Genomic DNA, 107,708 nt, shown 5'->3' on the forward strand with positions numbered 1-107,708 from the left:
CTGGGGTGTCTTTCAAATAATTTTTATTTACCATATGTGAAAGACTGTGCCTATATTCAAATCTATAAATATTGATCAAGTGTTTTTTGGTACAGGCTGTGGGAAAATAAGGTTGAAATAAGATAGTCCCTATGTTCAGTAACTCATTATTTAACAGAAACCGTATCTTGGCATTTAGAATGAAAGTTTCCTGTGGGAAGTGACCCAGGTCACATGGTTCTGAGAATACGTTTACTTTAATCATTAAAATAATATGTACTCTTAATAAATTCTGAGTCTCTTTGTCACTCTCTCTCTTTCTCATCCCATATCCCCCACTTAAAGAGTATTCTGCTAGGAGTAAACCCACTTTCTAGTTCTTCACTCTTCATTCATTTTGACAACACTTATCTTGAAAAAGCTTTTTCCATAGACATTTTCCTAATTAAACATCTCTCCTACCAAGTGTTAAAGTGAAACACAACACTAATAAATATTAGAGAGTAAAAAATCCTTTGAAAACTTAGGACAGGTTCCACTGACAAAGTTCCAATGATTTCAGGATCTATGCCTGCAGTAGACTTTTTTTTTAACCCTCAGATTGTTTCTTTTCCCAGAGAGTTATTAAGGAAAAACCTAAAATTTATAATTCATCTGTGTTTAGAATGTTACTATTTTAGTACTTTAACACTATATGTAAAAGAACTTTTAAATTTAATTCTAAATGCAAATTATTCTTAAATACTATAATTGTCTTGACTAACATCGACTAATATTAAAATCAAATCTGTTTTTACGACATTCTTAGAAAAGAATGTAAGACAAAGATAATCTTAAATTATCTTCGTGAGGGCTCTCTGATCTCTAACCAGAACCACTTGAAACATTTTGTTCTTCTAAGTAGCCAGCAATCATTGGTGTCTGCCCACTCTTACCCAGCTAAGCCAAAAAGAAACTTACTGCTTCATTTATTTAATTTTGCATTTATCATTCAACAGATGTTTATGGAGCTCCTGAAACAAACCAGGCATTCATCTAGACCCTGAAAATACAAAAATGTATATATAACACAAAATTCCTTACTCTCAGGAAGATCCCATTCTAGTGATGGATATGAACAAGTAAGCAAAGAGTTATAATACCCTATGCCGTAACAGAGACATGAAATAGCATCTTTGGGAAACAGAGGAGGAGGCAAAAGCAAAGGAAGGAGTGAGTTTGGGAGAGATAACAAGTTAACCATGGAAAAGGCCAAGAAAGGGCCCAAGTGTGAAGGAAGGTGCGAGGGTAAACCTGAGTTAAGAGCTGGAAGGTGCTGATGGGGATCAATAGGAAATCTGGAAGAGTTTTCAAAGGGTCCTAGTGAATCTGGGTGAATGATCTGTTGCTTTGAATCTTCAAACACTTTCTGCAATATTATGTTCCATTTAAAGCACTTTAATCATGACTGCTAGCCTACATGCAAACATTCTTCCATGTCCCTGGGAGATATATAATCCTACCCCCAGCTAAGAGCCTCACATTCCAGAAACTCAAGCCATGGTACAGAAATCCAAATTCAACTCATCAACACCATCTGCATAACCAGCTGTTCACCTCCCATATATCCTTCTTTTTTCATGTGCCACATGTTCATAGGAAAAAAGAAATTATGAATGAAAATGCTATCTGTGCACTGAAGTCCTACATTTCATAACTCCAATGTCATCCCCTAATGTCCTCTGACAATTCTGTTTATGCCACTTGGAGAGGCAGGTTATATATTATCTTGGGGAAGGATTCAGGTATTTGGTAACTTTTAGCAGTGTCTTCATCCTAAGATCCTGAAAGCACAGACCAGAAAACCAGCACATGTGTCTGATGACTTATGGGATGTTCCCATGCAGCAAGCTTCATGGCTATGGGCAGGCACTCACTGGCCACGTCACAGTTTCTCAGGGCCAGGCTTCCCCCTTTGTCCTGTGCTTTTTATCCAGAGGATTTGACTTCCTGTTCACCCATTCACAAACATTTACAGGATGCCTAATAAATACCCAATAGGTAACTATCAAAACACAACAAATATATCTTTCAAGTATTGAAAGTAATAGTCTGAAGGATTTTTTTTTTCTATTTCTCCCTTTAGTCACTGAAGGTGATAAAATAACATACCTGATAGGGCATTTGTAAGGACTAAATGAAATATTGCAAATCAAAGACTTAAAACACAGATTGGCATATAGTAATTACTCATTATATACTTGATATTATTATTATTAGAAAAAACAGAATTAACGCATAGACCATAAATGTTATGACTCGTGACAACACTTTTATGATTACAGCTGATTGTAAGCTTACATAATTGTGCCTTGTCAATAATGGGCACACACACACAATTAAACAATTATCCAGTAAATTAGATTGGTATTGCAACTTATCTGAATGATAGTTTGTTAAAACAAACAAAATCTAGTTGCCCTTTGATTATGTCCACTTATCATTTCAGTCAACTATTGTGTGTAACAAAGTATGATTTGTTGCTTTGTTGGTGATTTATTTTTTTAATAAGATGTTTATTATTCAATGGAAACACAAAGAGGGCACATCAGTAAAATATGGAACATGTTATTTAGGTAAATCCTCAAATTAACTTAAAAATACACTATATGTTGTTGAGAGGACTTTGAACGACAATGTTGAGTTCAAGTCTATGACCCATGCCAAGTAGGCATCCTGAAGGATAAAGAACTTAAACAATTCATCTCTCTGTAGCTTTCTGTATCTGATCCAGAGCAGTGTGTCTTCAAAGCAGCCTGGTGTAATGCATTTTGTGCATAATGGCTGCCTGTTCCTTCTGTTGTCCTAGATAATTGCTATAAAAATACCTGTGTTTCATCACAGTCCTTCGAACAGTTAATTTTTTTCCTCTTACTACTATTTTTGATCTATGATTTCTACAAATTTGGAAAAAAACAAAAATGATTAAAAATACTGCCTGAAGACTTGTGGATCAGAGGAGTTTACTTCCCTCACCCCCAAGACAGGCTCCAAAGGTTTCTTTTCATTGTTCATCTTAAAAAGAGTAGAGGGAATTAGGACACTGGTGAAGATAATACAATATGAAAACCTATAAACATTTCATAAGTTTATATCTTCAACTTATCCGTGAAAGATTCCATCACTTATGACAAGGAAGTTTTCTTATGATGGTTACGGGGCCCTAATTTAATATGCTGTGGGACAAGTCGGGTACTATTTCTCTGCTACCCAGAGGCCCTAAGCAGTCACAAATACTGGAGCAGGATTTCTGCCCCTAGGGACATATCTCTAATGCATTTTATTTAATTTTAAATGTCACAAACTGAGATTCAAAATTTCTGGGGATATCTGACAAACTACTTGAGGGGGATTGGAAAAGTGAAATTACATAAGCGTTCGTGGTTTTGTTTAAGAATGTGGGATGTTTGTGAACAAATGCCTAAGTGACAGAGAGGAGAGAGAAGGTATCTATTGCTTGGAGTCAGAGGCCTGTAGAGTGAAGGGCTGAGGCAGAAACTGAAGGAGCTATTTTCAAGAAGGACTGACAGACAGTAGAGGTGCAGGCAGCACTGCTTAAATCCCTAAGCAAAATGTGAAGAGCCTTCTACTTGTTTCTGCCTGGAACACACATATAATATACATCAAGGGTCTTACACATCAGTGTTTTCCAGGTAGGCACCAATAATGGTCCCAATTCACCTTCAAATGTCATTATACAAAGGTCATCATTGTGGAGCTAATGAGTGATAGAAGGTATTATGAGATGAACATTTTCCCCCCAAAATTCATATGCTAAATCCCTAACTCCCAGTACCTCAGAATGTGAATATATTTAGAGACAGGGTCTTTAAAGAGGTGATTAAATTAAAATGAGTCCATTAGAGTGGGCCATAATCATATAAGGACACAACTACCCAATCCTGGGTAAATTAGTTAACATTTCTTTGCCTCTATTTCTTCATCAGTAGGGATAACAAGGCCAATCTCATAGGGCTTTTGTAGGGATTAAATGAATTGATGTATATAAAGTATCAAACTATGCCAAGAATACAGTGATGTATGTAAGCGTTAGCTGTTATTATTTTTATTATTATTATCACTATGGGCAGACACTAGTCAAAGTGTTGAATCAATCTTCACAAAAATTCTTAGGTAACTGCAACATGGTGAGGTAAATTTTGTTACTCAAGATCACACCATTAGTAAATGGCAGACCCCAGATCTGGCATTAAGGATTTCAGGGCCATAGATTATTGTCCTCCACAGAAACAAAGCCTTTATTTACAAAGCATTACAAAATGCCAAATAGCTCACTAAACAGAAGGTGTATTTATGTTTACAAGATTTACATTAATCCAAGTGAATTCTCAAAATGATAAATTTACAGATTTTTTAAAAATTCATTTATTACTGCATTCTGAGTGGAGAATGATACTATTTAGACAGTGTTGAAGCAATAAGCTTCTCTCTTTTTCTAAAGACATATTATCTATTAATACTAAGTAATTAAGGGAAACATTCAATGAGAAACATTTGATTAAGGTAAACAGAAATAAATAGCTTTTAAAATATATTCAGAATGCTTTAGCATATGCATTTTAAAATATTCTATATTTTTGATTCTTAAAAATTTATTCAAGAAGTAGAAATATCTGAATTTCAGATTGAACAATGCATTCTGAAAGAAATACTAATTGCGTTGTTTCCATTTACAAGTTCTTTAATTCACAAACAAGTTGTTATATTTGATAGAAGAAGGCATTTTATATTTCATTTGGTGCGCATGTATTTGGACTGAGAAATATTTCCTCACTTTCTTTAAGTACAAAATTATAAGTGCATAGTGGTGGTCTGTGAAAGAGAAAAAGAGAGAGAAAAAATAACTATTAGTAAAACAGCAAATTTATTTTCTTCTCATAAATATTGTAATACCCTATGCCTGTAACTAACTAGTTCTCTAAATGCAGGGAGTTGAAATAAACCTCTGGGATCATTTCTACTCCATCTCATTTGTCTACATAGGGATGAATAGACACAGTATTTGTGAGAAAGAAAAAATTCTCTGTGCTTCAACATCTTCTCTCCTTGCTGCTTCACTGGAATACTTAACATTGAATGGGAAGTATTTTTGGATACTGAAATAGCTGAAAACTGAACTCAACTCTTAGTGGCTGGGCCACTTCTTCTACCGTGATAGCCACCGTGGAAGAGTTGGGCTGAATTGCACAGAAAATTTTGCCAAATGTTTTAATCAATCCTCTGCCACCTGCTAAAATGGAAATAATAACATTTAAAGTATTCTATATCTTGGAGAAATTGTGTATTTAGTATTTGAAGGTTTCTGAGAAGTCACGTCACTGTGGTGAATCAGGCATCTTGTCTCGTAATTTATCTTCCTGTTAATGTCTTGAAAACTTCAAAAAAGCAATCAACTAGAATAAGCAAAGATTGGTCAAAATTCAGGAAAGGAGCTAAAGGAAAAAAATGGTGTAATAAATGGAAATTTCCTGTATCAGCCATACTAACTTAGTCTAGGAAAAGGGAGCAATTCAGCTGCACAGGTGCTGGTAGTTCGCCTTTATTTGACATATGCACTGCTCTAGTTCAAGAGATATATTGCTCTCTGTCTCCTTCTAGCTTGATTAAGACATCATTGAACATGTTTTAAAAATATCAACAGTATTGTTAGGTTAAATTCTTCCATTTTAAATCAATTTCCTATATCTGCTAATATTTGAAAAATAATAAAATATGAACATATTCATCTTTAATTCTAAAAGCTGATATAGAATACTACAATATTTTCCACTTGAAATAATAAATGCATCTAGGAATTTTAATTTTAATAGTGTAGAAGTAAATATGAAATGGCAGTACCTCAATTTGATAAGATTCTGATTCTTAGATATTAGCAAAAGTAGCTTTTTGTTAGATTGTCAGAGTTCAGAACATAATCGAAAAATCAGATATAATCCTTTCTCCATTATTAAGAAATAAGTGGAAGAATGACTTTACCACTTCCCCTAACAAATACATATATACTTATGTCAATTTCTAATCTAGCCTGCTACAGCCTTTATTCAATGAGTGAGCCTTCAATGTTCTGGATATCCCTGATCCACCTAATTTTTAAGTTGTCATCGTAGGACAAGGGTGTTATTAGACTTATTAATAAATTACCTCAGTCATTAAGTAATTGTTCTATTCACATATTCATAATACAATATTATGGCAAGTGTGCTCTTATTTATTTTCTATAAAAAATAAAAGCTCATAACCCTGTTACCATTGAAATATGTTCAATATAGTAAATGTATATTTTAATTAAATATTCCACATTTTACAAAGCCTCTGCAAGCATTACAAAACAGTTTAGTCAGGTTCATTACGCCTACCAAAGTTAAACTTTACCAAAACATATGAGAAAAATTAATTTTCTTTGTTTTTACATTGTGAAAAGCCTATCTAGTTCTACTGCCAGGACTCTGATTTTGAGATCATTTATCCTATGTTTATTAATAGTTCCTTCTCCCCGAATCAAAATTTTTAAACTCTATAATTTAGAAAAAACTATGTGATATATGTTGAACTATCATAGGAAGAAGACTATTCAGTGGATTTTTTTAATTTAAAAAAAGAGCACTGAATATTGCATTTCTAATGCTTTGTTTACCACAAATTAGCAGAAATGAGCACAGTACATTGATAAAGTATAAACTTTAATAAAAAATAATAGAAGAAATCCAAGGGTTAAAAAATCTCTCTAAAATTCAAATATAATTAGCTTTTAATTTTAATCCATATATATTCTACCAAATTATAGGGAATAGACATGCTTCTTTATTTGAAAAAGCTCCCTAGGGCTTTTGTACAACATATCACCACATCTATGCATCTAGTATTCTTTTTAAAACTTACTTAGGATCAGGTTCCCAGCACTAACAAAGGTGTCTGTTCCTACCTGCCAGATGATGAGGTAAAAAGAATAGAATGGTCTTGCCTCAGTAGTGGGGGTAAGTAACCCTAAACTTAGCACTACTCCAGTCCTGCCTAAAACACCTTGAAGGCAGGACCTCAAAGAATCAACCTGTTTAGAAGTAACTTAACAGCATCTTGAGAATAAACCTGAAGAATATTTATAAGAATACAAAAATATGGAGCACGTAACATGATAAAATACACAATGTCTGGTGTCTAATCAAGAATTACCAAGCATGCAAAGAAGCAGGAAAATGGAACCATATGAGGGTCAACCAATTGAAACCAACCGAGAACTAGCATAGATGTGAGAATCAGCAGACAAAGATATTCAAAGAGTTATTATAACTGTATTTCATATGTTCAAATAGCTAGGTAGAGACATAAGAGATATTAAGAGAGTCAAATCAAACTTCCATAGGTGAAAACTATAATATCTGAGTTGAAAAATACCCTGTATGGGATAAATATCAACTTAGACATTGCAGAAGAAAAGAATAGTGAACTTGAAGACACAGCAACAGAAACTATTCAAAATGAAATGTAGGGAGTAAATGAAATTTAAAACTTCACAGAGTATCAGTGAACTGTGGGACAACTTCAAGCAGCCTAATAAACTTGAAATGAGAGTCCCCAAAGGGAGAGGAGAGAGTAGGGGCATAGGAAAAGATATTTCAAAAGAAGTTAAAAATTTAGATAAAATCTGATGAAATCCATAAACCCATGGATCCAATAAGGTCAACAAACACTAAACACAAGAGATATGAAAAAAAATTCCAAAAAGCCACATCAAATCAAACTGCTTAAAATCAGTGATAAGGAGAAAATCTTAAAACCAGCCAGAGAAAAGAGGCCGATTTTCCTCATAGGAACAAAGGAAGGATAGTAATATATTTCTCATTAAGATCAATGCATGGTCTAAGACAGTACAGCAACATTCTTAACGAACTGAAAGTAAAACAACAACAACAACCGTCAAACTAGAATTCTATACCCAGAGAATTTATCTTTCAAAATAAAGACATCATAAAGACTTTTTCAGACACACAAAAGTTGAAAGAATTCACAACCATCAGATCCTACAAAAAAATCTTAAAGGAACTCCTTTTGTTATAAGGTAAATTATACCAGATGGAAATACGCATCTACATAAGGGTTAGAAGTGCACCAGAAATGGTAACGATATGGAAAAAATATGTAAGACTTTTCCTAATGATTTATGTATCTTTAATAGACATTATCTCTTTGAAGAAAAGTGATGCACTGTATTATAGAGATCATAGCATATGTATAATTAAAATGTATGCCAACAACAGCACAAGAGAGAAATGGAAGTATACTACTGTAAGGCTCTCATGTTATATGTAAAGTAGTAAAATTCACTTGAAGGTACATTGTGATAAAATAAAGATTATAATATAAACCCCAAAGAAAGCACTAAAGTAATCAAACAGTTATAGATAATAAACCCACAAAGAAGATCAAATGTAATAATAAGACTCCTCAATTTACCAAAAGAAGGCAGACAATGAGAAATTGGGAACAAAGAACAGATGGGACAAACAGAAAACAAAATAGCAAGATGATAGATTTAAACCCAAATATATCTACAATTACATTAAATTTAAAGATGCAGATACCCTCAATTAAATGGCAGAGGTCATCAACATCATTTGTCATTTGAGACATGCAAATTAAAAACACAGTGAACTACCTCTACACAAGTATTAGAATAGCAAAAATAAAAAACAAACAACAAAAGAAAACTGTTTGAAGGTGCAGTTTTTGGTGTAAGAGAGCAGTAGAACTCTGGTAAGTGCCAGTGGGAATACAAAATGTACAGTCACCTTGGAAAACAGTCTGGCAGTTTCTTATAAAGTTAAACATACACTCACAATATGACCCCACAATCTCTCTTCTAGGTGTTTATCTAAGACAAATGAAAACTCATGTTCACATCAAAACCTGCAGGCAAATATTTATGTTGGCTTTGGTCATGGACAGATATCAAAAATTATGAACAAATTATATTTCCTCCAACTGGTGAATGGATAAAGGAACTGTGGTATAGCCATACAATAAAATACTATTCATCAATAACATTCCACTGATATAGGCAACAACATGGATGAATTTTAAATGTCTGAAGCTAAGTGAAAGAAGCCATACTTATAGGGCGACATACTATATGATTCCATTTATATAATGTTCTGGAAAGGGCAAATCTAGGTGCAGAGGTTGTCAGAGAGTGGGCATGGGGGGTTGAAAATAAAGGGGCAGCACAAGGCAGTTTTTATGATTGATGGAAATGTTCTGTATCTTAATTGTGGTGGTGGTTATATGACTCTATGCACTTATTAAAACTCATAGAACTGTATACCAAAAAGAGTACATTTTACTTATTAAGTAAAGTTTTTAAAAGTAGATTTAGTTCAGCTTTTCTCAGGCAGTCATCCGGGTTCCTCCACTTGAATATCCCTCTCAGTCCCTAAGTTTGAAAGCCTAGTCCGCTGGAAAAGCTCAGAAGAACTATGTTGTTGGTGTAGTCTCTATCATAGTTTGTTACAGAGAGCTAATTACTGATTGAGTAGATACACAGTTTAGTCTGGACCATAAGGCATCATATTTTTATAACTCACATTCCCAATGATTTGGCAGTGCTAATTCTCATTGATTGCACATTATCTGTATGGACAGATCTAAATGGGAAAAGCAACTAAATGGTTGCTGCAATTATCTAGGTAATTAAACTTAAAGCACACATTTCATCCAAGCATCTGTTAGCATCCAAAGCCAACAGGGAATGTTAAGAGTTTTGTCAACCACCCACAAAATGTATTTTAGGTTTTTTCTTCCCCCTGAGTAGAAGTAATTGCATCTAAATTTTGTAAATTTAGTCAATTTTCATAGTCTATCCACTGTTTAGATTTTACATAAAAACTAAAATGACACGCATGCTTATTTTTTTCTCTGTGGCATATCCCAATGACTTTACCGCATTTCTTACTTAACCAATGAAGGGGTTGTATATAACATTTGTCTGTGTAAAACACGATTAAGGAGACAGTGAATCAAATATAACAGTGGACATACCTGTCTGCCTTTACACTTTCTTTTCCTCTTACAAGTGACTTGAAAAAGAGAAATAAATGGAGCAACCTATGACTGTCGGTAGGGTCACTGACATTCTGTGTCAAGGTGTGAACATCATGTGGTGAGGTAAAAGATTTGAAAATGTTCTTTCTATGAATATAAAAAAGGCACTTGTTTAAAGTGCAGATAGTTGTCTATGCATGGATAGTGTTTATGAAAAACAAAACTTGGGGGAAAAGTATTCAACATAAAGGAAAATCTAAGTTGAATATTCTATAAAAGATGAAATATATTGAGTCATTAACTTACAGTTAAAAAGAGAAAAATTGCTTATAACCAGCTACATGATGTTGCACAGCTCCAAGTCCAATGTGGTCACATTATTATCTATGTGAACAGTGACCGTTGAAGCTATTATTGCAGTGAATAAGCTGCACGATTCTACACAAAAAGCCTGCTTATAATTCAATGTAAATAATTAAATTCATGATTCAACTATAGCATGTGTGATTATAAGTATGACAAAATATTAACAGTGTTATCTCTTAGTTGTAGGATTATATATGAATTAAATTTTCCAAATGTTCCACAGTGGGAATAATTGACTATATTAATTAGTGAAAAACTGTTTATTCCTATAAAAAGAGCAGCAACTAAAAGCAAAGAAAACAACAAATGAAAAAAGCCAAGAAAAGTTTGGCTTCGAGTCATTGTGAAGGCACTTCTCAGCTGAGAAACCTTAGACATGTTATAAAACCTCTGAGTTTCTGTTCCCTTACTAGTAAAACAAAGAAAATACTTAACTCATGGAGTTGTTGCAAAAATTGTAAAAATAGCATTTGGGATGTAGTAGATGCTAAATAAATTTAACCACTATAATTCATCTTGAAAGCAGTTCACTAATATTAAAACAAACTTCTCTGGGATATCCTTTTAATGCCTAAATCTTCAAAGAAGTCATCAATCCTTTGTACACAGTAATGTTTCCTTAAATCACATGCATCATCCAAAACATGCATCTTGGAAAAAAACCTAAAAATCCTCCTTCTTATATACTAGTTCCCTAAAGGAGAAGGTTAAATTGAGTTTAGGGCAAATAACTCACAAGATACATTCCACTTTATGAGATAAATTTGCAATCAATCCAGATTTCTTTTTCTGAAGTTCTTAACTCTGCTGAGAGTCTTCCTATATCCCCCAAAACTCTGATGGGTGAGGATTCTGATCACTACATTATAAGAGTGGGAAGTGTGGTAGAAGTGAATAGAGAGTTTGGATAAGAAGTTTACAAAGTATTAATGAATGAAACTTGTACAAAAAGGTAGGGGTGTTTTTATGGTTGGAGAATGTGACATAGTTTCACAGAATTATTGGGAATAAAGCATTTTATTGATGAATTACTTCAGCAAAACAGGCCGATATTTTTCATATACTTATGGGCTTGGCCAGTCTATTGCTTGAGCTGTGTATTTGTAGATAAAAGGAGGTATAAGAAGAGTTAAATTGGGGACCAACAAGAGAAGGGAATAAAAATGAAACGAAAGGATTGCTACTAACTGAGCATCTGCTATGAGCCGAATGTATACTTCACATATATAATGTCACTGAAAACATATGGAACATATGCAAGGCAAATATAGAAAGAAAAGCAACTATTTTGTGAACACGGGTTGATTGTAAAATGCATTTATATTTATATATTTATTTGTGTAATGTACTTTTAATCAAATTTTGTTAAGATTTGTGTCAATTATTGGGTATTTATATAATAACTATAATTGTATCTTACAGCATAGTTAGTGAAAATATATGTGCTGTAGTTTTTAGGATCATAACCTGAAATTTCTTGCTTACATTGTCCAATTATACAATTACCATTTAAAATTATGTCATAACTTTAGGCAAATTAAAAAGATAATCACTTATCTTAATTATCAAATATTTTTTAAAAATTTATTTAACTGCAACAAAATTTTAATCTAAGATAAATAATTTTAGAAGTAGAATATGAATAAAGTATCTTGTCCCTAAATATGGTAAATAAAATATTGAATTTCTAAAAATATTTAGGTATAGTAACCTTTTTGTTCAATACTCTAATGGTATACAAAAGAAGCTCATTTCCAGTCATCCTAAAACCTTATTCTTATATGAGGCATAGTTTACATTACATATAGAAACACGCAGTGGCTATTCACACTGTTGACATTGTTTGGAGTTCTTTATCTGTATCACCTCTCAGCATTACACAGACCTAGAGCACCATTTGAGGACCCCCAAGAAAATGGGCTGTGGATAGTGAAGATGGAGGACAGGCTTCAGAATGAGTGAACAAACTTTGTAAAAATGTAAAACAGTTTTGCCAAAATTGTTACCTTTAAACGCCCTTCACAATTCTAGCGTTCCAATCCCCACATTCTCCCAAAGTACCCTTGGCCTTTTAACCGGGCAGTTTAAAAGACAAAAAATGAAGCAGCCGCATAGCACAGGGAGATCAGCACGGTGCTTTGTGACCGCTTGGGGGGGGTGGGATGGGGAGGGTGGGAGGGAGGGAGATGCGGGAGGGAGGAGATATGGGAACGTGTGTATATCTGTAGCTGATTCACTTTGTTATAAAGCAGAAACTAACACACCATTGTGAAGCAATTATACTTCAATAAAGATGTTTTAAAAAAAAAAAAAATGAAGTGTTAATGACTTCAGCACAAATAGTATAACTGTAAATTGGTTTTCTGAGGTTACTCTCTAAAGACAGTTCTTTGGCTGTTCTTAACCAAATATTTACCCTCATTAAATCTAAGCTTCATGTATAATATTTTCAAAAGAATCTTGAAACTATTTAATGAAATGAAATACTAAATTAACAAGAGAAGTTACCATGAAGTAAGTAATGCATAGAGGCCAAAGCTACAGAATTATAGATTTAAATGTTTAATTAATTTGAAAAAGGACAAACGTCTAAATTTATACATAAACCCTCATGATACTGGAGTAAATTATTTGAGGAGTTACTTCAATGTTTAATCTCACATTGTCTTGTCAGTCAAAATATTACATTATAGTCATGCAGAACTATAAACATACCTATTTAAAAAACCTAACTTACCCCCGAATTGTTTGAAGTATCCAGACCCTGAAAGATCTGAATTTGAGTGCTCTAGCTTAGCTATTCATTTATTGCTTTCATTCACAAGTTAATTGTGTCAGCCAGTCAGAATTATATTTTTTAGTTAAATCAATATTTAACTTTAGTAAGATATATTACAAGCCAGACAGTCAACGTTTAATTAATGTTTTGCTGACTTATCAAAATATTTTCAGTCTCTCTGTAGTGGTCTGTACTTTTTGCCACCAAGCATCTATCCCTTTCGGGTAATATTACCATCATCATTCTTTACCCCACTCTCAATCTATAAACTTTGGATGAACTTGATCCCATCTTGTCTCAGAGTTAAGCATAAAACACTGAAAGAACTTATTTCCCTGGCCGATCAGAAGAATATAATTCCCCAAGCACAGTGTGAGGTTCAAAGATAGGTACTTGCCCAATCAAAATCAGTGAGATGCAGTGGGACCTTAAAACTTTTTTTTTTCCCCTGAGGGGTGTGAACTTGGAATCAGGTAGGTATGATAGTTACCTATCATAGTACCTATTACCATCATAGTGTTAGCTAACACATGCATCACATCACATCACATCACATGATTACCATTTAGTTTGTGGTGAGAACATTTAACATCTACTGTATTAGCAACTTTCAAGTATATAATACAATATCTGTTAACTATAATCACTCTGCTGTACATTAGTTCCCCAGAACTTATTCATCTTATAACTGGAAGCTTGTACTCTTTGACCAACATCTCTTTTCCTCCGCCTCCCAAGCTCTAGTTAACCACCATTCTAGTCTCTGGGTCTATAAGTTCAGCTTTTTTAGCTTCCACATGTGATATCATACAGTATTTCTCTTTCTCTGTCCGACTTATATCACTTAGCATAGTGTGCCCAAGATTCATCCATGTTGTCACAAACTGCTGGATGTCTTCTTCCCTGTGGCTGAATAATATTCCATCACACACACACACATATACGCACACACACACACACACACACACCCCTTTCACATCTTTTTTTTTTTAACATGTTTATTGGAGTATAATTGCTTTACAATGGTGTTGTTAGTTTCTGCTTTATAACAAAGTGAATCAGCTATACATATACATATATCCCCATATCTCTTCCCTCTTGTGACTCCCTCCCTCCCACCCTCCCTATCCCACCACTCTAGGTGGTCACAAAGCACCAAGCTGATCTTCCTGTGCTATGCAGCTGCTTCCCACTAGCTATCTATTTTACATTTGGTAGTGTATATATATCCATGCCACTCTCTCACTTCATCCCAGCTTACCCATCCTCCTCCCCGTGTCCTCAAGTCCATTCTCTACATCTGCGTCTTTATTCCTGTCCTGCCCCTAGGATATTCAGAACTATTTTTTCTTTTTTTTTTTTAGATTCCATATATATGTGTTAGCATACGGTATTTGTTTTTCTCTTTCTGACTTACTTTACTCTGTATGACAGACTCTAGGTCCATCCACCTCACTACAAATAACTCAATTTCGTTTCTTTTTATGGCTGAGTATTCCACTGTATATATGTGCCACATCTTCTTTATCCATTCCTCTCGTGATGGACACTTAGGATGCTTCCATGTCCTGGCTATTGTAAATAGAGCTGCAATGAACATTGTGGTACATGACTCTTTTTGAATTATGGTTTTCTCAGGATATATGCCCAGTAGTGGGATTGCTGGGTCGTATGGTAGTTCTGTTTTTAGTTTTAAGGAACCTCCATACTGTTCTCCATAGTGGCTGTATCAATTTACATTCCCACCAACAGTGCAAGAGGGTTCCCTTTTCTCCACACCCTCTCCAGCATTTATTGCTTGTAGATTTTTTGATGATGGCCATTCTGACTGGTGTGAGATGATATCTCATTGTAGTTTTGATTTGCATTTCTCTAATGATTAATGATGTTGAACATTCTTTCATGTGTTTTTTGGCAATCTGTATATCTTCTTTGGAGAAATGTCTTTGGAGAAGTTTAGGTCTTCTGCCCATTTTGGGATTGGGTTGTTTTTTTCATATTGAGCTGCATGAGCTGCTTGTAAATTTTGGAGATGAATTCTTTGTCAGTTGCTTCATTTGCAAATATTTTCTCCCATTCTGAGGGTTGTCTTTTCGTCTTGTTTATGGTTTCCTTTGCTGTGCAAAAGCTTTTAAGTTTCATTAGGTCCCATTTGTTTATTTTTGTTTTTATTTCATTTCTCTAGGAGGTGGGTCAAAAAGGATCTTGCTGTGATTTATATCATAGAGCGTTCTGCCTATGTTTTCCACTAAGAGTTTTATAGTGTCTGGCCTTACATTTAGGTCTTTAATCCATTTTGAGTTTATTTTTGTATATGGTGTTAGGGAGTGTTCTAATTTCATTCTTTCACATGTAGCTCTCCAGTTTTCGCAGCACACCTTATTGAAGACGCTCTCTTTTCTCCATTGTATATTCTTGCTTTCTTTATCAAAAATAAGGCGACCGTATGTGCGTGGGTTTATCTCTGGGCTTTCTATCCTGTTCCATTGATCTATATTTCTGTTTCTGTGCCAGTACCATACTGTCTTCATTACTGTAACTGTGTAGTATAGTCTGAAGTCAGGGAGCCTGATTCCTCCAGCTCTGTTTCTCTTTCTCAAGATTGCTTTGGCTATTCGGGGTCTTTTCTGTTTCCATACAAATTGTGAAATTTTTTGTACTAGTTCTGTGAAAAATGCCATTGGTAGTTTGATAGGGATTGCATTGAATCTGTAGATTGCTTTGGGTAGTATAGTCATTTTCACAGTGTTGATTCTTCCAATCCAAGAACACTGTATATCTCTCCATCTATTTGTATCATCTTTAATTTCTTTCATCAGTGTCTTATAGTTTTCTGCATATAGGTCTTTTGTCTCCTTAGGTAGGTTTATTCCTAGGTATTTTATTCTTTTTGTTGCAATGGTAAATGGGAGTGTTTCCTTAATTTCACTTTCAGATTTTTCATCATTAGTGTATAGGAATGCAGAGATTTCTGTGCATTAATTTTGTATCCTGCTACTTTATCAAATTCATTGATTAGCTCTAGTAGTTTTCTGGGAGCATCTTTAGGATTCTCTATGTATAGTATCATGTCATCTGCAAAGAATGACGGCTTTACTTCTTCTTTTCCGATTTGGATTCCTGTTATTTCTTTTTCTTCTCTGATTGCTGTGACTAACACTTCCAAACCTATGTTGAATAATAGTGGTGAGAGTGGGCAACTTTGTCTTGTTCCTGATCTCAGTGGAAATGGTTTCAGTTTTTCACCATTGAGGACGATGTTGTCTATGGGTTTGTCATATATGGCCTTTATTATGTTGAGATAAGTTCCCTCTATGCCTACTTTCTGGAGGGTTTTTATCATAAATGGGTGTTGAATTTTGTCAAAAGCTTTTTCTGCGTCTATTGAGATGATTATATGGTTTTTCTCCTTCAATTTGCATCTTGGCTTTCTGGTGGGCAGGACCGTGTCCGGTGGTGTGTTTTGGGGTGTCTGTGACCTTATTATGATTTTAGGCCGCCTCTCTGCTAATGGGTGGAGTTGTATTCCTGTCTTGCTAGTTGTTTGGCATAGGGTGTCCAGGACTGTAGCTTGCTGGTCGTTGAGTGGAGCTCAGTCTTGGCTTTGAGATGGAGATCTCTGGGAGATTTTCACCATTTGATATTATGTGGAGAAGGGAGGTCTGTGGTGGACCAATGTCCTGAACTCAGCTCTCCCACCTCAGAGGCACAGGCCTGACGCCTGGCCAGAGCACCAAGACCCTGTCATCCACGTGGCTCAGAATAAAAGGGAGAAAAAAAGAAAGTAAGAAAAATACAAAAAAATAAAATAAAGTTATTGTAATAAAAAATAATTATTAAAAATGAAAAAAATTTGAAAAGTAATTAAAAAAAAGAAAGAAGAGAGCTACCAAACCAAAAAACAAATCCACCAATGATAACCAGCGCTAAAAATTATACTAAAAAAAAAAAAAAACGGACAGACAGAACCCTAGGACAAATGGTAAAAGCAAAGCTATTCAGACAAAATCACACACAGAAGCATACACATACACACTCACAAAAAGAGAAAAAGGAAATATATATATATATATCGTTGCTCCCAAAGTTCACCGCCTCAATTTGGGATGATTCGTTGTCTATTCAGGTATTCCACAGATGCAGGTACATCCAGTTGATTGTGGAGATTTAATCCGCTGCTCCTGAGGCTGCTGGGAGAGATTTCCGTTTCTCTTCTTTGTTCGCACAGCTCCTGGGGTTCAGCTTTGGATTTGGCCCCGCCTCTGCATGTAGGTCACCTGAGGGCGTCTGTTCTTCACTCAGACAGGATGGGATTGAAGGAGCAGCTGATTAGGGGGCTCTGGCTCACTCAGGCCGGGGGAAGGGAGGGGTACGGATGTGGGGCGAGCCTGCGGCAGAGGGTGGCATGACGTTGCAGCAGCCTGAGGTGCGCCATGTGTTCTCCCGGGGAAGTTGTCCCTGGATCACGGGACGCTGGCAGTGGCGGGCTGCACGGGCTCCCGGGAGGGGCGGTGTGGAGAGTGACCTGTGCTCGCACACAGGCTTCTTGGTGGCGGCAGCAGCAGCCTTAGCGTCTCATGCCCGTCTCTGGTGTCCGCCTGATAGCCGCGGCTCACGCCTATCTCTGGAGCTCTTTTAGGTGGTGCTCTGAATCCCCTCTTCTCACGCACCCGGAAATAATGGTCTCTTGCCTCTTACGCAGGTCCAGGCTTTTTCCTGGACTCCCTCCCGGCTAGCTGTGGTGCGCTAACCCCTTCAGGCTGTGTTTACACTGCCAACCCCAGTCCTCTCCCTGGGATCCGACCGAAGCCCGAGCCTCAGCTCCCAGCCCCGCCCGCCCCGGTGGTTGAGCAAAGCCTCTCGGGCTGGTGAGTGCTGCTCGGTGCCGAGCCTCCGTGCAGGAGTCTCTCCGCTTTGCCCTCCGCACCCCTGTGGCTGCGCTCTCCTCCGTGGTTCCGAAGCTTCCCCCTCCGTCACCCGCAGTCTCCGCCCGCGAAGGGGCTCCTAGTGTGTGGAAACCTTTCCTCCTTCACGGCTCCCTCCCACTGGTGCAGGTCCCGTCCCTATTCGTTTGTCTCTGTTATTTCTTTTTTCTTTTGCCCTACCCAAGTATGTGGGGAATTTCTTGCCTTTTGGGAAGTCTGAGGTCTTCTGCCAGCGTTCAGTCGGTGTTCTGTAGGGGTTGTTCCACATGTAGATGTATTTCTGATGTATTTGTGGGGAGGAAGGTGATCTCCACGTCTTACTCTTCTGCCATCTTGAAGCTCCTCCACATCTTCTTGATCCATTCATCCTTTGATGGATACTTAGGTGGTTTCCATATCCTGGCTATTGTGAATAATGCTGCAATAAATATGGGAGTACAGGTATCTCTTCAATCTTCAGTATCCTGTTCTCATTTCCTTTGGATATATACCCAGAACGTAGAGTTGCTGAATCATATGGTAGTTCTGTTTTCAATTTTTTGAGGAACCTCCATACTGTTTTCCATAGTGGCTGCAACAATTTACATTCCCACCAACGGTTCACAAGGGTTTTCTTTCCTCCACATCCTAGCCAACACTTATCTCTTGTCTCTTTGATGATAGCCATTCTAATAGGTGTGAAGTGGTTTTGACTTACATTCCTCTGATGATTACTGATATCTGTTTTATTTCTAAACTGGCATACAATGAAGAAAACCCAAATGGCAATATTTAATCTATCTATTTTTTTAATTAATTTATTTATTTTTATTTATTTTTTTGGCTGCGTTGCATCTTCGTTGCTGTGCGCAGGCTTTCTCTAGTTGCAGCAATGGGGGGGCTACTCTTCATTGCAGTGTGCGGGCTTCTCATTGCGGTGGCTTCTCTTGTTGTGGATCATGGGCTGTAGGCATGTGGGCTTCAGTAGTTGTGGCACGTGGGCTCAGTAGTTGTGGTTCGTGGGCTGTAGAGCACAGGCTCAGTAGTTGTGGTGCACGGGCTTAGTTGCTTCACGGCATGTGGGATCTTCCTGGACCAAGGATTGAACCTATGTCCCCTGCATTGGCAGGCAGATTCTTAACCACTGCGCCACCAGGGAAGTCACTATCTATTCTTTTTTGAGCTATAAATCAGATAACTACTTATTGAAGATAAAATATAAAATCCTCAGTGATTTTTTAGAGGAACCAAAGATCTCAATTCTAATAACTACCACAAACTATTATTTGCCTCTTTGTTTTTAAGGAGTCTATAATTTTTAAAAATTCAAGAGGTAGATATGGAAATAATTTTAAAATCACATCATCAACTTCAAAATCCAAAAACAATTTCTTGTTTAAATATTAAAATATTCAACAATTTCACTTTTTGTAAACACTACAGTTTTTACTATATGCTAATTTTTCTACATAGTAATCAAGAAGAGCAATAATTGTTAAAGTATACAGCAAATTACAACTTCTTAAGAAAGTCCTTCACTTAGTATCGTATAAATTTATCAAGATCCCTTTGTAAGAGAAAATAATTTCATTAAGTTTTTTCCAATTATGGCATACATATATTTTTGTTATATTAAAAATGAGTCATTAACCATTATGTTATGGTAATTTTGCCATTTTAATGATTGCCTAACATTTCATATTGTGGATATTCCATAATAAATTTATCAAGTGCCTCATTGTTGAGCAGTTAATTTATTTCTAATTTTCAGCATTATAAATCAGACTGTGAAAAGAGTTCTCTTCTATACAAATATTTATGTGCATTTCTGATATCGTATCTATTTCACAAACATTTGTGTAACCCTTATTCTATGTCAGACAATATTTTATATCCTTTATAAATGTTACAATATTTAACCTTAGTAGTGAAGTTGATTATCACTACGCTCATTTTACAGATTAAAAAACTGAGACACAGAAGGATTAATCAATTTGACAAGGTCACAGAATTACCAAGGAACTGAACTAAAGTGAAAACTCAGGCACTCTGAACATTACCCTATGCTACCTAGTCTCTGAAGTGTAAGTTCTAGAAGAAGAAATAACAGGCTAGAAGTATTAACATTTGAGGATTCTTGACATATTTTGCTAAATTCTTTCCAGAATGTGCTTATAAGTTTACACACCTACCAGCAGTGAAACACAGTGGAAATTTCTGTATAACTTCAGCAACAACAGATTTTTTCTTTTTCCAATTTGGGAAGAGATATATCTCATTGCCTTAATTTTAATTTATTTGAATACTATTGGGGTTACAATTTTTAAAATATGACTATTAGCCATTTATTCCTTTAATTTTTTAAACTGCTCTTTGTCAATTTATTTATTTCTGTGGTTCTTCATTCAACTATTCACTTAGTGTCTATTTTGTACCAGGCACAGTTGAAGTACTTGTGTGAACAAAATGGATAAAATCAATGTCCTCAAGGAACTTAAATTCTACATGGGGAGAGACAACCAATAAACAACAAACATAGTAAATAAGTATGTAGTATACTACCTATAAGTCCTATGAGGAAAAACAAAACTTGAGCAAGGTCAGGGAGATCAGGAGTGGTAGGATTGCTATATTGAAAAAATGACATCTGAGCAAAATCTTGAAGAGAAAGTTAGCCTTCTAGGGAAGGAAATTTTCAGGCAGAGGAAACAGCCAGTGCAAAGGTTCTAAGAAAGATCCTGCCTGGTATGTTCAAGGAGCAGCAAGGAGGCCTGCAATGCTGGAGCTAAAGAGCCAGTTCAGTGAAGGAAGAGCTGAGGTCAAGGAGGTATGGGATAGTGGAGGTGTAGCCCCCGAGTCAGGTGGGATTTGTAAACCATTGTGAGGGCTTTGGCTTTTATTGAGACTGTGGTTGCATACTGGATATGTTTAGAAGGTAGGGTCAAAAGTTTTTATGATTGGATGTGGAGTGTGACAGAAAAAGATGTCTATGCTGAACCCAGGTTTTTTGACTAAGGCAACGAAAAAGATGTTTCTCTATGTTTTAACTGAGATGTGTCTTTCTGTATTTTTGTAAAATGTATTAATATATAAATAATTGAAAGCCATTCTATATCCCATACATTATAAAAGTTTTCTTATTTTGTTTTTGTTAATAATGTTTGTGACATACAGATTTTATTTTTTTAATTTGTATGGAGGCAAATTGATTAATATTTTCCATTTAGTTTCTCTGTCTTGGCTTTCATTATTCTGCATACATAAACATTTGCCTATGTTTTCTCCTTACTGTTTTATATTTGATATGTTACTATATCTATAACTAATTTTGAATATGTTATAATGAAGACAAACTCTTTTTCAGTTGTCATTTATTCTTGTGCCATTACTTGAAAGGTTATTCACATCATCTACAAAATTACGTTTTGGAGTTTTCCTTTTACTCCCTTAAATACATATATATTCTTCTGCCAGTATCAAACTTTTAAAATTATTGCTGTTTTGGAATTTGCTTTTCTGTTTCATAGTTAAAGTTATAAACACGACTCTCATTATTCAAATTTTCTTGGCTCATCTCAAAAATTTGTTATTCCAAGTTAAGTAGGAAGAGCTAAGCCATCTCTTCTGGAGATTTTGATGGGAGTCATGTTAAACTTATAGGCGAGTTTAATAAGAATTGCCATTGCTACAGCATTAAATCTTCCATTCCATGAAGAAGTCTTTGAATACTTGCAGAATTCTATACTTATCACTCAATCTTAAAAATAAAATATATGAGTGGCTCTAAACGTTGCTCTCTTTTAGTTTCCTGGTTCTTAGTTCATTCTATCAATGAGATCTGTATCTTCTTCAGTTGAGGAGAGATTCTTTCATCATATCTGTAGTTACTTCTTCTGTTGTGTCTCCTCTTCAGCAATACTAGGTATCTACATTTTTGCATTTTAATTATTTTCCCAAAAAATTATTCCTCAATCTTCTCTATTATATTACCTTATTCTGTAGGTTATTAAAAATGAGTTTTCTACATTATAATTCTACTCTTTCTTGTTTTTAATGTTGACACTAAATTTGATGTTGACCTTAGTTTCTTAACTCTGTCAGTTCCATTTAATCACAGTCAGTTGCTTGATCATCTTGCTCTTCACTTGTTCCTTCACGGATTACTGTTTCCTTATATATTATTGAGAACACCAAGCAATTCTTTGTGAAATTTCCTGTAATAAATCTTTTAAAAATTCCATCTTATTTCTAAATCTTGATTGTTGGATCTTTCTTATGTTGCTGATGCTGAATTAGGCACCATTTTGTTGTGTTTTTCCTGTTCACCTCTGCTTGAACAATGAGAGATGAGTATCTAGCTCTGGCACTTGCCCGTATATACATTATCCTTGGTTCCTTTTACTGTACAGACGTATGGAACTAAATTTCTCTTTCTCATAGCGAGCTCATGTGCTGTTTTATATACAAAGATTCTAGCTAATGCCTGGCTGAAACTTACAGCATATGCTTCTTCTAGACTGAGGAAGAAACTCTTTTGTTTCTCTTTCCAGTTATGATATACAGGGAGAAGACTATATTCCAGAACAATATAAATCCTTTACATTTAAGTGCCAGAAACAGAGCATGTAAAACTATAACAACTACACTTCTTTATTCATACTCAGCATCCTGAGGCTCAGAGAGGTATTAATGGAGGAGACTAGGGGAATATGATAGTGCAACAACCATGACCGGTTTAAAATCTATTTTTTGAGGACTACAAATTTCTATTTGTAGGACTACAGTTTCTATTCTTATATTTAGCATAGGTTTTCGTTGTTAAAATAATAGATACAGAGATCAGTTGAAAATTAAAAATCTTGCAGCTCTAGTCCTTTAAACATGACCCCCCCCAAACTTTCTCTTTCTCTGATATACTTTGGTAGGGAATGGTTTTGCTAATGTTCCTAACTGAAAATGTCCATATATTTTGGTATTTTTGTAAGTATTTCAGTCAAAGGCAAAAGTAAAATTACCCCTTGTTATCCCTCCATTACAATGACGTTTCACTCATCGACTTTTTTTTATAAATTTATTTAGTTTTTTAGTTTTTGGCTGTGCTGGATCTTCGTTGCTGTGTGCCGGCTTTCTCTAGTTGTGGCGAGCTGGGGCTACTCTTTGTTGTGGTGCATGGGCTTCTCACTGCGGTGGCTTCTCTTGTTGCGGAGCACGGGCTCTAGGCCTGCGGGCTTCAGTAGGTGCGGTGCTCGGGCTCAGTAGTTGTGGTGAGCTGGGGCTACTCTTCGTTGTGGTGTGCGGGCTTCTCATTGTGGTGGCTTTTCTCTTGTTGCGGAGCACGGGCTCTAGGCCCGCGGGCTTCAGTAGTTGTGGTGCTCGGGCTCAGTAGTTGTGGCTCATGGGCTTAGTTGCTCCAAGGCACGTGGGATCCTCCCGGACCGGGCTCGAACCCTGTGTCCCCTGCATTGGCAGGCGGACTCTTAACCACTGTGCCACCAGGGAAGTCCCCACTCATTGACTTTTGAATGACTATTCTCATACCAAAAGTTTACAAAATAACATACTTCAAAGAATTTTCCCAGTTCTGCTTTGTGAGATAGACCTCATCTAAATGCATATGCTTACCACTAATTATTTTTATTATTTTTATTCTCCAGAGATTCTTATTTACGGTGTTTGACATTCACAAAAAGGTAATTGGGAAATCAAGTATATAAATACAGGAACATAAACGGAGATAAAGAGAAAGTGTTGCAGTCAACCAAAGAAGAGAGATTTCTAGCAATCCAGAAACCCGTTGAAATGACTGATAAAGTTCTAAGGCAGACATTTGTCTCACTTTTTTCATGTTTATTGTGTCTCATGAAATGATTGTATGTGTTTTTTCTTTGCTTGGGTAATGTGATTCCAAAATGAATCTCATCTAAGCCAAAAAAAATTTTTGTATCTTTTAGATATTCCAATATTTATATAAAATACAATCTAAAATACACAATAAACAGATATTCGAGTACATGAATTTTTAAACCACTCCTTAGCAAAGCAATATTTTCAAGTTTAAGAGATAACATTGAGGGGCTTCCCTGGTGGCGCAGTGGTTGAGAATCTGCCTGCCAATGCAGGGGACATGGGTTCGAGCCCTGGCCTGGGAAGATCCCACATGCCGCGAAGCAACTGAGCCCGTGAGCCACAACTACTGAGCCTGAGCGTCTGGAGCCTCTGCTCCGCAACAAGAGAGGCCGCGATAGCGAAAGGCCCACGCACCGTGATGAAGAGTGGCCCCCGCTCGCCGCAACTGGAGAAAGCCCTCACACAGAAACGAAGACCCAACACAGCCAAAAATAAAAATAATAAATAAATAATAAATTTTTTTAAAAAAAAAAGAGATAACATTGAAATCAAAATTTAGTTTTCTTACCTTTCTGGATATGTAAGTGATTTTAACTTGAGACGTTGAATAGTGTATTTGCATGTGGAACATTGCTGATTTGAGCTCTGAAAATATGCCAAACTAATTCTTGAAATATTTACAACATCATTTAAAAACTGAGCAAGAATCTTGAATTCTTGATGTTTACAAAATAATCTGTTCTTCCTAAACAGAAAATTTAATATCTCATCATATTAGTAATTCAAATTGTAATACAACTTCAAAATCAATATAATCTTATAAACATTAGATAGAAATCCCAATATTATAGGGAAAAGGCCAAACAATAAAACATGTGGTAAAGTATTTATTAAAATAATTTAAATAGTAATTAAAAACAAAATAAAATAAGAATAATATATATATCCCCACACTCAAATATTTTGGGAAAACTTTTTTGAGAAAAAGTGGGACATCTTGTCTTTCCGACTTGGTATCTAGATTGTACATATAACTAAGATTAGAGAAGTCACATTTCGCTTCTTTTTATAGGCCCCTGAACAACTATCTCCGTTCTTTGAATAGACTGGGCCCTCAAATAGTGATCCTTTGTTGTTCTGTGCCACTTTATCATTTCATGGGTCTGCCTGACTCCAAAGGAAACAGCAAAGGAGTATGAGGAGGAGGAGAAAGGTAAGAAAGAGGAGGAGGAGGAAAGAAAGGGAAGGGGGAAGGGAGGGAGGGTGGGTGGAAGATACAAAGGAAAGAAGGAAGGAAGGGGATGAAGGAAGGAGAGAAGAGAAGGAAAGGGAAAGAAAAGAGGAAAGGAAACTGAAAAAAAATCTGTTGAAATAATTTCTTCCTTTGAGGCAACAATGACTTACTTGAGCAAAGGTAACTATCACTCATAGAATAGCTGAAAAGCAACCAGCGGGACACCCAGCACTTCTGCCATCTTATATTTGTCCCTGCTCTCTTCTCCTTTTGATTCTCCCACACCATCTAGATCCAAAAAAGGTTGTTATCACTCCCCTCAAAACCCATCCCTGCTCCCTTGTGGCAGTGACTACCTCCTCTTTCACAGAATATAATGTCATTGGTCATATCTCTAATTTCTGTCCAAGAGCTTATCTAGATTTCTCAGAGATACTTCAGAGTCAACATAGCCAGATGGTAACATGTTGTCTTCCCCCCAAAACTCACATCTACTCCACTGGTTCCAAATACCAACTGTGTGCTCCACCAAACTTCTGCCCCCAGCTGAGCCCTGTCTGATGAGACCCAGACACATATACCCGCTGTTATTCACTATGTCTACTTGGATATCTCAAGGATGCCTAAAGCTCACTAAGTTCTAATTTAATGACATCTTCCCCAACACTCACCTCTGACCAAACAAGAAAAAAAAAAAAAGAAAAACAAAAACAAAAACCCTACAACAGGGGTCACCAACCCCCGGGCTGCAGACCAGTACTGGTCCATGACCTGTTAGGAACCGGGCCGTACAGCAGGAGGTGAGTGGCAGCCGAGTGAGCGAAGCTTCATCTGCCGCTCCCCATCGCTCGCATTACCACCTGAACCATCGCTAGCATTACCGGCTGAACTCCCCCTGCACCCCCACAGTCCTTGGAAAAAGTGTCTTCCACAAAACCGGTCCCTGGTGCCAAAAAGTTGGACACTGCTGCCCTAAAACTTAGAAATTTTCTTATAATTTTAAGTGGCACCACTATCTATTGCCCAAGCCAGACAACTAGGCTTTGCCCTTCAGATCATCCTCTCTTTTTTATTTTTTAATTAAAAAAAAATTTTTTAGCATCTTTATTGTAGTATAGTTGCTTTACAATGTTGTGTTAGTTTCTGCTGTGTAACTAAGTGAATTAGCCATATGCATACGTATATCCCCATATCCCCTCCATCTTGCGTCTCCCTCCCACCCTACTTATACCGCCACTCTAGGTGGTCACAAAGCACCGAGCTGATCTCCCTGTGCTATGCAGGTGCTTCCCACTAGCTATCTATTTTACATTTGGTAGTGTATATATGTCAATGCTACTCTCTCACTTCGTCCCAGCTTATCCTTCCCCCTTCCTGTGTCCTCAAGTCCATTCTCTACGTGTGTGTTTTTATTCCTAACCTGCACCTAGGTTCATCAGAACCTTTTTTTGTTTGTTTCTTTTTTTTTAGATTCCATATATATGTGTTAGCATATAGTATTTGTTTTTCTCTTTCTGACTTACTTCACTCTGTATGACAGATTCTAGGTCCATCCACCTCACTACAAATAACTCAATTTCGTTTCTTTTTATGGCTGAGTAATATTCCATTGTATATATGTGCCACATCTTCTTTATCCATTCATCTGTCGATGGACACTTAGGTTGCTTCTGTGTCCTGGCTATTATAAATAGTGCTGCAATGAATATTGTGGTACATGACTCTTTTTGACTTATGGTTTTCTCAGGATATATGCCCAGTAGTGGGATTGCTGGGTCATATGGTAGTTCTATTTTTAGTTTTTAAAGGAACCTCCATACTGTTCTCCATAGTGGCTGTATCAATTTACATTCCCACCAACAATGCAAGAGGGTTCCCTTTTCTCCACACCATCTCCAGCATTTATTATTTGTAGATTTTTTTATAATGGCTATTCTGACCGGTGTGAGGTGATACCTCATTGTAGTTTTGATTTGCATTTCTCTAATGATTAGTGATGTTGAGCATCCTTTCATGTGTTGGCAATCTGTATATCTTCTTTGGAGAAATGCCCATTTAGGTCTTCTGCCCATTTTTGGATTGGGTTATTTGGTTTTTTGATATTGAGCTGAATGAGCCGCTTGTATACTTTGGAGATGAATCCTTTGTCAGTTGCTTCATTTGCAAATATTTTCTCCCATTCTGAGGGTAGTCTTTCCATCTTGTTTATGGTTTCCTTTGCTGTGCAAAAGCTTTTAAGTTTCATTAGGACCCATTTGTTTATTTTTGTTTTTATTTCCATTTCTCTAGGAGGTGGGTCAAAAAGGATCGTGCTGTGATTTATGTCATAGAGTGTTCTGCCTATGATTTCCTCTAAGAGTTTTATAGTGTCTGGCCTTTAGGTCTTTAACCCATTTTGAGTTTATTTTTGTGTATGGTGTTAGGGAGTGTTCTAATTTCATTCTTTTAAGCTGTCCAGTTTTCCCAGCACCACCCATTGAAGAGGCTGTCTTTTCTCCATTGTATATTCTTTCCTCCTTTATCAAAGATAAGGTGACCATATGTGCGTGGGCTTATCTCTGAGCTTTCTATCCTGTTCCATTGATCTATATTTCTGTTTTTGTGCCAGTACCATACTGACTTGTTTACTGTAGCTTCGTAGTTTAGTCTGAAGTCAGGGAGCCTGCTTCCTCCAGCTCCATTTTTCTTTCTCAAGATAGCTTTGGCTATTCGCGGTCTTTTGTGTCTCCATACAAATTTTAAGATTTTTTGTTCTAGTTCTGTGAAAAATGCCATTGGTAGTTTGATAGGGATTACATTGCATCTGTAGATTGCTTTGGGTAGTGTAGTCATTTTCACAGTGCTGATTCTTCTAATCCAAGAACATGGTATATCTCTCCATCTATTTGTATCGTCTTTAATTTCTTTCATCAGTGTCTTATAGTTTTCTGCATACAGGTCTTTTGTCTCCTTAGATAGGTTTATCTCTAAGTATTTTATTCTTTTTGTTGCAGTGGTAAATGGGAGTGTTTCCTTAACTTCTCTTTCAGATTTTTTGTCATTAGTGTAAGGAATGCAAGAGATTTCTGGGCATTAATTTTGTATCATGCTACTTTACCAAATTCATTGATTAGCTCTAGTAGTTTTCTGGTAGCATCTTTAGGATTCTCTATGTATAGTATCATGTAATTTGCAAACAGTGACAGTTTTACTTCTTCTTTTCTGATTTGGATTCCTTTTATTTCTTTTTCTTCTCTGATTGCTGTGGCTAAAACGTCCAAAACTATGTTGAATAATAGCAGTGACAGTGGGCAACTTGTCTTGTTCCTGATCTTAGTAGAAATAGTTTCAGTTTTTCACCATTGAGAACGATGTTGGCTGTGGGTTTGTCATATATGGCCTTTCTTATGTTGAGGTCGGTTCCCTCTATGCCTACTTTCTGGAGAGTTTTTATCATAAATGGGTGTTGAATTTTGTCAGAGGCTTTTTCTGTGTCTATTGAGAATGATTTTTATCCTTCAATTCGTTAATATGGTATATCACAATGACTGATTTGCATATATTGAAGAATCCTTGCATTCCTGGGGTAAATCCTACTTGATCATGGTGTATTCTCCTTTTAATGTGCTGTTGGATTCTGTTTGCTAGTATTTTGTTGAGGATTTTTGCATCTATGTTCATCAGTGATATTGGCCTGTAGTTTTCTTTTTTTGTGACATCTTTGTCTGGTTTTGGTATCAGGGTGATGTTGGCCTCGTAGAACGAGTTTGGGAGATTTCCTCCCTCTGCTATATTTTGGAAGAGTTTGAGAATGATAGATGTTAGCTCTTCTCTAAATGTTTGATAGAATTCGCCTGTGAAGCCATCTTGTCCTGGGCTTTTGTTTGTTGGAAGATTTTTAATCACAGTTTCAATTTCAGTGCTTGTGATTGGTCTATTTATATTTTCTATTTCTTCCTGGTTCAGTCTCAGAAGGTTGTGCTTTTCTAAGAATTTGTCCATTTCTTCCAGGTTGTCCATTTTATTGGCATAGAGTTGCTTGTAGTAATCTCTCATGATCCTTTGTATTTCTGCAGTGTCAGTTGTTACTTCTCCTTTTTCATTTCTAATTCTGTTGATTTGAGTCTTCTCCCTTTTTTTCTTGATGAGTCTGGCTAATGGTTTATCAATTTTGTTTATCTTCTCAAAGAACCAGCTTTTATTTTTATTGATCTTTGGTATTGTTTCCTTCATTTCTTTTTCATTTATTTCTGATCTCATCTTTAAGATTTCTTTCCTTCTGCTAACTTTGGGGTTTTTTGGTTCTTGTGTCTCTAATTGCTTTAGGTGTAAGTTTAGGTTGTTTATTTGAGATGTTTCTTGTTTCTTGAGGTAGGATTGCATTGCTATAAAATTCCCTCTTACAACTGCTTTTGCTGCATCCCATAGGTTTTGGGTCGTCGTGTTTTGTCATTTGTTTCTAGGTATTTTTTGATTTCCTCTTTGATTTCTTCAGTGATCTCTTGGTTGTTTAGTATAGTGTATTGTTTAACCTCCATGTGTTTGTATTTTTTACATTTTTTTTCCTGTAATTGATATCTAGTCTCATAGCATTGTGGTTGGAAAAGATACTTGATACGATTTCAATTTTCTTAAATTTACCAAGCCTTGATTTGTGATCCAAGATATGATCTCTTCTGAAGAATGTTCCATGAGCACTTGAGAAGAATGTGTATTCTGTTGTTTTTGGATGGAATGTCCTATAAATATCAATTAAGTCCATCTTGTCTAATGTGTCATTTAAAGCTTGTGTTTCCTTATTTATTTTCATTTTGCATGGTCTGTCCATTGGTGAAAGTGGGGTGTTAAAGTCCCGTACTATTATTGTGTTACCATCGATTTCCCCTTTTATGGCTGTTAGCATTTGCCTTATGTATTGAGGTCCTCCTATGTTGGGTGCATAAATATTTACAATTGTTTTATCTTCTTCTTGGATTGATCCCTTGATCGTTATGTAGTGTCCCTCTTTGTCTCTTGTAATAGTGTTTATTTTAAAGTCTATTTTGTCTGATATGAGAATTGCTACTCCAACTTTCTTCTGATTTCCATTTGCATGGAATATCTTTTTCCATCCCCTCAGTTTCAGTCTGTATGTGTCCCTAGGTCTGAAGTGGGTCTCTTGTAGACAGCATATACACAGGTCTTGTTTTTGTATCCATTCAGCCAGTCTATGTCTTTTGGTTGGAGCATTTAATCCATTTCCATTTAAGGTAATTATCGATATGTATGTTCCTATTACCATTTTCTTAATTGTTTTGGGTTTGTTATTGTAGGTCTTTTCTTTCTCTTGTGTTTCCTGCCTAGAGAAGTTCCTTTAGCATTTGTTGTAAAGCTGGTTTGAATTCTCTTAGCTTTTGCTTGTCTGTAGAGGTTTTAATTTCTCCGTCAAATCTGAATGAGATCCTTGCTGGGTAGAGTAATATTGGTTGTAGGTTTTTCCCTTTCATCACTTTAAATATGTCCTGCCACTCCTTTCTGTCTGCTGAAAGATCAGCTGTTAACCTTATGGGGATTCCCTTGTATGTTATTTGTTGCTTTCCCCTTGCTGCTTTTAATATTTTTTCTTTGTATTTAATTTTTGATAGTTTGATTAATATGTGTCTTGGCGTGTTTCTCCTTGGATTTATCCTGTATGGGACTCTCTGCACTTCCTGGACTTGACTGACTATTTCCTTTCCCATATTAGGGAAATTTTCAACTATAATCTCTTCAAATATTTTCTCAGACCCTTTCTTTTTCTCTTCTTTTCTGGGACCCCTGTAATTAGAATGTTGGTGCATTTAATGTTGTCCCAGAGGTCTCTGAGACTGTCCTCAATTCTTTTCATTCTTTTTTCTTTATTCTGCTCTGCAGTAGTTATTTCCACTATTTTATCTTCCAGGTCACTTATCCGTTCCTCTGCCTCAGTTATTCTGCTATTGATTCCTTCTAGAGAATTTTTAATTTCATTTATTGTGCTGTTCATCATTGTTTGTTTGCTCTTTCATTCTTCTAGGTCCTTGTTTAACTTTTTTTTTATTTTCTCCATTCTATTTCCAAGATTTTGGATCATCTTTCCTATCATTACTCTGAATTCCTTTTCAGGTAGACTGCCTACTTCCTCTTCATTTGTTTGGTCTGGTGGGTTTTTACCTTGCTCCTTCATCTGCTGTGTAGTTCTCTGCCTTCTCATTTTGTTTAACTTACTGTGTTTGGGGTCTCCTTTTTGCAGGCTGCATGTTTGTAGTTCCTGTTGTTTTTGGTGTCTGCCCCCAGTGGGTGAGGTTGGTTCAGTGGCTTGTGTAGGCTTCCTGGTAGCGGGGACTGCTTGTGTTCTGGTGGGTGAGGCTGGATCTTGTCTTTCTAGTGAGCAGGGCCGTGTCTGGTGGTGTGTTTTGGGGTGTCTCTGAACTTAGTATGATTATAGGCAGGCTCCCTGCTAATGGGTGGGGTTGTGTTCTTGTCTTGCTAGTTGTTTGGCATGGGGCCTCCAGCACTGCAGCTTGCTGGCCATTGGGTGGAGCTGGATCTTAGCATTGAGTCAGAGATCTCTGGGAGAGGTCTCCCCAATTGATATTACGTGGGGCCGGGAGGTCTCTGGTGGTCCAATGTCCTGAACTCGGCTCTCCCACCTCAGAGGCTCAGGTCTGACACCAGGCTGGAGCACCAAGACCCTGTCAGCCACATGGCCAGGTACATGGGCCCTGTCAGCCACATGGCCAGGTACGTGGGGATTTTCTTGCCTTTTGGCAAGTCTGAGGTCTTCTGCCAGTGTTCAGTAGGTGTTCTGTAGGAGTTGTTCCACATGTAGATGTATTTTTGATGTATTTGTGGGGAGGAAGGTGATCTCCACATCTTACTCCTCTACCATCTTGCAGGTCCCCCCCATCCTCTCTTTGACTCCTACATCTAATCTATCCCATGTGCCTGCTGACTGTCTGTGAAATATCCTGAATCTGCTTTGAATCCATCCTAATCCTCATTTTTCCATTTCCACTGTAAACACTTTATCTCAGGGCACCATTGTTTCTGGTCTTTATTCTTGCAACAGCATCCTGTCTTTTCCCTCTCCAATCCACTGTGGTTAAATTGTTTTTCCAAAATTATAATCCAGTCCTGGCTCCAACCAGACTGCCCCAGTGCAAACACTTCATTGGTTTTCTCTTGCCCAGTGAATAAAATAGAAATCCTTGAACATGTCCTACAAGTTCTAATTCCTCCAAAATCTAAGTGTTTAAAAACCTCTCTCATCATTCTCTTCCTTTCCCTGCCTCTATTCTCAGACATAATAAACTTCCTTCAGCTCCCAAAATGGACTATACTTTCTCCTGCTTCAGGAGTTTTGCCTTTGTTGGCCCCTCTGCCCAGAATGCAGCAGAGCGACTAACTCCTGCTCCTCATTTTGGTCTCAACTAATATAAAAAGGCCTTAGAGAAAGTTTTAGTGACCCCACTATTTCACATTCCCTATTTTATGTTCCCGTACATACTATAATTTTCCTCAAGACATTTTTCACAGACAGATTTTTATTTACATATTTTTATAATTATTTGTTTTATATCCCTCATTAGACTGTAAATTTAATGAGGGTAGGATCATGTCTGTTTTTCTCATCATAGTATATTCAGCACCTAGTACAGTGCCTAGCTCAATATAGATATTCATTAAAAATTGTTTGGAAACAGGAATGATGAACATCATCATTTTATTTGTATTATGTATTTGCAAACTGCTCACTAGACAAAAATTATGAAAGGACAGAAATCTAATTTTCCCTAAATTTTTTCCTTAATTTCTAGTACAGTTCAAGAAATTTTATTGAATCATTAAATTGGCTCCTCTCCATGTATCTCCTAGCTCAGTAAATGGCACCATAATTCAAATAGTCGCCAAGCTTAAAACTCAAAGTCACTCCAGATTGGTTTTTTTCCCTTCACTTTCACATGTTTAATTAATCACAAAAACAAATCTACTGTAAATCCTAAAAACCCACTTCCACTGACTCGATCCAAGCCTCCATTATCTTTCATATAAATTATTACAATAGCAACCACTCTGGACTTGTTCCACACTAATCTCCCCATTACTCATCCATCTGGGGAGTCATTCTATCCTGAATACACAATATTGACACTCTCTGTTTAAAATCCTATATTGGCATATTAATATATTTGGCATCATATTATGATGTGTAAGTGATTTTTAGTGACACAGAAAAAATGATCACACTATCGCATTCAGTATAAAAATCAGAATGCAGAACACATTTGCAAAATGATCCTAATATTGCTAAGTAAAAAAATAATGCAGGCATGTGCAGGGGCATGTAAAAGAAGAAGAAAGAGGAGGAAAAGGAAGAGATGAAGGTGGAAGCGAAGGAGAAGGAAGAGGAGGGGGAGGAAGAAGAAGAGGAATGTTTATAAACCAAATAGTAATGTGAATATCCCTGGACAATATAATTATAGATTATTCTCACTTTCTACTGTATAATATAACACATTTTCTACAGCAAAAAAAATTCCTATTCTAATTTTGAAAAGGGAAATAAAAGATCATTTAAAAGTCTCTGACTTCCCTGGCATCTAAAAGGGTTAAAATCCTAAAGCATGATTAAATTTATTAGCAAAGAATTATTAATAGAAACACAAGAAAGCCATTGGCCAGGCTTAGATGGGTAGATTTACCATGCGTATGGGTTTTATATTTTACATTGTTCATGAAAAATGCACTAATCAAGTGTTTGAATAAAAATGCATCAGTATTTCATGGTGTTCTGCATAGAACATGATTCTTGTAAAGGAAAGCAAGACTCACAATTTGTTTCCCTTCTGAACAAGTTTGAAACAACTGCTCTAGGACTGCAATCTGTGCTATTAATGAACTCACGTACTTTCCTATCCATGCCTTTGAAAGCACCATCTCCCATTCCCTGACTGCAATACCACCCTTTCAAATGCTTCCTTGCTTCTTTCTCTGTACTCCCATAGCATATAAGTGTTCTGCTACTATAAAACTTATTACTCAGAGCTGTAATTATGCATTAGTCTCCTCCAGGATTCTGTGACCTCCTTGAGCACAGTAACATTACTATTTTAGTTTGGATCCCCATCATTTGGTGAAATGCCTGAATACGTTTGGTTGGTTCTGAATAACACTCGTTGAATACATGAATTCAAAAGCTAACAAAGCATGTGTCTGATAAGAATAAGTGATGAATCATACGTATATGTGTGCATGGGTATATACATATATACACAATTCTAAGCAGTTTAAAGTAATAAACTGTTATGGGGTGATATTATTAGTTATTACAACACATTCTATCAGTGTTCAAAATTAGGTGGAAAGTTTCTTCTCTTCTTCTAACTCTTGTAGTAGCTAGATGTATCACATGAACAAGTTATTTCGTTTCTTTCATATTCGGCATCTCCCTCCATAGAATGAATGAATTAGAATATGACACCAGAGATCCATTTAATATTTAACAGTTTAAGACTCACTGCATAGAAAATTTATACTATTTAGATTATCCTCCAAAAGCTCGAGAAAACATATTTTATAAAACAAAAAGATACTAAATTATACTTACTTATAGAGCCTTGGCTCTTCAACCATTCCAAGTTGGTTTAATAATTTAAATGTAATATAGCCATCCTTCATCGTTTTATCCAGAACAGTTATACTGAGAACAAAATAATAGGCTACAAAACAAAAATATGGAATGCAATTCATGTTATTTTTTAACTTTGTTTTGGTGCAGATATGCATGTAAATATATATTTATGTAATCTAGGCATATATAATATCTGCAAATAATATTGAGAGGCACTCATTTTGTACATAAGTAATATATTTTACCTCTTGTTAATCTTTTTTTAATATTTATTTATTCGGCTGTGCCGGGTCTTGGTTGTGGCACGTGGCCTGTGGGATCTTTAGTTGTGGTTTGCGAACTCTTAGTTCCTTGACCAGGGATCGAACCAGGCCCCCTGCATTGGGAGCATGTAGTCTTAGCCACTGGACTATCAGGGAAATTCCCTCTTGTTAATTTTTAACTAGTCTTGAAAAAGGAATAAAAGCTTGCCAGACAGTCATGGGTATGGTGAAAAGTTGGTCAAATAATTAGTAAATACTAACTTGTCTGCAAATCGAAAAATATCAGAATTTAGGTCAATTAAACAATTTTTCTCTATCAATAGCACATCTAAGGTAAATATGATAAGGTTCCTTAATTATCTGATTAATAGTCCTAGCTAAATTTGCTTGACAAATATAATTCCCAATTTCACTGGTTGTTTCGGAATGACTGTAAAATTAGACAGTCCTATATAGAGTGAGCTTATAGTAGTTCTTTTTCAAAATGCCCATACAAAAAAATTGATATATCTTTCAGAGGCAAAGATGCTGAACTCATCCCTATACCCGATATTGTCTGGGCTACACAGAAAGTTCTTACTCTCCGTGAATTTTCCCAATATTATGCAAAACTCTTGGAAGACAATGTATATAAACAGAACATGGGATAGATGAACTTTTCTTGTGAAATACATATGTACTAAAATTGTGCATGCTAGCTGTTAAATGTTGCTACTAAACAGCCCAGAGTAACTTCCTGCCTATGCCAGATGCTTAGTACTACCTCAAATAAGTTAATGGATTTATAATTGACCCTCATCAACTGCTAACACAAAAGACATAAAGGAACACTTCTTACTTTGAAGTGACTGCCCAGCTTTAGATAAAATACTTTGGTCCCCTCACCCAAAAAAGTGGGTGCTCATACTTGCTCAGATGATTCCTGGCAGTATGATATATTGAGATGTTACATAATAAGCCTGCCTCCTGCTACAAACGTATAGAAATTATGGGTGTAAATTGAAAACACGACCAAGCTCAGATGAAGGAAGAGAAAATATCAGGAGACAGCAATGAAGAGAAATTAAAGGCAAGGCTTAAGAAGAACTGAAGCCCTGGATCTGCATGGGACTTGAGAACTGGGTGTAGCATGGAGACAAAGGATGAAGTGTCAATTTCCATGCTACAGCAGGAGACAACACTAAGTGATGGAGCTACAGTGAAAAACCTTGCACAGTCAGGGACCTTAGCTCTCTGCTTTGTCATTGAAAGAGAAACTTGAAAAATTCTTCCTATTGGTTGTGTATGGGTCTTAAGTGGAAAAATAAATTCCTTAAGACTAAATAAAACTCCAGGTAACACAGAATTTAAATTTACAAGTCCCCATTGGTTAAGGACCTCCAAAAATTTACATGAAAAATCCTCCAGTATTATGGTACCTAAATTCTGGAAAAAACAAAATCCAACTTGTTCTGAAGGGAGAATTTTGAAGAAGAGCAGACTGATGAGAGTTTTCTGTTAAAATGTGACATGAATCTTTATTTTGAAATAACACAAATATTTTTTCTTTAATAGAGATTTGAACTGACCACTGAGACTAGAAAATAACAACAAATCATGCATAAATTAATAGATGGATAAATAAATACATATATACATACATAAGTTTAACCAGAAGAAAAATATAGATTATCTGCAGGGAACAATTAGACTGCTAATAAATGAAAAAAAAATTATCTTAAAATGAGAGAATTAATATCTTCAAAGTACTCAATGAAAAAACTCTCAATGTAGAATTCTATTCTGGACTAAATTTACATTCCAGAATAAGAAAAAGATAAGGACATTTTCAAGGAAACAAACAAACAAACTGAGAGACATTACTTAGTGAAAAGTCATTAAGGATCTATTTTAGCAAGATAGAAATTAAATCCCAAAGGAAGGAGTTGGGAAGGGAGGAAAGGACAAGATAAAATGTAGAAAACTGAAATTGGTAAATATAAGTGAGCATTTGATTAATGATAATATTCATAATAATTGTTTATTGTTAAATAAGTGAAATAAAATACTACTGAATATAATATTGAGGATAGAAAAGAAGACACAATATTCGAAGGCTCTATGAGACAAATTGTTGTTGCGACAAAATCTGATAAAATAGTCTGTGAGGCAAAAAATAATGCATTTTTATTTATGAAGCAAAAAAAAGGAGCAAAGGAAAGCAAATCACCAGGAAAATATGATAATCCTGAAGCTTTATGTAGCTAAAACTCACAGCCTCAAAATACATAAAGCCAAAACCTAAACAATGTAACTCCTGCTAAAATAGAAGATTTAAACAGGACTCAAATTGTCACATAGAGAAAATGTCCAAGATGTGATTGAAAATTACCCATTATACCAAGAACAAAGAAAATCACAACTCTGGTGAGAAAAGACAATCGACTAATGCCAGCACTGAAATGAATCAGAGGCTGGGATGATCTGACAAGGACTTTAAAGGAACTGTCATAAAAATGCTTCAAAGTCAGAGTCTCTTGAAAAAAAATGAAGGAATAGAAAAATCTCAGCCAAGAAACAGAAGCTATAAAAGAAAATAAAGTAGACATTACATAAATGACAAATACCATAATGGATACAGAACTCACTGGATAGTCTCAATAGCAGAGTGGAAATGAAAGAGCATAGAAATCAGTGAACTGGAGAACAGATCGATCTGCCTGAAACTCAACCTGAAAACAGAGAAAACAGACTGAGAAAAAAAATGGACAGAACCTCAGGGACCTGTGGGAGTATAACAAAAGAATTATAATTAAACTTCAGAAAACTAGAAACAAAGAAAAATATCTTGAAAGCAGCCAAAGAGAAATGATGTGTTATCTACAGGAGAACACCAAATTGAGTTACAACGGATTTCTCATCTGAAACCACAGAAGCCAAAAGGAAGTGACACAGCATTTTTCAAGTGCTAAAAGAAGGAACTCAGCTCTAAATCTTATACCCAGAAAAACTATCCTTTGAGAATAAAGGAGAAATAAAAGACATTCTCAGACAAAGAAAAACTTAAAGGATTTCTCTTTAACAGACCCATTCTTAAATATTGTAAGAAGGAACACAGAGGAATTGATGAAATAAATAATCTTGGAGTATCAGAAACAAAAGGTAATAATAGGAAGAGAAGAAATATGGGTGCGTACAATAAATTATCCTTATCCTTGTGAATTTATACATCATATTTGATACTTGAAATAAAAATTATCACATGATCCGATACTCAAGACGATATATAGAAGTGGAGAATGTAAAATAACCTAAATGGAAGTGAAGTTCCCACATTTCACTTGACGTGGTAAATGTTGATACCAGTAAACTGTGAAAAGTCACATATGCATATTATAATTGTGGTAGACCTCCCCAAATATGTCCGTGTCCTAATCTCTGGAACCTGTGAATATGTTACCTGAAATGGCAAAGGATAATTAAGATCTCAAATGGAATTAAGGTTGCTAATCAGCTGCCCTTGAAATAGAGAGATTATCTTGAATTATCCAAGTGGGCCCAATGCAGTCCCAAAGATTGTAATCACAAACCCTTAAAGGTAGAAGAGGAAGACAGAAGAAGAGAATCAGAAAAAGAGATGTGATACAGAAGAAAGGTCAAATTGATTATTTCTTCTTTATTCTTCTTGGCAATGATTATTTTAGATATTCTAAGGTATGTACTTTTCAATATAAATTTAAAACAAGGTTGTCTATGTTTAAAGGAACACACAGAACTATAAAACTGTTAGACAAAAATTTGGGGTGAAAATCTTCAGGACCTAGGGCTCAGCAAAGAGTTCTTAGATACCGAAAGCATAGTCCATGAAAGGAAAACATGATAAATTAGACCTCATCAAAAGTAAACACTTTTGCCCTTGTGAAAGCCCTTGTGAAGAAGATGAAAAGACAGTCAAGTTTCAGACTGGGAAAAAATAATTGCAAACCAAATCTTCAACAAGGAAACAAGGACTACTATCAAAAATATATAAAGAATCCTCAAAACTCAACAGTTAAAAAAAATCCAATTGGAAAATGAGCAAAAGATACAAACACACATTTCATCAAAGAGGATATACAGAGAAGATACACAGTCTCATAAGCCATTAGGGCAACAAAGATTAATACCTCAACAAGGCATCACTATATACCTATCAGGAAGGATAATTTTTTAAAATAATGACAACACCAAATGCTAGTAAGAAATCACTCATTAGGTCACTCATACTTTGCTGCAGGTAATGCAAAATGGTCAGCCACACTGAAAAACACTTTCTCAATTTCTTATAAGGTTAAATATACAATTAACTTCTGACCTAGCATTTGTATTCCTGGGCCTTTCTAACAGAGAAATGATAACTTAAATTCACACAAAAACTTTTATACAAATATCCATAGCAGCAGTAATCATAATAGCCAAATCTAAACACGTGCCTAATGTCCTACAAGAGACGAGTGATTAAACAAACTTCAGTACATACATACTGTGGAATACTACTCAGCAATATAACGGAATGAATTATTGATACATGCTGGATGAACCTCCAGAGAATCATGCTGACTTTAAAAAGGCCAATTAAAAGGTCACATAATGAACGATTCCCTTTATATAACATTTTCAAAATGACAAAATTTTAGGAGTATATTAATGGATGTCAGGGATTAGAAACAGCAGGACAAGAAGCTGGTATATACGGCTATAAAAGTGCCACCCAAGGGGTCTGGTAGTGATGGAACTGTCCAATGTCTTCACTGTGGTGATAGATACAAAGCCCTATATGATGATGAAGTTGTACAGAGCTAAACACACACACACACACCAGTGAGGAAATAAAATAAAATGGATGGATTGTAGCAATATCAATATCATGTGGTAATGATATTACATTTATTCTATAGTGTTACAAAATTATACCACAGAAGAAAACTGAATAAATTATACACAGGATCCCTCTGCATTATTTCTTATATCTGCATGTGAATCCAAATTTAATTCAATAAAAATTTTAGATTAAAAAATGGATGAGCCCAATTCTGGATGACAGGGCACATCACAAATGTTTAAAGAATATCTTAAAAATTGATAATAACTTTGACTGCAAAACATCTGCAATAACTGACCTAAAATATTTTAAAATAATAAGTCTATTTTAAATATTTATTCCCCAGTAACCAAGATCAATGGCAGTGACTGGAAACTTACTTCATAAGATTCTTCATATAATAGGATTTGCGTTTATTTATAAAGCACTTTAAGATCTTGCTCTCCAAATAGAATAATTTTACTTTTTTAAATAGCTCCTCATAAAACTAATTAGTTAATACATTTCTGAGATTCTCTTCTGTTCTTCAAATTTTTTCCTCTTGTCTAACTCTAAATATATTGGGAAGATTATTATTTACTTGCATATTTTTGCATTTATGTAATTTAGTTTCAGTTTCTGAAAGGGTGGTAATAGTGTAGATAGATGTCTTAAACTCTGTAAGCTGTTATATGCTGACATAACTCTAAACGTGGGAAGGATAATCATGGAAATTGGGGGTAAAAAAAGAAGATCTTGATTTTTTTGGAAGAATATTACCCAAAGCATATGCTCATTTTATTCAAAAATTAAGTCCTTATTTGAATTTGTATAACTGGCTCTAACAAAATTTAAAGTTCCTTGAAAGTACATTACGAGATTTGAATTTTGAATAAAAATATGAATTAGTATATAAAACTAATCATTGGTTCATTTGTTAAAAATGTTAACTTACTACAGAATGGATTTCTGCCAACAGTATCCAAAAACACAGTGGTCCTGAGAGTTCTGTTCTCTATTCTCTCTTTTAAAACATCTTTCCATAGCTCAGTTTGATAACCTGAGATTTGAGAAATAGAATATTAGTAATTGGACTTTCATCAAATAGCATACAAAAATATCAAATCACTAAAAGAACTAAAGGATCAATGTATTATAATAATAATTATAATTTATGAATTTTTATAATTTAAAAATCATTTTTCAAATAATTTCACATTCTATTTATTTCAACTACAATAACAACTCTTACATTCAAGATTCACAAATAAATCTACTCCCTGGAAACCTTACCAGAGCTTTGCATACGCCATATAGTTAAAGTCCATTTGTATAAGTTTTTACTATTACAAATGCAGAATTTTACTTGAAACTCTTTTCAGTGAATTCAGCAGAATAAATTGATTAGATAAAACTTGAACACAGAATTTAGCTCCATGAGCACAGCCTTCAATTATCCTATATACACATTCATACAGATACAGTACGCATATGTATACATTATATATACAATGTATATATTATAGATAGCATCTATGTACACTATATATTGTATGTATAATATATATTTCAGATACAAACAATATTCGTACATACAGAATATATAATATGTACACACACACACATATTTAATATGCTTCCTACTTCATGTATGTGTCTATTTCTACACTGCTACCTCCGAATTTGAAATTTGAATGCAGTAGAAAGAATACTGAATTGAAAATTCAGAGATTTAACTCCAGTTTTCACTTGTGCACTTCAGCAATCCATATGTTCACACGGGGTCACAATTTCCTCATTTATATAGAAAAGCAACGGGACCAGAAAAGCACTCCCCAACATGAGGCCTGAAGAAAACTAACCCCACAAGATATTTTGTGGACAGAAGGGGTCTATGAGGAAATAAGTCATGCAAAACCTGCATATTGCCTGCCTCTTCTAGCAATTCTCTAGTACGTTAGTATAAACCTCCTGTGAAAGAAAACCGCAGGAGGCTGTTTAATTCAGCCTTTGTAATTGCTACCCATTTCATTGAGGTTACTTGACTTTGGAAACGTTTCTGGTAGAGCCTATCATGATACTGATCAGATGTCTACATGCCCATGACATGCTTGGGGTCTGGTATTGTCTTTGGCAAACCCGGAACAAACAGCCTCTGAGATTCTTTCCAGCTCTAACATTCTATTTTTTATATGGATTCTTTTTTTCTCTATAATTTCCCACTGGCAGGCTTTAGTTATCAAAAGTTGCAACACTTAACTGCTCTTAAGTTTATTGATTTCACATGCATGGTGTGAACCTTGCATGATTCATATCTACTTGCTAATAGCAAATGAAAAGCTAACCATGGTTCACACCTCTTCACTTGTTAAGACTTCCCATAAAAATACAAACTAACAAACAAACAAAACCCTCAGTACCACTAAGAATGCACAAGTTTCTTTCTTTAGTGGAAATATAGATGGATGCTAAATAGTGAGATCCTTTTGTGAATCAAGAACAAGGATCAACATGAGACCACCAAATGCGCCCACTACATGGAGCACAGAAAGGAGGTTGACCAAGTTCCTCTCACTAAGAATCTGAAAAATATTTAGTAGGAAATAAACTATTTTCTCTGTTCCTCAGAAAATTTTTCCATAAAATGTTAATAGCATATTCACAAGTAAGTATGAAAGCTTCCAGCAGAAAATACTGACACAGTTACGTTGTTCATTTTCCACAAAGAAGTACAGTAATTATGACAATCTCTCTTACCTAGTTTAGGACATGATTTTTCCTTAAAGTCGGCACAATCCACACATGAACCAGTCTTGTAATCTTTGTATGAATGACAAGGAAATGAAATAAAATTGCAGCTTGTTTCCAAAGCTGCCATGAATAAGTAAACTGCTCTCTGGTGGTCGCATTTAATAAATTCAAGTCCTTAAGTGTTCAGAGTCAAGAAGTTAGATGTATTAAGCCAAGTTCAAGTAAGTTTGAAAAAAAAATTAAATATTAAGTTCTACCTAATGCTGTGCACTGTATGAATATCAAAGTGCTGACTACAATGCAGTTTTATCTCAGGCAACTAAACAAATGTTACCATTTAAAACTTAAATGTAATATGCCTTTTACATGAGATTTATTAGAAATTTTTCTGAAGTAATAACACAGCAAAATTGTTTAATTTCAATTATTCAACAAACTCTACACACAGTGCTACCATATTTAATAACTAGTGTACACATATCTCCCTTCTAAACTCCCACGCCTAACATTTCTATTCAGTGTCGGATATGACTATGAAACAAGGTGACATTAAAACTTTATCATCTCTTTCCTTTCCTAACTTCTCACATCCCTATCCCTTTAACCAAACTTCTCTAGTTGCAGTGGCCTTTAATGATGTGGTACTTGATTGGTTGCCACTGTAGACCTCAGAACATTTTTTTGCCATAGCTCTGAAGTGAGCCAAATTCCACACCTGGAGCTGTTGCTCAGCTATTTATGTACAGAATAACCAAGTGCAGAAGTTCATAAATCTGTGTTTGTAGAATACTATGGTAATGGTAAAAATTAAATGCTGAAGCCAAACTTGTGTTATATAATTTTGCTATACATGCTTCTTCATTGACTTATAACTTCTCCTAATGTTTAAAATGATAAACTAAAACTGTTGAGACTATAATGTAATAGGTTTCACCCACAACCAAATGGGATGTCTACTGGTAACATTTATGAACTGAGAAGGATCACATTAAACCATTTTCCACCAATAACTCCTGAATCATGAGCAATGGTGATAAAAAAAATCTTGCCCCCAGATTAATAAGGGAAAAAAGTAAACTGATTTTCTTTCATTGTTTTGACTCATGCACAATTTATTCTAAAATACTATTGGTATACCTGAAAAAATTGATTTAGGACAGCCAGGTTGCTTTTTCCCTCCATTTGGATAGAAATCTATATGTCCCAAGGGTTCTTTAATGCCTAAACCTGAGAAGAAAAGCACCCAAGAATCACAAAGTAAATATAATCAGGTCAGCAACACTTATGTAAAACAAAATCTCCTATAAAATCCTTTGAAAGTGACTCAAAATTTGAATTGAAAATAAGATAAATGCTATTTTTTAAAAGATGAGTTTTTCTGGTATTAATTCCTCAATTAACTTCTCATGCAAATTATGTTTCATTAATTTAACACATTTACATGTGATCAGTTTATTATGGGTCCATCACATTTCTTTGTGCTATGAATATATGTGAAAAAGGAAAATAGAGCAAAAATCCTTATCATAGTGGAAATTACATCCTAGTGGGAGAAAGACATAATAAACAAGTAAAATACAGCATGTCAGATAATAATAAGTGCTGTAGAGAAACATTAAGTAGAATAAGGAACAGTGAATGCCTAGTGAGTGTGGTAGGTTGCACTTTTATGTAGTTTGGTTGGGGAATTTCCCACTAAGGAGGTGAGAATTGAGCAAAGATGTGAAGGAAGTGAGTCAAGAAGGTACCTGTGTGCACATGGAGTATTCAAAGAATCCAGGTTAGCTGGTGTAATGCGTGAGAAAGAGCATTGGAGGAAATGAAGCCAAGTCATTTAGGACCTTTTAGGTGAGTGTGATCATTCGCTCTCATTCTGTATAATAATGTGTAGGATTTGGTGCTAGACTCACTAACTGGAAAAATCGAATGCTGCTTCTGCTGGAACAAGTTGGGCCAGAGTGACATGAAACATGTAGCTATGATTTAAGAGTTTCTGTATACACTTGTCCATTGGTATCCATGGGGTATCGGTTCCAGGACTGCCCCCCCCAATCTCCCGCCCTCCCACACGGACACCAAAATCTGAGGATGCTCAAGTCCCGTATATAAAATGGCGCAGCACAGTCGTCCCTCTGTGCCCAAGAGTTCCACATCCGCAGATACGGACGGCCAACTGTATCTGTAGAGCCTTGGGGCACCAGGGAAGGTGCAAGTTCTGGGTGCATTACCACTATGGGGTCTATAACCCAGGGGAGCCATAGGAAGGAAAGAGGTTAGCAAGCTCAGAATATTCAGGACTGCGGTTAGATATAAAATCTTGCTGCCAAGTAAGACTGCAATGCTTTGGCTTGGGGTACAAGAAATTTCCTACAACATAATGAACTCTTGAGAGAGATCAGCAATACATTCAGTACAATGAAGATAAATACTTTGGTCTGACGGTAGGGATTAAGTTGCAGTTACTTGATTTAGTTCTAGTATGTATCAGAACACGATAACAGCTAGTGAGGTGTTAGCAGGGCATGAGGACACTGGGCATGTACATTACAGGGGAGGGGATACAGCATATAAGGAAAGACAAAGGACAACTTAGATGACTTCCTTAGAACTCCCTGGAATCCAGGGAAGCATATGTATGATTTGATTGTGACAGTGGTGAGGGTATGCTAACCAATTCCTCTACATTCCATTACCCACTTAGCTTGTGGAATTTTAGTAAGGAAGGACAGTCTTCTAAATATAACCAAAAAAAAAGTCCAATAATTTTGGAGATCTTTACAATTTCCTCCTATCTGAACTCAACAGAGTTCCAAGACTAGGGTGTTTCAGGTTTAGAGCCATCATTTTCTCCAATCTGCTTCTGAAGTAGAATCAAACCAAGAAGACTGCTCAGGAATCAGGAAGAAGCAAAAGATATTTATTATTACAAGCAGCCCTTGATTCAGGCATGTCATTTCCCTTTTATCAGATGGAAGGGGCAGGGCAGCTTGGTCTGCTTAGGCCATTCATTCTTTTGGTTTCAAGAAGGGTGGGGAGAGCAGATATGGCTTTCTAATTTTCTTTTTATTGTAAAATACAAAACCTACAGGCAGAAAAGAACATAAAACATAAAACTAAAGATTAATTAATGAATATAAAGCAAATAGCCACTTAGCTACCACACCCATGTCAGGAAATAGAACCCAGAAACTCCCAGTGTGCCCTTAACCCAGTAACTAGCTTCTTACTTTTCTATAAAACTAAGAACCATGTTTACTTTTAATTTTTTTTTCTTTTTTGCTATTGCTATTCTTTACCTTCTACGGATGCCTCTAAAACAATATATTTTAGATTAGCTCATTTTGGAAATATATATAAATTGACTCATATTTGTATCTGGCTTCTTTCAATTATCAGTATATTTGTGATATTAAACCACATTGTCAGGTGTAAATGTAGTCATTCATTTGTAACCATTCATTGCTATATAGCATTTTACTGAATGAACATACTACAGCTTATTTATCCATTCTGTTGGTGGTGGACATATGTTGTTTCAAATTTGGGGTTAATAAGTGTTAATACTATGAACATTCTTGAACACACATATCAATGCATATGTGAAGGAATATCTGTTGGTTTTATACCTAGGAGTAGAATTGCTGTGTTATAGAATATGAATATCTTCAATTTTAATAAATAATCCTAAATAATTTGCCAAAGAGGTTGTACCAATTTACCCCCTACCAACAACATGTGAATATTTCTGTTATTCTACATTCTCTCCAATAAATGGTCTTGTAAGGCTTTCTAATTTTAGTCATTCTGGTAGGCATGTGCTATTTCATTGGGGTTTTAATTTACATGTTTCTGCTCACTGAAGATTTTAAGAACTTTCCATTGCCTAGTTGGAATTTCTCTTTTGTAAAATGTGTGTTCAAGTCTTGATTTTTTAAAATTAAGTTGTATTTCTCTTTATTACTGATGTATAGTGCTTACTTATCTCTTTTCCTGTTTTGCCTTGCTGTTAGCTTTCATAAAGTGTTCTTTAATGAAGTTCTCAATTTTAATATAATCAGACATCTTCATGTTTCAATTTGGGTTATGGTTTTTCATGCACACTGAAGAAAAATGTTATGTTATGAAGATTTTTTAAATAATATCTTGTAATATGTTTATTGCTTTTCCTTTAACATTTATACACACCATAGGAAAAGAATTTTTGTGTTTTATGGGAGTTAGAGACCTTTTTATTTCATTTTGAGTTTTCAGTTGACTGACAGAGAACCACTTATCAGAAAGTCTACAAATAACAAATGTTAAGAAAAGGAAACCCTCGTACATTGTTGGCAGGAATGTAAATTTGTGCAGACACTATGGAAAACAGTATGGAGGTTCCTTAAAAAACTAAAAATAGAACTACCATATGATCCAGCAATTCCACTCCTGGGTGTATATCTGGAATAAATGAAAACACCAGTTTGAAAAGTTACATGCTCCCCAGTGTTCATAGCAGTACTATGTACAATAGCCATGACATGGAAGCAACCCAAGTGCCCATCAACAGACAACTGGATTAAGATGTGAATGGAATATTATTTAGCTATAAAAAATGAAATATTGCCATTTGCAGCAACATGGCTGGATCTAGAGAATATTATGCATAGTGAAATAAGTCAGACAAAGAAAAACAAATACTATACGATATTACTTATATGTGGAATCTAAAATATAATACAAATAAATGTATATACAAAACAGAAACAGACACACAGACATAGAAAACAAATTTATGGTTACCAAAGGGGAGAGAGCAGGGGGAGGGACAAATTAGGAGTATGGGATTAATACATCAAACAGATAAGCAACAGGGGTTTACTGTATAGCACAGGGAATTATACCCAATATCTTGTAATAACTTATAGTGGAATATAATCTGTAAAAAAAAAAAAAAACTGAAACACTATCCTGTATACCTGAAACTAACACAATATTGTAAATCAACTTCAATTGATTTGTAAATTCTTCAATTACAAAAATGAAACCCAGAAAAAAAAAATCATTTTCACACTGTCCAGCAGTACCAAACTCATAATAAATCTAATAAGTTACATAACTGTTTTTTTTTTTTTTACTGACTTTTTTTTTAAAATTATTTCAGGTATTTATTTCATCGTTGTTTTTTTTTTTTAAATGTAGCTTTTTTTCCCTTTGGTTGATTTGAAGATTTGCTCTTTAATTTTATTTATTTATTTATTTATTTATTTATTTATTTATTTATCTATTTATCTATTTATCTATTTATCTATTTATCTATTTATCTATTTATTTATTTATTTATTTATTTATTTATGGCTGTGTTGGGTCTTCGTTTCTGTGCGAGGGATTTCTCCAGTTGCGGTAAGCAGGGGCCACTCTTCATCGTGGTGCGCGAGCCTCTCACTATCGCGGCCTCTCTTGTTGTGGAGCACAGGCTCCAGACGCACAGGCTCCAGACGCACAGGCTCAGTAATTGTGGCTCACGGGCCTAGTTGCTCCGCGGCATGTGGGATCTTCCCAGACCAGGGCTTGAACCCGTGTCCCCTGCATTGGCAGGCAGATTCTCAACCACTGCGCCACCAGGGAAGCCCTTTACTGACTTTTTTGTCACCTTTACACTAATGACACTGTCTTCACTACTACGATTTCATAAGACTTGATATCTGGAAGCACATGTCTTTGCACTTTTTTCTTCTTCAGGAATACTTTAACAGGGGCTTCCCTGGTGGCGCAGTTTATCATCAGCTTCTTAATATCTATGGGTATGTTTTATGTTTAATTCTTAATTTCCCAAGATAGATGCTTAGATTATTGATTTTCAGCCTTTTAAAATATCTGTAACTGGACATTTACTTCTAGTCATAGCTTTTGCTGACTCCAACAAATTTTGATATGTAGTAACTTTAATACTATTGAATCAAAATATTTTATATTTCCATTATTATTTATTCTTCCCTCATTAGTTATCTAAAAATGTTTCTTCTAAAAATATATGGATTTTCTACTTATATTTTTCTTATTTATTTATAGTTTAATTGCTTTGAATATAGAGAATATTACCTTTTATGCTTCCCCCTCTATGAAATTTTTGAGAATATTTTTCAGGCCCAGTGTATAATGTTTCTCTAAAATATCCATGGTGCTTTAGAAGAATGTATATTCTCCAGTTGTTGGGTATAATGTTTTATAAATGTCCATTAGATCAATTTTTCTAATTAAAATCTCCCACTATGATTGTGCAGTTACTTTTCTTTCTGCAATGGGATAGTGTAAAGTTTGCTTTATGTAATTTGAAGCCATGTTATTAGGTATATACAAACTATCTTCCTGGTGAGTTGAAAGTTTTATAATTTTAAGCCTTTCTATGTTTCTACTAATTTTGAGATAAAATTATTTTTGTCTAAGTTAATGTATGTAGATTCACCACCTTTTGATGGATAATATTTGCATATCAATGTTCTACTTTCAAATATTCTGCTTCCTTACTGTTATATATGTCTTTAATAAATAACACATAATTGAATTTTTTTCTTTTTAACTAAGTGTGACACCATATTTTAATTGAATCTAATAGCCTAAATTTAATTTAGGCTATTTACATTTAATGGTATAGCTGGGTTTAATTTTACCATCATATTATTTACTTTGTCTGATCTTTATGATTCTTTCTCTCCTTTCTTGCCTTCTTTTGGACTTAAAAAAAATTATTCCCTTTTGTCCTCCGTTGGTTTGGAAGTTATATACTCTTTTACTCTTTTCTTTTTGGATACCTAGAGATTTAACGGAAAGCCTTGATTTATAAATACCAACTGTTGACAATTACTTTTAACCTTTCTTCCATACAGTTAAAGGAACAAAAAATGTTTGAACTTCATTTAACAGCCCCCAAAATATGCTATTTTTGTAATGTATTTTAATTCTCTCTATATATTCCGAATTCCATAAAACAATAACAATGTTTTATGCCATCAACATCCATTTAGATTGAACTGTATTTTACCATTTTCAATACTCTTCCTTCCTGAATAGCCATCAAAGGATAATTTTACTTCTTTTGATGACAATTTCTCTCAGTGTATACTTGTCTGAAACTATACAGTTTCCATTTTTTTTCCTGAAACAGATTGGGATACTAGGCAGCTATTTTCTTTCACCATATTGGAAATATAACTCTATTCTTTCCTAGCTTCCACTGTTTCTGTTGAGAAACTAGTTGTAATTTGGGTCATTTTTTATTCATTTAATTTTATGCTGTATGCTTTGATGTGGTCTTTTCTGTAACTTTACTATCATGTGTCTCAATGAGGATGTCTATTTATTCACATTGGAATTAACTGTGCATTCCAAGTTTTTTATTGATTATAATTCCTCAGTTTTTAGAAATTCTGAGATATTATCTTTAGATATCATTTCTGTTCCATTTTTCTCTCCTTTTATTTTGAATTTGAATGAAACATGATTGACCTTCTCACTATTTATCCTATGTACCTCTTACCTTTCTGTATTGTCTGCTCTCTTTGATTTTTGCTCCGTATTGTACACTTTTACTTTATTCTAGAAATAGACTTCTCACCTATTTTCCAAGTCACTTGCTTTCTCTTTTTACCTGATTCAAAATTTCTGTTAAACCCATTCAATAATTGTCAATTATTTTATTTTTTAAGTTAAAAACTTTTATTATTTTTATCAAATATAATAGGTCATATTTATATTTAAATATCATTCTCTGCTGATATTTGCAATCTTATCTTTTATCTCTTTGAAAATATTAAGCATGTTTTAGCCAGTGTATAATAATTCCAATAGTTGGAGGCCTATGGGTCTGTTTCTATTGATTATTGTTTCTGTTGGTTCTCATGCATGTTTCTTGCTTTAAGTGTACCTGGCTATCTTTATTTGGATGCTGGACATTTAAAAATATATTTATAAAAATAATTTGAGACCAAAGATGATGTGATCTTCCTACAAAAAAGGACTATTATTGGCTTCTATCAGGCACCTAGCAGGTCCAACAATCCAAGAGCTCCTTAAACAAAACACAATAAATGAGATTTTTCTGGCAACTTCAGATTATTAAAAGCTTTGCTAGAGATTATAAAAAGGCTGGTTTATTTCAAGTTTACCTTTATTCCTATAGTACTACCCTTTGGGGTCCCAAAAAGTAGTATAAGATGTTTTACAAGCCTCATATGAGGGTTTCAAAAACACTTCCCATATTCTCTGCACCAGCGAAAAGTGACTCCAAATTACCAGTTCACCTCCCTGGAATTTTTCTGTCTTCTGGATATTAGACTGGTAATTTTTTCCTAATATCCCAGCAGGAATGTTTGTTCAAATTACCTAATCAACAATTATGAAAGGCAACATAGCTTCCTTAACATATACAACTGAAAAAGGACAAGAATTACTGGCAAGTAGAAAATGCACTCATAGGTTAGTATTTAAGGAAAGGGCAGTATCTCATTCAGAGATTCCTTGAGACAGGTGAATATGCAGTATCAAAAATCTGTGTTCCTCATTTGTGATAGTCATAAAAAGATCAGTTAAAGGTGCCAACTATGTGGCATCTAGTGGCAAGTTAGATTTGATAAACTGAGTCATCAAAAGATATTAAGAATATAAGATAATCCAAACAGTTTATTAGAAAAAGTCAAAAATGCAAACAAAAACAATAAAAAGTATGAAGAGCTAATTCAAAAGGCCATAAGCAGAATTGAAGCTGGAATTTCAAAAAGAAGAGTTCAAAATTGCAGAGTAATTGGCACTAGGTGTGCTGTGTGTGGGAATGTTAAGCTGATATACAGGGCTAGAGATAAAGAAAACGTGAAAGGTTGAGGGTATCAGAACTATGAGACTTTAGGCACTGACTCTCTGTATGATGTAGATGAACTTAGATTCCAAATAAAGAGCATAATTGTTCTGATTATAGGCTCAGCCCATTGGCATATAGACATAGAATTTGAAAACTTGTCATCTATGGCATTTATATAGCTCACAAAATCATCGGTATGGATCACCACAGGGTAAATTCAGAATAATATGGGAGCAAATAAATTACCTGGACCAAAGAGAAAATACACCTGAGGAAATAGGGAATTGGGAGCAGTCTTTGGGTCACTTCCTCCTGTCTCTGCCTTAGCACTATATCCTCCCCATGGACCCCAACCACAACACATGTAAATTACCAGTTAATTTGAGCAGCATCCTGGTGAAGTGCAGATTTTGGAATCAGAAGATTCTATTTCAAATTCTGACTCTGCCTCCTACTGGCCTTGTCACCTTGACCTGAGCCTCTTCTCCATTTGTAAAAGGGGGATGATAACGTTTACTTACTCATGGGGACTTAGGAGAATTCCATAATTAATTCACATAAAGAACTTGAAGTGCCTGGTATATAGGAAGTACTCAATAAATATTAGTACCATCAGTTTCAATTCAGGAAGGGGATCTGGGCCATCTAAAATATTACCTGAAAGTGTCTGTCCAGTGCACTCTGGCCAAAACGATCAATAGTCGGTTAGACATTTTGAGGAAAATAATTAAAAATCTTTAGGGAAAAGTACTCTCTCTGTGCTGGAAGATCTGTGTTCAGTTTGAGTTGATATACAACAAAGTGATAAAATGAGAAGAGAGAATGGTAATCTAAATGCATCAGGAACATTAAGCATGAGGGAAGTTGTAATCAAATCAATAAAATTGTTAATAGCATGAAAAGGATGAAGTATATTTTTTTATCAAATTTCAGTTTTTTTAGGATGACATGACAGTTCTTGAAACCTGAAGGAGGAAAGCTGAAGGCAAAGAGTTCCATTGGACACCACAGGTTATCACTAACTCCAAGAAATGTTGCTTGTGGGAAATATAATCATTATAGAATTACAGTCTTATCACATCATCCACTACTCTCTCTTATTAAGTTTTCCTCTTCCCCAGTGTCTACATCTCCTTTTCCATTTTCAAATAATTAAGCAATAAATCCTACATTGTTACCATTGGTATCAGTGTGTATGACATCCACAATATTTGCATCAGTGTAATCTAATTTGCCCTTTGATGGTTTTCCAGAGAATTGTGGTCCAGCAGGGTCAAGACCTGAAATTCAAGAAAGAAGCTATTAATCTATAAATCAAGTCATACTACAGAGTTCAGTAGATCATATGCTTGCATTATTATTACATTATAAACATAATGAGCCTATACAGTTTTAGCTTAAACCTGTCCAAAAACAAATCTAACAATAAATGAAATTAGATGAGTAGCAAGTATCTTCTTTATTTGAATAATCTTTTTTCCAGTCTTCAGAGTTCATCAATGATGTAGTGTTAAGCCACACTACAGATGCCTAGACAAAATATTGTGGGGTTTTTTAGCATTTTTACTTAAGAAGTAATTAGGAATACACTGATAGTAAATCTCTATTTAATAGAAAGCAACTACTACAACTGCTGAGGAGGGGAAATAATAAATACTATCCTGGTCCTGTCTTGAGCCTCGTTCTGCACCGTCTCATCCTGGATCTCTCTACAGGTCTAAAATGTTAAGTGCAATTTGAGCTTGGAATAAAACATATTTATTATTAGCTTATCATTCATTTCTCACAAAAGTTTCCCGCATACACATACAAAAAATATATTAAAAGTTTCATAAAATATAGATATTATTTCTGGTGTACTTGAAATTCTAAATAAAAATTTGAAGCTCAGGACCTACTGCAGTGTGTCAAAAAAGGTGGGGAGGACATGAAATGCAATGCCTTGAGAACATCTATGCAATAGGGCAACAATCATCTTAAAAAGTAAAATATAATATTGCTTTATCTCAGTACCTTCTGTTATCCCTAGTTTATTTGGCCCACATGACTGAACGAGGCAGAAACTTCTCTCTTCCTATAAATTGTTCTGATGTAGAACCACTGCATTTGCTGGCTTTTTAAACCTTGATGATTGCTTGGCATGTGTAACCATTCAAACTAGACTAATATGTGAATCAACACACCTTAAAATAAAGTAGGATTACCAGCAGATCAAATTGAGCTAGTATGGTGGTTGAAAGAGAATGGGCTTTGGATGCTAGAGACGTTTGTATAAATCCTGGCTTAGCTGTTACTAACTTTTTGACCCTCCTGCATTCATTCAGTTAACCTCAACTTTCACATCCATATAATGAGAATCAAGTTAAAACTGATCAAAGTTAAGTAAGGTATACTTAAGGTTTGTAAAGATCCTAAATATCTAAACAAGTTATTCAACTCTACCCTCCCCCTTTGTTAACTTAAGACTCTAGTATTAACATTTGAAATTATTATAAATCATCTATGGGAATAGATCTCAATAATTCTAAAAAGCTAAATTAACTGGGGAGGGACATTCCTAAAGGGAAGCCTGAACGTCCATGTCAGCATTATTTGGTTACTAAGCTTTGTGGATGCAGTAACCTTGTTAAGGAAATACAAGGAGAGCTGGAGTCCAGAATCCCTCAGGCATGGATATCAACTCCTGATTCTCCCTTCTAGTGTTCAAGTAAAATTGTTAAAAGAATTAAAATACATTAAAGTTTCTAAAATTTAAGTACATGGTAATAGGTTATCTTCTTAGTTAATACATGAAAAAAGTTTTACATTTAATGGGCCAAACTTTCCTTAGGATTGTTACAATAATGTGTCCTTAAAATTCATATGGGACTGCAGAAATTAATCATTTTCCTCCCATTTCTATATGGGTAACTTAAGTTTGGTTAAGAAATAAGTAAGACTTAAGAGTCTAACCAAACAAAGACCAGCATTTGAATATAATATAGAAAAAAAAAGTTTGTGCATCATTTCCTTTCCTTAAATATTGCCCCTGTTAAATGTTAAATAAAGTAATAACTTCTGATGCTTAAAAGTATACTAAAATATTAATTTTGTCAAAAATATTTTACCTGTTATTCTTCCAACTTGACCATGAAATATCTTTCCAACAAATCCACTAATATGAGCCCCTAAGCTCACACCTATGAAATGAAAATTATCAAGAGATGCTCCATGCTTCTGCAATTCAAAATACAATGTTACAATTTTCATTTCAGAAAATCACAAATTATGCCTGTTGCATCAATATTCTAAAATTCATTATTTTTTCTGGTTTAATCCATTTCTGGGAGACAGGGAATGGGATTTTATAATTTCAAATAACTATATCTTTGTTCAACTTTTTCCATAAAATATCTGATTTTTCTGTACACAGTTTTAATACGATTAAATTTTTATTTAAAAATTTAGAAAACATTGTCATTTTTATCTAGAATAGCATATGCAAAATAATACATTTAATTAATAAAGCATTTTGTAATAATAATAACAAAACTTACTTTGTGCTAGCTACCTTGGTATGTGTTTTTTAAATCTCATATGTAATATTCACAATAGTCCTATGAGTTACATATTTTTATCCTATTGCCTAAAACTTTCCCCAGCACCTATTAAATGCTGAATAAATACGGTTTGATAATGAGTTGCCCAAAGTCTCATATACTTATTACTATAAGGGAAAAAGACTTGAAATCCAGGTCTGTTCAACTCCAAAATATAAACTAATCTACCTCCCTTTTTTATCTGTAGATTGTGTCAAAAACTTTAGGAAGACCAAACCGTGTGAAAAATCATCCTTACTCTGGAGATGATAAAATGAGACTCAGAGATTTTAAGTGATTTCCCCCAACACAAGCTGGAGAGTAATGGAGTCTGATCTTCCAAGCCCAAGTTTTTTTTGTTTTGTTTTTTTGTTTTTTAAAGATTTATTGATTGATTGCTATGTTGGGTCTTGGTTTCTGTGCGAGGGCTTTCTCTAGTTGCGGCAAGCAGGGGCCACTCTTCATCGCGGTGCGCGGGCCTCTCACTATCGCGGCCTCTCTTGTAGCGGAGCACAGGCTCCAGACGAGCAGGCTCAGTAGTTGTGGCTCACGAGCCTAGTTGCTCCGCGGCATGCGGGATCTTCCCAGACCAGGGCTCAAACCCGTGTCCCCTGCATTGGCAGGCAGATTCTCAACCACTGCGCCACCAGGGAAGCCCCAAGCCCATGTTTTGAACACCTTCTAGAGTCTCAGCCCAGGAGAGGGGGATGGGGGCATTAGGAGCTTAAATGAGGAAGAATTTCTTCTACCACACTCTCAGGAAGTGTGTAGAAGCAGGTCATGGTCCATTCTACACAGTGACACATCCAATGGCTTACAGAAAGATGTGGAACATTTACTCTAATGAGAAACTAGATTCAGGTTTTCCAGGCACAGAATGATAATTTTCTTCAAATTTCTCAGACCAATGCCTGGAACCTCCAGGGAGTATCACTCTCAACTTCAGTGCTACTGAACTTTTCATCCCTTCTCCTTAATATGGAGACTTTGCAAGCAAAAGCACTGTTAGAAATCTGATACTACAATTTTCCTAAATTTCTCTATTTAACATTCACATGTTCCATACTTTGAGGTACATATTTATTAATTAGAGAAAAGACCACTGCTAAAAGGAAAAATCAATTATGCAATTTATAGACTATCAGTAAGAACGGGTGAATCAATTACTTCTTCTGTCTCCAGAGGCATGGTTTGGTTTTGTCCAAATTTGAGGATGTAAAAATAATAATGATAGCTGATTTTATTCAATGGTTATTATATGCCAAGTGCTGGTTAAGAATTAATTTCATTTAATACTTAAATAAAATATTGTTAGAAAGTTTTGTTATCCCAAATGTATAGACAAGGAAATGAGGCAGAACAGTTAAGCAATTGCTCCAACTCACACAGATGATATAGATTTGGTGGTCTTTGAACCCCTCCAGTCTGACTCCAACCACTATGTGCAACTGCTTCTTGGATCTATGACGCTTGCTCGATTTCAGCAGAGGCTTGGAAGTTCAGCACAACACAACTCAAAGGCGATTTCAAGCTCAAGAATGTCCCCAAATCATATATCACCCTTCTTTCTCTCGAGTGCCACCACTACCACCTCCCTCTAGAACAGACATGGATCTTCATATGTATTGACTTAGCAGTCAAAGAGCAATCAAACTATAGATGACCTAGAACTGGCCTGAATTTATTTGACTCGTCCCAACCCTGGGTCTAAATGCTGGATAAACCTAAATGGAACTGAGACCTGCCTCCACTGTTGGCAAAAGTATGCTACTTTTCAAGCTGTTTTCCCCTCACTTTTACCAACGCACACTTAATTTGAAACATTTTAGACATACCTTAGAAAATATATCTAAAAAATCTAATGATTATATAGTTTATCCCCTCTGTGCACATAGAATCACTACATTATCCTGAAGTATAAAAAAACAAAAATCTTAAAAGATTTTAAGATAAAACACAATAATTGAGTCCTTAAGATAATTTTTAAAAAATAAGGTCACGTCTAGGTATAGAATTATCCTTACACAAAGAAAAGATGGCTGCATACGTTAGCATATCAATGCAGTAATTCTAAATGCTACAGGAAAATGGTATTTTATTACCACTTTGCAGTATTATATAACATACTGTATATTGTATAACATATATAACACATAAAATTCCAGACTTACCAGAAGATTCTGAATATACCTACTCAAACTCACAGCAACTTTTCTGGTATTTTTAACCGCTCTACTGTAAAAAAAAGTTGTAGCACCTCGGTTCCAGTCTACTACAATTATATTTATATCGTCTTGGTCCAACAAAATTCTCACAAAGTTCTGAAGCCATGGTGGAGTGGAGCCCATTGGTCTGTATCCATGAATAAGCCAGACTGTTTTCTTTCTTGGCTTGAATTTAACATTAAGTGAGTTATCCTGCTCAAACAGTGACTCAGCACAGCTCGGGTTGTTCCTTGTATACAATATCAAAAATATCTCCATTTTGGGATTAAACAGATCTCTGAAGGAATCCTTTAAACTTAGCCGAGAGAATTTAAGGCATGGTCCTTTATTCTCTGAAATAAAAAAAAGAAATCAGTCAAGCTGAGTATTGGAATAGTATTTGATTCAATTCCTGTTGCTGTTGCAAAGAAAAAAATTGAACTTGGAGGGTGGGGAGGTTTTCACTTTATTAGCATTTTAACATAATTTTCTGAGCAACTGCAATGTTTTAAGTAATTCACTGATTACTTAAATAGACCTTTTTGAACTAGACGTATTCAAAATTTACAATGAAATATAGAAATAAATGTGGTTGGCTAAAAATTAAGAATTAATTTTTATCTGTACAAAATAGCAACCGTGTGATTAAAATCGTTAATATTGTTAATAAAGAAATTGTTATACACACCAATAAAAGCCCATAAATTGACTACGAACTTTAACAGAAATTTTACAGGGACTTCCCTGGCGGCGCAGTGGTTAAGAATCCACCTGCCAATGCAGGGGACATGGGTTCGAGCCCTGGTCCGGGAAGATCCCACATGCCAGGGAGCAGCTAAGCCCGTGCGCCACAACTACTGAGCCTGCGCTCTAGAGCCCTCGAGCCACAACTACTGAAGCTCACGTGCGTAGAGCCCGTGCTCCACAGCAAGAGAAGCCACTGCAATGAGAAAGGCACGCACCGCAACGTAGAGTAGCCCCTGCTCACCGCAACTAGAGAAAGCCCATGCACGGCAACGAAGACCCATCGCAGCCAAAAATTTTAAAAAATCAAAAAATAAATTTACAGAAGAATATTTAGGTATGGATAATAAGCATTAGAAAAAATATATTTTACCTGACTAGTAATCAAACACAATCAAAACAAAAAATATATCATTTTTTTCCTATCAAATTAAACAAAATGATAAAATCCTTTAAATACATAATACTTACAAGGGTAAATTTGTAACAAATATTCATATACATGGATGCTGAGAGCATAAGTTGACACATCCTTTTGAAATTTTATATGTGTCTAAGTGTATACTACACAGACATAATCTTAAAAATATTTACTCTTCCTGATTTTCTTTCTAGGATTTACATTAATGAAATAAATAATTTGTATTAAATATAAAGACATTAAATCAACTATCCTCCAATACAAAAAAAAAACTCTAAAAAATATAAAGACATTAATCAGAGGGTTATGCATAATCACACAAAAATCTAAAACACCTTAATTATCATCATATAGAATTTCATCAATGTGTGCATCCTATTTGTCTATCTATCTACCTACATACCTACATATCTATCCATCCATCCATCCTAGAAAGAAGTAGAGCAGAAAGTGAAATAACTAAGCCAAACCAACAGCAATAGTCATTACTAGGCAGTGAAACACGGCTGCTTTTTATTTTCTTTTCATAGTTTTTAAGAATTGTATTTTTTTTTCCAAAATAAGCATATAATCTCAAAAAAAATTTTTAATGAGAATATATGCTCATACTGCTTCTGGAAATTTAACTTGGTAAGAAGATTTGGGAAAACAATTTGTCAATATATATCAAAAATGCACAAAAATGTTAGTAGTGTTTATGCCAGTAATTACACTTCTAAGAATTTATCCCAAGAAAATAGTCTGAACACATGTGAAAAATGAATATACATTATTTTAATACTGGAGAAATAGAAGTGATTTAAATGCCCAGAAATAATGATGTGCTTAAGCCACTACATATATAGGTATTTGATACATTTAAATGTTTATTTTAACATATATAAATATATATTTAAAACTACACATATATATTTTATATGTAGATATATTTGGTAAATCCATAATAATATGCACTAGTTGCCATCAATCTAGTTTGGAAATTATATCTGTGACATTGTCACAATTATTTAGAAGAAGATAAAGGACGAAGGCAGTGAAGAAGAAGCAAGACCTGCATTCAATTCTCAGATTAACAGCTGAGAGATACTTGGACAAGTGAAAAACTTTGATACTTCATTTGTTCTAAGTACAAAGGAATGAGGAGGTGGAGAGGAGAAATAAACCTCAGTGCAATATCAGTGCTTACTACACAGTACAAATTGTGTAGGGAATTGTGCTTATCCACCTTCCTACCAGCTGGAACTCTGAGAAGTCTAAATGCAATTGATACATCCAAACTGCTGGTCCACTCCAAGCCAAGGTAGATTTTACCTGGCCCTGGAATGAGTAATGAGGAATAAACAATGGAATCTCTGTGATAAAATAAGGGAAAGAAATAACTTAAAACATTCAACAGAAAAGTCTATGGCCTATTACCAGGATCCAGAAGTAATAGCAGAAAACTCTTTAGCACCCTCATTAGAATGCAAGAAAAACCACATCTCAAAAACAGGAGGCCACTAAGAGAAAATTTATTGAGGCAAAAAACAATAGGCTAAGTTTAAAATGGAATAACGAGGAAATTCCCTGGCAGTCCAGTGGTTAGGACTCTGCGTTCCACTGCAGGGGTCACAGGTTTGATCCCTGGTCAGGGAACTAAAATCCCGCATGTGGCGCAGCCAAAAACAAACTGATAAAATGGAATAACAAGATACTCCACTTCAGGAAAAGTAAAAATGCAACTGCAGACTAAAAATTCACTTTATAGATGCTAAAACCTGGAAATCTCACCTTATAGTAAGAAAATGAAGGAAGAAAGATATTTAAATTATGAAGGTAAACACAGATATGGGATAGGAAATAATGAATCAAATTAAAAATCATCAATGTTCCCCTGGCAGGTGGGGGAGGAATTGGGGAGAGAGAGGTTAAAACAACTAAGGAAATAATTGCATACCAGGGTGTGCAAGCTGAAAAAGGCTCAGCATGACCTAGAGAAAATCAGTTCATCAGACTCACCAAGAGACCTCCTAGAACCCAGTTTTGGTTTCAATGAAAGAAAAAATATCCTAAAAATATCAAAGGAGAAAAGCCAGGTACAAATAGAAGAATGAAGTTATGGTGACTTCAGATTTGTCTTCCAAAACAATACATCAGACAGATAAAAGTGTAATAAATGAAGATTATAAGTGCCAAAGTTTGTGGCCTAATAATTTTATATTCTTCCTAAAGTATACCACCCATAATTGACTAAGTACAGTTCCTGACATCATTACTGTTAAGTAAATGATAGATTTATTGAAGACAAGATCCATAAAAACTCACAGTATAAAAAGAATGAAAGTGAGCATAGAAACAAGTTAGACACCAATATAAGTGTAAACAGCATAAAACTGAGTAAAAAAAAAAAAAGCAATATCAGAAGTTATTCTTGTTCAAATGTTTAATAAGAATATTTAGTATAAGTCAATATGCTAATAAAATGGGAATGTAGGTTAAAAGGGGCATAGAGAAAGTAAGTGTGGTACAAAAATTCCTTAACTGGGGGATTCAAAATATGTCAATTTAAAAAAATTTAATAAATAGATAAGTATGGGTTTTAAAAAATATTGAAAACTTAACTGTTAACCATTACACTATATAAAACAGTACACATAAATTTCTACACACTAAATAATATAAAAGTATAGCAACACTGTATATATACAAAAGACACAAAGAAAATGAAAAATATAGAAAGTAGAAAGCGTAAAACAAAATGATACTATTACACAAGAGAAAAAGATATATATGATATATAAACAATTATGTAACTGTAATAAAGCCTTCCTATTAAAAACCAAAAAAAAATCAGCTTTCATAAAAAAAGAAACTTATCTATAAATTATTTAAAGAAGTACATGGGAAATTTTAATGGAGAGGTAGGTATATTCTACACAAATAAAATAAAAGGAAACTAGGTTGATATACTAGATTGCAATGATGGCTCCAATTCATCACTCTTTCCTGAGTCCATGCCATTTGTCTTGTAACTTTGAGGTATTCCCATGATAAGCGGGGTGATTTGCCCCGCTTCCTGATATGGGTGCAAATAGTAGAGCTTGCCCTGGAAAATAGGATGTTGGTAGACGTAATGCAAGCAGATGCTGAACTGGGCTTGCATGTTAGGGCTGGGCCTCCCACACTTCTGCCATCACCGTGAAAATACCCCAGGTCTGGCCTGCTAGAAAAGTAAGGACAGGTGTAAAAGAGCTAAGTTGTGTCAGTCTCCCCAGCTGATTGACAGCCAGTTAACAGCCAAACCTGCCAGCAAACCCAACAAAGAAAAGCAGTGCCGACCCAATTCCCACCTGACTCCATAAATGTTGAGTAATAACTGCATTACCTCAAATGCCACTGAGGGTCTGGGTTTTTATTTTGTTTTGTTTTGTTTAGCTTTATTGTGACATCATATAATCAATTTCATCAGCAATATTAATATTAGGTAAAGAAAATAAAAACAAAACTTTTCCAATGATACAAAAAAGTTAAACTAGTGTACTGTAAAACTCTTAACATCGAACTGACTCAACTCGGGTAGATTATAGGAACAGAAAGAAAAATAAAGTTCTAGGCATCAGATACTTACAGGAATCCCCAATAAGATTATCAGTGGATTTCTCAGCAGAAACTTTGCAAGCCAGAAGCAGTAAGATAATATATTTAGAATGGTTAAAGAGGAAAACTTTCAACCTAGAATTCTATATCCAGCAAAACTGTTCTTCAAACATGAGAGAGAAATAAAGACATCCCCAGACAAACAAGAGCTGAGGAGTTCATTATCACTATAACTGATCTATATGAAACGCTAATGGGAGCCCTCAAGTTGAAAAGAAAGAGTGTTAGACAATAACTTGAAGTCATATGAAAATATAAAGTTCTCTGGTAAAGGCGAATTATGAACAAATATAAAAATCAATATTACTGAAATTTTGATTTGTAACTACTTTTTATTTTCCACAGGATTTAAAAGACAAATGCATAGAAATAATTATAAATCTATGTTAATGGGTATGCAATATATAAAGATATAACTGTGTCATCAGTAACATAAAGTGAGGGAAGCAGAGCTTAAAGGAGTAGAGTATTGTTGGGAAAACTAGTAAAGTAGTATTGTTCAGGCTTCAGAGGCAGAAGCAGGCCTCTGCTGGACCTGTGACCCTTCCTGGGCTGCGCGCCTGCTTGCACACTTAACAATTGCTGCTAGCAAGTCAAAAGGCACTTACGATAAGAAAGGGAGTGGGTCTTGGAATTTCTTGAGCCCTGGAGACCTGACCAGTCCCCCAGGATCTGGAAAACCTTGCGACTCACATGGTGAAACCAACAGCATTGTTAAAGTGAATCCAGAGCTGCATTTTTGCACGCGAACTGATGATATCAGTTTGCGGCCTGGAATTATAAACAGAAGCCCCCAGAACTCCAATCTGAAGTCTCACCCATGGGGTGGATGCACCGCCCTGGACCCTTCCCAGCTGGGGCTCCAGATTGCTGTCACCCGGGACTTCGCAGCTGCTGTTTGGATCTGGAAGTAGGTGTTGGCCCAGTTTGGTGATGTATACCCTGTTATGTTTCTGTAATATTCTTACTCCTTTCCTTCTAATGATTGCATATTAAAATTAAGTTAAATCACCTTTCATTAAAGAGCTGATTAAAGCTGTTTATTTGTGTGAAACGAGTGGTTATTTTGCCAGTGAATCCAACGAACCTTAAAACTGAAAGCAGGCTTTCGGCAAAACAAGTATTTTATGTGAAAGTTAAGTTTTTACTGAAGTCTTTATTGTCTTAATTGGAGTTAAGTTAGTATCAATTTAAGATAAATTGTCATAACTTTAGATGTTATATGTAATCCCCATGATAAACACAAACAAAATAATCTATAGAATATACACAAAAGAAAATGAGATGGAGATCAAAATGTGTCAGAACAAAAAATAAATTAAAAACAATGAAGAAAAGAGATAACACTCACTTCAAACCCATTAGGATGGCTACTATTAAAAAGAAACAAACAAACAAAAAACGAGGAAACAACTCTTGGCAAGAATGTGGAGAAATAGAACCCTTGTGCATTGCTGAAACGTTTCAGCTGCTGTGGAAATGTTATGGTGGTGCCTCAAACAATTCAAAATAGAATTACTACATAATCCAGAAACTCCACTTCTGGGTATATATCCAAAATAATTGAAAGCAGAGACTCAAAGAGATTTTTATACATGCATGTTCATAGCAACATTATTCACAGTAGCCAAAAGGTAGAAGCAACCCAAATATCCATCAAAGGATGGATGGATAAACAAAACCTGGTATATACATCCAATGGAATATTATTCAGCCTTGAAAAGGAAGGAAATTCTTACACATGTTACAACATGGAATAACTCTGAATATGTTATATTAAGTGAAATAAGCCAGTCACAAAAATACAAATGCTGTATGATTCCACTTAAATGAGGTACCTAAAGAAGTCAAATTTATAAAAACATAATGTAGAACAGTGGTTGCCAAGGGCTGGGGAAAAGTGGAAAATGGGGAGTTCAAGGGGTACATATTTTCAGTTTGGGAAGCTGAAAATGTTCTGGAGATGGGTGGTGGTGATGGGTGTACAACAGTGTGAATGTACTTAATGCCACTGAACTGTACACTTAAAAATGGTTAAAATGGTCATTTCTAATATATGTTTTACCACAATTAAAACAAAACAAACGAACAAACAAAAAATCTTACAGAATCCAATTCCTGTCATTATAGATACTATTCCAGACATACTTCTGTAAACAACTAGAACACTCGATAAAATATATGAAAAAAAAAAGTTTAGACACTGGACAACAAGAAACACAGGACTATAATAGCTAAAAAAAGGTAAACAAATGATTTGAACCATATACCTAATACCTTTCTACCTGGAGGCAGTTTCCAGGCTTCAGTGCAGGAAGGTTGAACCCAACAAAGCATGGCGGTTTTGCCAAGTTGAGGAGAAAGACAGCAGTTTGAAGAAGTTGAAGCAACTAGGATTTGTATCACAGTGTGCCACAAAGGAGGGAGCCATGCAGAGGCAGAGCTCCAAACCCTGCAGAGGAGTCCTCCTGAATCTGTTGCTGGAGACAAACCTATGCCTGCATAGGGTGAAACTCCACAAAGAGCTGTAAGCTCAACAATTCCAAAGGTCACATCAGGCTAGGAGACACTGAAGTTCTGACCAGCCAGAGTAGAAAAACCTTAATGAACATCAGGGACATTCAGTGGGGACCCCAGAAGGGTCAGACTTAGTTACAGTGGAGCTAGACTAGTTCTAGAGTAAAAGAGAACTTAGACCCATTCTTTCTCCTTCTCATTCTCTCAGCTCTGCTTGCTTTGATTTGGCTTCATTCTCTGGCAGGCAACAGGCCTTGTGTGTGAAATACTGAGAGAAAATATTAACAATCTTGAGGTAAGCAAAGATTTTTCAGATACAATAGAGTAAGCACGCAACATAAAAGTGATAAATTGGAAATTGTCATAGTGAAGGATGTCTGCTCCTAAAAGGACACTGTTAAGAATGTGAATATGCAGGCTTGCAAAATATACACCTGAAAAAGTACCTGTATCCTGAATATATGTGTGTTATGTTGTATGTGTGTGTATACACACACATATATGTAAAATAGGAAAATGTGATTTTTAAAAAATGACAAAAGAATTGAAGATACTTCACAAGAGATGGTCTAATGGCCACTAGGCTCAAAAATGATGTTCAACATCATCAGTTATCAAGAAAATGTAAATTAAACCAAAACAATGTACTGCTACACAATCACTAGAATGGCTACAATTTAAAGACTGACAAAACCAACTATTTGGGAGGATATAGAGCAACTTGAAGCATCCTACAGTGCTGAGGAAAATGACAAAATGATACAATACTTTGCAAAACAGTTGGCAGATTTTTTCTAATGTTAAATATACACTTACATGACCCCAAACATTCACTTCTAGGTGTTTACACATAAGAAATGAAAACATTTGTCCACAACATGTATAACAAGTTCATAGTAGTTCTTTTTCATAAAAGCCCCAAATTGGAAAAAAGCTACATGTCAATCAAGAGGAATCCAGATAAGCAAATTATGGATTATCTACATGTCGTAATACTACCCAGCAATAGAACGGAATAAGCTGATTACACATGCAACAACTTTGATGAGTCTCATAAACATCACCCTGAGCAAAAGACTCCAGAAACAAAAAAGGACATATTCCCCCTTGCACTGTTTGTGGGAATGTAAATTGATACAGCCACTATGGAGAACAGTATGGAGGTTCCTTAAAAAACTAAAAATAGAATTACCACATGACCCAGCAATCCCACTACTGGGCATATACACTGAGAAAACCATAATTCAAAAAGACACATGCACCCCAGTGTTCACTGCAGCACTATTTACAATAGCCAGGACATGGAAGCAACCTAAATGCCCATCGACAGATGAATGGATAAAGAAGATGCGGTACATATATACAATGGAATATTACTCAGCCATAAAAAGGAACGAAATTGGGTCATTGGTAGAGACATGGATGAATCCAGAGACTGTCATACAGAGTGAAGTGAATCTAGAGACTGTCATACAGAGTGAATTAAGTCAGAAAGAGAAAAACAAATATCGTATATTAACACATATATGTGGAACCTAGAAAAATGGTACAGATGAACCGGTTTGCAGGGCAGAAATAGAGACACAGATGTAGAGAACAAACATATGGACACCAAGGGGGGAAAGCGGGCGGCGGGGGGTGGGATGAATTGGGAGATTGGGTTGACATATATACACGAGTATGTATAAAATAGATAACTAATAAGAACCTGCTGTATAGCACAGGGAACTCCACTTCGCTGTACAGTAGAAACTAACACAACACTGTAAAACAACTATACCCCAATAAAAAACTAAATTAAATAAATAATAAAATAACAACAGAAAAAGGACATATTGTTTAATTCCATGTATACGAAATTCTAGAAAAGGGATATCTAATCTAGAGTGTCAGAAAGCAGATCAGGGTTGTACGGAGCCAGAGGTAGGGAGCAGATTAACTGCTAGAAGCTACCTTTTTGGACACAAGAAATGTTTTGTATCTTGATTGATGAGATGTCTTGGGGAAGGGGAAAATTGCACAAGAAAAATGAATGAAATTTACAGATAATAAGGTGGCAGGATTAAAATTATATTTATATTATAAGTCAAGTAAAAAGAGGCCTATGAAACTGAATCAAGAAGTGACAGATAGATTAATGAAAAAGAATGGAACACCCAGAAATACACTCTATTATCCATGATACCTAAGGATACCTATTTTAAAATAAATAATGGCTGTGATAATTATTTGATTCTAGTTATATAAAAAGCATTCCACTTAAAAGTAAAATTATGTGAACTAGAAGAAGAATACAGTTAATATGTACATGATCTCAGATTGAGGAATGACTTTTTAGCATAAAAACCAAGGAAGAAACCATAAAGTATGACCAATAGATTTCACAGCACATGAATTTAAAACTTCTGTAACATAAACACTATAAACTAGCCAAATGACAAAAAAAAAACCTTAGGGAAATATTTTCAGTGTAAAGTAGAAAAGGAATTTATATATATAAAGAACTATTAATGAAGAAAAAGAACACCCCAATTGAACACCAAGTGAAGAATATAAACATACATTTTACAAAATTAAATATTCAAGCAGCTCATGAATGTATCAAAATGTGTTCAATCTTCTTAAAATCTAATAAAAATTAAAGTAATGACATATCATTTTTACCATTATACCCATGACCATTAACACCAATGTATATCACAGAATTGTTAAAAGTAGTTATTTAGGAAATCAACTAAATATATGGCAATGCAAGTCTATAAAAATAAATTATGATGTATCCATGATAATGCAGGAATTAAGAAATCTATATAGTCCATAAATATACACATATAGTCCTAATTTTAGCTGTAATATATAATGTATATACAGGGCACTCTAAATGCACATTTGTGCACATACAAACATGTTTATTGTAATAGAGCTGGTAGGAAATAAACCAATACCTTAATTGTAGATTGTGATGATGGTAATATTGGAGTCGATTTTTCATCTGTTTTTCTATATTTTTCTGTGTGTTTTCTCTCTCCTGTATTTTAATCTTCTCTGAGTATTCTAGATCTAACATACTCTTTGTTAGTGTTATGAGGAAAAATGGTTTAAATAGACTTCAGTTAATTAAAAACTGGTAACAAGTAATGTTACCAGCAAAAAGATAAAGACATTTAGAACAGAAAAATAAGCACTGATTTTGTTTGAAAATTTAACAAATTCAGGTTCTGGGGACTAGACTAAGTAATGCTACTGTGATTAGAAATTTAGTAGCAGGGGCACAGTATTGGACTTCATTGCCAAATGTGTAGAAAGATGATGACTCTAGCAGTAATCTCAACAGAGCAGTACACAGAAAGAATTCTGAAAATCTTCTTAGGTTTCAAATTATAGAAGCAGTAAAATTTTTTAAAATATCAAAGACATATGAAGTTAGGAATGATGATTCTAGGTTGTTCAGCTCTATCTCTGAAATATATTTCCATTATAGTTGCAATGGCTGTGAAGAGGAGGACAAGGAGATCAAATGGACAGAGTCCAGAGGTGTGGACAGCACCTTGGACGTGGACAGCTGAGACCCAGGTAACTCTAGCTTCTCTCAAACCTCCCTTGTGACTCTGAGCAAATTTTTTTCTCCTCTCTCTTCTGAGCCTCAGTTTCTTTAAATGGAAGGAGTTGAAACAAATGGTCCCCTATGACTTGTGTTATTCTAATATTTTTGATTTCAAACCCATTTGTGCACTCGGTTAGCTGCTGAGACAAGTTAGTCTGTCTTGCAACTTTCAGCATTGACCAAATGAATAACAGAGGGGCCTCAAAACCCAGTCATAAAAAGTTACCAATCCTAACACATCCTGGAAAGATTTAACCCTTCTTCCTTCCTCTGAAAATCCTCTGAAACCCACATTTATCCCCAAAAGCCTGCATGAAAACCTCCTTCCTTCTCTTTCTCCATTTCTGAAAACGAAACGTATTTGTTAACAGCAATAACAATAACATCAATAATGTTAATAATTGCTTATGTTTATTTAGGAATCACTCCATGTAGGAACTGTATTGTTTTATATTTGGTATCCTTTCCCTCATTTCATGTATGAAGAAAGTGAAATTTAAAAAGATTAAATGGGGCTTCCTTGGTGGTGCAGTGGTTAAGAATCCGCCTGCTAATGCTTGGGACACGGGTTCAAGCCCTGGTTCTGGGAAGATCCCACATGCTGCGGAGCAACTAAGCCCATGTGCCACAACTACTGAGCCTGTGCTCTAGAGCCCATAAGCCACAACTACTGAAGCCTGCGTGCCTAGAGCCCGTGCTCCGCAATAAGAGAAGCCACCACAATGAGAAGCCCACGCACCACAATGAAGAGTAGCCCCCGCTCACCACAACTAGAGAAAGCCCACGCGCAGTAACGAAGACCCAGTGCAGCCAAAAATAAATAAATTAAATAAATAAATAAAATTAAATGACCTGTGGAAGGTCACACAGTTAGAAGCAACAGAATATTTGTGGGTGAGATCTGAAAAGCATGAGCTTATTTATGGCACAAGTTATTATGCAAACAGTTGAGCAACATAAATAAGACTCTATCAGAAGTTCACTAACTCGATTATTTATTCATGTGTAATAAGAAGAATGAAGACCTTCTGGGGCCAGCAGAATTCCAGATAACAAACGGCTGACTGATTTGATACTATAAGACAATTAACTGAATTGAAGACAGAGGTTTGCATGGCCATAGAGCCAGTTGAGACACAAAACTGTAGGTAGAAGTTTAAAATCCCTGAAGGCTTGTGACAGAAAGTGATACAGTACGTTCAATTTTCTGATTCTGAAGCAATCAAAGCACATTTTGAAAACATACATTTACTTAACATGTCACAAGAAATCAAGATATTCAATCCGTAACTTTTTCAACTATGCAAATGTTTGGAAAGCTGTTGAAAATGAAGCTGACTACACAAGCAAAATAAAGTAGGTGACTGATAAGTCTTTAGACCAGGAATTCCCAAGCATGGGTTTAAAAATGGGTGTAAAAAATGACCGGGAAAGTTTATTCAAATGTACTGTTAGTTTTCTGGGCCATCCCCAGAGATTCTGATTTGGTAGGTACACCTACGTTTTTAAATTCATAACTCAGGGAATTCTGATATACATAGTCCATACAGGTCTAACATAACTGTACACAGGTAGATACAGTGTGAAGCCCTACACCTGGAAATTACTCTGAGAGAATTACAGAGAAAATGCATGTGGAAGAAAACACAGTGGATTATTCTAACCTAATTTATATTGCTTTATAATTGACCAAATCACTCATTTATGTTATCTCTTTCGAGCTTTACAATGCACTGAGATAGTATTATAAATTTTACTTCCATTTTAAAATGAGTGAACTGATGTTCAAGGAGGTTAAGTGATTTGGCCTAGGAGAACAAGCCACCAGAACTAGCCACCACTACTATACATTACAAAAACATAAAATGCCTATCAAGAGAATTCCAAGTGAGTAAAATATAAATAATAAACTGTATATTATTACCATTTAGATTCTGTATTTGAATGTAAAACTCAAATATTTCCAGAATGTACTTTTAGCTCACATATACAATTGAAAAGAAATAAGGAATAATTTGAATTTCTAGCCGACATTTTAAGGTTTTTCAAGTATGCATTCAAGAATTTTTTTAAAAGAAATTTAAAATGAAGGAAATGGCCTGCTTTTGCAAAATCTCTACAAAAAACTATTCATTGTGAATTGTAAATTTGCTACTTTTCTTATTATCATAAAGTAGAACAAGTAGTCCTACTTTATTACCATAAAGTAGTAAATGATATTACTAAAATTAGTAAACTTTATTACCATAAGCCAGTAAACCAGGACAATAAAGTTCTACTTTATTACTGTAAACTTGTTTTGGTTTGGTGTAATAGGACAAAAAAAAAGTTGTAGAGTATGTTTATACTGTTTATTTTAAAATTGACAATTTACCCATGTAAAAATTTTCCTCAAAGGTAGGGTTATTTGAACAAATGAAATTGAAACAAGATGTTTATTAAGTCATGATTTCCAAATACTGAATTAATTTCTCTATTACTAAATTATTCTAAATTTCTCCTGAATATTCATATTTGTTCTCTATTTATAACTCCTTGTAAAAGATTTTCTAGTTACTAATTATCTAGAAAGTAAAATAAAATACAGAACATACAATTTACCAAGCACACATACATGCACGCACACACACAAACTTTCTTCATAATAATCTGTTTGATATAATTAGTATCATAATCATAGTATATTTTTATACCATAATGTCATATCATTCTTTATTCCAGAATACAGACCATACTGATTATTTTATACATAATTTTTAAAGATAAATCAAAGCATTAGTTCTTACCAGATCTTGCCCAGCACATCAAACAGAGAAAAATGTATACTCTCATTTGGAATCTGATAAAAGTAAAAGAAGCACTCAGGTTCACCAAAAAAGAAATTCTGAAATTCATTAAGGTTTCTCTGGTAGGATTGTCACAGTCTGGTAGGTTTTAATGTAAAATACCCCTGGCTTTTGCTCCTCCCTATTTGTTGAAAAGGTGAGGCAGTTTGTTTTCTCCAATTTAGCTTGTACTTGTGAGAAGGATTTTTAAGTTAAAGACTGTAATAAGTCACAAACATTCAGCTACACAAGTTGAATTTAAGGGAAAGAAAAAGCTAAAAATATCTTTCTTTATTCCTCTTAACCTCAGGATTTCAGAAGTGGTTGGGAAGAATATGTTTCTTGAAAGCCTAAAGCAAATGTAATGTTAGAAAATGCTAGAAATGAAAAGAGTCAGAAAAAGTTGTGGTTTATGTTCATTTTGATTACAAACTAAGTTGTCTTTATACACCATAAAATCAATAATAAAATCCATATCCACCAAGCTGCCAAGTATAAAATATGGCCCTTTTATATTTATGTCATTTTGCAACCCAAACTCAGTGGCTATTTTAAAATTCAAAATGCTAGCCTGTCTCTTGAGACCTACTATTTGAAAATTTAAAAAAATTTTCTGTTTTCAATATAACAAACATTTAAAAATTATTACAGGATTTCTTTTCACATGTTTACTTAATTTTTCCCTTATTTTCCTTCTTAGAAATGGACTTTAGTAGGCAAGGAAAATAGAGAATTGTTATTCTCTATGTACATGCCTTGTAAGTTCAAAAATTAAATTTGTGTTTTGGAAATTCAAATCTCTGTCAATTTCCAAAAATACTTTAAGAACAGACCTGTTTAATTTACCTCAATCAGTAGAAACTATGCTGAGGTCTGGGGAGGTGTTTCAGAGGAACTACAAACAAAATGAGGCATTCATTTAAAAATCATGAAAAATGTAACCACTGATGAGATGTCATCATTATTTTGGCCTGCTTGATCTCTTGGAATTTTATGTGAGACTTCAGTTTTAAAAGGGTGCCACCGCGATAATTTGACTGGAGACCAACAAATAACCTAGGTCCTTCCACACCATTTAGCTGTAACAAGTACGCTTTTCTAACAAAGATATAAGTAAACTACATCTTTTCAGAATGTGGGAAGAAAGATAATATGTCATTCATCTTAAGAGAAATTCTTAATAAGTTTATAATCAAATTAATAGATAAGTCTTTCCTATTTAACATATCATTTTTCTTTTGCTCTGTGCTTTTGATGGGACACTGTAATATGAATCTTGCAAATTACTTTCATCTCAGCCATTCTAAAGTGCTCATTGAAAATATCAAGTTGGCATTTAAGACAATACATGGCAGAGTTTCAAAATTATATTTCATTTTCATATTTTTCACTTACTGTCAATACTGAGAAAGTTGGGATTGTTCATGGCCATTGCATTAAATAGCAAAATATTGAGGAATGATGAAATATTATATAAAAGGCCTATAGTTTAGTAAGACAATATAGATGTACTATTTAGTCTCCTTGGATATAAAAATAATTATTTTAAGAACCTTGCAGACATGCATACAATATAAATCATACTATAAGACTGAAAATGAGAACGATGATGATGAAGATATAAAATTGATGGAGCCCTATGCATCAGGCAAGCTTCTAGGCACTCTATAGCTAATTACAGTAGGTAGTTGAGTCGTATTTATTGAGATGAGGGAGTCATTTTTTGTCAGAATATATTGTGGCACAAAAAGTTGAATAATTTAGCAACATGTGTCAAAATGCTTAATGATCTTACCATTTGGTTCCGTAATTAAATATCCAAGATACTTTCCCACAGAAATACTAACACATGTGCACAAAGATATATGAGCAAGGAAGTTCATCTCAGCATTTTTATAATAGCCAAAAAATGGAAACAATATAAACGTCTAACAGTGGGGGATTAGTCTAATTATATACATACTGTGAATTAAAATTAATGATGTAGAGAAATCAGTATTTATTGGTGTAGAAAGCCTTCATTACATGGTTTTGGGGTTATAAAAGGCAAGCTAAAAAACAGTATGTATAGTAAGGTTTATTTTCCTAAAATATGCTTCATGTATAAATGTATAGATCAAAGTTAGGAGGATTTTCCTCCAAAATGTTTATATCTGCATGGTAGACTCGATGATTTTCACTCTCTTAGTTATCTCTTTAAATATTATGAACACGTCTTTACAATAAACATCTTATGTAAGTAAAGCAACACAAAGTTATATTTACTTGGGACAAATATGGTTAAGAAAATCAGAATAAAGACAAAAAGACAGTAAGAAGAAAAAGATGAAGACAAAATTGAGGTCAATTTTTAAAAGGCATCCACTACACTCCCTTAACATTAATTTCCCAAGTTTCTCCATTCATTGATTCATGTGTTCATTCATTTATGCAACTTTTATTAAGTATCTATTAATTTCCAGGCTTAACTTAGTTGCTGGACATACAAAGTAGAGACATTCATTTAGTCAAAGTGTATTATTTCAACAACTATTTATGATACATCTACAGAGGTGTCAGGGATTGTTCTAGGTACCAAAATATATTTATCCTATAGTACTTCACAGTGAGGAGGGCTTGGAAAAGGTATATCTAGGAAACTGTGGAACCACACAGGTGGAACAGCCAGCTAATCTACAATGCAGAATGGGAAGCCTTGCAGGAAATGCTGTCTACAAAAGAGACAAAAGAGCTGAACTACAAAAGAGAATAAGTCACCTGGGCAAAAAAGGGGAGAAAGGAACTCTAGAGCTCTAGACATATCTATATCTCTATCTATCTATGTATACACATACACATACATTTTCATTTTTGATGTCTTCATGCAGTTAGGGGTATAAGACATCCTGATATGAGTGAAGAAAGGCTAATTCTTTATTCATTCATTTAACCCATTAAACCTTATACGTGACTAATGGCCCAAGAAATTCTGAGAATAAAGTGGATTCTTTTTTACCTACCACTAGGTTTATCACCATGCATTCACTCAATTTCAATTAGGAAACACAGTAAGCTTACATTAGAAAAACTCTCTCTCTCTCTCTCTCTCTCTATATATATATATATAGAGAGAGAGAGAGAGGTCAAATTCTGAGCAAATAGCTAACTGCATTGAGCTGGCCTTCAGAGCTTAAAACATTAAATAATTACTCTAGAAGTACATGGGCCATAGACTTATGTACTGCCAGAAGAAAAGAGGATGTGATAAGAACACCAAAATCATACACACTGTAGACAAAGAATGATGCAAATTTCAATCCAGCAAGAAAATATAATCATGACTTATATGCACTACATATTTTACAATGAAACCTGAAGTTACAGCTCCCAGATAAGCAGTGTCTGAGGGGAAGTTAAAGAGAAAATATCTTGGTTTGGATAAAATTTATGGGGTAAATGAATTTTAAAAATAAATAGGTCTACACATAATAGAGACCTGCAAGTATCCACTCATTTGATCAACATATATTTGTTACATGCCTACAACGTGCAAGTTTGCTCAACCCCCTCCTACCCTACTACAACAATATTGATGATAGAAGAAAGAAAGAAAAATGAAATTATAGATTATAGAAATTTTCTAAAGAAAATTATAGATTCATAATATATCAACCGAAGGTAACTACTGAAAGTTACTGACACATGATTTTATATTTATATGTTCAAGAAGTCTGTTTCTCCCATTACGCTGTACGGTTTAGGAGGGCAGATCTTTATACTCACCTTTGTTTCCCAAGGATTAAAAACAGTGCCTGGCATGTAGTGAGCACTCAGAAAATGTCTGTTAAATGAGGTAATTATATTAGTCCAGTCCGTTCCTTAAGAAACAGAACTTGAATTCCAAAACGTGAAATTACTTGCTTAAAGTCATAAAATTAAGTACTGTCAGAGTTCAGTTAGAAATCAGGATTCCAAAGATGTGTCCCTTTTCATTAGAAAAGATGATTTCTTTGGTCCAGTAACCATGTAAAAGAATACCTTTTCAATTAAAAATGAATTATCACCACACCTAAGTAAAGGCCAAATAGTGTCCTGATTACTTGCATGATATTTACAGGATGATTTCAGGGTCCTATGTAGACATATCGTATCAGAAAGGAAGCCAAGTTAACAGTTGACAGTTAATTTATCAAAGCACTGAGATTCTGAGTAAGTTTTCTTCCTCCTTTCTTTTAATTATCTTTATTGTTTTTAGGATTTTTTTTTCAATCCTCAAGTAAGAATTAGTTCTTCACCCTGGTCCCACAGCTTACAAAGTACAGCCCTGATACAAAATACAAACATTGGATCCTACCACAATCACCCAGCAGCCATCCTCAAGAATTCTGGCTTCAGTAACAAAACTTGCTATATTCTTTCCACTATTCCTTGGTATAGTCTGTTTTCTCAAGTTCAAATGCCTTCTGCAGTCCACCTAAAACCTGTGTCCATTTTCAAAGACTTCACTAGGGAGCCCTTCCTAGGTAAATAAACTAATTCTATTACTCTACTGTATCCACATCCATGCATGCATGCACGCACTCACTCTTTCAAAAAGTATTTTATGAAGAATACAAATTTCAAATCCCAATGATTTATTCATTTACTCTTTGGAAGCAAAGAAATTAGTCTTCCCCCATTAGCCTGGGAGCTTCTGTAATGAAGTTAGTATGTTTTAAATCACCTCTATAGTCATTTTATTTGAAATGTTTGTTGAATAAATCCAAAATCAATTCATAATGTCGTGCCCTGGGAAATGAAGGAACCTCCATAAGCAAGAGGTCAAGGCCCCTTGCACACTAATCTTAACTTATTCTCACTCACTCTCCCAAGGTCCCAGCCGGATCCGGGGCGTGGCGACGGCGCGCTGGGCGGTTACCACGGGGTGCTGGGGGCGTGGCGCCGCAGCCTCGCTCCGCCCCTTGCGCGCTTACTCTCGTAGCCGGCTCCGCTGGTGAGGAGAGGGGGCGTGGCCTCGAGGCCTCCTCCGTTCTTGGGCCGAGGCGAAGGCATGTTCCCTGCTCAGGAGGAAGCCGACAGGACGGTGTTTGTGGGAAATTTAGAGGCCCGAGTGCGGGAAGAGATTCTCTACGAGCTGTTCCTTCAGGTACTGTCGGCGGGGAAGGGGTGGCTGAGGGGCGGGGCGCGTCGAGCCGGAAGCGCAGCCAGAGGGGCGGGCCGCACCTGAACCATCCGGAGCCCGGCCCTCTTCCCTCCCCGTCCTGTGCCTTGGTTTTAATTTAGTTCCGCTTTGGCGCACCTGTCTCCAGGTGAGCAACTGGGTAGTGAAGTGACAGAGTGCGCCCCTTCCCCATCCCTTCCGCATCCCATCCCCACTGCAGAGTCCTGGGGTGAGCAGTGCCTGGGCCCCCTTCAACCCCCAGCCCTGAGTAAGGGCTTTTCAGAGGCTGCCTGGGCCTTGAGTGTGTTCAGGCGAAACACAAAACAGCCCTGTCGCTGTCTTGCTTCAGGTAATAAGCACCTCACCCGTTACATCCCGCGAAATGAGAGGAATACATTTTAACATGTTTCCATATACATTACTTATTCCCCCCAAGCCCTTTTACACGACAAGTATTTTTACTCCAGAATGATAAATGAGATTTGAAATGATCTGGGCAGCCAAATCATGACTGTGACCAATTGATTCCCTGGCCAGTTCCCTTTATTTCATACCAAGAGGATCTTATGAAAACTCTTCCAGACCTGGTACCTCCAGGATTAAAACTCCTGTCTCCTGTAAACACTCACCTACTGTATACACATAGGTCTCACTTGCTAAAGAGATGCCTTCATTCAGCCATTCATTTAACCATTTAATGATCTACAATTATGTGACAAACAGTAAGTAAGGTGCTGGACATACAAATTTAAGAGACAGCCCTTGGTCTTCCTAAAAGTAGACATTTCAAATTAATTACCATGATCTAAGATAATCTGCAAAAAAGAGGGACACATAGTATAGAAAAGTTGTTTAGAGTGTGAATTCTGATGTCAGCAATGTGACTTTGGCCAAGTAAGTGAATAGCTCAGTGCCCAGTTTCCTCAAATGTCAACGGGAGTAATAGTATCCACAATATGATGTGGTGTGAAGATTGAATAAGCTAATCCAGATAAAACAAAACTGAACCTGGCCCTTACTAAGTGTTTGCTGCTGCTGCCACTACTAATATCACTACTATTACTATCAGTAATACTACTGATACTAACATCAAGAGAAATCAAGAGTGACTTCCTCGTATCAGAATAAGGGCAAGTTCAAAGGGAACAATAGCAAAACTAAATATCAAAGGCTAAGTATGAGTACCAGAGGTGAAAGGGGTTCTTTATGTAGTTTCTGAAAGGCTCTACCTTCATCTCTGAACTAAAGCGCCCCTCTGTTAATTACAGATACACACAATTTGATAGAATTTCCTCCAGGAACTCAGTTTCCTTTCCTGGACATAAAACATTTTTATTATTTGAAAAATATTGTTGATTTTAAGGCTTTTATTCTTATTCTTCTAACTTGCCATCTTTTTTAAACTCACCCTTTTTAATCTACTAATACTTGTCTTTACCTATGGTTATTTTTTCTCCCAGTATTATTGAAACTTATCATTCTAACTTAAAAAAAGAAAAGGGGAGGGGGGAAGGAAGGTAGGGAGAGAGGGAGGAAGGTGAGGAAGGAGGGGGAGAGAGAGAGAAAGAAAGAAAACTTACAGTTCTTTTTCTCCAGGAGGCTTCTTTCATGTTGAGCCAACAAAAAAGGAGCAGAGGGGACTGATGAGGGGAATGGGATAGGCATGAAGGCCCCCATGCACATATATTATTTCTAGTCAGTAGGGACTGGATCTATATCAGTTGTATGTGGATCTACAAGATAGATAGGTAGATCTCATTGTTAATAATTTCTCCCTAAACAAAATGTTCATCTCTTTTAACAGTTCAGACAACCAAGCATACGTTTTTATTTTTGCCTAAGCTCTTCTGTATTCTAGAAGAATTTGCTAAAGTGAGGTATCTTTCAGGAAGGCTTCAACCCAGCAAAAGTTAGCAGATCTTGACAACTGACCACACTGTTTATGTGTTTCATTCTGTTTTAAAGAGACTAAAAAGTTTTGATGTGATTGTTGCTACTAGCAAGCCTTCTTGTTGGACTTTATCTTTAAAAATGCACTGGCATAGTTTTGAATTTGTGAAACTCAAAGCATGTAAGCACATTCTGTCCATTTGCAATTTCATATATTTAATATCAGCAGTAGAAAAGTACTGATTAAAATTGATTTATTTTATTACTATATATAGTTATCCTTTCTACTGGTTTCTTTCAAATTTCTGCTTATCCTTGGAAGAGTGGAAATCAGTTTCAATATCTTTGTACTTTTAACCAAGAAATACTGAAGTAGAGATTTCAAGGGGAAAGATAATGAATTCAGTTTCAAATATGTTGAGTTTGAAACAGAATCACATGGAGGTCTCTAGGAGACTGTCTCCATGAATGAGGCATGAGTGGGCAAAATAGATTTGTTGATGCGGTGGCTCTTGAAGACAGAAGGGAGGGTGAGCTACTCTCTGGGAAAGCAGAGAATAAAAAAAGAAAGATTGAATCTTAAAATACAGCATCATTTTGAAGACGATAATTAACATTTTTCTTTAGACTAAAAGCAATTTCTTAATATACTTATCCAACTCAACAGAGATCAGTAATCAATCATTAAAGTGCAATGGAAAACTATGAGCCCTTCACCATTAACTCTTAGCTATTGTGAGTCTTGGTGAGCACTTCCTCAAATCACTATCATGGTGGAGAGGTAACATTCTTTTGGTTGTAATTAACACATTTTACAATAGTTGGCTCTGCTTTTTTACTCTGTATTGCTAATTATAGGTTTTATTATCAATAAAATCTGAATATTTTCAATTTATTTTATTTTATTCTATTTTAATAATACACCATGGAGTAATATTCTCCTGTTGTTGGATTTACAGCCTTCCTCATTTTTCATTCTTATAAATAATGCACCTAACTAAAAGTGTTAAACATATTAAAACATTTTTCCCTTTGGGAACATTTACCAAATGCGATTACCAGATCAAAATACAGTTTCTATATAGATCAAAAATTTAGTTTCTCCTGTGAAAATGTTTTATCTTGTCAGAAAAAATTAGGCTTTGATGTAATGTTACCAGTTTCTTTATGATAAGTCAAAGAACATTGGGTTTGTCATTTCAATTATTTTTGAGTTATACACTGTTAATATGTGTGGAGACAAAGTAGTATTTTAACCTTAGATTTAAATGCACTCTAAATTGTTTTGTTAGACCTAACATAAGGGTAACATATCTTTCCTTTTAAGATTTGGAACTATTACCTAAAATTTCCTGATCTTAACACCATAAATGTTTTTTGCTGAGCCAGAAAAATGCCAAGAAAGTGTGATGAAGTATGATATTTATTGTTAGGAAAATACATTATTAACAGAGCTACATAAAGCTGTTATTGCTTACAGATTTTTTTTTAGTCTAAAGTTGAGTATACTTGATTTTCTCAGTGTAAAAAAATCTTTAGATTTATGAGAAAATAATTTTTAAGTTTCTTACAGGCTGGGCCATTAACCAAAGTGACTATCTGCAAAGACAGAGAAGGAAAGCCGAAGTCTTTTGGGTTTGTCTGCTTTAAACACCCAGAATCGGTGTCTTATGCCATAGCTTTGCTGAATGGAATTCGTTTATATGGAAGACCAATTAACGTGCAGTATCGATTTGGTAGGTTTTGTCACTGATGAATCTTCCGAGTGTGTTTTGTTGGTGGGGCTGTTCCCAGAGGTGTAAACATTTTTGTTTTCTATATTTTAGCCTAAGACCAAAAGAGTGCCCCTGTAGTCTCTTAAAATTTCTCAGAACACATTCATAATGTTATGCAATTAGTTAATATTACCAATTAGGTTGCCAACTCTATAGCATCTTTTCTGTATTAAAATTTTAAATGTTCTATTTTAATGTCAGCCAGCAAATAGCTATGATAGTTGCTACTGGCTGTTAAAAACTAAACAAATCTAAATGAACTGGGGACACACAACTTTAGCTTCTATATAGCAAGGCTATTTGCTGATCTTCTTGTCAGTGGTATCAATATCTACTATTTGGAAGATAGGGTGGGTGCCTAGTCCTTCTCCTGGTGTTACCATGCTATACATATCACCCTGGATCTGAGTCCCTGTAAAAGCAGCTGGCCAAAGGCTAACCCTTAATGGAAGAAAGCTTCCTGACGTGAACGGCCTCAAACGCCTTCTCCTGCTACACGTCAAGAACTGATCATCTTTGATTAGATGCCCAGAGAACATTGTACTATTGCTCTAGCCCTTTCATAGTTTGAGGAACTGATAGAGGCAATGCTTATGCTTTTGCGGCAATGTTTGCAATGCTTATGTTGCCTACCTCCCCTAATGATTCAGGTTTATTGATGTATCTCTTGTTTGTTTGGTTTTTATTCTTCTTGCTATACTAAAAAAAATAAATAAGAATAAATAAATAAGAATAAGGAAACAATGCCTTGTTGCAAAGGAAAAGCATAACTTTGCATTTCGTTTTGTTTTATTTAGTCTTTGCAAAGATAATTAATTGGTTGCATCATGCTCTCACGTACTGTCCTGTTAACTCATCCTGACTGGTAAAATGGGCCAGGCCATAATGTGTTCTGACACATCCCCAGCCAGCTGCTCATTATCCTCTGTCAGGTTGCATTCACTTTTGTCAGTACAGTTTAGAGAACTCATGCCTTCTACACAGGAGGCAAATAACACTGATTATTTGCCATTTTTAGTTTCCAGGTGTGTATTTGACATTTTTTCCAGGTGTGTAGAACCAAATAGCATCACCTGTCTTATATGGCCCCATGTCAACATAATTCTTTTCTACACCCATTGCTTTGGACAAAGCTTGGTTATAATTCAGTCATTTATAGTGATGTAAACAACCTATAAATATTACTTGGGAGATCAAAGATATATTCATGTATCTTATATGGAATTTTTTTAAATGGTTTAATGTGAGAACTCCAAAAACTTGTACCATGAGGTAATCTGTTATTCTGTTTCTTTTAAAGGGAGCTCTCGCTCTTGTGATCCAGCTAACCAAAGTTTTGAGAGCTGTGTTAAGATAAATTCACACAGCTACAGGTAATTAAAAATATATTTTTCATAAAGGTAAAGCAAATAAATATGGTCTCACACCAGGAAGGGTTTTTATATATTCTGGACTACTGTAAAACCTTACTATTTAGACATAGGATAATATTAAGGAATTCATTTTTCCTGAAAACATGAAAAACGACAGAAAATGTTTTCATTTAAAGTTCAGTCAATGTTTTCTGCAATAGGTGGGAGAGATATATATTTGTGGCATTCTTTATAGGTTACTGCGTACTTCTCATAACTGTTAAATCACTTAAGCATCCAGAGTCTCATTGCGATGGATCACAGAGACACTATTATCCATATTTTATACTTGAATAAACATAGAGATGCAAAAGTTAACTAATTGCCAAGGGCACAAAGATGAAAAAGTGATAGTTGCTAGGCTTAAAATTAAGCCTTCTGACATTAAGCCACTCAACTGTTTATTTTACTATTTTTAAAAACTTCTCTATGGTAATTTTCAAAATATTCTCAAGTTTTGTGTAGGCTGATTTCTCAATGCAATGGTAGCCTGCAAGGACACTCTCAGTTCAGCTATATCAAAGGTCGTGGAACAGAAATTCTCCCAAACCAAATTAACATGCTCAAATAGCACTATTTAGTAAAGCAATTTAAAAGATACAGTCAAAAGCAAAAGGAAAGGGGCTTCCCTGGTGGCGCAGTGGTTGAGGATCTGCCTGCCAATGCAGGGGACACGGGTTCGAGCCCTGGTCTGGGAAGATCCCACATGCCGCAGAGCGACAAGGCCTGTAAGCCACAATTGCTGAGCCCGCGCGTCTGGAGCCTGTGCTCTGCAACAAGAGAGGCCGCGATAGTGAGAGGCCCGTGCACCACGATGAAGAGTGGCCCCCACTTGCCGCAACTAGGAAAAGCCCTCGCACAGAAACGAAGACCCAACACAGCCATAAATAAGTAAATAAATAAATAAATAAAATTTAAAAAATAAAAGCAAAAGGAAAGATACTGGATAGTGAAAAGCAAAAGGAAAGATAGTGGATAGTTAGCATAAAGGGGCGGAAGGAGCATACTAGCTGAGTTCTGATTACACTAATATTCATATGCCCTGTTTCTCTCTGCTGCATCGACCTTCCCCACTGATAGTGTGGTCATGAACCCTAGAGTTGAGGTTTGAGTAAGGAATTCCATTCAGATAGAAAGTTCCTGGAGCTAGTCTCACTCACTTGCTCTCTCAAAAAGACATAGGGGCAAATACACCTGGCTACGGAAGGAGCTAGATGCTCACAGGTTCTGAGTTTCTTAGGCAGAACAAAAACAAGAAGAGCAGAATAACTGTTAGCCCATAGGTGCCATGATAAGGACTAGGTATTTCCTTCCCTTTCTTTCTATGAGTAACAATCTTATTTGTTCCATCATATTTTCTATCCGATCTATCTGTGGCATCTCTTAAAACATACTAACTTATTTATTATGCATATTTAATATATATTATGAATTCTGCCTGTGTCTCCCAAGTCACTTGCTTATTCTGTTTCTAACACAGTTTCATTGCTATCTCATAAACTCATATTAGCTGAGTTCTGCCTACACTAATATTCGTAGACCCTGTTTCTCTCTCTGCTGCATCAGCTTCATCAGTGTAGCTTACTTAAAGGCTACCCTAAGCATTTCTTGTGTTTCATCCATCCCTGTTGTTTTCTTGCTTTCTGTAGCAGAACTGAGTATTCTCCAGTAGGCTAACAACAGTTGAACCTCCCATGCCTGCTAATTATATCAGCCCTCCTAGGCATGGAAGAGTGGCCTCTTAGAACTGACAATTTCCCAGTCTTATCTTTAGGAGAAGTACTGCACTCCAAGTATAACACGGTGTGCTTCACGTCTTCATTCTCCCCCACGTTTCGGTATCAGTGAAATAGAGACAAAATAGGTACTGAAACCAGACTGCCTGAATTTGAATCCTGCCTCTGTCACTTTATTAACCTTGGACAAATTATCACACTGTACCCCTGTCTCTAAAATGAGGATAATACCTCAGAAGGTTATTGTGAGAATCAAATTTTATAATAAATTCAAGGTATTTAAAATACTGAGCACATAGCAAGTATCCAGAAGGGGTAGTGATTCACTTCCTTCATATGAGAGGAACTATGGACTCATGAATTGAGCCATGTATGTAATATAAAAGCTTCCCCTCTTCTTCTAGTGGGAAAAGATACCTCTTTTTTCTCAGGAGTTTGGAAAAAAACAAGCTGTTGCTAGGTTTGGGGCAGAAGAAGAAAGACTAGATAAACAACTAGGAGATGGCAGTAACTCGCATTCTCTACTTATGTTTGATGTACTTTTAATCATCACAAATTCTAGGGTAGAAGATCAGAAATATGTGTCTATTCCATAATACTCCACTTCACTGGTTGTACCTTATTCTTCTAGTATGTGCTACATTATAAAGGAAGAATGGGAAAAGGTTATCATGTTCTAGAAGTGTGCAGAGAAAAATGGTGCACTTGTTATACCCTATAGTCTTTCTTGGAAATGGGTTTTTGTGCCTGTTATTGCCTCTTAGGCAATAAATAGTTCTGTTTTTAATAAATAGTTCCTGTATTAGCGTGCTAAGGCTACCATTAAAAGTACTGCAAACAGAGTGCTTAAACACAGAAATGAATTGTCTCACAGTTCTGAAGCCTCAAAGTCCAAGATCAAGGTGTCTGCTAGATTTCTTTATGAGGGCTGTGAGAAAGAATCTGTCCTGTGCCTCTCTCGTAGCTTCTCCCAGTTTGTTGGCAATCTTTGATATTCCTTGGCTTGTACAAGCATCACCCAGCTCTCTGCCTTCATCTTCATATGGTGTTCTCCCTGTGTGCATCCGTCTCCAAATTTCCCCTTTTGATTATAATAAGTAAGGGTACCTGTTTAGCCCATCCTACTCCAGTATGACCTCCTCTTAGCTAATTACATCTGCAACAACGCTATTTCCAAATAAGGTCACATTCTGAACTATTGGGGGTTAGGACTTCAACATATAAATTTTGAGTTGACATGGTTCAACTCACAGCTCCTCCCAATTTACATGTGATTCCTCTGTGGAGACAACTATGCATGCCCTGAGATTCACATAGGAAAGATAGTGGTTTTAGAAAGTCTGCAGCTGTTTTCGGTGCTAATCTCACCACCTCTGTTACTGGGTTGTATCTTCCCCACTCCATAACTTCATTGCACTTTTTATCTTGTTTCTTTTCCATCACTTACCCCACACACATGTTCCAATCTCCTTGAACTCTACCTCCAAATCATGCTGTTACATTTTCTCCCCTTCCTCTCACTGAAAAATTATCCTTCGCATCCTTACCTCCTGTTCACTTCTTAACCCCATTGTTATGTGGAAGTTGTTCTTTTAAAGGTTATCAGGAACCTTCTGATCAACAATTGAGTAGCTTTGATGCTTACCCAGTTTACTGTTCTGTAACACCCGACACTAAGTATTTCCTTAATGAAATGCATCTTCCACTGGCTTCTGTGATACTACTCTCACCACTTACCAATGCCTATCAATCTGACTGCTTCCTGTTGTTCTCCTGCCCTTGCCTTTGCCTCCACCTGCCTGTATTAATTTCACCCTTCCCCACAGTAAACTTCCTGTCCTAAGATTAGTAGTATTAGCATTAAAATTGTGGAATACAATGGAGCAAGTAGACTAATGACTAGCTGTAGAGTCTAGTCAGTATGCGTACCATTGGAATTTATTAGACATCTCCATAGAAGCAAATATTACATGTATAAATAAAACTTTAGGACACTACTGCTTTTAAATTAGGGATTGGTATTGTTTTAAATAGTGTGTGGAAGAAATCAGCAAATATGTGTTCATGTCAACATAAGAAGACCATTTAGGAAAGAACATAATTTTTGTAGTTAAACGTGAAGATTCCTTCAAAAATAAACTGAGAAAATTTCTACCTTTCTTTCGCTTTTCTTTTTTTTTGTAGAAGGTTGAATGCACCCTTGGTGATTATTAATGACTGGCTTTGCTTTCTTCATATCTAAGTGTTCTTTGTCTTTATACAACTATAACATTGATTAACATTTTCCTATCAGAAAGCCAAATGTGACTCTAAATATTGAGATTTCAATATGTAGCAATTAGTAAGACTTGCAGTACTGCTGTGTCACTACATTATCAGTGTAATAATGATCGTGTGTTTAAAGTTATCCTAATTGAGTTCTTTTAGAGAAGCTCTTTTTTTTAAATTATGAAGACCTATCTTATTTTAAGAATAAAGGACATTTATGCATAGGAATTTTAACTTTGTGTTGCTTCTTTTACATCCCCCAAGAAATGAAGAAGTCGTGGGCAGAACTTCCTTTCCCATGCAGTTCTCTCCAATTAATAATGCAGCTTTACCTCAGGAATATCTTTTCTTTCCGAAGATGGTAAGTTTGATATGCCTTTGGTTCAATGTATAGCATGATACAAACTATAAAGAACATGAAAACTGCTTGGAACTTAAGCTGCTCAAATCTAAACCTAGAATGAAGGCAGCAGCTGCCCTGAGTTCTATGCCCCAATGGCAGTCTGCTCTAATGCAATCATCTGAAATCCTACACATAGTACGTAAGCAAACAGCCAGTGTATCAACCGAAAAGGAGCAGGTGCTAGTGATGATACACTGTGGTACAAGTAAAATTTGACTATAGAGTTCTCATTTAAATTGATACAGCCACTGTATAAAACAGTATGGAGATTCCTTAAAAAACTAAAAAATAGAACTACCATATGACCCAGAAATCCCACTACTGGGCATATACCCATAACCCATGTACCCCAATGTTCATTGCAGCACTATTTACAATAGCCAGGACATGGAAACAACCTAAATGTCCATCTACAATGAATGGATAAAGAAGATACGGCACATATATACAATGGAATATTACTCAGCCATAAAAGGAAATGAAATTGGGTCATTTGTAGAGATGTGGATGGACCTAGAGTCTGTCATACAGAGTGAAGTAAGTCAGAAAGAGAAAAACAAATGTCGTATATTAACGCATATATGTGGAATCTAGAAAAATGGTACAGATAGACCTATTTGCAGGGCAGGAATAGAAATGCAAACGTAGAGAATGGACACATGGACACAGAGGGGGAAAGAGAGGGTGGGATCAATTGGGAGATTAGGTTTGACATAAATACACTACCATGTGTAAAATAGATAGCTAGTGGGAACCTGCTGTGTAGCACAGGGAGCTCAGCTCAGTGCTCTGTGATGACCTAGATGGGTGGGATGGAGGGGAAGGAAGGTCCAAGAGGGAGGGGATGTATGTATACATATAGCTGATTCACTTCATTGTACAGCAGAAACTAACACAGCATTGTAAAGCAATTATACTCCAATAAAAAAAAAATGTGGAAAAAAATGACTATTTTAGAAGATATGTTTTTAGAATCAAATAATTTCATTTAGTAAAACATTTTGGTAGAATGTAATCATCAATCACAAATATATTGCTTTTGGACATGGATATTTTCAAAAATAAATTTCTTCTTTTAACTAAAGGCAAAGATTCTCAACTGGTCGAGTAAACTACATTATTTCCAAAGACTCTCAAAAATATGGTTCTGGCCTAGAAATCATAATGATGGTCTATATTGTTAAAGGGGAACTTATGAAATTTTTTCTTCTAACTCCTCATTTTATACATAATAAAATTGAGGTTCAGAGGTATTAATCAACAAGCCCAAGATTATACAACTTGTTAATAAAAGATGTGGGACTATAACACAGGTATTCTGATTCACAGGATGTGATTTCTTGCAAACATCCAACATACGTGTGAGCTTCAGATTTTTCAAATAGCCATTTTCACTTGGCAAACATAAGGAAAATCGATAATTTAACTTTTAGAAAAAACTTCATAGTTATAGTGAGATATTAATAAACAGCCAGTTCTTATCTAAGACTGTCAATATCTTCTTTCTGGCATTTTTTTTTATCTTTGATGAGATAAGAAACACACACACACAAGATCATGTTATCTCTATTAATCTTTAATCTACTTCGAGTTAAAAACTAGTTTAAAAACAAGAAAGTGTCTGTCTTAACAATTGAAAACTGCTGTACAATATGGTGGCCATCAGCCATCCATAAGGAGCTGAGTTTTAAATTTTTTTTAATTTTAATTAATTAAAATTTAAATTTAAAAACAGAGACTTGATTCAGTTATTGAAAAACTTTTAAGTATGTTTGAAAGAACTTGGGTAGTATATCTACTTTTTCAACTAAATTTTATGTAATCTAAATTCAGATGAAGTATTTTCAATGAAAATTTACCATCCAAATCAAATACGCTGTAAAAAGGCACACCAGATTTCAAAGACTTAGTATAAAAAAAGTAAAATATCTCATTAACAATTTTTATATTGGTTACTTGTTGAAATGATAATATTTTGGATATTTGGGGATAAATAAATTACATTATTTAATTGCACCTGTTTCATTTTTATTTTCATATTGTGGCTACTAGAAGATTTAAAACTACATACGTGGCTTACATTATATTTCGATAGGACAGCACTAATCTGTATTGCAGTAAGCTATACACTACCTTGAATCTTTATGTTAACCATTTAAGGAAACTACCATATCCCTAGTATGAAAAGTCACTGTCCTTCATATACCAGCACATGGTTTGGTTTGCTTGTAGTTATTTGTGTAATGAATGTAAACTGTTAACTTTTTTTTTTTTTTTAACTTTGTGGGCTTGTTTTGGTAGATGAATGTTTGTGGGTTTTTTCCACAGCAGTGGCATGCATATAATCCAGCACTGCAGCTTCCTTACTATGAGATGACAGCACCACTTCCTAATAGCACTTCTGTGTCTTCCTCACTGAATTGTGTTCCAGATCTAGAGGCTGGACCCAGCTCTTATGAATGGGCTCACCAACAACCAGGTGACTCTGACCTTTATCAGATGAATAAACGCAAGAGGCAAAAACAAACCAGTGATAGTGATAGTAGCACAGAAAACAATAGAGGAAATGAATATAGCCAAAATTTCCGAAAGTGTAAGAAAAAAAGATACTAGTATTTACATTCTAATGAAATGTATCTACACTGGTCTTCATTCTCTTAAAAGAAAAGAAAAATCTGTATTCCACTAAATGACCAATTCCATGGCTTTCTTGTCTTCTTTGAAATATATAATAATATGACATCTGATTTGCTATTCAATTTTTGTCTTGAATGACAAAAACTTAAAAATAATATAGTGTGCTTTTTGTATTTGTAATGGTGTTGTTAACAAGAAATGCACTTTGAGTTGTTATATTTTACTATTATAATGAACTTGCACTAAACTATTAATCAAAAGTCACTTACTGAGCACTTATGGATAAGGCACCATGCTCTTCTAGACTGTCGCCTATAACCCTCGGCTGTAAATAGGCTGAGATGAGAAGTGGAGTGGTCAATTTTCTGAATGAAACTGGTGTAAATATTTGAGTTGCATGTTTTACCTAAGAAAACAGAATAAGCAGAGTTTAGTTTCCTCTATTACTAATATTTAATTTTTTATGTCTAAATATGTTATCTCCGAGCCTTATTCTCATACACGTTTATTTAATAAAATGATGTATCACAGTGATACCAAAGGAAAGATGATTATCACATGGCTAGTTTTTGGTCCTTCCCTTTTCATATGATTGTGTATAAATAGGAATACCTGCCTTTAGTTGGCTATGTCATTATTTATTATCCACCTCTTTTGCCAACTGGGTTTGAGAGGGTGTATTCGACACATTTAAATCTTGGCAATGAATAATAAATGAAATGATATTTCATTAATGTATGATATTTAATGTTTATCATCAAATCAAGTTTCCTATTTCTGAATCATTTATTTGCAGAAGGTAATTAGACTACATGTAAAATTAATGATTTATTTGGATGAGTTTGTTAACTTTGTAGCTCATCATAAACTAGAATGATGAAAATATTTATTTATTAAAGCTAATTGAAAGGATCTCACAACTTCATTGGGGGTTAACCACCCAATTCAATAGGAAAAGCCATTCTTTGATATTTCTTTTGCATGTTGCATAGCACTTTATAGGTATTTATTATTTAAAATAATAAAAATATTTTTAACAAAATGAGTAACTGAATTTAACTTTTGTTTATAAATATATAATGCAGTAGTGTTTTAAATGTAAATATTAGTCTATTTCCATCTGATCAACATGAAAAACTAAATTCTGCTTGATGTAGCTTGACCTATATAACTTCATGTTCCTGAATATTCAAACTAAAAAAGATGACCTTTTTTTTTTTAAATTCACACTTTTGCAATTTAGAATCATACCAAAGGAAAAATATCTTTCTGTGTAAATAGGAAATAATATATATTTAAACACATTAACTTCACCTCAGCCTTTCCTTCAACTCTTAAACCTTACAGTTTCCCTAAGGCCCAAATTATCTCATTGTGATTGACATTATAGGGAATATATATATAAGAAATATCTTAGCAAGTAAGGGTGGCATATTTTTTTTAAAAATTATCTTGAAATATTGTTACATGAACTAAAATCTTAGTTGCAAGTAATTCTTGCAACTTCTTCCATCACAGGCAGGAATTATCTGGATATCAGCTCTACCAAGTCAACCAATTTGAACCAAGCAGAAGGCAAATTCACCTATCTCCATTGGTGTATTTTGTTATTAGAAAATATAAAACTTTCCTTAAAAAGGTTAATATCGTCTACAATCCTGTGTGATTTTAAATTTTCAATTTTCCCAATGTTATATCTTTGAGTTAAAAATTATTTAAATTATTTTCCTTCAGTATTTAAATTATCTTTCCAATTTTAATTCTCCACTCTCAAAATCTATTTATTTAAGTATATATGTACACATTCTACTTCAAATGCTAGAAGCTTGGAATTTGTGAACAATCATGTTTTTATTCTCATTCACTACTTTATTTTGTAAATGAGTTTCTGTAATATTGAAAAACAAGGCAGTTGAAGAACAAGACGGAAATTACATTTAAAGTTGGTCAAAAAGATGAATGCAGAACACACCCTTGAAATCTTTGCTGAAATGACACGTCCTGAGGTATGGTTTCAAATGTATTGCTGTTAAAACGAGTATATCACCTTTGAAATATTAGCATTAAATGCAGCTATAATAAGATAATAACTAATTTATTGTAACATGATTATTATAAAATTCTGATGTAATAATGTTTTTGGTAACAGTTTAATGAAAGAAACAGCGTTAAGAATTATTACCGTTCCTTTAGCACCATCCAGGTGCTGGGGCATTGTACACTGACATGTAGTCAACCCCTTCCTTTGTATGGCTAGGATAATAACTGATGGGTGATTAGAGAGTGAGATCTCTCCCTCTTGCCAGTACTTCCAAAGCGGCATCCCCAGACCTTTTTCTCCTGTGCCTACAGAGCATACCTGGGTGTCTCATTAGCACTGCAATTCAACACTTTCAATTTTACCCTAATTTTTTTCTCTCCAGATATTTTCTTCTTTGACCAACTTGGGCCAATATTCTACTATGGACCAGTTGCTGGCGGGTTTCGACAATTGTTGACCTCGTTTCAGTGACTTAACAGAGAGCTGTTCAGTCCCTCTTAGCCCACTTGCATGCTTCAATGGTAAGGAAGCACTCTTGATGTCAGACACTTAGAGAAATGAAAATAGGCCCATTTATCAGGATGGTGAACAAAATGAAAAGATAGATGTGACACTGGTTGTTCAGCTTCATCTCAATTTAAACATATTTAAGAGCTGGGTGTATTCTCCCTCAGGGTGGATGTGGCCTGTGGCAGATGTGATTTCAGTAGCTATTCCCGGAGGAAGACTTGGCTGTTTGGTTCCCAGTCTTCCCTCTCTCTAGGAAGGGGCGGAAGGCTGGAGGAGTAGAGTTACCTCCTATAATATCATCCTAAAGAACCGGCGGCACACCAACTGCAGCCACTCCGGTCTGTGTTCAAAGCTCAGGAGCTTTAAAGTGTCCATATCCTACCACTATTTTCTATTTCTGTACATCCCAGTTAAGCTAGTTAAATCAGAATTGAGTTTGTCTCTCATTAATTTACTTACCATCAAGAAAAGTAAACTGATAGCATGGGTGTGATGTTGGTGAAAAATGAGCTCTAATATATAAATCTCTGTAGAAATCACATTTAACTTCAGGAAGCTCAGAAAAACCTCTTTTTAACAAAGATGTTATCTACATCTATACCTCAAGCCCACAAAAGTTCAGTGAGCATAGCCTTTCCAGTCTGCACTAAGCAATATTTGCTGAGGTGGTTAGTGATGATGTTTTTCTGCCCAATCAGGATGAGATCTATGAGGTCACATGTCCCCCCAGCTAACTGTGGGCTAAGTCTCTTTATTCCCAATCATGCCCAACCTGCAAAAATTACTTCATGTACATGCAGAAACTACCTTAGCAAGTGAGACAAGTGATCTATTATCTGGTTCCTGGTAAAACTTCCTTTTGAGCTTCCAGTACTACCTTGTTACATTATCAACAGGTTACATATTGATTAAGAAACACACAAGCTACTTGCATTGTAATTAGAGAACAATAATAACAATAATTGGCACAGCTACTTGACCTTGCTTGAGGAGCTTAATAAATGAAGACATTTTTAGATGCATACTGTTGATCAGTCCAGCACACTAGTTGAACCCTAATAATTAATGTATTTGCTTCTATTTTTAAATGAGAAAAATGGTAATATCCTGGATAGAAAAATAACCCTCATCTCAGCCACCTATCCCAGCCTGAAAGTATCTTCATTATTTTATTCCACCTCCAAGTCAATCACAAGTGAAACATTGCAGACTCTCCTGCATGCCAATCAAAACCCTGGGAGTTAATCTAGACAATTTCCTTCACTTTGTTTCTAAGTGGTTATTAGCTCCTCATTGTGAATTTGTCCAGGTTCTGTTCATTTCCTGCTGGGAGTTTTCATTAAGCAAACCAATCAACAATGAATGAATATCATTCTAAACAGAGATTTTGGTGCTGAGGTTACATCACTGAAAGAGTGTGGTCCCAACATTCAAGGAACATGCGGTCTACTAGCATAGCTTGACAGGTAATTTCAGGATAACATTATAATATATATATATAACATATATATAACATGTAAACACACACTGCAGTGGGAGTGCATGAGAGTCTCCATTCCTCAAGAAAACAAATCACGGGAAGACGGAGACTTGCCTGCTCATCCAACTACATTATTTTAGAAGTGCTTCTTTATATCAGAGATTTTCAATTAAGACATAAATTCAAAGATTTCTATCTTCTGAGGCCTCTGGATTTAGGGCAGTTGTGGGGAATATCTGTGTACTGCATTCCACAAAGGCTTTAGAATACTCTCCTTCCTTCCGACTGCCTAGTTCTACTTTAGCCCACTTAGCTTTTGAAGGGAAGTCTTCTCTGGCTCCTCTCAAGTCCTAAATATAAGCTAAGAAATGGCTCCAATTGGGCCATTTCTTGATCATTTGGAGAAGGGCCTGGGAGGGGGTCTGGCTGTTTATATACTCAGTGAAGAGGATTTTCTCCAAGGGGCCACCTGGCTTGTCATATGACTCTAATATAATCAGAGGTGGGAAGGACACTCTTTGGTAGCCCTATGAGTGGGATTGTGGATGGCCACCCATCTTTCTATTGCTAGTTCTTCTCTGGATGTAGTAGGATCTCCAGAAAGTGGGGGTGAAAAGGGTTTTGTAATTTAGAAAGTCAGCTGCTGTACAGGATTCATTAATTCTTTGTGGTGGGGATACAGGGAACCTGCATAATGGGAATTTCATAGGAAGGCTTGAGGCTGGTTGGGCCTGATTGTTTTAGGCCTGATTACAGAGTCACTGAAAGTAGGTGGAATCAAAAGGGATGGTAAAATGAGCCTTGCTGTGCATCTCTGGGACTTCATCTAGAGCTACTTCTTGGTTGACAGTAGTCATGTGAATGACTTGACTGCCTCATGTTTTGAGGTCAGTTTTAAAAGCCTCCTATAATTGTTGTAAGGAAAGAGAGGTTAAAGCAGGTGGTTAGGTGGTCAAGAGATTTTCTGGGGAAGCCAGAGAAGTTTGGGGGATTAAAAGAATTGGTTGAAGAAGTGGGGCTGGGTTTGGAAGCAGGTAGATTTGGGACAGGGGTCCAGAGATCTAAAAGATCTTCTGGGGGGTCAGGAACAGGGAACTGGGGCTAAAGGTGAGTATAGGAGGGAGGCAGAGGAGAATTTATGGTGAACTTAAATTTTTGTCCTAAGTCTGACTTCTGTTGTTTGATTTTGTTAAGGGAATCTTTTAAGCCAGCCGTAATACTTTTTTGTGACCTGCTTTCAATTTGATCCTCCCAGAGGTACCAAGAGGGTATTTGTTTAGGCTGAGAGCTCTCTATAAATCCCCTTAAATATGAAAGTTTTATAAATCATAGGACCCATTGTCTGGCCACTGACACTTAGGATCTGCATAAGTATACCTGTTCAAATGTAACACAAACCAATAAGTCTCTTTTTGGGAAGACCTGGAGGTAACCTTCCAGGCTTAGAATATGATTTAACTATGTACACGAGAGGTGTCCCTGAAGAGGGCACAGAAAATGCAGCCTCCATAATCCAAAGTCACTCCCAAATATAGCTGGAAAGAAGGAGAACAAGTTGCTACCGGCAGTAAGAATGGTACTCCAGTCTCCCACAAAAGTGAGACACCTCTAATCAGGAACCATCTAATCCATGATTCCGGATGGGCAGTACTGAGAAAGGAATCTCAACACTACAAAGGCAGTGAGATAGGAAAGGTTTTAGATTAGACAATCCCCTGAGAGCTGATAATGGTACCTCGTGTCTCAGAACCCTGACCTGACAGTCAACCTCATCCAGGCACAGACCCTATAATCTGCACCTCCAGCAGGCAGAAAATGGTTCTGACCATTCTCAAGAGAGAATGCTGTTTTCTGGAGGTAGGCCAAGCTCTCAGAACACAAAATCAAGATGGAAGGAGAGCCTCATCCAGTTTTATAGGTGACTCACAGAAAAGTTTGTCCAAGTGAACAGCAGTCCAGTGAGAATCGCAAACTCACTGGCCTATGAGGCCAGCTCAAACAACAGATTTATAAAACCTATGCCTGTATTCAACCCTATGATTCTCATTCTTATGAAAAACACTTTTAGACGGCACAATACAAAACAGTAACACAAAAGACAACGACAAATGGACACAATGATTATCCCTGGGAAAGACTAATCCAAACCAAGAATCACAATACCCAGAGAACTAGTTCTAGCCAAAAAGTTTTTTTCTTCTAAATCTAAATTATGGATATTTCCCTTTTTAAAAGTCAAGGGAAAGTTCTTATTGCCCTCACTTAATTGGACACTTAGCAGAGACCCAAGAGTCTGACTGGTAAGAAAGCTTACTTTCTCTGGCTTGGTTGGAGGTTTCAAAATCTCAACTGCAGGGACTTCCCTGTCAGTCCAGTGGTTAAGACTTTGCCTTCCAATGCAGGGGGTGCGGGTTCGATCCCTGGTCAGGGAGCTAAGATCCCACATGCCTCGGGGCCAAAAAACCAAAACATAAAACAGAAGCAATATTGTAACAAATTCAATAAAGACTTCAAAAATGGTCCACATCGAAATGGAGCTAGAGACTCATACAGAGTGAAGTAAGTCAGAAGGAGAAAAACACATAATGTATATTAACACATATATGTGGAATCTGGTACAGATGGTACAGGTGAACCTGTTTGCAAGGCAGAAATAGAGACACAGACATAGAGAACAAATGTATGGACACCAGGAGGGGAAAGGGGGAGAGGGATGAATGGGGAGATTGGGGTTGACACATATACACTAATATGTATAAAACAGATAACTAATGAGAACCTGCTGCATAGCACAGGGAACTCTACATAGTGCTCTGTGGTGACCTAAATGGGAAGGAAATCCAAAAAAAAGAGAGGATATATGTATACATATGGCTGATTCACTTCGCTGTACAGTAGGAACTAACACAACATTGTAAAACAACTATACCCCAATTTAAGAAAAACAAAAAAACAAAATCTCAACTTTAGCCTCCAGAGTGAGTGGGGAGCCTGGAATACCCCATCCTCATTACCAGAACTGTTGGGAGAAAACAGTTCCTCTATCAACTTATGTCCAAGTGGGTGGGGACCTGTGAATTAATTAACAACATACAGATCAACAAGATGTATTGGAGTTCTCTAGAGAAACAGAACCAATAGGATTGGTTGGTTGGTTGATTGATTGTAAGGAATTGTCTCACATGATATGGAGGCTGACAAGATCTGCGGTAGGCAAGCTGGAGGTTCAGGGGAGCCAGTGAAGTTGTTCCAGTCCAACTCAATGCCTGAGAGTCAGGAGAGCCAATGGCGTGCTTCCAGTCTGAAGGACGTTAAAAAACCAATGTCCCAGCTTCAAAGCTGCCAGGCAGGAGCAATTCCCGCTTATTCAGGGAAAAGTCAACCTTTGTTCTACTCAGGACTGTACCAGATTGGATGAGGATAACCTACATGAGGGAGAGCAATCTGCTTTACTCCATCAATTTAAATATTAGACTCATCCAAAAACACCCTCCCAGAAATACCCAGAATAATGTTTGACAAAATATCTGGGCACCCTGTGGCCCAGTCAAGTTGATACATAAAATTAACCATCACATAGGAGCAAAGTTTGATCCACATGCATGTGGGAACACTCTAAGGAGGGGTTCCCCAAATTGCCAGAGGTCATGGTTTATACACCAGTTTAACAAAAGGGGAGGGGTGGTTTAGAGCTTCAGTGGGAAAGTATAGAAGTTTCTATCAGGCTTGTTTACACAATTTTTCATCTAGGTGCTGGGGACAGTCTCCTTCTGGGCTGGAAGCTCCCCCAAAGCGGAGTTTATGGCAGTTGAACTCTCACATTCCAGTGCTAAGGATCAGTCTTCTCCCAAACAGGAAACTCCTTCAGAGAGGGCATTATGGCTCTGCTCAAGTCAGTAAGGGGAAGTTTAGATAAGGTTTCTTTCTGAGGCTGCTGTTTGTTCAGATGTTTTCAGTTTAAAGTAATCCTTATACCATTCTGGTGGGTGGTTGGTCCCTTTATTAGCAAATTCACTTGTCTGTTTATATTTATGTAAGGAACCTGATACTACATTTTGAAAAAAATTAGTCTTTCTTAAATGGCAAAATTCAGTAACCCTTAAATTCTGTTTATTATGAGCTAAGGCGTTTTGGACTCAACTAACACATGCCTCTGTATGCATGGCCAGACATTTTTTAATTGTTCAAATGTCTGTACAGCACTTGGTCTGAAAAATTGTCATCTTTTTTTAACCAGAGATTCTTAAATGATTATATTGCTTTAAAATTGAATTAAAATCGCCTGGGCTTAAAACATTACCCCTAGGTAGTAGCAAAGCTCAGGGCCATACAACCAGATTTTGGATGGCAGATCAGATCACCCATTTGCCCCAACTTGCCCTAACTCAGAATATGTGCACAAAGATAGAATCTGATTAAAATAAACATCATACCCAGGAAACAAGAAGATAAGAAATTCCAGATGTCAGCCTGTGGGTTGTATGTGAACATTAGAGAGAGGCAGTTACATGCCATTACTTTGATGAAAGTCTCAGATCTGTCTTTATCACAAATTGGTACCACCTCCAGCTTCTGCCCACAGATTATCCAGCTGCCCATGCAGCAGGTTCTTCCCTGCTTGTCCTCCATCAAAGTAGGACTAAGACAATCGTTCTGGTCCACTGTACCACAGAAGTAATTGGGAACCTTATGAAAGAATTGTGCAGTTTACCATAATGTACTTTTCTGAAGAACACTGAAGATAAATTCACTGAACTGCTTCAAAGAACTAAGCCTTCAGGCAATAGCAGAAGAGAACATCAATCAAACTTTGTTTACTACAGGAGATGTTCATTACTTGATTTGGGGAGTATGAATGAATGAATGGGTGAATGATTAATGAATGAAGGAATAAGGGACTGAAGCTGTAAGAAGCTAATAATCTGAATAACTATTACTTATTCAGGCTGCTGTGTGCCAGACATTAGTCCTGAGAAAAACAGCTATAAATGAGGAAGCTGAAGTTTAATTGCCCAAAAATGCACATCTTTTTTCAGCAGAGAAAAGCTAGGATATAAGTGTCATGGGACCTGTTCCAGGGCTCTAAATATACTACCACACTATTGGTACTAAAGATTTACTTGCAGGATCCATAATAACTGATTGGTGCTTTTAAATGGAAATTTGTTAACAGCTATCATAATTACCTCTTGCTAGAATTGATTTCATTGTCACTTCTCCTAGATATAAACCTGGACCTAATGGTCAGTGTGACTAAAAATGAGGCTCTGTGTAAAGACTCTGCCTTAACTTAGTATAAATTTCAAATCTATTAAGGTTACTTTGGGTAAATTGAATGGAGGCTTTCCTGCAAATATTCTTTGGAAGACAACCATTTTATGACAAAACTGCTTTTTCATTCTTTGATCCCCTAATTTTCCTATTTTAGTCCCATATTTCCTGAAGTTTCAATTCTTTTTTCTCCACGTAACATTCACCACTGAGAATAAACATGAGAAATTTTAAAAGAGATAGTGGAGTGTGTGTGTGTGTGTGTGTGTGTGTGGATGGGTGTCTGTGTTTAAGAGTTATCAGTATCAAAAAAATCAAACAAAAAACAGAAATTAAAAGAGTTTTTAATGCAAGACAACACCTCCTACAAAGATGAATGATGATGAAATGACATACTTTTAATTTTTGCTTGGTTAGTTTTTATGTCACTTGCTTAAAGAAACCTAAACTTGAGGCATATTGACTGTATTGAAATTTGAAAGAAAGGTACAATATAAAGCAGGATTGTTGTCTGGAGAGAGTAGCCAGCTCCCTGACAAGAGGACTTACAAAGTGGAATTGTTAAATTTAATACAAAGAGCAGTCTATGAAGAGTCTGTTCCTCCATTTCAAAGTTCAGAAACCTGATTATATCTGCACACCTATTGTGGATTGACTCACTTTAAATAATCTCATTGAAATACCAATTCCCCACCACCATGATCCACACTATAGCAGCCAAAGGACACTGGTTCCTCAGTCATGAATGTTTGAAGCAGCTAAATATACAAAACCCAAGCCTAGCCAATCAGAGCCTCTTGGTGCCTTCAACTTCTGGCCAAAAGGGCTTGATCAGAATTGGCACCCAATCCAGGATGGCTCAATCATGGTCTCTTCCTCTGGAAAAGACAACAGGGAAAGAGAAGGAATGGCTGTATTCAGAAAATGTAAATTCAGGAGATGTCTGTAGCCGTTTTTCATCTTGTGTATAAGAAAAACAGATAAAGTCCTTTACAGAAGAGAATAACATAGATGTGCAGAGAAAAGCAGAAACAAAAGAAAGTAATAAAGGCATTTGAGACTGTGGTTCAAATAATCTACCTAAGAATCTGTAGTTTTACAATAAATTCCCTCTCTTTGCTTAGGTCTTTGATTTAGATTCTAAATAATATACTCCTTAAATCCAAGCATTTATTGTAACATAAGGATCATAGGTCGAGCTAGTAGTGATCTCTGTGTCAAAATCCAATCTGTTACTTAGGGTAAGTGGCTTAACACATCTTATTTTGGTTTTCTCTTTAGAAAGATGATGGTAATCTATGTTTCTATCAGCAGTATTAGTCACTTCTGGCTGCTATGTCAAATTACCATAGACTGGGTGTCTTATAAATAAGTAAAATTTATTTCTCATAGTTCTGGAGGATGGACATCCAGGGTGTTCTCTAGTGAGAACTCTCTTCCAGGTTGTAGGCAGTGACCTTCTCATTGTATACTCACATGGCAGAGAGCACAGAGGTGAGGCAAGCTTTCACATGACTCTTAGAAGGGCACTAATCCCATTCAGGAGGGTTCCACCCTCGTGACCTCATCTAGTCCTAATTACTTCCCAAAGGTTCCACCTCCTAACACCATGACATTAAGAGGTACGGTTTCAACATATGAATTCTAGAAGAACACAAACATTCATCTATGACAATGTAAGATGATAGCTCATTTTCCAACAACCTCACTAGATATTTAATTTCTTTTATAATTGCCAATCTCTAATAAGCCAAGTATGTTATCTTGTTATTGTTGTTACTTTATTATAAATGAAATTTATGAGGAAAAAGAGGGTGAATATTTTATTTTAATTATTGATAACTTCCTGGTCTGTGTAAATGAAGTTCTTTGTCCATTTTGTCTAGTGGGGACTCATATTTTTCTTAATTTTCTTAGTTATTTTAAGTGGATCCTTTATGAAAGGAATACTAACCATTGCATTCATAGTTGTTACAAATGTATTTTCCCTGTTTGTCAAGTCTTGTTTGGGGACCTTTGAACTGAAGAATTTACAATTTGTTCTCAAGTCTGTCGTTTTTTCCTTTGTGGTACCTTCTTTGGGTGTCATTCTTAGGAAGGCTTTTTCATTATTAAATTATGTGACTTTTTCCAGCTTTACCTCTGGCATGTTATTTCATATTTAACATTCAAATATATAATATAATCTATCTAGAATTAATATTGTTGTGTGGTATAAGTTAAGTATCTAACCTATTTATTATCCAAATAGTTAGTTAAAAATGACTCCTCTGTTACATAATAAATTCTTACTTGTTCGTGTTTCTGTGCTTTTTACTATATTCCATTGAAGTATTTGGCTTTACAAAAATACTACATTGTTTTAATTACTCTAGCTTCAGAATATAATCTCCACAGGCTTTTGTATCTCCATAAAACATTTAAATCCGTGCAATTTTACTGCAGTCAAAATTTGTTTTTCTTCTTATTTTGTTTTATTGATGTAAGATAGTTTAAATTCAAGAACTACTTACCAATAATTAAATGCGGAACCTAGCAAAATAATCACCTTGAAGGGTTAATTTTGCTTAGGATTCCTTTTTTCCTTCTTTTCTAATGTGAGTTAAAATATCTACAGAATTTTTTGAAGTCCTGGCAATTTATTTTGGAAATATATATGAGAAGGCTGCCCTCTTGTGTCAATGTAATTTACATTTTATCAGTCATTCCAGTTTTAAGTAGTCTGTATTCAGGGTGAAAAGGATAAAACAAAATCAATATTTTTGAACATTTATATGACTGTGTCATTAGAAATAAATAATAAGGGAAAGTGAACAATCTAATATTGCTGTGTTTCTTCTTCTCTCTTCTTTGTTCAATTGGTAGCTCTTGTAACATGAAATTTTTTTTTCTTCAAGTTCTCTTCCTATTATAAAAATGTGCCAACCCTAGTTCCAGTGGTATTGACACATAATACTTTAAAAGGACTAAACATCCCCAAGTCCTTGAATATTTATATCTGTGTAAGACAAGTGTTTCCCCATGGAGAGACCTTCAATGGTATAGCCTTTTAGCATACAGAAACCAGGAAAAGGCTAATCTGGAATTCATATAACATGACCTCTGGCTCAAGAGCAGGAAGTACTAGAGTTATAACAGGATGGTGTAGTTATTACAGGTGGACATGCAAATATTAACTGTCTTAAATGAACATGTACATGAAAGTTATGGAATTCAAAAGTGGAGGAGAGACTGACAGAGTTATCTGTTCTCTCTGGGCTGTTAGGTACATGAACACCAGAAACATCAACAGCAGCTTCAACCAAGAAATCTGCAGAGGAAGTTTTCTCTAGCTGAAACAAATGTGAAAGCAGGAAGATTTTGTAGGTCTAAGCAATTCTACAACAAATGGTAGAAGCAACAGGGCTAAAAATACCTTCCCACGTGTGGAGTCCACATTACCTGACAAAGCTCCCCTTTAATATAGCAATGAAGAGCCAGGAAATGAAAATGAAGAGGGTTTTCCAGATTGCAAAGAAAAGCTTCCAACTTTGCAGATGTCCACACTTTCTAAGACATTAGCAATGTTTTGATTGCCACTTCGGGAAAAAAAAGGGTATGTCTTTGTGGATTTTACCCAGAAATGTGGTAAATGCTTGTACCAAAATAACCCTCCTACAGGAATGAGATGAGGTTTACAATTTATGTATCTATACAGGGAGCATTGACTATCTGGTATTAAATGGTTAGCACTAGCATTCTGTCAGAGCTGAAACCAGGATGCCCTACCCATCGTCCCATCTACCCGTCGCTACTCATTTACAGCTAAGTCTCTTGCAATAGACTTTGGCAATGCTAAATATTGAGTTCTAGAATAATAGTCCTCATGGCTAGGAATTGGCTTTTTTCTAAATTTGCTGAGGGTTTGGTCAGTGCTGGGATATTTATGAGCTTCCTACTAACTCTTGAACTCTTTAAAAGTTGAGGTACATCAGAGACTTGGTGGGAATGAACTCACCTCGAAGGACTTACACCCATTTTCAGTGAATTTGTAGTGTGTCAATTTAGCTGAACTGGAACTACATTTCCCAGAATTCTTGTCTCTGTAATTCCAGGTCAGGTTAGGCATATGGAAAACTGTATTTAGAAGGAAACATGAAAGCAGCAACAGTTAGGCTTTGAAGTTGCGTGTGGGACGTCAGACACTGTTGCAGCCCACTGCCACACTTTTACTGTTCTGCAGGTTCACGTTCAAGCCCACAGCTCTTCAGTATCCCGGGGATCTCCTTGTTCAGTTTTTCTGAGTCCTGGGGCAGGCGTGTGTTTAGTTCTGTGTGAAGCGTCAGCTGCTTCTGCAGTCACTCACATCATCCTGGTTGGAAATTCTAAGAAATAAACATAGATTCCTGTTTGTCCTTGATCACCCCACTTTCACATCCCCTTTTTTGCCCTCTACTTCTGGCCGTTAATGATCTATAGCAACTTCAGGCTGGCTACTGGATGCAGAGGTAACACTCTTCCAAGACTTCTCCACCAGGTTCAATGATAGTGCAAGTTTTAATCCCTAGAATAAATCCCCATTCCTTATCACTCATAGTAGTTCTTCTTCCTTGGTTGCATCCTACAAAATCTGGTGCCTGAAATAGAAATGCTGTCATAACAAAAACCTAAAACAACTGACCCTGGCTTTGGGACAGCATAGCAGGAAGAGGGCAGCTGGCCGAAGCTGGAAGGGTCTTCCCAAGATGATTCGTTGAAGTTGAAGAGTCTACAGAAGACAGTGAAAATTTGAAAAACAGTAAGAAAAGTTTTATTGGAAAGTTTGGTAACATAGCTCCCAGTCATAATGTGGAAAATAAATATTTAATGAACTCGCTGATCTAGCTGGAGAAATTTATAGACAGAATGTGGAAAATTCCAACAGGCTTCTTTCTATGATTAAATACAAAATGAAAGGGGGATGGGAAAAGAAAGAGAAACTAAAGAAAGAATTGTACCATTTTCACTTAGACTTTAAGAATTTAGAGGAAATACAAAGAATCCAGGGATTGTCAGGTTTGAAAATAAAATGGTTTTTCATCCCTAGTCATTCCCCAAAAAATTCTCAAAGAAGGAAATAGCCTCAGCAAATATAAAAATCCAATGCACTAAAAGAAACTCACAGTAAAGACTGTAAATGTGTAGCTGCTCTAAATCCCCTCGTTGAGACCTCAAAAAAATGTAAGCACGTGACTCCTAGGACTCTAAAGGATCTTATAGATGTTGCCCCACAGCAGCCTTACTCTCTGCCCGAGGTAGAAAAGGGCCTGTATCAGTTAAAAAAAAAAAAAATTGTGAGTGGTTTATGCTAATGGCATGGATTTTAAAAGTACAATACAAAATACAAAGGAGTCTTTGGACCTCCCCAACCTACTATGGGCAGGAAGCAGGCTGAGGAGGTCACTTGGTTACAACAAAAATTGATCAGTACGTATAGATAAGGACCTAAAAAGCAGAACCAAGAGCTAAAAGGCAATGCCACGAGCAGAGGTGAATCATTCCCAGGGAACAAAACTGTCCCCGACCCTAGATTTCAGTAACTGCTGTGCCTCTCATTCCCTCCTTCTTTGAACTGAGTTTCCTACTGCTCTTATTTTATCTCACCATTATGTGGTGGTAGGAAAACGTGTCTCTTTAGTTCATAGCTCATCAGATAGAGAGGAATCAAGCCCCAAGAGCCAAGGAGGCTCATCCACACCTGGAACCTGGCCTAAGCGTGTTGCTGTAGTGCAGTGAGAACTCAGGGGGGGTCATGGGAAGGGCTGAATGTATTTTCTGTGTAGTCAAAGGGCAGGCAAACTATCACGCGGCTTGAATCTGAGTGGACTCTTTGACTTCTTTGCAAATAGAATGTGGCTAAAATGATGAGAGGCTAGATTCTGGGTCCAACTCTTAACAGACTAACATTTCCATTTCCTGTATCTCGAATATTCACCTTTGGAATCTTGAGTCTCCATGTAAGAAGTTCAGCTGGAGGAACCATGTGGAGACGTCCTGAGACTGCGTGGAGAGATGGAAGAGCATAGTTGAACCCAGTCTTCCATCAATCTGTGCTAAGACAGGCATGCGAGTGAATCCATTTTGGACTTCTGTATCAGCCCATCAGCTGAATACCCCCAAATGACCCTAATCAAGACCATGGGGAGCAGAAGAATTTTATAGCTGAGCCCTGTTTTGATTTCTGACCCACAGAATCATGAAATATAGTAAAGTGTTTTGTTTTTAGCCACTTAGTTTTGGGGTAGTTTATTACTCTGCCATAGGTAACTGGAATGACATTCAGTGTGAGACATCTCAGTGTACAGCAGCTGGGATATGGAAAAAAAATTCGTATCATTTTAAAATGGAAAAAAAGAAGCACTACTCTTTCCCTTGGTCTCTTTAGTGGTCACTTGGGCTCAAGGTGTAGTAATTCTCTGTTCCTCATACCAGAGATTTTACCAACACAACCTTTACTACGTTAGTAAACTTTTTGGATTTTAGAGTCCGATTATTGGGACCATTTGGATCTAATACTCCACTGCATCTTCCCGCCAAGCTTTATTTAAAAAAAGTGTTATGTTTTGGCCACCATCTGCCACTTCTTTTTCTTCAGACATCTTTGGAATTCAGGCAGAGATGTGGAGGGATATTTTCTCATTCCTCTCTAAAGTATTTCTGCCAAGCCCAACTTTCAGAATTTTAATGCAATCAGATTGGTTTTATTTGCTTTAAAATACCAGTGAGATGGGAAGGAAAGCACTGATTTTTTTTTTTTTTGTCATCTTCCATTAACCAACGCAAATAACTTTCCATATGCTCACTGAACAATTTAAATGCATTTCTGCAAGTCAGCCTGCCTTTAATCTTTTTTCAGCATATTTGTTAACCGAGAAGTTTAGATCTGCGTGACACCTCTCCCTCCTTATGGTTAGAGAGTGAGTAAAATTACAGAGCTTTAATCCTGAGAGTAATCTGTAAAATTTTTTACTGCTCATTTCATTTTAACCATAAAAAATCCCATTTAATCATATGCTGTATCCATAAACAGATATTTTAAAACCTGGTCTTAAAAAGTCTTGGGAAATAACTTGCATTAAAACTATTCTAAGAATTTACATACTCTGCTTACTTTTGGCTTTTAGTTCCCCTCTGAGCTGGCCATCTGTGTAGCTATCTCTTGGACTTCCTTTGTCACACCTAAACTCTGGCTACCACAAAGCCCCATAACCTAGAAAGCTTCAAACCCAGTTTAATCTTCTCAGGTCAAGTAGATAACAAAAGCTCTGTTTATGTCACTAAATGCCTTTCGTTTCTTTACATTTCATTCAAGGAGACAAAATAGTCTCTTCCCATCTTCTTTCCAAATCCACCCTGTTTCTTCACAGTGACCATGAAGCAGATCCAGCCGTGTCATTCTCAGGCTTCCTAACTCTAAACATCTAAGTGGTATTAGGCCCCCCAGTATTCCCTAAAACTATTAAATAAGAATCTAGGTATAAGAAAGTATAGAGTATAAGGTATTCTATAAATAAGAATCTGGAATCTATAGCTCTTTCATTGTTAAATCAGAGTTCTAAATCCCTCAGTAGACTGGATTATTGGGGGCTCCATCCAAAGGGACAGCTGTGTACTGGCAAGATGCCCCCTCCTCTGGCCGCCTCAGTGAGAGTAAAGGAGGACTCCATATCTGTGATGCTCTGGCGAGAGCCTCTTCGCTCTCTCTCTCCCTACCACCAACCCTGGTGCTCACAGCTCCTCCGTCACCATTTCCCCTGGGCCCATTAAGACGATTCTTATTATGCTATCCATCTGGATTGCGTTCAGTTGCTACAAAAAAACACATCAGGTCATCCCTCCTCTCCCAGACTATAGGGACCATGAGGCATCTGAACGTCCCTCCTCTTATTCATGTTCCTCTCCTTCTCACTTCCTGAACCTTCCTGCTGTGCTTTTAGGACTCATAGTCGTTCAGTAGAAAAACCCCCTGTATCCTTAACCTGTTCCCTTAACTACCTGCTCTAACTGAGACTAAGTTCTCCTCTGAGGACACTGGTTCCCTTGCAGCCCTCTCTGGCGGAGGCACCCACGGCACGCTGCTCAGCCTGGAGGAGGGGTGGCTGGCTCTTTGCTCAGCATTGCCACTTCAAGATCACTCTCCCTTCTTCCCTCTATCGCGATACATCACCAGCCATGCCTGCTCATTGCATCATTCACAGAGCTCTCTCTCACTCCTTTTTTTTTTTTAACATCTTTATTGGAGTATAATTGCTTTACAATGGTGTGTTAGTTTCTGCTGTATAACAAAGTGAATCAGCTATACATATACATATATCCCCATATCTCCTCCCTCTTGCGTCTCCCTCCCACCCTCCCTATCCCACCCCTCTAGGTGGTCACAAAGCACCGAGCTGATCTCCCTGTGCTATGTGGCTGCTTCCCACTAGCTATCTATTTTACATTTGGTAGTGTATATATGTCCATGCCACTCTCTCACTTCATCCCAGCTTACCCTTCCCCCTCCCCGTGTCCTCAAGTTCATTCTCTACGTCTGCGTCTTTATTCCTGTCCAACTTCACTCCTGTCTCACTGTCCATCTCTTCAATGCTGTTCCTGCCAGAATTCTCAGTGATTTCAATGTACACCTAGCTGATCCTTCCAAAGCCCTGGTTCCTTAGTTTCCTGAACTCTCCTCTAAGGATCTCAACTCTTGCCCTACCTCATACACTCGCTCCTGTGGTCATATCTTAGATTTTGACTCATTACCAAAAAATGTAACCACTCCATATTTCAACTTCAAGAATTCTGCTTTTCACAGACCAACTCCTGTCTTTCCATTAACAAGTGTGGGCAAGAGCAAGATAGAGACTAGAGCTCATATGATCACATTTTAAACCCCGAGCTAATACAGACTAGAGAAACTCACATTTCATAGTATTGGCTTCATTACTTTATTGTTAGGAATTTGAAGAGTTTTTCACTAACATAGATAATGCTGTACTAGACATCTCTGTATAAACTGCTGATTGTTAATGACTTTATTTAACGACATACATTTCTAGGAATTAATAGATTCAGAAGGATGAGCTCTTTTAGACCTCCTATTGCATTAGTTGAAAGTGGCCAGCTTTGCTCAGAGGAGTTATGATGAAGGTTGAGAGATACAAGAGACTTTTATTTTTTCCTTTATACTTCTACAGTGTTTGAGTTTTAAAATAAGAACCAACATTTATGAATCAGTTGTGAAACTAAAATCTTTTAGTTTTAAAAATAGTAAATAATATTAACCAGTGATTCACAAAACAAGAAAAGTAAATTGCCAATGAATATGTGAAAAAAAGTTTCCAAAGATGAACTCTGAGACCGGTATAAATATTCTTTAAATCTTTGTAAGCAACTTAGTTATCCTGCCTTGATACTTCTAGAATTTTTCTATTTACCATTCTGTTTCTTAAAATATGAAAGTATGTTCAAGGTGTTAATTTCTTTTCGTTCACAGGATATTTTAAGGTGCGAATTTATTATCATTGACTTTACCTGGAATATGCTGTACTCTTCTTCCAATTTGGCTTTTTTTCAGTTATGGAATATACTAAGTCCCTCTTTTTCTCACCCATCTCCTTTTTATCATGTCTTACTCACCTTCGTGCCAACCTGCTCTTTCTTTGTGGTTTTCTGCCATGCTTAATTAATGTTGAAAACACCTTGTGTCCTGAGGAGAATTAACATGCTGATCATTATATGTCTTAAAGTAAATAATTTTTGGAATTTCTTTCTCTGAAATTTCACAAAGACTTCTTTTCTGTTGCTTTATCATACATTTTAATTTCCCTCTTTTAAAAATGTACTTAGTCCTAAATAAGGAGAACTCTCCCCAGGCACAGTGATTACCACATCACAAGGACCGAGGAATGAGTTTATGTCCATTGTGATCCAACTTGTGTGCAAGTCCCATTCTTTTATTGGGACTTTATCCAGAACACTGTTTCAGAAGCATGTGCTGATTTCATATGCTCTTTCATTACTTAGAAGGCTTTTATCTATTTGGATCCTGCAGGAATGAAATGAGCCCTTTCTATACTCACCACCTGGGTTTTTAACGTTCTGAACAAATAACACACGTGGATCTGTAGAACCCTCAG

The 107,708-nt window shown here is 35.9% G+C and overlaps 2 protein-coding genes across 4 annotated transcripts; one reads left to right on the top strand and one right to left on the bottom strand.

The window, feature by feature from the left end:
* Window positions 1-4,696: 4,696 nt before the first annotated feature.
* LIPI (lipase I) lies at window positions 4,697-70,999 on the bottom strand. The gene is made up of 10 exons (XM_036850717.1): window positions 70,968-70,999; window positions 57,227-57,612; window positions 54,585-54,693; window positions 52,656-52,757; window positions 43,785-43,874; window positions 42,654-42,716; window positions 40,852-40,956; window positions 34,791-34,902; window positions 24,539-24,715; window positions 4,697-4,851 (listed from the first exon to the last, which is right to left on the bottom strand). Exons 1-10 carry the CDS (start codon window positions 70,984-70,986, stop codon window positions 4,764-4,766), a joined length of 1,251 nt encoding a protein of 416 aa, XP_036706612.1. The 5' UTR covers window positions 70,987-70,999; the 3' UTR covers window positions 4,697-4,763.
* A 5,016-nt stretch (window positions 71,000-76,015) lies between these two features.
* Window positions 76,016-91,137, top strand: RBM11 (RNA binding motif protein 11). Of its 3 annotated transcripts, none has more exons than XM_036850721.1 (5): window positions 76,016-76,131; window positions 79,610-79,772; window positions 81,112-81,184; window positions 85,492-85,588; window positions 90,691-91,137. In XM_036850721.1, exons 1-5 carry the CDS (start codon window positions 76,036-76,038, stop codon window positions 90,763-90,765), a joined length of 504 nt encoding a protein of 167 aa, XP_036706616.1. In that variant the 5' UTR covers window positions 76,016-76,035; the 3' UTR covers window positions 90,766-91,137. The 3 variants fall into 3 exon arrangements, with proteins under 3 accessions (XP_036706616.1, XP_036706614.1, XP_036706615.1); XM_036850719.1 differs by lacking the exon at window positions 90,691-91,137 and adding an exon at window positions 87,932-88,298 and having other exon boundaries at window positions 76,016-76,121; window positions 79,600-79,772; XM_036850720.1 differs by lacking the exon at window positions 90,691-91,137 and adding an exon at window positions 87,959-88,298 and having other exon boundaries at window positions 76,016-76,121; window positions 79,600-79,772.
* Window positions 91,138-107,708: the final 16,571 nt, after the last annotated feature.

Source organism: Balaenoptera musculus, chromosome 4 (assembly GCF_009873245.2).
Source record: "Balaenoptera musculus isolate JJ_BM4_2016_0621 chromosome 4, mBalMus1.pri.v3, whole genome shotgun sequence".
Taxonomy (NCBI): Eukaryota; Metazoa; Chordata; class Mammalia; order Artiodactyla; family Balaenopteridae; genus Balaenoptera; species Balaenoptera musculus.

Excerpts from the sequence above, each read along its gene's own strand:
- RBM11 (XM_036850719.1), top strand. The coding sequence starts at position 76,036 with ATGTTCCCTGCTCAGGAGGAAGCCGACAGGACGGTGTTTGTGGGAAAT. Across the intron at positions 76,122-79,599 it reads GAAGAGATTCTCTACGAGCT|TTTCTTACAGGCTGGGCCAT; the intron begins GTTCCTTCAGGT and ends ATAATTTTTAAG. Across the intron at positions 79,773-81,111 it reads TAACGTGCAGTATCGATTTG|GGAGCTCTCGCTCTTGTGAT; the intron begins GTAGGTTTTGTC and ends TTTCTTTTAAAG.
- LIPI (XM_036850717.1), bottom strand. Across the intron at positions 52,758-54,584 it reads TCAAGTTGGAAGAATAACAG|GTCTTGACCCTGCTGGACCA; the intron begins GTAAAATATTTT and ends CTTGAATTTCAG. Across the intron at positions 34,903-40,851 it reads TGGCAGAAATCCATTCTGTA|CCTATTATTTTGTTCTCAGT; the intron begins GTAAGTTAACAT and ends TTTGTTTTGTAG.